This window comes from Python bivittatus, unplaced genomic scaffold (genome assembly GCF_059951505.1).
Source record: "Python bivittatus isolate LINGU-HERP-01145 unplaced genomic scaffold, Pbiv_v1 ctg000080_np1212, whole genome shotgun sequence".
Taxonomy (NCBI): Eukaryota; Metazoa; Chordata; class Lepidosauria; order Squamata; family Pythonidae; genus Python; species Python bivittatus.
This window is the reverse complement of record NW_028277035.1, coordinates 28,907,684-29,051,862: the sequence shown is the minus strand read 5'-3', so window position 1 is coordinate 29,051,862 and position 144,179 is coordinate 28,907,684. Positions and strand designations below refer to the sequence as shown.

The 144,179-nt window shown below is 38.5% G+C and overlaps 1 protein-coding gene across 1 annotated transcript; it reads left to right on the top strand.

The window, feature by feature from the left end:
- Positions 1–33,617: 33,617 nt before the first annotated feature.
- PDLIM4 (PDZ and LIM domain 4) lies at positions 33,618–109,620 on the top strand. The gene is made up of 7 exons (XM_007432471.3): positions 33,618–33,876; positions 53,961–54,112; positions 68,494–68,578; positions 97,537–97,715; positions 100,395–100,552; positions 101,779–101,899; positions 102,430–109,620. Exons 1-7 carry the CDS (start codon positions 33,784–33,786, stop codon positions 102,632–102,634), a joined length of 993 nt encoding a protein of 330 aa, XP_007432533.1. The 5' UTR covers positions 33,618–33,783; the 3' UTR covers positions 102,635–109,620.
- The last annotated feature ends 34,559 nt before the right edge of the window (positions 109,621–144,179 follow it).

Genomic DNA, 144,179 nt, shown 5'->3' with positions numbered 1-144,179 from the left:
TATCTTTTCCAAGGCCTTCATGGTTGCTCCATCAAGTGTTTGTCTGTGGCATATTTTTTTACTGCTTGTTCCTTTACTATTGATGGTTGATCCTAAAAGGAATCTACTACTTCAATATCTTCTTTGTTAGTTCTAAAGCTGGTTGTTGTCATTAGTTTGCTCTTCTTTATATTTAATCTTAGTTTCACTGTGCTTCTTGACTTTTATTACTAGAGCTTGCAGATGCTTTGCATTTTTGGCTATTCAGAGTAGTGTCATCAGCATAATACAGGTTATTGATGTTTTTTCCACCAATTTTAAAACCGTGCTCATTATCTATTTTTTTTTGTTTGTTTATTAAATTTGTACACTCCCCAACTCCCAGCAACTCATCTTCCAATCCAGCTTCCCTTAATATATTCAGCATATACTGTAGGCTGAATAAACAAGGGGAGAGTATACAGTCTTGTCTCACTCCTTTGCCAACCTGGAGCCAGTCTGTTTTGCCATGTTTTGTCTGTACTATGATTTCTTGACCTGTATATAAGTTTCTCATGAGGACAATGAGAGATTTCGGGATTCCTAACCACATTCCACAGCTTGACATGATTGACACAATCAAAGGCCTTTATTTAATTAATGAAGCACATACTGACTTCTTTTGGATATTCTTTGGCTTTCTTAATTATCCATGCATCAGCAATAATGTCTTGTGTTCCTTGGGCTTTTCTAAAGCCTTCTGGAACATCTGGCATATCCTTCCATGTAGGGCTCTAATCTCTGTTGGATAATCTTAAGAATTATTTTGCTAGCATATGAAATTAAAGATATTGTGCAATAGTTTGCATATTTTGTTCAGTCTCTCTCTCTCTCTCTCTTTTTTGTATTGGAATGCAGATTGACCTCTTCTGATCTGTTAGGCTACTGTATTGTTCTCCAGATTTTGCTGGCATAGCTTGGTTAGAACCTTGACTGATTCTTCTTCTGTTGTTTGCCATATTTCTGGCGGTATTCCATCACTTCCTGTAGCTTTCCAACTTGGTAATGACTGATGTGTTGATCTAACTTCATCTTCTAGTAGTAGAGGTTCTTGTAAGTAGGAAATATTTTCTAAAGTATCTTGGATGTTGACATTTCTACTATACAGAATTTCAATATATCCCTTCCATCTTTGTTTTATCTTCTCTGAATCATTATCTGTCCATTGACATCCTTTAGCATACCAGTTCGAGGTTGGAATCTCCTTAGTTCAGAGATCTTTTGAAAGACTTTCCTTGGTTTTCCATGTCTGTTTCCATCTTCAATGTCTTTACAGATGTTGTTGCAATACTGCTTTTTGACTCTTCTAACAACTGTCTGGAGTTAAGTTCCTTTGTTAAGTTCCTTTGTGATATTTTTGTCTTTCTTGGCTTTGGCTTCTCTTCTCTTCTTGGCAATTTCCACTGTTTGTTCTGACATCAAGTTTGCTGTCTTCTGTTTCTTCATCTTTGGTAGTCTCTTTTCACATTCATCCTTAATGCCTTCTTTAAGTCCATTCCATAATTCCTCTGGTTCTGTATCAATGAGGCTCAGGACTTTGAAGTAATTCCTGATGTTCTCCTTGAAAATGGTAGGTATATGCTCAAGATTTGTTGGGAGTCAGGCAGCATACAAGTTTAATAAATACATACTGTACATATATACGTGTGGAAATTGGTTGGCTTTTTTCTTCTTCTTCAGCTTAACTTGGAACTTGCCCATGAGCAGTCAGCCCCTGGCCATGTCTTTGATGATATAACTGAGCTTCTCTACCTCCTTTTAGTAATAATATAGTTAATTTGATTTCTATGTACTCTATCTGGTGATGTCTATGCATATAGGTGCTGTTTTGATTGTTTGAAGATAGTGTTAGCTATGAAGAAATCATTCGAGTGGCAGAAACTGGTAAGCTGTTCTGCTTCGTTTCAGTTTCCTAAACCATACAGTCCAATTACACTTCCTCAATATTTCCAACTTTGGCATTCCAGTCTCCAGTCACAAGCAGCACATCTTGCTTGCATGTTCTGTTGATTTCATAAAACTCATCAACCTCCTCTTCTTCTACACTGATGATTGCAACATAAACTTGGATGATATTATTTAGTCATTGATTGCATTGTAGCCATGTAGTGCTCTTGCTATACTCTTTCTAACAGTAAAAGCAACACTCTTCCTTCTTTGTTTCTCATGTCCTCAGCAAAAAACAATGTGATCTTCTGACTGAAAGTGTTCAATTCCAGTCCATCTTAACAAAGTTGAGGGAGATGAGCACTCAGAAGCTTACGTTGCTTGTCATTGCCTTACCCCAGCATGGTTACCTCCTCCTGGGTGAGCTTTAGGAAGATGGTTAGAACAGTTCTGTTCTGCTAGTTATTAGGGAATTAAGCGATGTTTGGGCTGCCTTATGCTGAGCTTTTGAGTATTTGTCCTAGTTTTATATTAATTATTTGTCTAATAGAAAGGGCACGTTGAGTTGTTTTACTGTATGTTTTATTTGAAATTTGGATTTTTTTGCCCATGCAAAATTCAGCATAACTTATTTTTTTACGCTGCAGCACAATTATTTATTATTTTTCCATAGAAATACATCATCATCACCTACACCTGAAAACTGAAGCAATACAATTAAGACTCAGATTTATCACCACGTTTTCTATGTAAGTCCTAGCATAGGTTATTTCTGTACTTTTAAAAAATAAATGTTTACATTTTAGGGTCCTGGGATATACAATATAATACTAAAATGTTCATTTTAATAGTTCAGTTTTAGAAAATCTGTATACATAAAAGCCAAATATAAAATTCTTAAAATATTAGGATTTATATGCAGTGTGAGAGAATGAAATTACAGCTGGATAAACCAAGAGCTTTCTTCTGTTGCCTCAAGTGAGAAATAATATAAACATTTAGACAGTTCTCCAAAGTATCAGTTGCTTGTTTAACGGTAGACAGAATTCTTTCTGTTTTAATTTATGAACAATTCTCACATTTAATATATTAAACATGTTGTAATATTTATCAGCATATGTCTCTAAAGCCCTTAATCCAACATCAACCAGAGCAGGGAAGAGTAAAATGGAATATATAGAAGGAAATTATTACGATGAAACTAGATTTCTTTAAATCCATGCCAAAATGGAAAATAATATTTAATTACACTTTTCCCTTCTGGACTATGAAAGACTGTCAGATGAAAATTGGATGGAAACCTTTCAGTTCTAAGGGCTCCAGCCACAATCCAAGACAAAGTGAACTTCATCATGGCATCTGAAGACTCAGTACAATATATTCATTTCAATTATACACAAGATCCTAAATTAAATTATGAAATATTCCCAACTTTGCCACGAGGATGGCTAATGAGCCACATGACGGTGCCATTCTGCTTTCAGAGAAGAAGAACCCCAAGGAAACTGATTCTTGATTTGTACAATCTCCTCGTACAACCCCAGGAAAGGGATGCAAAGTAGGGCACTTAAAGGGCACTTCATATATCTCTGAATCTGAAGAATCTAAGCCTCTTTATGAACCTGTGGAAATTTGGACTGAAATTGCAGCCTTATGTCTTTTTTCAAATGTTCTGCTCTGGCTTTAGTGAGCTGATAAAACAATGGATATGATATATGGAATGTCCCTTTCCCTCACCTCCCAGGATACAATTATGCTGGCGAATCATAGGAAGAAATTCCCCATCTTCTCTCTTCCTTGCCCTTCCAATTCCCAAAATATTATGTGAGTCAGAACATATTTCTTTTACTTTTTGCTTTTTTCTGAATATTGTGATTTAGTTCTCCAATTTTAAAAAACGCATGCAAAAAGGCATGTATTGGGGAAAGTACATGCAACTGCTATGTAGGACAGCCAGCCAGAAGGCTTGCAGAGCACATCCATGAACACAAACTAGCAATCAAAAGACATGATGAAAACTCCTTAATCTCACAACACATGGACAGACTTAACCATAGTTTCAGCTGGGATACGGTCTTAGACCAAGCTAAATCCAAAAATGTGAGGGAATTCTTGGAAGCTTGGTATTCAGACAAGGCAGCCATCAACAGGCACATAGAGATAAACAACATCTACGCACTATTCAGAAGAGACAATAGAAAGGAAAACAAAAGACCATCTCCTCACCAGCAATCATCACCCAGATAAGCAGAGATTAACACCAAGATTATCACCAGACATACAATCAAGCAGTAAACAATACCCTAATCAAGGAACTACCAGAGGGAAAAAATAAAACAAAACAAAACCCACACCCACACCCACACCAACACTGGCAGGGCATGCCACTGTATATAAACAGGGAGCAAACCCCATTCCATTCTAGCACTGAAGATGTTACCTAGCTGGGTAACGAAACGTTTGCAAGAAAACAACCAAGCTCAGAGAACCCCAAGGACTCCACAACTGGGGAAAGTGTTTGCAAAACAAAAATGTATACCTCAGGGAAATTGCTGACAAAAATTAGGATAAAATATAACTTGCATTAAAAATTTGCAGAAGAGTTTGTAGCGATTTGCAGATTGATGCTGACTGTAAACAGATGTAGAAAAAGCACACATTAATACAAAACGACATAATAAGCTTGCACTTAAAAAAATGCAAAGATTATCAATACAGATTCATCGATCACTACTGAATAGTTCATATATACTTCTACCAGTGGTTAAGGGCAGTGAATGTTGTTCATACACAGTATACTAAATATTGTGGAAAGTCAGTGATTAGATAGTGAAATGTTTCATTTATAATTATTTTTAATAACATAAAAGCCAATGCTGCATATTAAATAACATTTTTTCCAGAAAAGTATGGGGATAATATCCTTCTTTTGTGATCTCTCCTGATAATTCAAGTGTGGGAAATGCCAATTGACTATAGAAGCAATCACTCTCTGCCACACTATTGTGTTGAATTTGTGTTTTCTCCGTGGTGGACAACATTTTGGCAACTGGAGGACTCATTTAAAAAAAGGGGGGGGTCAAAAGTCAGAGTGAGCAAAACAATGATGCCATGATCAGTGGATCGGGGCTTCTGATGGTCTTCAGTTCTTATGGCTTATTCTGTTTCATCCTCTGCTGAAAAATCAGTGGGAATTGTACTTCTGTTTTCAGCAGTTTGCTGTCAAATTATGGCATTATAATTTACAGAAGCTCTGTGGGCTGCGTAAAATGGGTTCAAAGGTCTGCCTTTAAATCAGTGTTGACATCTGGTGACTGCCTGGACAAGTCCCTGCAGTTTTCTTGGCAAGATTTTGGAAGTGGTTTGCCCTTGCCTCCTTCCTAAGGCTGAGAGAGAGTGACTGGCCCAAGGTGGCTTTGTGCCTAAGGCAGGACTAGAACTCATGGTCTCCCAGTTTCTAGCCTGGTGCCTTAACCACTACACCAGATTTAATCTCCAAAGGGCTGCATACTAACTGCTATATTCAATAAAAGGATAACAATCATCATAGAAATTAGCATATAAATACCCAAAGAAGTACTTTTTATGCAAATATTTGACTGATATGTTTGCATAAAATGTACTGCCTGCATATATTTTGTATTAGGTTTACAATAAATGTCAACTTTTGAAAAATTGATGTAATTCATCTCCTTCACAATTTTTAGAATATAATGTGAAATGTGAAATTGAAGCATGGTGCAAGCAGTTTATATGCTAAGATTTACAAATATACTGTAAAGAGTCAGAAATCTTTCTTCACTGAAGTGTATCACCTGTATACTTGATGTTTCTCCAGCTGTGCTGAGCTGGTGCTTAAGATTGTTCCTTTTTTAACATTTCAGTCAGATGAAGGCCTCTAACAGGGCAATCCTATTCACATCTACTGAAAAATAAGTCCCACCAGATAAAAAAGTACTAAAAGAAAGTGTGCATAGGCGTGAATATCAATTTAATGGCAAGAGCCTAGGAGCTCTAAAAAGAGAGAGACATAGTATGGTGATGGGTTGTGCAAGGGCTAGAAAATGAGTGCTTGAAAGTGTCCGGCAGAAACTATTTTGAGCAAGGGGAAAACTGGAAAGAATAAACTACTTCAGGGTGATAGCTAATTAATTCTCCATCTGATATAACAGCTTACATCAGTAGAAGTAGGGAAGTTTCCTTTTCCCTTGGCACCTTCTTGTGCATGCTCAAATTGCATTCACAGAAGTTGAGAAGGAAAAGGCCTTACAAGTTATATATTACACCTAGCCTACCAGCTGACATCCTATTCTTGTTTTCCTGGGTCCTCCCACTGAACCTCTAAGTTGCCCTGTCTGGAACTGCACTACCTAGTTACTGACCAGTTTATGGAAGAAGACTATTATTTTCAAAACACCCTGTCACAATAAGATATATGTGCATGCAAAATACAGCTTGATCCTAACTAACTATGCGTTTGTGAGGATGTTTATATACAGTTTTGCTTATCTTTTAATATTATTTCAGTCCCAGATGTTAAAATGCCAAGGCTCATTCATGAAACAGCTCTGAAATTGTTTAAAGTAAGGCTGAAATATTGAAATCTGATCAGATAGAAACTTTCTTAGGGGTGATGTCATTGACCACTAGAAAATGGTTTGCTTGAAAAATACAATAACATGTATAATTGCACTTCTATGGGAAAAATTTGCAAAAACAGACAGAGCATCATTGTTTGGCAAACTACAGTTCTGCCAGAAAGACCGTGTCTAGGAATTTTTACTTAATTCACCCAACCACTATTCCCACAGGAAACAGATCAGTTAAATCCTATAATAAGAGTAATTAATGTTACCAGAAAACCAGACGTTAGCATAATAACATTACCACCTTTGAACATTTTAGGGGGGGGGGAAATCTGTTATTATTTGATCAGCTGCAAATTTTATGCAAGCTGTGCTTTAATTTATCCCAGACAGACCTTCCGAAAGTAACTAATGTTCTGATGACCCCAAAATTCAGTCTTCCAAACTGTATAGAAGTCCCAGTTATTGTTACTGAGTATTCTAGGTAATCACAATCAAATTATGTTGGATGTCAAGAAAAATGTAGATTGGCATGATTTGCCAGACAAGGTTTTCTGAAACTAAAGTAGTTAGTAGAGAGTAGGGATAACTCTCAGAATTCCCAGCCATCTTGTACTAGTGTGGTATAGCAATTCTGAAAATTTGTCCCAACACTTCTGGAGGACAATAGAATGAGTAAGTCTGCAATTTCTGTCAGACATAAAGCTATTAACAAAGTGTGGATCAATTCTATACAAACTTAGAAATCATATGTTTGGAACCTCTCTCTCTCTTTCTTTCTCTCAGCTGGATAGTGTAGTGGTTAGAGCACTGCCTTTGACTCAGGAGACTGGGGTTCAAATCCCAGCTGGTACCTACCTTACTAGTAAGGGTCCTTGGGCAAAGACCCCCTAACGCTTCACCTGCCTACCTCAAATATGAGAGTGACACGAACTAAGAGAGTCATGCCGGCTCGGACGTCACCCGGATTAACAAGGTACACGTCAGATGTTGGGGAACCAGGACAATCTTGACAATAAGTGGGCTACTGGAACAAACCATACATGGACAAGACAAAAGAACTTGGAATTGATGGAATGCTACTACAACAGCAGAGCTAATGAGAGGGGATATATGAAACGTATGAGGGAACTATGGATGGACAGAAGACTTACATCCACACTAAATGAGAAACAACTAGTTACCCAGCACTTCAACTTAGTAAAGAGGAAGCTGCTCTCACAACTTGTGATAGACCAACTCCACATTACAACCCAGACTCAAGCAGACTTGGAAGAACAACTGGATGTGCAGCCAAAACCTGAAGCTGGAATGTCACTGCCACCCCCTCCATTACAGAGCACAGCAGCTGATATGAGGCATAAGATCATGGATAAACTAGCTACAGTCAACCCTCAAGACCAGTTACCAAGGCTCAGTGGAGAAGGACCATCAGATAGTATGCTAGAAGATGCCAATAGAGCCCTCCAGACAATCCCTACTAACACCATAACTCAAACCTATGAACTGGTATATGCTACAGCCACTGTAATCCTGGAAATGCTTAGCTACATGATCAAGAAGAACAGCAGTACAGACCGCCGTCCCCTGGGAAATGAGGTTGGAGGTGAAGATCAAGGCAACTCAGAGAGAAGTCAGTCAGCTGGTAGAACTACAGAAGGGTGTGGAGATTAAGGATAAGACTCAGCTACTGAAAAAATACATGGGTCTGACTTCATCTGAAGCCCTAGAGACTGCTAAGCCAAGGCTCACAGCACTGGCTACCAGGCTAAGGAGATACACTAGAGAAGCAGAGGCCAAGAAGATAAATGCCCCGTTCTCCAAAGAACCATCCAAGGTACACTCCCAACTGCAGTGCAACCACACAGTAACAGCAGAGACACCAGCAGTGGAAACTGAACAGTACTAGAAGAACATATGGGAGAAAGAGAAGACACATAACACCAGTGCAAAGTGGATGCAGGACCTGAAAGCAGACCACAGCAATCTCCCAGAACAGAAACCAGTCACCATCACAGTAACAGACATCCAACAGTGGGTCAAGAACATGAAGAGCTGGACAGCACGTGGCCTGGACATGATCCACACCTACTGGCTAAAGAAACTAACAGCACAGATGAACCAGCTGCTAGCAGCAGCTCCCACCCAGACTGGCTAACACAAGGAAGGACAGTGCTGATCATGAAAGACCCTCACACGGGAACAGCACCATCCAACTACCAGCCAATAACCTGCCTCCCCACAACATGGAAAGTCCTATCAGGAATCCTAGCCACCAAGCCACAAGACATATGAGCCAGTACATGAGCACAGCTCAGAAGGGCATTGGGAACAACACCAGAGGCTCAAAACACCAGTTGTTCATAGATAGAACAGTTGCCCGAGACTCAAGATCTAGGCAGACCAATCTGAGCACAGCCTGGATTGGCTACGGGAAAGCCTATGACTCAATGCCAACAGGACACTAAGGACTTTCCTCAAGAACTCAGTGGGACTGTGGAAGACAACATTGGAAGTCAACTCAAGACAGCTTGCACGTGGCCATCAGGTGTGGCATATACCAAGGTGATACACTGTCCCTGCTGCTGTTCTGCATAGGCTTAAACCCCTTCAGCCAGATAATCACAAAGACTGGATACGGGTACAAGTCCAAGAGTGGAATCACCATTAGTCACCTCCTCTACATGGATGACATCAAGCTGTATGCTAAGAGTGAATGAGACATCGACTCACTGATCTACCTGAGGCAGATCTACAGTGAGGACATTGAGATGTCATTCGGACTGGAGAAGTGTGGCCGGATGATAGTAAAGAGAGGGAAGGTAGTTAAAAACTACCAGTGGGCCACATAGCAGATATAGAGACCAGCTACAAGTACCTTGGTATCCCACAATCACATGAGAACCATGAGGAGGAGCCAAGGAAGACAGCAACATCCAAGTACCACCAAAGGTCCTGAAGAGCCAGCTCAATGGGAAGAACAAGATCCATACCATCAACATGTACACCCTGCCAGTCATCAGATACCCTCCCGGTATAGCGAGCTGGTCAAAGGAAGATATGGAGGCTGCTGATGTGAAGACCCAGAAGCTCCTCACAATGTACGGAGGTTTCCACCCCAAGTCCAACACCCAGAGATTGTACACCAGCCGCAAAGAGGGAGGGCGGGTCTGATGAGTGTCAAAACCACTGTCCTGGATGAAACCCAGAGCATCCAGGAGTACATCAGTAAGATGGCACCAAAGATGAGCTGCTGAGAGAATGCCTGAGGCAGCAGCAGACATGGGAAGAAGTTCAAGTGGAGGACGTACCATGGCAAGACAAGCCCCTGCATGGGATGTACCATCGACAGATAGCTGAGGTGGCTGACATTGGGACATCCTATCAGTGGCTGGAAAGGGCTGGACTAAAAGATAGCACTGAGGCACTATTCATACCAGCACAAGAATAGGCACTAAGCACCAGATCCATAGAAGCAGGGGTCTACCACACTAGACAGGACCCAAGGTGCAGATTGTGCAAAGAGGCCTCAGAGATAGTCCAACACATAGTGGCAGGGTGTAAGATGCAGGCAGGAACAGCATAACTGAATGGTACAACCAAGTAGCTGGCATTGTGTACAGGAACATCTGTACAGTGTATGGCTAGACCCCCCCCCCAAGTCCAGATGGGAGATTCCATAGAAGGTCATGGAGAATAACAGGGCTAAGATCCTGTGGGACTTCCAGATCCAGACGGACAGACAGGTACTGGCCAGTCAACCGGACATCATGGTAGTAGACAAGGACCAGAAGACAGCAGTGGTGATAGATATATCAGTGCCAAGTGACAGCAACATTATAAAGGAACATGAGAAGCTGGAGGAGTACCAGGGCCTGAAAGAAAAACTAGAGAGGATGTGGAAAGTCAAGGCCAAAGTGGTCCCAGTGGTGGTAGGAGCACTCGGGGCTGTGACTCCTAAGCTGGGAGAGTGGCTCCAACAGATCCCAGGAACAACCTCAGAGCTCTCTGTCCAGATGAGTGCAGTCTAGGAACAGCTAAGATACTGTGCAGAACCCTCAAACTCCCAGGCCTCTGGTAGAGGATCTGAGATTGAGGAAGACACATACCACCCATAGGGGTGAGAGGGGAATTTTTTTTATATATGATATTCTTTGCAAAATGGAAGCAGTAAATGTTCAGGTGTCAACACTATCATCTTATTTTCTAAGCACATACAATAGAGCTTCTTGAAGGCAGCAGTGAGATGTAATTAAATTACATTTAAATATTTCAATCACTCTTTCCCTCTTTTCAACAGTATAATTATATGAGACAAAGAAGGGCAAGATGAAAACCATAATTCATTACTTATAATTTACTTGATTTAATATTCTGGCTCACCAACCAAGGAAGATAAGAAACTAGCCAGAACCATTTTAACTGCATTATTTAGCAAATGAACAAAATATAGTGATAGCAGTGTAAAGATGGAAATAAAAACGAATACATAAATTCCTATTTCAATTTGATATAATCTAAATTATATGCTGAATATGTATTAAGGGAAGCTGAATTGGAAGAAGATGAGTATGGTTTTAAAATTGGAGGAAGAAACATCAATAACCTGTGGTATGCTGATGATACTATTCTGATAGCAACAATGCAAGCTCTAGTAATAAAAGTCAAGGAGCCCAATGAAAAAATGGGATAAAATTACTTTTTAGGATCAACTATCAACTGTAAAGAAACAAGCAGTCAAGAAATGCACCACAACCAAGCACCAGGTTAGGGATAGATCATCATGGAGAAAATCCATCTACAGGTAGTCCTTGAGTTATGACCATTCATTCAGCGACCTTTCAAATTTACGGCAGTGCTGAATGAATGCTATTTAGGCCTAGTCCCCAAAGTTATGGCTTTTGCAGTGCCCCCATGGTCACGTGATCAAAATTCAGGCACTTGGCAGCCTGCCCGCACTTATAACCTCAGGGGCACTTCAACTCCCTCCACCTATCTCCCCCCATCTGTGCCCTTTTGGCTCCCTGCACTCTGAGGCCCCTGTCGCCCTGTGCTCTGCCATGCCCAGATGACCTTTGCCATCTCCTTGCTCCCTCTGCTGACCAAGCACGCCCGGCCTGGCCCTTCGCGAGACAGCTGCTGGCCACACGAGGCTTTCTTCCAAGGTTGCATGGGACAGTTTCTTCACAACTCCTGGGGAAGAAGCCTCACATGGCCAGCAGCTGCCTTGTGAAGGGCCAGGCTGGGCATGCCTTGTCAGCAGCGGGAGCAAGAAGATGGCAAAGGTCAGCAGTGGGTGGCAGAGTGCAGGGCAACAAGGGCAGCTGCAGCTGGGGCTGGGCTGGGCTGGGCTGGGCTGGGCTGGGCTGGGCTGGGCTGGGCTGGGCCAGGCTGGGGTGGCTGGGGCCATTGTAACTTGAGGACTACCTGTATGTGGTTGCGAAGAGTTGACACCAACTTGTTGATACAATAATCATACAAATGTTATAAAATTAAACAAGAGAGAAAGTGAAGAACAATGCCTAGAATTTTATATCACAAACAGCTCTCCTAAATGTTGACCAGAGAACTTAGGAGTTCTCTTCCTTGCACTTCTGTCAAAAAAAGGATAAATCCATATATTGACAAGCAACGCACAATAAACTAATTAAAGTGCTAAAAGCCTAGGGATTCATACCCATCAGAATTACATTGGGCACAATTGTATGGAAAGAACAGGATATAAATTTAAATAAATAATAAAATATGTTCCCTATTAAGAGATTGCAGCTTTAGGAAACTCAGCCTGAGTATTAGTTCTTGAGGATAAGCTTGATTGAATACAGTGAAAAACATGTATAAAATTGCTCTGCCAGGTTTCATTTATACTGTACGTATTTTTTATCTGTCAAATCACACCATATCTAATTTGGTTAATGTACAAGCACACATACTGAAATCTAACCATATATGACCTTCATGCATACTGTGGTGGGCTTAAGAAAGGATTTCATAGGATTAAGGAAGAATTTTATAGAAGATTCAAGACTGTCTCATAATATTCAGTGACTAGCAATGTAACATTAAACTTCTGAACCATTCTTAAAAACCTCTGGCATGTAATAAGCCACCCTCTTAAGGAGTACATTTTTATTGAAAGAAAAGATTTTTCTTAACGAAAGTATTTTCTTAACAAATGTATGATCCTGCATTTGACTCTGTTTTAAAAGCATAGGCAGATATGTAAGTACATAAAGAGCTGCAAATGTATTTGGTCACCTGTTTTAGATTTGCCTTCATTATATTTTTGCTCATTTTGTGTGCACTGTTTAAATGCCTCAGGGTGAGAACGCTTTATAAACTCAACAGTGTAAGCCAGTGCTCTTCATCAAGCTGACACTAGATAGGACTTTTTTGTTTTGAGCTACTTTATTTTCCAATATTTCTTTTTCTCAGGGCCTTTGTGGTTGCTGGCAATTTGGGAAGACAGAAATGGCTTCTTTCTGTACTCTGGCCAAAGTCTGAGAAGCCGAGGGATGACTTGCATTGGTACTTGCTCTTTTTTTTAAGTATAATCTATGCATAAATGTAATTAAGGCTAAGCAAGGATTTAACAAGAACAACTATTGGGCTCATATGCTCCATCATTTGGCTGTGCACACTTCAAATGTGATTTGGAAGAGGTGTTTCAGATCTTGCACAAGTACAGCATCTCCCTACTATCCATTAAAACAGCCTCTCTTCTTTCAAACTTCTGTGAGTCGGAAAAAAATTGCAGCTATTTTAAGAAGCTGACTCATCAAAATTAATGTGACTCTGAAAGCAACTGCAAGTTTTTTCACTTGGAAGCTTGAAAAAAGAAAGGCTGCCTTAACAAGATCAGAGAGGTGCTATGCTTGCACTCATATGATGTCCATAGCACTTTTGCCAAATCGTTTTCAAATGTTCATTGCCCTACTGAGTCATAAACATAGAATTTTAATAGGACAAGTCCTGGGATGAAAAAAAAATGCCCTAATGTACAAGCTGGGTTTCAAAGAGGCAAAAAAACTAGAGATCAAATTGCCAACATTCGCTGGATTATGGAGAAAGCATGAGAGTTCCAGAAAAATATCTACTTCTGCTTCATTGACTATGCAAAAGCCTTCGATTGTGTGGATCACAACAAACTATGGCAAATTCTTAAAGAGATGGGGGTACCAGACCACCTTACCTGTCTCCTGAGAAATCTGTATGTGGGCCAAGAAGCAACAGTTAGAACCGGTCACGGAACAACTGATTGGTTCAAAATAGGGAAAGGAGTACGACAAGGTTGTATACTGTCACCCTGCTTATTTAACTTATATGCAGAGTACATCATGAGAAATGCCAGGCTGGAAGAATCACAAGCTCGAATTAAGATTGCAGTGAGAAACATCAACAACCTCAGATATGCAGACAATACCACCCTAATGGCAGAAAGTGAAGAAGAACTAAAGAGCCTCTTGATGAGGGTGAAAGAGGAGAGTGCAAAAGCTGGCTTGAAACTCAACATTAAAAAAAAACTAAGATCATGGCATCTGGACCCATCAGTTCCTGGCAAATAGAAGGGGTAGAAATGGAAGCAGTAACAGACTTCATTTATTTGGGCTCCAAGATCACCGCAGACGGAGACTGCAGCCATGAAATTAAAAGACGCTTGCTCCTTGGGAGGAAAGCTATGGCAAACCTAGACAACATATTAAAAAGCAGATACATCACCTTGCCGACAAAGATCCGCATAATCAAAGCGATGGTTTTCCCAGTAGTAATGTATGGCTGTGAGAGCTGGACCATAAAGAAGGCTGAGCGCCGAAGAATTGATGCCTTTGAACTGTGGTGCTGGAGAAGACTCTTGAGAGTCCCCTGGACTGCTAGGAGGTCAAACCAGTCAATCTTAAAGGAAATCAACCCTGATTGCTCATTGGAAGGATTGATAATGAAGCTCAAGCTCAGATACTTTGGTCACCTAATGGAAAGAGAGGACTATTTGGAAAAGAACCTGATGCTGGGAAAGATTGAAGGCAAAAGGAGAAGGGGAAGGCAGAGGATAAGATGCTTAGATAGCATCACTGAAGCAATGAGCATGAAACTGAGCAAACTCAGGGAGGCAGTGAAGGACAGGAAGGCCTGGCGCGATATGGTTCATGGGGTCATGAAGAGTCAGACATGACTTAACGACTGAACAACAATTGTCTTCCCCATATCATACCACTGTTGATGGTATTTGTAGTGATTATATATTATAGCATTGGGAAATGTTATAAAGGAAAGGAAAACATGTTCTGATGATTTCAGTCTGGAGCAAACAATCACAAAGAAGGCACTGGAAAAGAACATACATAATAACTAATTGATGAATAGTTTGATTGAGATTAAAAGGTTTAATTCTTCTCAATCCAAAACATCATATTATATTAAACAAAGATGTTCTCTATGTGCATCTGTAAACTATATCTCCAGGAATGCCATAATGTATGCTTTTCTAAGTCTTCTTATTAGACCAAAATCCTTTGGCAATTCATTGTTTCAGACTATTTTTACTGAAGGCCAATTAGACATTATTATAATTGTCAGCCCTTCAAACTAGGCCAGGTCAAGAAACACACCACAGGGATTCCAGAAATTCTACTTTATTGTGTAGACTATAATAACAGAATCTTGAAATTCTGTCCAAGTTTCTCTCTATCCCATCTTATACTAAAGAAAATCAAGATGGGGTTATCTTGAGTTTCTTTCTCATGCTTCCTTCGATCTCAGCATTGTATAATCTCTTGTTCAAGGTGCTTCTTAATAGCTGTTTCCTATCTTCCTCAAGATCATCTCTAAATTCCTTTACATAATGCAGATATAAATGCTAGAACCTTATTAAATATCCTTAGATAAAATATCTGAGATAAAATGTACTACCTACATTTAAATTAGGATAACAAAGACCTTTAGAATGTTCTCGGTGACTTCTTCCCATCTCTTAAGGCTGCTATTTACATACTGCCAAACCACATTCCCCCCCCCCATGTGCATGACATTTGTATATGCTACATTGATTTGTATAGTTGCCTATTCAATATACTCAGCCAAGGACTAATTAATGAACAATTTCAAAGCTTTTAATCTCTCTTCTTATATTAATTTGGTCTGAACAGAATAACCCTTCACCCACATAACACATATCCATCTTAGAGTTCCCTTCACTTAAGTCACCACTGAAATCATACAGTCATACTTGGTTTCTTCAGCTGTTGAAGAAAGTTTGAATTATCCAATAAGATTATTTATGCCACATATGACCTATGTCTAAAAACAACATTTTATATCCAATGTATTGAAACAGGCTCAAAATGAGTGATATCATTATAGCCAATGGCATCCTTGATGGCCAATTGTAAATATATAATGCATAGTATTAAAATAAACAAAACACAGATACATGGACGTGTATGTTGTGTGCATGCATGCACATGTATTGCTTATTTAAATAAATTCAGTGGCTCTTCTGATTATTAACACAAAGGTAGATAAATACTCTTGCAGAGTATAATAGAATATAAATTATTTTTATGTCATAAAATTATTCTACTCAATCACCCTGCAAAATTACTTCATTACTGAATACATCAGGCAGTTCTACCACTTACATGTGATACCTTAGTGTATAAGAAATTTGACTGTGACAGAAAACTGCCTAGAAATATTTAATACATTTGATTACCTCTTGGCATTTGCTATATGGCAGTCTTACATAAATTATGGTAAGAATTTTATATATGCTTTGAACAAACAAATGGATACAATTTGCAACATCTGAGGATATTCCAAAAATCTATCAAAAGGCAAAATAGCTCCAAGCTGAGAGGTTTGGTAAAAGCCCAGCCTATAAATTAAATAATCTTTTTCAAACCTGAAACAAATTTTGCCTTAGGGTTCATGTTTGCCTGGACTAAGTCCAAACAATGACATTCAGGTTTTTCTCTTACAAGCTCCTTTACAAATATGCAGTAATCTGAAAGCTTTTATCCCCCACTGAATTATTGCTAAATTACTATAATTGGGACCAAGTTATAATTCATTCCATTGAGAATGAATTAATGGATGCTTAACCATTTATTCAACAACTTAGTGTTGATTGACTAGAGACATAATCTTAAAAAAACCCAACAACCTAATCATGTAGAAGGAAATGAAACTGTATTCATAAAGGAAAAAATTGTTCCACGTTTCTAGAACACCAGCCCAACTTTTCAGACAATCATATTCTATTATTTGACTTTAGCCAAATATTTCCATTTGCCCCAACTGCCCTATTCTGGGGTCAAGATTTGTTATTCTGATTTGCTTTGTGTGTAAATTGTTTAAATAACAAAGTGAGCATTTAATAAATAGATCTCTATTAAGCTGTTAAGGGACATTGAACCCTTTGTTGAAACATATCTGAGAGTCCTACATAATGTTGACATATACACAGACTTACTGTAGAGAGACCCTTGAGGTAATATGGCAAGCATTTAGAAAACATTAAGGCATGAGAAAGTGCCCCACTTTGACTCTTTTTGGTATTAGAGGGACTGCCCCATTTTGACTCTTTTTGATGTTAGAGGGAGAGAAGGAGAAACACGGTCAGACTTTCAAGATTCTGTTACTACAGCCTACATCAATAATGTAGAGTTCTAGTATGTTGTCTATGTCTATTTCCTGACCTGGCCTACCTCCAGGGCTGACACTTACAGCTTTATTCTTCAGTGGGAAATAAAATCTTTCAACCATATGCTTACTTCAGATAGACTCCTAAATTATTTCCCCAAGAAAGAAAATGCAGAGTAGCATAAATAATATTGCACAATAGCTAAAGTCAAGCTTCTCAGGATGAGCAACTTTCTGATGGTTTGAGGCCACACCTAACATATTGGGAAAAGCTGAGGGCCACAAAGTATGTAGGGCCACATGACTCAAGTTGGTAGTGGTGTCTGGGGGAGGGGTTGTTGGGAGAATTTTCATTAATAAGGCAATTTGGGACTTATATTACAATTGTCAGGTATTTCCCTTCTCAGCTTATGAGAAACAGCGTAGTCAGTTTCCGCAATCATAGTCAAGAGGATTCAAAGGCCTACAAAACAAGATACTTGGATCTTGCACATGGCCCAAGGATTGCCCATATCTGCCTTAAATCAATATTGTTTGTTTGAATCTTGAATCTTTAAGAACCAAATTATAGTATGAATGAGGGAACTTGGATCTTTCCCCTCCACTGCTCTTGATCCTCCAGATTCTATCTCACAGTTGGTCTCCGATAAGTGGTGGTAAGCCCATCAAAGTTGTGGAATCACTGGAGAAGGACTACAAGGAGAAGTGCAAGCAATAGAAAGCTTGAATTAGAGAACGATGGACAAATTATTATATTCTGAACCAGATCTTTTCACATGTGCCAATTTATACAAGGTTCCATCCCATTTCTTCAGCAATCTATGTTTCTCTTTAATTTGTACAAATATACTTGCAGAGAACATGCTTTCTCTCAAAGCACATATTTTGAAAAGTATTTTGATGTGCTTTTGTTTAGCCAAGAATTACACTGCATGGCATGTGATACTAAACTCTTTTTATGAGATGTAGGAATCAGATCAGTTCGTATATTAATTTGCAAAGTCTAAGTGTCTGTTAGTTTCACCTGTCTGTATGCCCCTTTTCCATTTAAAAATGACAGGGGTTTTATATGAAGACTGCAACAAATCTAGTCCTTGATCTAAACTGAAAAGGATTTATAACAGGAGCAGAATCCTCATGCTCCTCAGTGAAGAATGCCCATTATGTAACTTCATGGTCTTGGATCAGAGACAAAGATGGATTTGCACACATATTTGTACATAAATACCAAAAATGAATGAATGAATTGTTTAATGGCCTCTATAGGAGTCAGTTCTGGGAAAAGAAGAGCTCAGGGGAATACATAGGCTGACACAGAGTGTTACAACTTCCTATGAAGCAGAATATTCATTTATGATCTAATTTCTTGGCATAATAATTAATCTGGCAGTATTACAACCATACAATTCAAATTTGTGTTGGGTTCCATTCAATATTTTTATTATGTAATTTATTTTTTAATTCATATTTCAAAATGCAACTTTCCCATACATCAACATCAATCCAGGTTTTTGTTTTTGTGGAATTTAGGACAGATCCACATAATATATCATATGTACAGCCTGTACCTGCTCTTGAAACTTTTAGAATAATTGTATGCTGGGCACTGGAAGTTTAATCCTTAAATTCATGCTCCATCTGTAGGGTTTAAAAGAAAACAATCTCTGGGTTTGTGTGAGTGGCCTGAAAATGCCAGTTGGATAGCAGCGGCGGCGGCAGCAGAGGAGCAGGAACAGGAGCAGGATTATGCATGGTAATATATTTTATTCTCTGGACCCATTTCATTCAATGAATAAATGTACATCTAAATTAGATTGATAATTATTTCTACTATTGACCATGTATTAGTCTTAAATGGAGCAAAAGGGATAATGATTTAAAATCATCAAATGAATGCCTGGGATTCACTTTTGGTTCTGTCAATTATTTCCTATTAAAATATTTCAACTGTTCAACTTTGAAAATTACCTTCTTATTTAAATATATCACATCATTCTTAAGGATGTTTATATAATAGCCAGAATGTGTAAGTTGTGATGGGGGAGTGGGGGAGAAAAATCAAACACTTTTGCCAGTGGCCAGGCTTATGGTAGGGGTCTGTAAAAACATCTTGCATTCTCAATTTCCCATTGGCTAGCAAGGAGAGTGTTTGAACTTTCAAAAGATAAAATTAAATGGAGTTGGTGTTTTGTATTTGCTACATTACATCTGAGAGCAGTAAGACCTCTTTCAGGAAACTTATTCAGCTGGAACTTTTGTGTGATGAAAGTATAACAGTGTTGCTATGGTTGATGAATGTAATTTTAAAAGCAGCTTTGACAAGCACAATACTTCTCTTCTTACACAGAATAGGCCATGCCTACACTTCATGCCTGACTGCCAATCTCCCAAAATTCTGCATGTTTTGTCTACTTAAGGAAAAAAATATGAAAGAAAGATAGAACAACTCCAGGCGGGAAATTATAATCATACTGCACAAAACCTGTTTTATTGACATGATTTTTTTATGGAACAGCATTTCCATAAAAATATGGAACCTATTTGTTGGAACAGCAAGTTTCAGCATGTGTCAGACAGAGCTATTGCATGGCTAGAATGAGGAGCAGCTCAGCAATACTACACCAAACACCAAAGAAGTATTTTCTGGGGGAACTATCAGGCTACGGAAGGGCAGGCTACTGTTCAGACAACTGGAGCCAGTGATATGAACAATACATTCATAGGAATAGGGTATTCTTTGGTAGGTCTGGCAGTCCTGGGTATCCTAAAAGAAGCTTTTACTCCTACGACACTCCCTGTAAAAGGAAAGAATGAGATAGCTGATGAGAACAACGTCCTATTGCCCCTTCAAGCCCTTCAAAATACAGCAGTATTTTCCTCCTGGGCAACTTCCAGATGAATGGATTTAATTTCCAGAAGTCCAGAAGCCAGCATGTCCATTGGTTAGTATCTTGGAAGCTGAAGTTGAGAAATTTCCCAGTTTGAGAAACAATGCTGTAGAAATAAGGGAAGAGAAGGACTTTGGGTAATGCAAACACCCTTTCCTCCATATCTGAGGCCACTGGGAAACATATGAAGGGTTGCCATTTATTTATCTTATAGGCTTGTTGCTGTGATTATAAAAATTGGTGTGGGGTGGTGACACCACCTATGCCACTTTGAGATCCTTAGAGGAAAGGTGGGATACAAATTAACTAATGAACAAACATAATTTGTACTTCTATTTAACTACATTTTTACTATTGGAATATACAAGCTAACTCAGGCTGTCTTTGTGTGTGCGTATCCAGGCAGTTTCAGTATCTTCCACTTTCTGCCTGAATGGACAGCAACAGGAAGCTCTTCTCTTTCCCCAGTATTTCAGCTGTTTCAGTCTAAAATGTCAGAGCAGCAAATCTTTGCTATTCCTCCCCATTTCATTCTATGGTAAAATATTACGCTTCATCTAATTCATCATCATGACATTGTTGTGTTTTTTAAAAAATCTTCAGATAACTGGGCTTTTTTTCTTCTTTTTTAAAACATGTTACTCATATTAGTTCCAGCAGAAGTCAGTATCATTGTATCATATATCATACATGTATCATATATACATATATACCCATCAAGCTATTTTTTTTGGAGGCAGCAGCATTACAGTATACTGAAGTGCAGGAAGGGAGTAAGAAATAGCAAGCCAAGAAATTAATGACATGAGATGAACCAAGAAAAAGAAACTTATCTAAATTTAGCTTACTCCAACACCACTCAATATGCCTTTCCATCCCTTTCTATCTTTGCAAACCATCTTTGTGTCTGCAGTATCTGTACACCACTTAATATATTGTCTTTTCTTCTTCAAACTTTTCGCCTTTTCTTTTTTTTAGGATCTCATAACTCTATCCCACCAGGACTTTCTTAGGTTCCCCCTTCCTCCTGACCCACTCATTCTTCCTTAGTATATTTGTTTGGTGATTCAGTTCTCATTCATTCTCTCTAAATGACCTCAATGTGCTTTCATACTGGTCATTCATTTTTTTATTTTGTCTGTATTCATTCAGCATCCATTCATTCTTGTCTCTCTTTCATCCTTTTTTTCCACATACACTTCTTAAGTACAGGTAGTTTTTGGGTTACAATGGCAGTTGGGACCAGAATTCCTGTCGCTAAGTGACGGGGTCGTAAAGCATCATGTGATCACATCACTTAGTGACAGCAGTTGCAGCAGTTCTGGTTGCTGTCGTTAAGCGAGGCTGCACAAGATAAGCAAGGACCTCACATGACCATGACTTCCAACTGGCTTCCCCACTGACTTTGCTTGTGGGAAGCTGGTAGAGAATGTCAGAAATTGTGATCACATGACCATGGCTTGCTGCAACATTGTAATTGTGAGCTGGGTGCTAAGCACCTGAATTGCAATCATGTGACCGCAGGGACACTGCAACAGCCAGAACTCCGAGGACCTGTTGTAAGTCCAAGTCATTCAGTGCTGTCACAAGTTTGAACAGTCACTGAATAAGTGGTTATAACCCGAGGACCGCCTGTACTTCATTCCCACTATACCCCACTTATTTTTCTGGCTCTCCTGATATACCCAGCTCTCACTCCTATATAAGAATGCGGGCGTATACAGAGCCATATTTCATTGTTCTGACAAACATTCATTCCTCACAACATGCCACACACTACCTTCCAACCAACCTTTGCACATTTTCAAATGTGTCCATTTCTCCTCCTTAGTAAACATATTACACAAATGCATCTACTTGCTCTTTTTTCCACTTATGCCAAAAACAGCTACTTTGATCTTTGATATATTAAGTTTTAGATCCATACTTCTCAATGTACCATTCAGTTTATCTAGCATTCATGTTTTCAGCCAACGGCATGATGTTATCTGCATACAAAAATACATATATATTCTTGCCCTCCACCAACATCTTTAATGTCACTAAAAGCATTCCTTATGCACCTATCCATAAATATATTAAACAATCAAAGGGACGTTGCACGTCCTTGACTTATTCCCATCTCAGTGTAAACCTTTTGCCAAGTATTTCATTTATTCTCCTGCATGTGTCACTTTTATTATACTACTTTTCACTGCCTTCTGCATCCATCAATTCCATATTTGCCAAAAAAACCCCATAACATGATAAATTCACTTTATCATACACACACACACACACACACATACACACACACACTTACTTTTCTGCATGAGAATACTGACTTTTTCCTTTTGGCAACAGCAGAAGCTATTGCTCTGCGAATATCTGATTTTACTGTATGTGTTGCTTTAAAGGTCTAGGCCTATATATTTGGGAGATATTCAAACTATTCCTGGCCTAGGTTATCATATATCATAAATAAATTAATAAATAAAACCTAGAAGCTCCCACAACTGCATCCAATTTTCCAGCCTTGCTAGGCAACAACATTATTGGAAAAGGTCACAGTGACCGGGATACTATGATGGGGGGCGTGGGGGAAAAAGGGTTGTGTTTGCCACCCAGCCTAATAACCTGCAGTTTATTAAAGGGGCAAGGGTTGGCTAATAAAAACAACAGAACCTGCAATACATTTTCACTTCATATATCATTTATGAGTAGCACATGATATGGCAAGTATCACATAAAGTTACAAAATCAATAGCTCGATTAATCTTTACTCTCAGTGAATTGCCTCAGATTTTGTGGCTGACTTGCAATCCTATAACTCTAATGAAGGAACAGAGTGACTACATGGAAATGATTTGGGTAGAACAAGAGTTTCTTGTTTTTTTAGATAACACCTTTCAATTTGGATTGCTCTAATGAATCATTATCATTAGAGGAAATGTTGAGTCATTTGCCTGGGAATAAGAAGAAAAGCTTTACTTTAGCGTGTGAATAGCAATTAGAAATAGTTTGCCTTAAAAATACGACAAGAATTTGGATTTTGCACTGAACATAGGCCATTCAGGAACAGATGAAATTAAGAAGGATAGAACAGAGCATGGCAGAGCAGAGCACTGAAATGAGCAGTTAGGGTAACAAGGAAATGGGAAGCAAAAATTACTGGGGGAGAAAATATTGTAAGAAGAGAACCATATTAGTCCACAATGGCAAAAAATCTGATGTGGTCTGGTAGCACTTTTCTGACTAACAAATTTTATTAAAGGCATCAGCTTTCAAGAACTGCAGCTCACCTCAACAGATGCATATTGTAGCTAGACAGGTGTAGGATTTAAATTGGGATGAAGTCGGGGGAGAAGAGAGGGGAAATAGGTTGGTTATGTAAGTGCAGGTTGCAGATGAGACAGGTTATAAGTACCTTATCAATTAACAATTGTAATGTGTTAAAAACCCACTGTTTGTGACCTTCTAAGATTGCCTTAAACCTTTTAGTGTATGAATTCAAGAATTTCTCATTCAGTGGTAGATTTAAAGACCCTTTTTATCAAAACAGTCACTTTAAGGTCTGATATAGAGTGTCCTGGGAGGTTAAAATGCTCTGATATTACTTTGTCCTTGTTTTGAGTCCTGATGTCAAACTCATATTCATTCATTATTTTGGGCAAAGGTTGTTCTGTTTATCATATATAGAATCTAGAAGCGCATTGCTGGCAGATGATGGCATATCTCATATTGGAAAACAATCAAAGTTAGACTCTGAGATGGAATACAAAATATAAGAGTTTGTTTCAACAAGTTCTGATTTTTGTTGAAGAGGCAAATGTTGTAGTGACTGGCTGCATAAAATGGAGCTAAACTGAAAATATGCCAATGATACCCAACTTTATACCTTCACCCTGGGCCATCTAAGTGATGCTGTGAAGGTGCTGTCTTGGCATTTGAAGGTGACAGGAGCTTGGATGGGGCAAACAGGCTTCAACTCAACCCTAAAAAGACTGAGTGGTTTGGGTTCTAGGGCCTCTTGGTTCTGGGATTCTCCATCCCTTGCTCTGGATGGGGTTGCATTGCTCCGAACAGAACCAATGTGCAATTTGGGGTCCTCCTTGATTTCCTGTTCAAGGAGCAGGTAGTGGCAGTGACCAGGAGAGTCTTTGTACAGTTTCGTGTTGTGCGCCAATTGCATCCTTTCCTGGACTGAAAGATTCTGCCCACAGTCACTCATGCCTTAGTTACCTCCTGGATGGACTGTTGCAGTGGGTTCTATAGGGGGCTGCCCTTGAAGAGCATCCAGAAGCTGCAGTTGACACAAAATGCAGAAGCAGAGACAGTTATGGGTGCTTCTTGATCTATGTGTGCTATGCCTCTGTTTGCCAAGCTGCATTGGTTGCCAGTATGCTTCCAGGATCAATACCAGGTACTGGTGGTTACCTATAAAGTCCTCCATGGCATGGGGACAGGTTATTTGTGGAACCACCTCTCCCCAATCAGATCCGGCAGGAGAGGCATATTACAGATCCCATCCATTAAAGAGTTACATGTAGTGGGACTCTTCCTGTTGCAACACCTGCCTCTGGAACATCATTCCCCTGATGGTGTGATTGTCCTTGACCTTGCTGGCCTTTTATAAGGACCTGAAGACAAGGTCTGTTGGAGCCTGTGAGTCAATTTTATTGAAATATTTTTATTGCATTCATATTGATAGGGGATTCTGTTGTAGTTGTTGTTTTTATTCTGGCTGCTGATTACCTATTCTATATTTTGTGCTGGCTTTTTGCTGATTTTTAAAATTCTTGTTAGCCGCCCAAAGTCACTTGTGTCAGCCATATAAATTGAGGGAATACACACATACATACATACATACATACATACATACATACATGCTAAAGATGCAGTTTGATGCATACTTATCTGGGAGTAAGTCCCAATGAATTTAAAGAGGCTTAGATAGTCTTGGATAGATAAGTATGTAATCATTTTAATTGCATGCTTAATCCCTCAGCAGGTGGCAGCAAATGGCCAGCCTGATCTGGGCTCAGAAATTAAGCAGGGTCAAGTATGGTTACTACTTGAATAGTAGACCACCAGCAAATCTAAGGGCTGTAGGCTACAGTGGGACGTCAAGAAATACCTCAGAAGGTAGCAGTGTAAATCGCTTGTGCACCATCACCAAAAGAAGTGACATGAACAGAAAAATAGAAGGAGGCTGCTCTTAAGGGAGGCTGCTGAAGGAGGCTTCTGCTAAATAGTTGTTTTTTAGCTGAATCTCCAGATATTTTAAATGTGTCCTGTTGTCTTTTTTCTATTTTATTTTGAACTTTATAATAACATGCATGTTGTACTGCATCCCAAGTCAATGAGACAGTTGCCGTTAAAAAGACAGTAATGAAAAAAGGATGACTGCCAGTGGAAAATGTGGCTCAAAAAAGATGCAAACACTGAGAATTTTATGTATTACTATGCTCCACAAACCACAAAACCTTTTTTAAAAAAACAAATCTCTATATTTCTCTCCATATGGAAAAACTGATGAGACAAAGAATATGGGGCATATCTTCTACCAGAGTATGAGGACATGGAAAGTCATAGGTGCTCCACCACCTTTTCTTTCTTTCTTTCTTTCTTTCTTTCTTTCTTTCTTTCTTTCTTTCTTTCTTTCTTTCTTTCTTTCTTTCTTATAATTTTATTAAAGTTTACAAATACAAAGATAAAAAAGTAATACAAACTGAGAGAAATATAAAAAATGAGGAAAAGAAAAAGAGAAGTGCAAAGAGAGAAAAAAAAAAAGAAGAAAGAAGAAAAATAAGAGTGACTCCCTCCTCCCTCCACTACCTTTTCATTCTCCTTTGCACTCCATATTTTACAAAATATTCAAGCAAACTAGAAAAAGTTCAGAGAAGGGGAGTGGGGATGACTGGGGGAATTAATTAAATCCTATGAAGAGTGATTAAAGGAATAGGGAATGTTCAGCCTTGAGAAGAAAAGATGGAGGGTAACATAGTAGCATTCTTCCAATATTCAGAAGGATGTCATACAGTGAAAGCCAAAGTATGTTCTCCATCATCCAAGAACACAGGACACAAAATAATGAATTAAGTTACAGGAAAGCAGATTCTGGCCGAATATTAGAAAAAAACTTTCTAAGTTTTAGAGTGGAACCAGTTACCTAGAGCAGGTGAGCTCTCCTTTGCTGAATGTGGAGACTAGATAGCCATCTGTCAAAGGTGCTTTAATATGGATACCTGCACTGAGCAGTTGGTTGAATTCAATGAATCTAAATAGCTCTTTCAAATGCTATGATTTTGTTTACAGCATGTCCCATGCATGCTTCCAAGGCAATATTCAATGGTAGTATTCTGTCCTAAGACACAATTGATTTGTTGCCTGTTTTTAATATGCTAACACATGTCTTATTTTCCAAAGTACTTTCTAGAAGTTGACTAACATACAAAAAAGGATTCAAGTAATATATACAGTTCTATTATGTCTATTTACTTTTTTCCATAGTAAAGTGTGGAAACCTCCATTTTTTTCCTTTCATAATCCTCTATCAAGTATATGTAATTCATTGCTTCAAGCAATGATGAATAAAGAAAGCCTATATTGTACAATGAAGGAACCAGATTGAGGCTGGACCATTTGCCTACCTCAGGGGCAAGCTAATCAAAAGTATCCCAAACAAAATCTCCCACTGAAATAAAGGCCAAGGAAATGTGTGTTGCAAGGCATTTGGCACATCAACTTCCAAGTAGAGTCAAATTAAATTCTGTGCAGATTTGATCTAGCAATTTATCTGATCCAGCCAAGTCAAGCCATGCAAGTTTAAGCTGACTGGATGAGTTTTTAAATATTTGTAGGAATGTGCAATACAAGACAGAGCCAAATGTTACAGTGGTGTGAGCATGCCCTATCATGAGGCAGATACAACCCTCTTGGCTCAAGTAAAGATAGGAGAATGGTGTGAGCATGGCCTGCTGGTCTGTTGTAGCCAGGTCACGGCGATTTCTGTGCACTCGCCTGGCTGTCCATTGTTTCAACAAGGACAGTTTGCAAATAAAGCTTCTACTACCTGCTGGTCTGATGAAAAAAGCCTGATAATGGATAGCTTTCTTTAGATTGTTTGGATTGAAGTGAATAGCTGCTAGCAATTTACTCCAGGACTAGAAAAAAAAAATCACTGCAGCAATGACTCCATGCCATTGGCTGGGCTGAGAGTTTGTTGACATTGTGCTATGGTGAAATTTGGACAGACCACAACCTGTTGGCTTGGCCAAGTTACCCAGCAACAGCATGGAAAGAGGATGGGTGGAAGGTGAAGTAAACAGGCAAGCAATTCTGCAGACTCTTAGAGAAGGAACGTGTGCACAGGATGTAGCTCGCCAATGGAACATTGTTCAACTCTGTAAACTGTTATATTTTATTTATTTATTTATTTAAAAGATTTATATGGCCCCCCATCTTAAGCAACTCTGGGCAGCTCACAACAACAATAAAACCAATGACTATAAACAATCATAAAACAGTAAAACAATCAAACAAAAACCCTGCACCTAAATCATCCCCTTGGGATGCCCCGCAGCAAGCTCCAATTGCTCTCATTCCATACTTGCTATCCATACAATCCTATCCCAGCACCCCAGTAAAAAGCCAGGTCTTAATGGCTTCTGAAAGGATAAAGGAGTGGGGCCTGCTGAATTGCTGGGGGGGGGGAAGCTGTTCCACAAAGTAGGGGCAACCACTGGAAAGGCTGCCCCTACTTCTGAGGTCCCACGAGGTGATAGGATTTCAGGGAAGGGACCTGGAGTGTGGCTACCCTATCTGATCTAGTGGGACAGGCAGATATTATTAGGGAGAGGTGGTCCCACAATAACCAGGTCCCGTGCCATGTGGGCTTTCAAAGTGATAACCAGCACCTTGAATTGCACCCCAAAGGAAACTGGGAGCTAGTACAGCTTGCTCAACAAAGGTGTAACATGGGCAAATCTATAAGCACCCAATATTCTGTGCGCCACTGCATCCTGGACCAGTTATACCTTCTGAGTGGCCCCTCATGTAAAGTGCATTGCAATAATCCAACCAGGAGGTGACTAAGGCATGAGTGACCATGAACCAGGCCTTCCTGTCCAGGAAAGGGCACAATTGGCACACAAAATAGATCTGTGCAAAGCCCCCCCCCCCAGCCATGGCTGCCACCTGCTTATCAAGCAGTAGCCATGAGTTCAGGAGGACCCCTTAATTGCACACTAACTTGGTCTGGGGGACTGCAATGTCAAAGTCAAAATCCAAAGTCCAAATCCAAAGTCAAAGATGACAAGTCACCAGACCTTGGAGGGCCAAAAGCCCAAAGCCACTCTGTGTTGCCAGGGTGGAGCCGAAGTCGGTTCATCAAGACCCTTATAGTCTCCAGGCACTTGGGCAGCACTGCAACAGCATCACCTGCTCAGCCAGGGGTAGAGATGCATAACTGGGTATCATCAGCATACTGATGATACCATACCCCAGGCCATCAAATGACCTCACCCAGTAGCTCATGTAGATATTAAAGCAGGGAGGGGGGAGACCGGAGCTCTGAGGTACCCCACACTGCAGGGACCTAGGACTCAACCTCTCCTCACCCATCAACACTGACTGGAATGGGGAAAGGAGAACCACCACAAAAATGGCACCTCCCACTCCCAGTCCCCAAAGCTGGTCCAGAAGGATACTATGGTTGATGGTATTGAAAGCTGCTGAGAGATCCAGGAGATCCAGGACAGTTGTACCACCCCCATCCTGAGCCCTTCAAAGGTCATCAGCAAGCAGAACCAATGCCATCTCAGTACTATACTCTGGCCTGAACCCTGACTGAAAAGGGTCCAAATAATCCACTTCATCCAGGGCCCTCTGAAGCTGCATGCCAACCACCCTCTCAGCAACCTTCCCCAAAAGGGAAGATTGCAGACTGGACGAAAGTTGTCTAATGTGGCTGGGTCCAAGGATGCTAGTGCCTCCTTCAAGGCAGGCGGTACCACCCCCTCTTGCAAAGAGGCATTCACCACCGCTTAGACACAGCCACATGCCACATCCCAGGAGGCCTTGACCAACCAGGAGGGGCATGGGCCCAGAACACAGGTGCCTGAGCTCACAGCCACAAGGACCCTGTCCACTTCCTCAGGATCAAACGGCTCAGACTCCTCCCAGATAACAGGGCTCAGATGTGTCTCAGTCACTTCCAAGGGATCTGCCCAGCCAGAGTCCAGCTCTGAGCAACTTTATCTGATAGATGCTGAGAATATTCCTCACAGTGGCCCTGCAGGAGTTCTCCTGGCTCCTCCTTACCCAGGAGGGGCCTGGTCACCTGAAATAGGGCCGTTGGGTGGCTATCTGCAGATGCAATAAGGGCAGAGAAGTAAGTACACTGCCACTCTTATCACTACAAGGTAAGTCCTAAAATAGGCTCTTACTCGTGCTTGGTCAGCTTCACTCTTTGTCTTCCTCCAGTGACACTCTAGGCATCTCTTGTGTCACTTCAGCTCTCAGAGCTGCTTGGTTAACCAAGATGCTCTACGAGATCCACGTACACAGAGAGTCCTCACAGTTGCAATTCGGTCCAGTGCCCACATCACCCTCTCATTCTAAGCTGGAATGAGCACATCTGCCGAACTGCATGCCAGAGCCTCAGGAAAAAATCCAAGTTCCCTATGTAACCGCACTGGGTCCATCAGGCGGCTGGGGTGGGCCTATCTGATAGGTCCTATCTTCCTGCAGTGAGGAGCAGCTGCTGAGAACTCTAGGACCAACAGGGAGTGGTCTGACCATGACTGGGGACTGATGTTAATGCCCCCAAAACCAGATCACAATCCCACTGCCCCAAGGCAAACACCAGATCCACTGTGTGGCCTCCTGTGCAAGTTGGGCCATGAATACATTTGTAATGGTGTGTAGGAATAACCTTGGGAGACTGGGCAAAGGGATGCTGCCTAGGGAGCAGTCAGATAAGAGAGAGCATAGCCCACAGCTAGATAGTGGGCTGAACAAGAGGCTCAGAAGGGACCCTCCCTAAGTTCTCAGGCTGTAAAGAAGACAGGGGAAGAATTGTACTTTCAGACTTGCAAGATTCTGTTAATGTAGCTTTACAATAAAGTAGAGTTAGCTTATTTGGTCGTGTTTCCTGTCTGGTCTACCTGGTAAGGCTGACAAAGTTGAACCAAGTCCACGGCTGCCATGGTGCTATCAACTCTTGTGCTACCTTAGACCCCAAGCCAGAGAGGGCAGGGTGAAATTCCCCAGAACCATAAGCCTGGGGAACTCCACCACCAGCTCAGACAGAGTCCAGGAGCACAGGCAGGGATCCAGCTACACTGCAGGGAGGAAGGTAAGTGAGCAGCATTCCCCACTGATCCCTATGACTCAACCCCACAAAGAGGGTCTCACATCTGGTGATGTCTGGAGCAGGGCCCCTGGAGGCCACCAGAGACTCATGAATAACAACCGCCACCGTGGAGTTCCAGCTGATGCCACCCTCAAAACCTGGGATGGCACATTTCAGAGAGTAGAATCCCCCCTTCAGTGCCCAACCAGGTCTTGTTATACAAGCCAAGTTGGCTCTCCCATCCACAATCAAATAGTGGATGAGTGGGCTTTATTGCAAGTCAACCTGGTATTAAGCAGCAGCAGCTGGAGACCAGAGCCACCGAAGCTCCAGAAACCAGATCCAGGGGCCAAGTACAGGGGGCCAGAACACAGTACCAGTATTAAACACTGGGGCCGCCTTCCCCAAGAGTGGCCCGCCCCTTGTCTCCCACCATACCTTCCCATGCCCATCACCACCACAATGCCATCCCCTACCATCTCCCCTCTCTCCCTATCTGGCTCCCCGCCCCCAGCCTCCCTTCCCCAAGACACTAGGAACCATCCACATCCAGCCTTAACAATCTAGACATACAGGCTCTGCTCAGGTTTTGTAACACCACCCAAGCAGGTCCTCCATCCAAACACCGCATCCAAATCTTTCTTCCTTACAAACTCTCCAACACCCAAAAACCAAACCTTTCTCTTTCACGCCCCCTCCCCCCCCCGCTTTCACCCAGGGAGCAGAGACATCATGCACCCCCCACAAAGGGGCTGGGCGGCAGCACCCTCAGCCCATCCCTGTCTCCTGTACTGCTATGTCCTGTACTGCTTGTACATGTGGCTAAAGTGTTCCAATTTTGGTATGTGTTGCTAACCTATGGAGCTACTCACTTCACCTACGTCTCCAGGTAAGCAAATAATAGCTGATAATGGCAGAACCAGAACTACTCCACCTGTTTCAAACCAACTAGAATGGTCTCCTCCCAATCTTTTCAATAGAAGGAGAGAATCAAGCAGCAACAAAAAGAGTTTTGGATTTCAGCCTTTTTGTGTTTTACATGATGGTGACAGAGATTTGGGGAGGGAGAGTATTTATTGGTATATTCATCATAACAATGAATGGGTTAAGGGAGAAGATAATTTGACATTTTCAATTTTTTTAACTTTAAATTACCAGCATTGTAATTGAAAAAGCTGACTGAACTCAATATCAGGTGTGTCCTTATGATTCTCTGTACATTTAAGCTATTAAATAGAATGGAAATGGATTGTTCATAGTGTACATCAATGTATGTGTACTGCACATCAACTTCTACAAAGAAACCATGTAACATTCAGCAGGCCATTTTTCATGCTAGGATTTTTTTTTTATGAATGTGATAGACCCTCCTTTCAGGATCTAAAGACCATGTATATGATTCTTCTTTCTCTCCCCCTCCCCCTAACCCCCTATTGTTATTCACACAACAACTTGGCTAAATTTAGAAATAATGACTGGCTCCGAGTCACAGTTTCTTGGGTAGACTGTGACTTCAGCTTGCCTTATTTTCCAAGTCTAACCAAACTGTTAATAGAACAAACAGACTTTAGATAAGTGTAGGTAATGTATACAATGCAGCAGGTGGAGTACAATCTTCCGAATTATGTAATAGTATATACAAGAGGTGGAGTTGTGGAAAAAGTTCAAACATAACCTTTGGAATTTAAACTGAACTGTTATAAGCATGAACTATCTTCATCTGTGAAATGCTGGACAGTAAGCTTCATTAATACAGTTAAATACAAGAGGATCAATTACAAAAATAGGAACTGTCTCATCTCAGATGGAAGAATGTTGCAGCAGTTTAATAAGTACAAAATGACTTTAAAAATGTCCTGGTTTCAAGTGCATTGTGTATGAAGGTCATTTTCCTGTGTGCCTTGGGCCGCAAAATAACTTGGGCCGCTGCTATATCAACACAGATGAAAAACTGTGTCTCACACACACAGACACAGATGTATCCATGGGCATAGATGATCTAGGTAGAAAGGACAAATACAAACAAACTGAAAAAACACTCTTTTTAATTAACCATTATTTCAGAAGTTTATTGAAACATTTTACTATCATTTCTCATAAATAACATAGTAAATTAAACCAGTCAATGCTCAGTCATTGTAGTCACCTAACTTTACTCCAAGGCAATGAGTGAAAAACCCCAAGAGATTTTATATATCTTTGGCTCCCTTGGATAGTTATGGAGTAAAGGAAGGGTGGCAGGGGTGGGGGAAATGGTGCTTTAACACCAGAATATCTAAGGATGATTTAAGTCCATCCTACTCATAGGCTGGGGATGAGATGAAGGCGACATCATGGGGACAAAGCAGGAAAAAGATGTTGCTGTAGCATGTTTTTATACCATTGTTAAGTTCAAGTGAGGAAAAGTTTACACTATTTATTATAGCAGGTTATATCCTTAATTTCTAACTCTGCATTATTTGGGACCCTGTCTTATCTAGGAAAATATAAGTTCCAACGCGTGGAAGTCAGGTATTTTTGATCCCATATCCCCCTCTAAAAAACACTACTCAGAATATAGGGGTGGAAGGTTGGATCCAGCGGTTTTTCCTTAGTTTTAGCTCAGCTTTTATGCTAAAATCTCCTAAAAATAGATAGTATTTTTAGGAGAATATAAAAAGTAAGGGGAAGGCATTTTATTTTCCATTCTTCTGTAAACTGCTTGGAGTTCCAATTGCTTATAAGGATTTGTAAAATATTGTGTAAATAAAACCAATCCGTACGTTGGGGGAGGGGGCTGTAGCCGAGGCTTGATAGTATAGCCATGTGTAGAGAAAAGAAATGTAAGCCAGGGCTGCTGGAATTGGAGACGAAGCAAAGGCAGGACCTACCTGTGTTCTTCGTTCGTTCGTTCGTTCGTTTGTTACTCTTTCCTTAGAAAGTTGCACGTCAGTTAGGGAGGGCATCTGAAGCTGAGGTTTGGGAGTTTTATCAATAGCTTTCTCCCCTGTTAATCTAAGCACTGGTTAGCAACCGCCTCATAGGTACAAAAGAACAGCAGGAACCCTTGAAGGAAAAGGCGCGCGTACTGTAGGTCGCTTCTCTGACTAAAAAATCGCTCGCCAAGTGTAATCAGAAGGGCCAGGAGAAAGTTGGATTCCCGCCCGCCCTAAGCGTGAAGGGCCCCGCCTCTCCCTTTCTCTGCCCCCTCCTCCTCCTCCTCCTCCTCCTTCTCCTGCTACTCTCTCTCCCCTGTGCGGGGAAGCCGAGAGACGTCAGGCCGGACCGGAGATTAGCAGGCGCTTTAAGTGGATTAGAAAGCAGCAGAGGAGAGGAGAGGAGAGGAGAGCGGAGAAGCTGGTGGAGTGGGCGCCGCTTTCGGGGTTGATTTCAGCCGGCTGGCCAGGCGCGCTCTCGTTCCGCTTTCCTTTCTGGATTGAAGAGCCCCGCCATGCCCCAGACAGTGGCTCTGAACGGTCCTTCGCCATGGGGGTTCCGCCTGGTTGGAGGCAAAGATTTCAGCACTCCTCTGACTATTTCCAGGGTAAGTGTGAAGAAAACCCGCGTCTCTCTCTCTCTCCCTCTCCCTCTCTCCCCGCTGGCGGTGGATGGATGGAGTTTTGAGAAGCGCCTCAGGCGACGGAGGCGGGAACTGGCACTTTTCGGCAGGCACAGTTGCGTCGTCGTGGGCAGACTGGTAGAGAAAAAAGTGTGCGGGCCTAGATGCAAGGAAAGCACGTTTGCACGCGCCTGGTTTTGTTCAAAGGTTATCAAGGGTGGGGGTGGTAGAAAAATGCCCTTTGTCGACCGACATCCTCAAGCTAGCACCAAGCACCATTACATCAGTCCGAGGCAACCTGGAAAGCCCCAGCAAGCCAGCCGGCCAAACAGAACGGCGGCGATGCGCTTCAAAGGCCCTCCAGGGCTGCCGTGCGCTGCCTGCCGACCCTGCCGGAGACACTTGTTGCTTGCCCTGCAGCTCGGCGACCTGTTGCTCCCGCTGTTGCAGCGAGACAAGAAACAGGAGGGCGCCACTCCGAAAGAGAAGGATGCTGCGAGGAATTTTAGCCAGATTCAGTACATTCGCTCTGATCTGGATGCCGCGGTGGGAAAAGAAGAGCAAGGGGCATTATTTCCGTTTTGCAGGCGCTGAGCTGGGTAGCTGCTACTTTTTTCCCCGAGCCTAGGCTGGAAAGGAAGACCTTAACAAGAGAAAGCGAGCTGCTGAGTGACTAGAAAAGATGGGATTATAGTTTAACAGCACACGGGTTGCTGTTGTTGTTTTTTAACGAGCGTGCTGGGTCCTGGGAAGTTTCTTCGAGGGAGGGAAGTGAAAACTTTGCACGAAGTGGACTGATTCGGTAATGCGTTTGCCACCAATAAATGGATTTGTAGCAAATGTTAATGCAAGGTAAAGAATTATGTTGCGTTTTATTCCCCCACCCCTTGGGTCATAACATTTAGGAGAAGAGGGAATTTCTCCCTGGACATATTAGACTCAGAAATTATTGTTCTGAATTTAATGAAATCATTCCATAAACTACTTCAACTTCTAACAGGCTGATCCTATGTGTGATCACTAAACTATGTTTTCCCAAAAGCAGTGGGATTTGACTACATATGTTGGGCAAACGTACAACCCTAAGCGTACTTACTAGGCAGTGTCAAAATTCAGTGCTATTTTCTGCTGAAAAAGATGACAGGATCGCATTGTACTATTATCAATTAAAACAACATCAGTATTAACTATTAATATGATATACATAATAAACAAATACTGTTCATAATATTTTATTTCAGAAGGATTTTTGTGAAAGCTTGGGTCTGTTATGATGAAAGTTAAGATGAGTAGGGATAATGATCCAGTCATTTTAATTTTAAATGTGCCTACACAACATTATGCTGCCAGTTTTAACGTCATAGAAACAGAATATGGCATATGATCTGGTACAGTATAGACCTGATATTGTGGGAAAGTGACTGTGTAATGCTTGAGTTCTGAAGGAAAACTAAAACTGAGCAGAGTCAACTAAGCAGTTGGATTTTAATAAACTTAGGGTAATGATAAGTAGGATCCTCTAGCAAGAGAAGCTAATGGCAAAAGGCGCTCAAAAGCAGGAGGAAGACAGTAAAAGTATAATTGCAAACAATTCCAGTGTAGAGAAAAAATGGAGGACAGCAAAATAAATCAGTGTGGCTACATAAAAAGCTCAGGGAAAATTTGAAAACGACAAATACAGAAAACTGACAGCACCAAATCACAAAGGAACAGCAGGTAGCCCAGAACTATAGAGCTGGTAACAGGAAAACTAAAATTCAGAATGAGCTGAAATTAGCAAAGAATGCTAAAAATAAAGTGGGGCTTCTTAAAATATGTTCAAAGTAAAAATCAGTGTAATGGCTGCCCAATGAAGAAGGCAAAATGCTAACAAGTAACAGGGGCAGAGTTATTTAACTCCTGTTTTAGTTCAGTCTTCACCAAGAAAACTATGGGTTCCACCAAGGAATTGTGAAAAGCAGGATGAAGGGGCAGGTGTGAATCTTGAGACTGATAGTAACAATGTAAAGAAAATCCCTTTGCACTTGAGTTTAAATCTTTAGGGCCAGATGAATTGTATCACAGAGTATTGAAGGAAGTAGCTGATGGTCTGGTTGAACCGTTATCTATCATATTTGAGAAATCTTGGAGAACTGATGGTGCCAAATGACTGGAAGAAAGCAATTGTTGCCCCTGACTTTAAAAAGGGTCAAAAGAAGATACTGCAAACTACAAACCAGTTTGACATTGAAACCTGGGAAGATTCTAGAACAGATCAGCAAGAGATACATCAGGCATTTAGAACCAATGATCAAGAGATGGGTCTACAGTATAATCATCTTGAAAACAATGCAGTAATTACCAGAAATCAGCAGTGATTTGTCGAGAGCAGATCTTGGCAGACTAATTTTACCTTTTTTAGATCAGATATACTGGATGGTGCAGCAATCAAGTGAATGCATTGCTGGTTTGAAAACCATACTTAAATTGTGGCTCATCAATGGCTCCTTGTCAAATTGGAGAGAGATAGTGGGTGAAGTGGCATAAAGATAATTTTATTTACTTTTCAATATTTTATTGTTTGTTTATTTAGCTGCCCATCTCACAAACATGTGACTCTGGACAGCGTACAACACAACAGTTAAACATTCCATAACAATCTAAAACAATAAAAAATAAAATAAACATAAAACAAACAGATAAAACAAACAGATAAAACCCAAGAAAGTGGGAAAACAAACATCACTTAATTTCATACAGCCACCTTGCAGGCTCTCCCTGGGATCTCCAAGGCTAGTGGAAAAAAAAACATGTTTTAAGGACCTTCTGGAAGGCTAACAGAGATGGGGCTAACCTCAACTCAGGGAATTATGGTCCAGAGATGGGGGCCACAGCAGGAAAGTCACGCTGCCTGGGTCTTGCCAGCTGGAACACCTTTGGAGATGGGATCCACAGCATACCTCTCCTGCCTGACCTGCTGTTTGATTGAAAAAGTAGAAGGAAAGTTTATCAAATCTGCAGATGGTACAAAATACCATAGAAAAGATAAATAAAATTCCAAACAAACTTGATATTTGGATAAATGGGCAGAAAGTAATGGAACAATGTTTAATAATGACAAGGGCAAACTTCTTCACTTAGGAAAACAACAATCAAATCTGTGAAACAGTAGTTGATTGTAAACTGAATATGAGTCAACAGTGTGATGTGGCTGCAAATAAGGTAAATAGAATCTTAGGCAACATCAGGAGAGGTATACTTTCCATATCACAAGAAGTAATTATTCCCTTCTACTCTGCTTTGGTCAGATTTCATCTCAGAAATAGTGCCCAGTTGTGGACACCATTTTTTTACGAGGGATTCAGAAAAATTGGAACAAGCTCATAGGAGGGCAGCAAAGATGGTCAAGGGATTAGAAATTAAAACCTATGAAGAGAGATTGATGGACCTGAGTATGTTAAGTCTTAAGAAAAGACAAGTGAGAGCAGATGACAGCATGTGAAAAGATGGCACATAGAAGAAAATCAAGACCTTTTTCTCTCAATCCAGAACTTAGGTCATGGAATGATGGATTTATGTAAAAGCAGGCAGATTCCAATTTAATGTTAGAAAAATCTTCCAACTTTGATAGTGGAATTGTTTACCCAAAGAGGTAATGAAGGCCACCTTATTGGATGTGTTCTAGTAGAGTCTAGGTAGCCATCTATCTGGATTTGGATTTCTGTCTCAAGGAGGGACATGGGCTCAGTGGTCTGAATATCTCCTTTCAAATCTATGTTAAGTCAGAAACAGGACTCCTTTTTTACAGAGATTGGAACAAGCCATTTCTGAATTATCACTGTTATGTGTACTTTTAGGATTTTGATTATTTATTTTGGAGTATCTGCCTTGAATCATTTCTGTGTATCTGATAACTAAACAATTGCTTTTGTTGGTTATTAGATTGCTGATCTTTCTTGCATTGAACATTGTACAGCCTCCACAGAAATACAAATAGTAAAAGCAAAAAATGTATGAGATGAAAAAAGGAACAGAACACATATGATAATTCTGAGAACTGGTCATCTCAGGTCTGAGTGAATTGAGGCTTGATCTCAGTCAGGATCCAGTAATGTAAAACAATAACACATAAGTGAGTCCATTAAAGCAAGAAAGTGGTCCCTTATTAAGTGCTTATCTAAAGATAATCATGAACTGTTGAAAGCAACAGCTGATGCCAATACAGATAAGGCTGAGGGCCACCAAAGTTTCTTCTTTTAAAAGGAGGACCTCCCATCCTGCCAGTTGGAAGCCAATCAAGACCTGCAGCTCTGTTAAACATAAAGCCTATTCAACTTCTAAGGAAAGTGGGGGGGGGGGTATGGTCTCCAGTAGGAACATTAAGATATATCAGAGACTGTGTAGTGGACACTTTTACAGATTTTAGATGGAGTCCTCCCTAAAAGTATGGTAGGAGCTTAGGCAGATCCTTAGTTTTCATAGGATATATGGCCTACTTCTTAGCAATGGCTTATTTCCCCATAACAAGAGAATTAAAAATAGCTGGGACTAACGAAATAAATGTAGGTTCCAACCCTAAAGTAGTTGCTCCAAATTCTCCCTTCATTACTACCAAAAAAAAAAAAATCCTTTTCAACAGAGACTGATAGTTAATGAAAAAGGCTGATTTAGAAAACTGTACTCATAATAAACTGTTGGAAAACCTGGAAGTCTGGGAAAACGTGGTTGAAAGGATTGAAATTCACATTATGTTATAACCTAAAAGAGAATTTTTACAAAATGATGTACTGTTGGTATATGGAGCCAGAAAAATTATCTAGAATGTGTACAAGTACAGTGGAACCTCGAGTTACGAATTTAATCCGTTCCGTGACTCTGGTTGCAACTCGAATTGGTCACAACACGAGGCAAATTTTCCCATAAGGTTCAATGTAATTACCGTTAATCCGTTCCAGCGTCCGCGGACCATGCGTCAGGGGCGGAAAAACGGCCGCGGACCACGTGGAACGGGCGGAAAATGGCCGCGGACCACATGGCACAGGCAGAAAAATGGCCGCGGACCACGTGGAACGGGCGGAAAATGGCCGCGGATCCGGTTCGTAAGTCGAGGCGAGTTCGCAAGTTGAGGTAAATTTTTGGGGCCGGAGCTGGTCATATCTCAAAAAATTCGTAAGTAGGGGCGTTTGTAACTAGAGGTACCACTGTATCTCAAATTTATGTTGGAAATGTGGACAACATGAAGGGTCATTTTATCATGTTTGATGGACTTGTAAAAGAGCTGGAAAATTTTGGGTTCAAATACATACACTGATGCAAAGAATTTTAAAGGCTAAGATTCAACTGAAACCAGAACTTTTTTTGTTGGGATTAATGGACCGACAACTAGAACAAAGTCATGGAAGATTATTTTTATATATGATCACTGCTCAAGGCAACTATATGTGCAAAAATGGAAAATTCTGAAATACCCACAATGGAGGAATGGTTGATGAAGATGACAGAACTAGCAGAGTTGGCAAAATTAACTTGTTTGCCTAGAGAAAGTTCAGTTACTACATTTATTAGTGACTGGAAACCCCTTATGGACTTTTTGCTCAAAAAAGGTAAAAATGAACTGATGATTTATGGATTTGATGTTTAAAAATGGTAGATTATGAAAAGGAAACTTTGATGTAACCTTAGAGAGAAAGGGTAAAATGTAAACACATTTATGACTGCTGTTAAGAAGATTGGAAGCCACTTCTTTATTCTCTAACCTTTTATTTTCTTTTTCCTTCTATTATATATCTTTTTTCACTTTTCTATTACTTTTCTCTATTTCTCTTTTCTTTAACTTAAAATTTATGCTGTTTTTACCCTATGAAAAACTTGTTTAATAAAGTTTTTTATTAATTTATATAGAGAGAGGAAAACCGGAAAGTCCAGGTTAGGGTCAGATCATAATGGAGAGAATCTATCTACACGGTCACTGGGAGTCAAAAATCATTTGATGGCACATAATCAAACAATCACACATGATAAAGAGAATTTGTTGTATACAATTTCTTACTCATTTGGAAAGACAAAAAATGTGATACATGATAATCTAGGCAGCTCTGTTCCAGTGTGGAACTGAATTCTGCTTTCAGCAATTCAACTGAAATTCAGGTTCAGAGAAAGAAAACATGACAGATTTGAGCATGTCACATGCTAGAGATGTGTTAATACAAAGTTAATGTTAATTAGTGCTTAAAGAGAAATAATTCTTTTGAAGGACCATTTTAGTCTATAATAAAAACAAACTGATTTTTTTCCCCAGTATATACCTTGTAAAATGCCAACACTAAACTGTTCTATAAATGAAATTCCATAAAATTACCTATCCCACTGAACAAAGCTTAGCTTTCTTTTGAATAGATAGTAGGTAGGCTGGTGATGGTTGCAAATTATGCTGCAGTAAATAGTGATAATGGAAGAACCAGATATGAGTTTGGGGGAAATTGTGCAATCTTCTGAATGAATGAATTCAGGAGGAGGGTGGGAAATATTTTGGTAGAATGGATGGGTGGGAAGATGCTGAGAGAGAACAAAAGATGTGATTGGATCATTTGGAGACCCAAAGATGAATGAGAATGGTGATTGATGAGTATCAACTTAGAAGACTGTTTATTTCCAATACATGTTTTAACCATAAGTTTATTCGTTTGTATATACTATAACAAAATGAATCTAAATCTAAAATATGGCTAATCTTATTGCCTATTATGATAGAGAAGTAATGAAAGATACAAGAATCACAAGAGGTTCTAAGGGTGGCACAGACCATTTTTTGGTAATATCAAAAGTGGATCTTGGGGGGAAATGTACATGGAAGAAAAGGAGAGAAGTGAAAGAAATGTGAAAATGGAACTACTGCAGGAAGACAGAGTATGATTTATTTATTTTATTTTATTTATTTATCAAATTTATATAGCCACCCATTTCACAAACAAGTGACTCTGGGTGGCGTACAATGATCCTGTAAGAAACGGTTTTAAAAGGTAAATTAATCTCTCAACAGAGTGAATGAAAAGTGACTATAAAAAGAGAGAACATGGAAGCTGTTTGGAGCAAAGTAAAAAGAAGTATGTTAGAGTACTACAAAAGTGTACAGAATAATGCAATATGAAAAAAGGATGTTTTGTGAAATGATAGTAAACAGAATGATTACTGCAAAAAATGAGCATGAGAGAAATATAGTGTATAATGTATATAAAGAGAAAAATATAGTTTCTAAGAATGTGGCCAAAAACAAGAGGCAATTAACATTTAAAAAGACAGAGAAAATGCAGAGCAATTATGATAGAAATAAAAAAGTGTTTTGGAGGTGGGTGAAGATAGCTTAACAAACAGCCTCTGGCAGACTGAATGGGATTAAAAGTAAAGTGATGAAATGATTTAGGAAGAACCTGAAGTGAGGAAATGTTGGATGGAGTATTTTACAGATTTGAATGACAAGTAAATGGGACTGATAGTGATGCATTGAGGCATGAACTTAAAACAAATGCCATAAATATTAACATCCAAGAAGAAATGGATGTAAAGCAAAGCAGAAATGCTTCAAGAAAGCTGAAAAATAGCTGCATGTGTAGACCAAAGTAATTTTGTTTCATAAGGAAAATGGAGTGAATAATAATTGTGAGAATAATAAATGGGAGGAAAAACAGAGCAAGTAGATGAATGTATGTACCATAGTAGAATGTTTGTAACAATGGAAAAGTGTACGGAGAAATTTTAAAATGTGCAAATACTGGTAGAAAGGTAATGGACAGTATGCATTCTGTTGCAAGAAATAAATGTTTGAAAAAAAAGTGAAATTGATTTGTTATATGGAAGTGAAAGTTGGACATGTGAAGAGAATGAATGAGCATGAAATCACAAAACAAATATATTAAGGAAAAGTGAGTGGGTCAAGACCAAGGGGAAGACTGAAAAAATCCCAGCTGAATGGAGCTGATGAGGTCCTCAAGAAAAGAGAGTGAGAAGCATGAAGTACAAAACACAATGTATGAATAATTATATACGAGTGGTGGAAATGAGGATGGTTTCCAAGGATTGAATGTGAATATGCACAGCACAAATAGAACGATCAGGAGAGATATTGTGAATGGTGTTGATGTTAACTAATTTTAGCTATGTTTTCTTCTCTTTTTCTTGTATCAGGCTTTGCATTTATCTGGCTCCCTTCTTTTCTGCACACTGCATAATTTTGCCTACTCCAAAAGGGAGTAGCATCATGGATGTTTACATATGACTACACTACATGTTTCTGTTGTTTATCCCAACCTATAATTGGGTACTATCCCACAGTATCTGAAACTATTTGATCTTAAACACAAAAAATAATACTATAAGAACCTGTTACCCATCTCGTCTTTAGGCTGCCCTGAAAAATGTCCATGTTAGACATGTCCATTATGACATTACTGAGGAGGAAAAGTGCTTGCTTAGTAGGTGAATGTGATCTATCAAAGCTATTTAAAATGTATAAATACATATAAAAGTTTCTCTAACTTCTCCACTAAATATTAAACCAATGATTAAACTGGCATATATGGTATAAATGTATTTAACATTTTTCCCATCCCATCCTTCTTAGACTATTCCATTTTGAGTATCTTATAATTTGATACCTTATACTCTAGATACTCTATCTACGGTAATAATTTAGAGTATTAAACTTTGTTTTAAGATAGCAAAAGTGTATGAACTTTGGATCTTTCAGTAACTCAAGTCTGAAATGAACTGACCATTTGTTTTCTCTTTGAAGATATGTAAATGCTTTGTTTATATTACTTGTGATTGGCTGTCAAGCCACTGCAAAGAGAAACAGTTGCTAAAGGGTGTTTTCCCATCTACAGCCTGCAAAACAATTTCTGTAAATGAGCGTGCTAGAAGAATTCACTGCAGCAAATAAAAAGACAGAGAGAGAGAGATAAAGATAAAGGGAGAAATGCAGTTTTTCAGAACAATTATATTAGTAATTAATTTGGATTTTTATTTGCAAAGACTACTGTATGTATTCTTAATTTAGACAGGGCCTTTTCCCTTAAAAACTCATTATTTTAAACTGGGATTTTAATAGCAGCTATTATTGTAGTAGATAAGCAAATGGCAGCGTACAGATGAGGAATAAGTAAAACTATACATATACTTCAACACATATGTTTTAGAAAGTCAACTGTGTTTCTCTCATTCTCTGCCACTCTTTAGTCTTGATGGAATTTATCTCATTTAGGGCTACTAGATTTGAACACCAAAAATCCAGATGACCGCTAGACGGAAGGAGAGACTTATGGTTTTCTCTATCCCAGGTATAATGTAGTCACCATCTGGATTTTTGCAACCCAGATATGGTACCCTAATCTCTTCTATGGAAACCTCAGTTAAGAATTTAAGTGGGTTTTTAAAAGCAAATTCAGTTCTTTTTTACTTAAAAAGAAGACTGTGTTTAATGAGGCTCATTCACAAATATGGATAGGTGAGTGAGTGCATTTTTCTTTTCATCACTTTTTAATCTTAACATTAAACTTGCATTGGACCATTTTCCTACTCATTTGTAACAAAAATGAATATATACTTATAAACATTTTTTCAAAGTATATCTGTTGTACATGTACTGTTCTTACATATGCATTTTTGGCAAGCAATTAATTTGGGCTTCTTTTCACCAATATAGACATCTTTGTACATACTTTTTATTAGGGACCTCCCTCACGAATCTGAGGGAAAAAAAACAATTTTTAAATTTCAGCTCCATTTTAATTAATATATTAGTTTGGGAGGGTGATTGGGTAAATGCATTAACATGCTATCTAAAGGAGTTTCTGCCCTATCATGAAATGTTAGAGAAGAATTCAGTCATGTTTGTTTTAAATTCTATTGCTCTGACATATTTCTGTGACGTTACCCTGAGACTTGGTTCAAGAATCCACTCTATTCTGCAAAAGACAGCAAAATTACAAGCCTCAAAGATGGTTAGGAATGAAGTAATGGCGAACTGGAGAAATTTTATGCCTTTCCTTCATTGATAAATTAAGTGGAGTTTTCCCCTTGGAACTGCTCATAAGTATAAAAGTACTTACTTGAAGAGCAATAGCAGCCAGCCTAGTAAGAGAAGATTTCAGATTAAGCCATATTTTTGTTAGGGTAACTTTTATGCTAGTATTCCTTCATTGCCCCCTTGTTCATGCTTCTTTCCACATTTGTTGCTTTCTTTAGAATAAATAGTCTCAGTGTAAGAAAAATGTTTTAAGGCTATCTGTTTATATCAGTGTTTTTCAAACTTGGCAACTTTAAGATGTGCAGGACTTCAGCTCCCAGAGCATGCTGGGAATTGAAATCTGTACATCTTAGAGTTGCCAAGTTTGAAAAACATTGATTTGTATTATATTTTTGTATGAAATAGTTCTAGTACTAGGTTCCATGATAAAATTAACTTGATAAGAATCCCATCATTGCCACAAGTACTAATAGTATTCTGTTAATTTGTAAAGAAAAGCTGAAAGGCTAAAAACTAATCAGTGCCTGCAGTATTTTTCTTACTGCCCTTACTCTGGAGCAAGGTAATTATAATACCCATGTGCTATTTCTTTTCCTTTCCTTCTGTGCTTTATTTATGTGATTTACTTGCTGCTATCTATAATTTTCTCTAATATTGAGTTCTTGTATACAACAGCTCCAGCCTTATCATTCCCTTAGAGTGCCTTCCACTCCTTGTTTAGCCAATGCCAACATCTCCAATCTCTACTTTTCATTATTCAGGTGTCATTAAAAGTAGAGATGTTCACAATACAGGTAGTAGTGACCAGTCTCACTGCTGAGATGACAGTTAAGCCAGTTCTGTCCAAGTATAGAACTGAAATGTCTACACAGTGGAAGTCTTCATATATACCACCATATGCACAATGCAGATGACTCTCCAATCCATATAGATACTTGCCAACGTTACAGACATAATGCCATGAAAGGCAGGGCTCCTCCCCTTCAGTTAAGTAGTGGTTTTATTATTTTTAATAACTCCTGGATAACGCCACTATCTTAAAACTATTAGAAATTGTATATTAGTCACTATGTTAAGGAGTGGGTACCTGTGTAGTCTACATGTGGTTAAATAAAGATTGTAAAGTTGGTCTTGAATAGTTATTTGAGTTATTATTCACAATGCAAACATCTGTTGAGTATGTCACCCACCTCTAAAAACGACCTACTAAATCCCACATTAGAACTGTAATCTCTTAGTAAGGAGATGCAGCTCAGTTTTGCTCAGGTTTATTCAAACATTTTGTAGTATACAGAGGTACCTCGGGATACGAACTTAATCCGTTCCGTGACTCTGGACGTATCCCGAGTTGGTTGTAACCTGAAGCAAATTTTCCCATAGGGTTCAATGTAAATCCGGTTAATCCGTTCTGCCCTCCGAATTTGGTCGCAACCCGAGGCAAATTTCCCCATAAGGTTCAATGTAAATACGGTTAATCGGTTCCTCCCTCCGCCTGAATTTGGACACCACCCGAGGCAATCGACTTCGCCAACTTGTACTCCGAGGCCAGATCAGTCACATGAATGCCACGATTGTGCTTTTCTATAATTTCCTTCTCCAGCTCGATCGTCACTTTTCTCTTCAGAGCCTTACTCCCGCCAAGCCTGCTCTGTATTTGTTTGTAATTTCATAACGTGACACAGTGGGGAAGCCTTTCAATCTGAGACACCATGGGTGTATGGCTGAATGTTATTTCCCTAACTTAACTTCCAGTTAACACATTGTGAATTTGCTGTAGAAAACACAAGTTTCTTTGAATAACTTCATAGCAGTTTGATGATTTTCAAGGGAGAAAAAGATCAGTTTTAAATTTCTTTCATTTTGGACATCATGATAAAATACTCTTTATTCACTTCATAGTGTTTTTCACACTGATAATAAGAATGACATGCCTATTATTAATTACTTTAATTAGTCAATTGCACTGGCAATCCAGAATAGGAAATCAGGCGGAAGAAATTATTCATGTTCTTTTCATTCAAAGTCTGAACTTGGTGGAAGCTTAACAAAATAAATCTCCCACACGCTAAACACTTTCTGCCTTTGCCAAGCTGGCTGAAACAAAAATATTCAAACTACTTGGTGGAATTTACAGCATTCTGCAAGATTGGTATAATGACATCAGCATTTTTGATACAAAGTTTAAACTATTGTTTTCCTAATGCAGGTGCACTTAGCCACTGTGGAAATACATACAGTATATACAAACATAAGAGGAGCAAACTTTAAATCAAAAAGTAAAGCTATGTACACCTATGAAAACCTGTTTTTCAAGTTGATTATAATTTAATATTTTATAAAATGAAAACATTTAAAAGTACACTGTTTAATAACATTTGTTACTCTCCTAATCTGTTGAGACTGATTATCAACCATAGAAAATAACTTTTAAAAGAACCGGTTATAGAAAATCTTGTGCAACAAAGCAAATGTGAGCATTCATACTAAATAAAGTTGCTTCTTAAGAATGGAGAAATACTGATTCTTCTGATTCTTAAGGAAAGCAGCACAGATCTTAGGTGTGTATCTTGTGTAGGGTGGGAGCGATTTGCCTGTTTCTCCCTTTGATATGGATAGATGAAGTGAGTGGGTATCTTATATACAGTATGTGGTTATATGTGCTTCACTGAATAATCGTATTGGTCTTCTATGGAATTGTTATTTTCTGCTTTGCTGGGACAATAGGTTTACTACTGACATGATACATAGGTCTTGAGTCATTTTCTTGGTCACGTTATTTATCTCTGAACCTGTTTGCCTTCTGTGAGCTTGGTGTTGGACCCCCTCCTCCCCCCAAAAAATGGTTTCAAAAGGAGTTTTATGTTTGGGATCTCTGCCATATACTGAATTGCATGGCCAATAACTGGTTTCTTAAAGCACCGCTTTGCCTTCTGGGAAATGGATGTTCTCCTGAAGCAAAAGTTTCTCAGAATTGCAAATGTGCCCATTTACAGAAAGAGTTAACATTTGTTGTAACCATTACAGAAGAGGGAATGGTTGGCATGTCCAGCTTAGGCAGTTTGCTTAGCTTCTGTGTTGGCTTCTCTTTTCTCTTGCCCAATCCAGAAGCCAAGTGGGTTGCTGGTGGAGGAATAATTTTGTCATTGGGGGATGACAGGAATGAATATGCCAAGCCCTGTGTTGTTTTCTCTTCTTCACTAATGAGATAATTCAGTTCTTTTTGGCTAGCAGCAATATTCATAACTAGGACCATACTGTTTAGTTGCAAACTCTTGTGCTCTCTGGAGAGGATGGTTTTTCACTGTGAACGTAAAGGAAATGTGTCAGTTTCCAGGGGACAGAGCTCAGAAATCCACACATCAGCAGCTGGAGGCAGCCTGCACAAAGACAATCATTCTATTTTCTTAGGTTCCTGGCTGGAAAAAGAAGTTGTGGGTGTTACATTTCAAAGACTGGAGAAGCAATGCAATCAAAATATTTTTTAAAAAACACTCCAACATTTACCTTTCTTTAATGGAACCAACACAATTTTTTTGGAAGTACTTACTGTTGTTTCTATTTCTCCATTCAACCAAAGGGTGTCATTTATAACAGACTACCATTTAGATTCTTCTAAACCAATTCAAATTTACTAAAGACTGACTTCTTTTTTTGTAGGAAAATGGGATTGGTTTTGCTGTGGTATGATGTTTTTATTTCTAGCACAACAGAATGTAAAGGGGCTTCTGCATCCATCATCAGGATAATTCTCTCAAAACTAAACAGTGTAGGATTTGGACTGGTCTGGTGGGAGTAGCTGGCAAAAAAATGATAGAATTCTAAAATGGGCTAGATCTTGACCTGGCTGTGGAGGAGAAAATCCCCCTTCCCCACTGCATCCTTTAGGGAGAAGCAGTTGGGGACGTTGCTGTGAATTCATAAATCTCCCTGTCTCTTGGTTACATGACCCATAGTAGAGTGATGATTAAACCACAAATCTTCCCTTGCCCCACCAATCTTTCCCAACCTCCATCACCAAGTGGAGCAGTGAGACACTCAAGAGACTAAAGACAAGTTTTGTCTGAATTCCCTTAAACTCTCTGCAGAAGAAAATACATATTTTTCCATGGCCATTGCTGGTAAATGGGTTGGAAAGTCATGTGACTCAGGGGAGCATATGCAGTCTGCCCCATGCTTCTCAGTGCACACATACACAAAACTATGGACAGATAAAACACCAAGACAGAGCAGGAACACAGATACGTGCACAGACCACGATTAGACTCTGCAGAGAACGTGCACAAATGCAGCCATATGGCAGATACAAAGGGGGAGAGTACAAATATGAAAGTATACACTTAGAGACACAAAATGTTTCCAAGCCAATGAAACTTTGGGAATAAATTATTTATATCTGTCCATTCACTGGATAACTCTGAGAACCAAACAGAAATGGGACCAATTTGTATCGGGGAGGGGGGTGGAGTTGAAACCAGCAAAGAAAAGATCAAGTTAGAAAATGGGCCAAATCTGTTTGGGGACTTTCCACGAAAAAAAATCCCTTTAAGGCATCCCTCCGGGAGATGAGGCAGCTGGGCAGCAGCTCAGATGGTTGGCAATTGCTCCATTTTAACTCCCTCCCAGTCATGTTACCCAGAGTGGAGGTCAGGAAGTTGTGATATGCTTTCCAATATACACAAACAAATGGCCCCTGCTGGTAAAGGAATTGGAAATAATTTCAGAACTATGATCTGCATGCCTCCCTACCTTGTTTAAAAATTGAATTTTAAAATACAAGTCACTTTGGGGTTCTTTTAGGGTTGAACAGCAATTTGGAAATAATTTTATAAATGCATAAGTAAAACAATTGAATTTGATTAGTGTGGTAATCCAAAATCATTTTTCTAAGGGCCAAGTGTAGAACAAAAGGAACCCCAGGAGATAACCTGGTGATGTTTTAAATTCATAGTCCATCTGGAAATGAGGATGCTTTAGGACTGGGGTTATTTCCTATTGGATCTTTGATTTGGCCAGTTTTAGGTTATCTTATGGGTTGCCTAACTGAGGGATGTATGTTTGCCAGTATTGCATATATTCAGAATTCCCATGCTTGGCAAGCTGGTAGAAGGCCATTTTTTGTTAACTTAATTAGGTTAAAGGGTGCAGTATATACTTTAATTCTCTTGCATGCATTGCCCTCATGTTCCTTTTGTTCCTGGTTGCTCTGTATAGCTTTCTTGAATGATAATTAATAAGTAAAATGTTGGGAGTCATGGTTACAAAAATACTGCACAAAAACCACCAAGATTAAATGAATTGAAAATTGAAGATAAGAGAAAGTGTCTTCCTGCCTAAGCCACCCCTACTGAACTTGTGGCTGAGGCAAGATTAAATGAAGGATATTATGTTCAGGTTATGAACCAGACAAGCTCTGAATATACTGTTCTTTTTCAGTTCACAATTTCAGTTGTCAATCTGAATGTAGAAATCATGCAAACAAAGAAAAAGGGGGTAAGGACAAGGAGACAACCTTGGATGATGGCATGAACTTTAGCAATCCAGTAACGAAAGCAAAAACAAGAGTAACATTGTCTCTCGAATGCTGTTACTTTGTTCAGCTTTTACAAACACAATAGAAAGCTTTAAACTTTGGAAAATGTTCCAGTCCAGCCAAAACAAATAAACTAGAGTATCCAAGGTATTCTGTACTGAGTCACTTAGTTCATATTATGTAAAAAGGCCAATTTAAATCTTCTTTTGGAAGGCTGGAGTGGCTTTTCATTTTTTCCCCCAAGGAAATTAACTCACACGCTTGCCAAAACAGTTCAGCTATTGTTTGTAAAGGTGATATATGATTGAAATTTACCACTGAGCATTATTGATCATAATATATACAATATTGTTTTGATTCGGATTTCCCTAATTGATGGTGTCAGTTTCTCCAGTTTCTAACAAGGCTGTTTTAATTCAACTTAGTTGTATAATCTTTTAAAAGTAATATGTTTTTCTCCATTGTCTGTATTAAGGCATCACCAGTTCTGGTTGGGAACAACCAGGAGCTAAATAAAACTTTTCATAGAACAGTTTTGTCTTTTTGATCTGTTTAAGAAAAAATGTAGTATAACAAATGTATTATAACATTTTATGTACGTAGAAGTATATGGAAGACTATAGAAGAAACACAAGAATGGCTAGCTAAACATCTACTTAGCACCGGGAAGGAAGAAGGGATGAGAAATAAACTCAAGATAACTATGCCTTGATTCTCTTTAATGTAAGGGGGTGGGGGGCAGGGGAAAACTATGTGAGGCTTTCAATAACATAGAATTCCAGTAGTCTTGTGGTATCTATTTCCTAATCTGGCCTACCTCAAAGGACAGATAATGTAGTTGTTAAAATCTAGTAATTTAGAAGTATCATTTATATAATTCTTCTTCCCTTCATATGCACACTTTTTAAAAAGGTATATAAGAGATTTACTGAAAAGCAGAATAAATTGCTTGGCCGAATGCTAAAATTTCCTAACAAATAACTATATAATCTTGTTCAATAAACAGTCATGTCACACTGGAAGGCAAAAAAGAGTTTCAGTTCAAACTTCTGGAGTCCTTACTTTACTGGGGTGGGGGGCAACTTCAGGAGCCAAAGAAAATGATTTATAAACAGCAGATAGATACCCAGGAGGGACTTATGTTTGAAACTGTGCACATCTTCCAAATCAGGCTATAAAACCTGGATTTTGTTTAATAAAGCATTTTTTTTATTTGAATATGGGAACTGCCATGTGAGAGTGTAATTAAAATCCACTCATCTGTATGAAATGGATCAGTAACACTTACAGAGCAGTTCTGGAATAGTTTTATATAAATTGAGGTCTTGCATTATATCAAGGCTATTTAACCAAACAAGACTACTGAGAAAAAGGAGGGAGAAGGTATCAGGCATTTGGGGGAAGTTCAGGGTTGCAGAAAGAAACAAATCTTTAGGAATTAACCATACTTACCAAAAGGCCATAAAGTTCTGATTGTTCTTGGCAAGGGCTACCATATCATACCAAATTTAGACAAGTAATGGATGGCAGCAAAGAGATACAGAAAACATTTTTTGCTCCATTTAGTTGTTGGTCCAGATTTTTGTAGCCCAAATGTGATCACCCTATACTGGATGGGTTAACAGAAAAGTAGAAGTATAGCACATGCCATAATGAATGCATTAGTTAAATTAAAATTAATAATAAATTAACAGGTTATTTTAAGAAGGAGCTTAATTTGGGCCTCTTCATGAGTTTGGAGCTCAGATTAGGTAAGACTACCTTGTCTGCTACAAAAATCTGGATGACCGCTAGGTCAGGTAGGTGTTTGCAGCCCAGAGATGGTAGGCCTAGTATGGATGCATTTATGCCAAGAATTTTGCAGTCTTTCAGCTATAATATTGGCTATGCTCTCTGTTACTATTCTAAATATAATAATATTTAACATAATGAAAAACAGCAAGAGACAGAAGTCACTTCCAGGTAGGATATCCCATCAGCTCCTGAAAGCCACCAATGACTTCAGAAAATTCTGCTCTCTCTTTTTTTTTTTGTTAATTAAATGGGAAAGTGCTTTCTGTGCCTTGATGGAAAATAAACATAGTGTATACTGAGGAAATATCTGTGTCTGTGAACTTCGTAAAGCAACATGTTCTTTATTTATTAAGAAAAAAAGTATTGAAGATGATTAAAGCATTTAAAGATTAAGCATCCTTTGAGAAACATGATCATAGTTGCCATAAAAATTATATGTTAATTGAGAAGATATGATTAAAAACATCGGAGCATTTTCTCATTAGATAAATACCAACTATCTAGGGTTTAAGTTTTCATGGCAAGTGAGTAAAAGTAATAGCAGATGTTGTAAAGGAATATTGAGGAAACCTCTGGATTGATATAGCCCTTGCCAACATATTCCTCTCCAGCTGGAAATTATGTGAGCTACAGCAGTGTTTTTCAACCTTAGCAACTTTAAAATATGTGGACTTCAGCTCCCAGAATTACCCAGCCAGCATGCTGGCTGGGGAATTTTGGAAGTTGAAGTCTACATATCTTAAAGTTCCCAAGTTTGAGAAACACTGAGCTACAGTCCCAAATCTCTTGGGGGATATGAGGTTGAGGAGGTAGATCAATATATACACATACTTACTGGCCACTGATTTGCTCATATTGTATTGTTACAGGTCAGTTGTATGTGTGAAAATCTATTTGTTTTGAAACAAGTCTAATATACTACCATTACTGAAGTTTTTTTTTTTTTCATTTTAGAATGTATTTTTTAGGTGAACTACAAATACTACTAGATGTGCCATTAGTCACACTCAAACAAAGTAACAGTATTTGCAAGATTTTGGCATTAAGACAAAGCATCAGGGAAAATGCTGTGGAGTTTAATAAACAGCACGATATTTCATACATGACTGGCAAGTGACAAGTTATTTGAATACTAGCCAAGCAAAGCTGTTGTGGAAGATAACACCTCAGCAGGAAGCTATTAGAATAGCTTCCACAGTGTTGACTGCTTCTTTTAATTGTAGAAATATTTTATCATTTGCTGCTTGGTTTCAAAGAACTGATCCATGTCATAAAGCAGTGAAACTTGGGAATAAAGGCTGGAGATTTCCAAGAGTCAAAGAGCCAATTACAGCCAGATCAACTTCTTGAACGTTGAGCTAAAAATGTTGATTTCTGAATTGTAATCAATTCTTAAGAATATTCTTATTAAGTTAGGAATATAAAAATCAGATTTGGTTTCTGGAAGGGCAAACATTTAGAAACTATGGAGAATATTTACATACTTAATCTTGATTGCCAATTGAAGAATAAAGGTACTTTATCACTATGAAATATTAGTTTCATTCACATGCAACATTAAACCAGAAATCATGGTTTGTTGAATAAGCCATATTGGCATGTTTAATAAATATTGCCAAAGCATAATTTGCAAAACTGAGTAGCTAAGTTGGAAACAAAGCCACAAAATAATTTACTTTATGTATGAATCACAGATCATTGTGTTTCCAGTATTTGTTCACAGGTCATGCAAATCTGTATCTGAAAAGCAGTAGAGTTTCTAATCACTGATGAACAGGAATATATTGTATAAAGCTTAATGCTGTAGCTTTCCCTATGCCAGTTTTCCGTATCCTGTGTATTATTCCAGTTGTGTGAACTTCAAATTCCAAAATTCTCAGACAGAATTCTAAGATCTGAATTCCACACTTCTGTGTTTGGGGAAATGAGAGGGAAAAATATGAATTACTGGTAAATTCTGAAAAAGGTTCATAGTGCTGTCTTTCATTATTAATACTCCCCCACCACCCAGCTTAGGGCTTCAGGAATCTCAGGTTTAGTATTTTTAGATATTTTTACATTGATTTCCCAAGAATTATTGCATTTAGTTATTTATTGAGTAAACTAATCCTTAGAGAAGTCAGGCCCCAACAAGAGTCTATTTTCTGAACAACAAAAGCTACATTTTTGTAATTATATTGTGCTTATGAATTATACCTATACTCTTAATTTGAGCAGTTTTTTTGTAGTTTCATGCTGTGGTAAAATACAGGCAATTTCATACTCAGAGACGAAAGGTATGTGAGGTGCCTCAGATATAGAAGTTGTTATCCACATTCTCTTTGACTGCCAACTATACGTTAGCTATTTAGAGCCACTAATTGACAGGAGAAAGCCAGTTTGATGGACAGTGGTGGTTAAAGGCATCAGGCTAGAAACCGGGAGACCGAGAGTTCTAGACCCGCCTTAGGCACAAAGCCAGCTGGGTGACGTTTAGCCAGTCCCTCTCAGTCCTAGGAAGTAGGCAAGGGCAAACCATTTCTGAAATCTTCTCAAGAAAACTGTAGGGACTTGTCTAGGCAGTTGCCAAGAGTCAAGACTGACTCAAAGGCAGCAACAACAACAACAACCATTTACAGGATAACCCACTAGGATCTTGGAATATCTCCCCCCCCCCCAAATATCTTAGTCCTTTCAGGGACAAATCTGAGTTTTACACTATCAAAACATCATAAAGTATAACTTTTCTTTCTTTCTCTCTTATAGATAAATCCCGGAAGTAAAGCTGCTCTTGCTAACCTTTGCCCAGGAGATGTCATTTTGTCAATTAATGGCGATAGCACAGAAAATATGACACATTTAGAAGCACAAAACAAGATCAAAGCTTGTCTGGATCAACTGATACTGTCTGTGAACAGGTAAATGTCTCATCTTTCTATCTCATGCTGACAGATCAGGTCTGTGAACATGTGGTTGGACAGTTTATACCCAGTGATTGACAAGTCACAAGCCGATGTTCATTGCCTAATCTTTTTTAAATTGATTGCAGAAGAGTGCAACGTTGGTTATTTTGTTATTATTTACATAGCATTTTAGCCTGATTTTCATGGCCTGTTTTGATATAGAGAAAGAAAATAACTTGCTTCTTATTTTCAACTGTTGCTGTAATCCCCTATGTGGTAAATTAATAAGTTATCATTTTAATTCTCAGCATGTGAATACACACACACACAGAGACACCTATGTTTTATAAAAAAACCTTGTTTTAGTTCATTCAGCCAGGAATAATTAAGCATTACATACTCCAGCATTCTCAGTAAAATGTTCTAAGTATACTGGGAATAGAAATACAGTCCTGTTCCTCTTCCATCTTGAAATATATATTTGGGAAGTGGGAATGAGGGAAAACAGAAGCAAGGAAGTCACAGGATACTGGAAAGAAATTTAGTAAGAAGTTCTGAGGACCCAGTCTTTCTGCGAGTTATAGAATTTTCAGAAAAAGCCAATTTTAATTGAAAAGGTTTTGCTAATTTTATATTAAAAGCCAACTCCTTGTAATTTTATTATATCAAGCATTGTCATCTGTACAATGACTGTTATAATTTTATTTATTATTTTGATCACAGAAGAAGAGGTAGAGCATCAGCAATCTCACTACACTCACTAAATATTGGTTAATTGCTTTATTTTATTCAATTACCAAATCATAAATAATCATGTGTATATAAAGAATATGATATAAATTAACATAGAATTGCCCCCAAATGTAAAATTACAAAATTTGAAAAAGTGAGATGGATGGCTAATAAATTGTGTAAATAAATAAATAAATTCATTTTCACAATTAAAACATATCATGGAAACTGCTTTGCACTTATCAAGGGGCAGCAATTCATTTTTCTTCTCTGATCATGTAGACTACTACACAAAATTTGGCTCTTTCTTTCTTTCTTTCTTTCTTTCTTTCTTTCTTTCTTTCTTTCTTTCTTTCCTTCCTTCCTTCCTTCCTTCCTTCCTTCCTTCCTTCCTTCCTTCCTTCCTTCCTTCCTTCTTTCTTTCTTTTTGGCAAGCAAAAAAGGGGGGGGCTTGCAATACATCATGGTGGCTTGGGAGGCAGGACAATGAAAGAATGTTTATTTATCTTTATAAAATACAGAGCTTAACAGGCCATTGATTAAACATTCTTTAAGCTGCAAGGGCAAACTCTCAAGCAATGTGGGTTTTTCTTTCATTTTCCAGACACAAGTGCTGAGGGCAAAGTGTTGTACTTGCCAATATGAAACCCCTTCTGTAATTGGAATTTGATCTGCTGGTTTCAGAGAACAATTTCTTCTTTTCAAATTATGGTAATTTGGGACCCGTGGCACATCCAGTTGGTGTTCTCTGTCCATTATTCTTTGCTTAATATTGGCTCTGGTGCTCTCTAATCCTATTGCCAAGAATAGCTCCAGAGAGATATTACGCATTTGGAACCCAGCTTTTAAAAGGTGACTCCAAAGAGAGCGATAGGAGTCTGTTAACATAAGAGGAGCCAAACCCAAGGTGATTCAGTTCAGGTTAACTAATAATTAAAGTTTGTGACCTGGATTCTTGCCTCTACTGACAGAGATCCAACCTCAGATCACAAAATAACACTGGGAATGTAGTTAGGAACTTGAAAGACTACTCTTAGGAACTTTGATTGAAATACTTCCAAGAGGCATGGACTGCAGAATAATCCAAATTAAGCTCAATATAAAATTTATGCTAAAGCTGGAATAAGTCAGTCCCTTTGAAGCCGAAGAAGCTGGAGAAGCCCATTTATGTTAGACATTTCAGGCTATGTACTTAGCATGTTCTTGGTGAGACTCATGACTGGAAAAAAATTCGCAGATATTTCAGTATTTGAACCTGTACAATTTTTACTGGAATTTTACAATTTGAACAGAATGGCAATATTTTAGGTCCTTTTGGAAAGATCAAGATTCACAAGAAACAAAACCCATATATTGAATATTTCATAGGATTATTCAATCTGAGAACTGAGTTGCTATATAAAGAAAGAATGGTTAAGAAATAAGTGTTGTTTCAGTGATTTTGCTGATTGTTGCTGGAAAAAAAATGAGTTAGAAGTAGTATCAGAGGAAGACTGTAGTATGCTATGACGACAATTGTTTATGTAAAAAAAGAAAGTACAGAATTTTGGGTAAGTGTTTCTCTAGAAGCTTATTCTAAAGATAAATACAGGTAATTATTAATATGGCAGAGTGAACAGTTTACTTTTGAGAAATGGAAATGCCTAGGTTGGCTGTAGTTGCATATTTTACAAGATTTGGTTGATTAATTATGGGAGGGGTATTTTATATTGGTTTTTGTCTCTTTGTATCATTCAGTGGAACTGTGTCCAAAAGTCTCCGAGTAAATTGCAAATTATTTTACAGTCTTTCCAAAATAAGTTTTCTTTATGAGGTAAATATTATTTCAATAATTTCAAAGATGCTTAGCTGAAAGACACTTTCAATCAGAACTAAAATGGCATTCTCATATGCAAAGTATTGTCACTACTGTTTATATTTCATCTTAAAAAATATTAAGGTACCATGCTCTTGAAAACTGTTCGAAACTTCAGGTTAATGTTCTTAATATGTTAGAAACTCAGTTCTGATATCTCTAGTTTTCCAGTTCCCTTCTATAGTACATTGGGGTGAGTTGATTTGGCACACAAAACTGCTGTTATAGATCAAATCTTTGTTCAATGAATTTAATTTATGTCTCTGATACTGGCCAGTGCTAACTCCAGAGAAAATGTGAATACTTAACAAAATTTGGATGTCTGCTTTTTCCTTATGTCTTAACCTTTCTAGTTTGCAAAAGATGATTTTTGACATGAGAGTGGGAAATATCCTTCTGTGATGCTTCCCAGCATGTAAACATTCCACAAAAATACATAAAAGGAAATGGGAATTTTTATTGCACCATACACGTAAAAAGAGCCTGGGTGAAATCTCAGAAGACCTCAACCATATATGTTTATGTCAGTTGGAAGTTTTCCAGCAACCTTGATGGGAAATGAAGTGCGTATACCATATACAGTAACAGAAGATTTCATAAATAGAGATCTTGTATTAAGTTTTCTAATTAGAGTTGCTAAATTGTCAGAACTTTGGAAGTGACTGTCTGTATATAACATTTATCTTTCAATTATAAACCCATATAATTTAAGTAGCAGTTCATAATTGTGTAACAAAAAATATAAATGAAGTGAAACTTTGTTTTTCTATTACTTGTAAATTTAAGTTAGTATTTTCAAAGTTTGAAATTTTTTATGAAAATAAATTTGGAGACGGTCTGGATTAACTCACTGCCCTTCACAGTCCTGCCTTATTGTCCCTAATGCTTAATCAATAGATACAATAAGGCAGGACTGTGAAGGGCAGTGAGTTAATCCAGAGTATCTCCAAATTTGTTTTCATAAAAAATTAATTGCTGGTGATATTTACTTTCTTTGTATGTTTTCTTAAATAATAATTTAAACAAGATGATGCAGCACTGCAGAAAAATACGGAGGTCAGGATAGGAGCAGTGGAAGGACAGCAAACCATTAGTGTTTGGCCACCAAGGTACTTAGAATTCAGATTCCTGTTTTTTGTATTGAAATTGACTAATTGGTGGCTTGACTTCTACTGGACAATAGAAAGGGAGTTTGACCAGCATTTGTTACCATGAAACATGATGCCCTTTTGGGGAACCTGGCTATTAATGGTACTTAATTTTTTGCTTGACTTTGTGGTAATTAAAATATGGGGTCTTATTCCTCTTAGTGTTTAACATATACAGTACATGAAATTACTGAACAAGGTTATTTAGGATTTAGAATAAGGTGTCATCAGCTCTGTTCTAGGTCCCCTCCCCCATTAAACCCAGGTGAGATGTTTATTTGTTTACTTGATTTAAACTATCTTACATCTTTTAAAGTATCCTCTAGCATTATCTCTGTCTAAGCTTGCTTGATAACTGCTTGCTCTTGGATGCATCTAGTTTTGTTTAAATGCTTCATTTTATTCTATTTTATTTTATTTTTATTATATATTTCTAATCTGTTATTTGGCTAAGAGGTTTTTTCCCTAAGCCAGCCACCCAGCATTTAATTAACTATAAATAATTTCATTGTGGTTGTGCTACATAACTGAATCTCCAGAGAATGGATCTAAATTCATATAGCATATCCAGAAGATTGCATTAGAAATTTTGTTGGAACCCAGTATACATTTGATTTATATGAATCTGCTTGGCCATTTTTAGTCACATAAAAATATTTTTTAAAAAATATGCAATAGTATTGTAGAGTACAAAAATGCAACAATTCAACAATATTAGGCAAGTGCACACAGTGGTCAAGTATCTGTAGATGGGTCATAGGATTGGTCCTTCATTGAGGATCACATTTTTTTTTTAATTGTCTATGGAATTCTGTATTCCATGCCTTTCCGGGTTCAATTCTCCAGAAAGTGTAGGAGAAACAAGGTGGGTATATGCCTGTGTGAGCAGAGCATCAAAATACACAGAAAAAAATTAAAGTACCGAACAAACTGGAATTGCTCAACCATATAAACTGCTGCCACAGGGAACACTGGGAGAACATGAAAATCATAGCATAGTAAAAGAGTCGCTTTGTGTGAGATGGGCAGCTATATAAATGTGACAGACAAACAAACAAACAAACAAATAAATAAATAAATAAATTTGAAGTTTCAAATGCGAATAAGTAGTAGAAGAAGATCCAAGAAGCAATAGAAAGGGGAATAACAAGCCCCCCCAAACATTGGAAGAAAGAATGAGTTTGAAGGACGGGGAATGAGGAATTCCTTAGGCAATAAAAAAAAATATGCTAACATCTTAATGGTGGGCCAATCACTTGATTTGTGTAAGATAACTGATTGTTTAGGATTATATATCAGAGAAGAAAGAAGAGAACTTTTGTCTCTAAAATGCCCAACTAAGTATTTTAAAAAGCAACATCTCTCCCAATGGGAAAACCCACATGCTTATTTCATGCTGTAGGCACAGTAACTATATTAACACTTTTATTAGTTCTGTTTTAAGCCTTGACCAGATTGAACATCTGGATGATGTAGTTCTTGTATTTCTCAACTCAGCCTGAAGGAAGCTGTTGAGTTCCAAGTACTGATGTCTGGCCAATAAAAGTAGTCACTGCTCAAGCCAGATGCAGACTTACTTTGTTACTGAAAATGAGTCATCCTTTTAGCAAAGCATTGTTTTCAAAAGAAAAGGGAAACTAACTTAATCAGAAAAGAATCATTATAATCTATATAGAACATTCATGTACAAATTCTTCCAGAAACTTGAATATGTCTTCTTTAGTATTGCTATCAGTACAGCTTGTATGAACAAACATTTCACAGTTTATTGATTTAATGTTGCTTTCTTAAACACAGATATATTGTCATTTAATTCAGTGATTGGAAGGATGATTTCTAAAGGATTACTAGTCATGTTTTTTTTTTCATCTTAATCCTATCAAATGTAATAGTTGCCCTTAAATTAAGTGGCTTCTAATAGTTCACAAAACAAATAGTATGGGCCATTTCTTGTTATTTTTAAATATCCTATAGTTGACAAAACTCCAATGATTCTTGATTAAATTTAAGATATTGTCAAAAAAGAATTGAAAGTGGGAACAACCTCATTATAATCTTTGGGTTTTTTCTTCAGCTCAGAAAAGTGTATGCTGTATGAATTTAAATATTAGTATAGATCAGCTGCATAAGCCAAAGGCTCAGCTAGCAATTACTGAGATAGCTTAATTATCCCTGAAATTTTCAGTGACTGCATGTCTAGCTTTTAACTTTGGATTCATGCTAGATGTCCAAAAACATATAGAGATAAGGCAGTTCATCTTTACAATCTGGTTTAGTAATTCCTGTAGATTTGAGTCACTGTGTTTTTGCACACATACATTCCTATCAGTGAACGATGAGACTGCTTTCCTGTTTGTGTCCTTGACATGTTCTACTTGGTTCACTCCACTTATTTTCCATCAGACAGAATGGAGGCCAAGAGAAGTGGAACAAAAATCTGACTTTAACAAATCACTTTCACTATTTTTTACTTGTTGAGAATAAGAAAAAAACAGGGGTGGGGAAAAGACTTTTGTGGGCCAAATGAAATAGCTTGGTTGTTTATGATTTTGTTTCTCTTTATATCTGCTGAGTGAATCCTCATGGAATTTGGTGCTGCTCATTCTTTGCCAAATAAGGTTCCATGGAGACCCAACTGTAGCCGTGTGATTAATGATCACGTCAAGAGAGAGGACGCCTCTCAACGAACTTCTTTCATCTTCTGGCAATTGTTTTTCCATACACTACTATATAAATGAATAATTACCAATATGTTGTAAAAAGAAGTATGCACACCCTCATATCCCATTCTTCGTTCAACTAAGGATTTGCAGAGACAGAAAAAAAATTAAAATTGTGAATAACAATGCTAATACATTTTTTTTTTAAATGCTAAATGAATTGGCTGCACAGAGTGGATACTAACATAAACATAGATGAGACTCACAATAAATATTCTGGGGGAAAATATGGAGTACGAGACTCAAACTGGGCAACTGAGACACCAGAATGGAAAAGGCTTCATTTCTAGTCACTATCACACAGTAAGGCTATGTAACCAAGAAACCCACATCAGTGAGAATCTGCAGTGCCCTGAAAGCTGTCTCCCAAGACAGATTAAAAAATTCAGATACCTCTGTTTCATCCTAATTGAACGTCAGCTTACAGAGCAGAACATTGTAGCTTCCAAGAATCAGTGATTTAGAAGAAAAGAAGTAGAGTTGGATATTATTCTCCCAAATCCCCCAATATTTTAAAAACTATGTCAATCAGTGGGCCTCTCAGCTCACATGGATCTCTATTATGCCATTTTGCAGTACCTGGAGAATCTTTGTAGTTTTCAGCTAAAAACTGGTGAATAATTAACTACAGAAAATCAGTAATGAAATGCCATTAGGAGTGATAAGGTTTTTAGTTTGGCTTATTTTAAGAAGTAACCTTTAATATTTTTCTTGTTTTTCTTTTAAAAATTTTTTCAAGTGTTTTATTTTTCCCTAGCTCTGCCCACTATCAATATGTGGTGCTTTCTGCCAATTAAGTGTGGCCTATACCCAAGTAAAAAGCTCACATTGAACCATTTGAACATTGTCTCCCTCAGGTAGAAGCTATTTATAACAGTCTATGAAATAATTCCTAGTGGAAAAATCAGTAATCTCATAGCATCAAATCACTGGAAATAGCCATCCAAATAGGAATTGAACCACTGGGCAGAACCAGTAATCCTTTCTTTAAAGAGCTGATCTAGAAAGATACAATGACTAAAGATAAAGATGAAAGCTCTCCTTCTCCTGGCATAGGTCAGCCACCACTTCTCAAACCATTACCTTCCTTTAAGGAGCTAATTTTATCCAGCGCCAGGTGGAAATTAGGAGTAATCTTGTCAGTCACTGAATTCATCACAGAGATCACCGTTCATTTTAAAAAGAAACTCTGCAATGGTTTTTAGGATTCCTTATAATCTGTTGTATTTCAGAAGCAGGTTCTTCTGTATAGTCCACAACGTCATCAAAAAAGCTAGAGCAAGCCTAAAACTCATTGGTTTGAATGCGACAAAAGAGTTTGATATAACCCTTTATATTTAACGTACCGTGGAAGTATAGCTGAATGTGTGAAATGTATGAAACAGCTGAAGACGAAACAGCCACTGAGATCGAGGATAAATGAGAGTCTTAATATGCATCACTGTTTCATTGAATAGATAAGTATAAATTTTGACTTATTTATTTAGATAGAAGGCAGTGGGAAAATATGACCCACTTCCAAAAGGTTATATGGAAGTTATTCATTTGTGGTTGCTGATGTGACATATGAGAAATTACAGTATATAAACATCCCCATGAAAGATAGCAAATATTAAAGCTAAGGGCCTTAAACTAAAGCAGAAATTCATAGAATACAATTAGGTTAAGATCAGTATATAACATATTCATGCTGCATGAGAAAAAGTAAGTCACAGCCACAGGTAAATTTTGATAAAAACTATTTTATAAATCAGCTTCTGGGTTGTTGTTGTTGTTTTAAAGCCAATACAGAGTTTCCAGGTTTGCATAGGCTGAGGCTTTCCAGAGAGGCGATTGGTTAAATGATAAATAATGTAACTTGTATATAGAAGGAACACGATATATGAAAGCTATGATTTGTTATTTGGAGGGTTATATGGAATGTGTGTTGTATATGGGCACAGGGGACAAGTCAGGAGCCAATTCCATTTCATGGTAGTTTAAAACTACAGACAATGTTTTATTTAGGTAGTTTGTTTCCAGCACATTTGGATATAATAAAGCATCTGTGATAGTGATGATGTATGTATACATGTTTGTTGTTGTATGCAGCAGAGTAATATTGCTGCACTTGAAAAACATTATTCATGAGTATCTCAAATTTCCAGAATGGATATAGGTGAAAAAGAATCACTTCTCAGATTCTTGGCTAAGATCAAGTAAAATATTAATTACATATTTCCTTGAAGAAATACTGGATCTTTTTTTTTCCCCAGTACACAAATTAAATCCAAATAAAGTATTAGCAACCATCAACTTTTACATTCAGGAGCCATTATTGGAGGGTGGGGGGCGGGGGAGGAAGAATGTTTGCTGCTAACAGATTAACTGGAATTTCATTTGATTACAGATTTAGACAAACAATTTCAAGTTTGTAGGATTTTTCCTATACATAGGCTAAACAAGGTTTGTAAATAACCCCTTGTTTGGTTACCTATAGCAACTAAGAATTCTGTCAAGTAGAGAGAGAAGGAAAGTTTATAGTGGTGATTATAAAGGAATTGCACACTGACATAAACTGAATAAGCTCTAGATTAGTACCATATGTAGTACATCTACCCAAGCACAATATAGGAACTGATACCATAATTTTAAAATACCATACAAGGGTATCTTAAGGTAGAGAACATAAATAAATAAATAAATAAATAAATAAATAAATAAATAAATAAATAAATATATATATATATATATATATACACATACTATTTAACTTATGTTTAAATATGCATTTTGTTCTCAGAATGAATTGTTAGACATAGTGGCTAACTTCATTCTTCACCACCTATAATTTCTGTGTTTCTTCTGTAAAGTAAATATAATTATCATGTGACAAACTTGCATCCCAATGTATAGAATAAAAATAGGAAAAATCAGTGAAATACTATATTTGTTCTATCATAAAATAATGCAATAGTTATTAAGGAATAGTTGGCAATAGTCAGTCAAATGCCCAAGAAATCAAGTCAGCTTTTAATCACTGACAAGAAGAGGCCAAATGCCAGATCATCTCACTTGGGAATAACATAGTATTTGAAAAGGTCACTTCTGGAGAAGCAACTTGTGGCACCTAAGCATCGGTTGGTAGCATTCAAAGTCATCTGAAAATTATCACTTCTCAGTCCAGAGAGGCATTTTTTGGAGTGGACATATGGTATCCTCTTTAAAGTCAGTTAATATCACTCTAACCCATTATGCGGTGTTAGCTGTTCCTTGGATACATCTACCCAAGCTAAATGTGATGAATTCATAATAGACAAAGGTCAAGTGTACACTGCTGCAAGATTCTTGTTTACATCCTCAACTGCTTAAGCTAAAAATCATTCTCTCAAAATTGGGCAAGATAGTGCCTTGGTGGGTTCATTAGGAACCATGTCAATCTTGACATTCAGATTACTAGAGGACAAGTGATTTGTCCTCATACTGCCTATCAATTTCATTGGAGTAGATGTCTAAGACCTTTAGCATGCTGTTTTGTGGAATGAATCATTGTAAGCCTTGCACTCTTTGGAAAAACTTTCTGGATGATTACCCGAGAATGCCATGGGCCTAACAAAGTATTTCCCCAGGCTTCTTATTTTCCAGAGCAAAAGCTAAATCTCACTGATGTGAAGTTGCCAACAGGCTTAAATTTGCTTGGCCTAATGGCAAAATAGAAAAATTGTTCTCCAAAGAATGCTTCCTTGTTTTCTTTCACAGAGTTGTAAATCAGGAATGCTTTTGCCAGTACTTCCGGGGAAGAAATAGTGAACTGAAGATGGCTCCGCTAAAAGCGGAGCTGACAACTACAGAGCCAGTAAGTAGGCTGGCTCTTCGTAATTCTTCTTGGGACAAGATTGCCCACAAGTGCTTCAGACAGTTGCTCCTCGCAAGGAGACTGCAAGACAGTGGTCTCCAGAGAGTTTAGAGCTCTGGGAGATGAGGGAATAGCTATCTTGCTCAAACCACAGTTGGCTTCTTCAAAAGGACACTGGGTTTGCATAGTTCCTTTTCTAATTGCTTTCAGAAATTGCTTGTTAACTGCTTTTCAACTATTAGGAACCTTTGGATTAACAAGTCTGAAAATATTTGGTGAGTTTTCTTCAATCCTTAGTGAAACAAGCATTAAATACAGTTTAAGGATTAAAAAAAATTAATAAACAGCAAAAGGCTGATTAGAACTTTGATTTTAGAATGCTACAAACGGACTAAGGGTCCAGATGGATTTGAAATAAGATTTTGAAAATAATTATAAGAATCCTTCCTGTGTGAAAATGCTTTTGTTTTGTATTCTTTAAAAAAAAACATATAGGATGGGACTTTGAAGGTTGGACACTAGAGGGAATTAGAAGGAATTAAACATGTTATGGAAGAGAACAAGTTTTATTGGACAAGACTGAGACTGATCTGAAAATGGATTTATAAATGACAGGCTACAAGAATGATATGGAAAAAGATACTATATTGAACATACAAAAGAAACTGGCTGATGTCTTAATAATTTAAAGGGATACACAAATAACCCAAGAGAGTGACCTGGATAATTTTCCTATACTGGATTTACAAAAGAGGCTTGTTAAAGCTTTTAAGAATTTTATGAGAGGGGACAAAGAAAAAATGAAAAGAAATCAAGTTCTAGGACATTATTTGAAGGGACTGAAGATCAAGATTGTTAAAAGTAAAGGGGAGGAAGGTAAAGTTGGTTTATTTGATCAAGATTAAAATAGATATGCTGTTATCTCCGGTAAGCCTTAATGAACTTTTGCTGATCAGTACTGAAATGACGAGGTTTTAAGGATTTGTTTATAGATTTGAGATGGGATATGAGAAGAAGAGATTATTTGTTGTATTTTAAGAGAAGGTAATAAGTTACTAAAATTGTTTACCCTTGAGATGAAGGGGGAAGTCATTTCTTTATATATTTCTTATATTTTTCTTTCCTATATTCTTATTTTTTTTCTATTTTTTTCTGCTATTTTTTCTTTTCCTTTTTCTTTTTTTTAGTTTGTATTAGTTTTTTATCATTGTAAGTGTAATTTTTAATAAAATTACTATTAAAAGGAATACTTTTACCAAACAATTTATGATAACATTCAAATAAAGATTTGGTGCCCAAGGGCTTATTTCAGGAACTCAGGGTGATTTGGTTGTGATTTTTGTAATTCCTTTTGACCTCTTATTTCAGCTGATTGACAGTAACTAGAAAAACTAGAATCAGATTTTTTGTGTGTGTTCTGTATGTCTGTCAGGGCTGCCTGTCTTTATTTAACCTTAATTTTAAATACATTACTGTATTTTTCCAACTATAAGACGATACCTTTTTCTAAAATCCTTACGCTAAAAATTGAAGGGCGTCTTATTCAAGCAAGTAAGCCGAGGAGAGAACCGTGCGGTTGCAAAACTGACCATACTTTGTCTCTGCAAACAGGCTTCCTCCAATCACGAGCCTCCAATCACGAGTGAAACTGCCCATACTGTCTCTGCAAACAGGCTTCCTCCAATCACGAGCCTCCAATCACAAGTGAAACTGCCCATACTGTCTCTGCAAACAGACTTCCTCCAATCACGAGCCTTATGTAACTGACGTCAGCTGATGCTGAACAAACCAATTGGAGGAAGTCTGTTTGCAGAGACAAGCTATTGGCAGTTTCACTCATGATTGAATGTAATCAGTTATGCAAAAGAGCATGGAAATAGAGCTGCAGAGAGACGGTTTGGACCTCCTCCCACTGAGTGTATCAGGTAAATGTTACCTGATTACTAAATAAAAATGTGTTCTGCACTATCTTTAAAATATTGATTTTTTAATTTTGGGTTGGAAAAGTGGGGGGCGTCTTGTACATGGGGGCGTCTTATTGACGGAAAAATACGGTAATTCTCACTGATTACAGTAGAACTTGCTTCAGAATGTAACAGATGTAAAAAACTGAGGACAACATTCTCTATATCAGTGTTTCTCAACCTTGGCCACTTGAAGATATGTGGACTTCAACTCCCAGAATTCTATATAATTCTATATAATTATGGAAGGCTTTGTTTGTCTGTATAATTGACTCTTTCAGAACCCAATGCTATCTTACTTCATTTAGTACAGGGAAAAAAAGCCTAGGTTAAACTTCCTAGATTAAAATACTTCATGTATCATTAATGTCAGCAGTTCACTTAAACTAAACTTCAGTATTTAATAGATCAGGAATTAAATATAAATAAAAGATTCTCAGGTGCATCTATTAACTATTACCTACTAGGAACAAGAAGTTTTCCTTTTTCTAAAGTGACATGTATGGCCTAAAATGAATAATAGGAATACTAAATGTGAGTTACATTGTGAAATCTTATTTCTGTTGTTTTGATGGGAAAGCAGTTGACTGCTTTCGGGTCATAGCTGGGTATGGGCCTGAAATGGTGTTCACAGCACTTGTAGATAACATTTGGCGGGAGCAGGATGGAAGTGGTGCACCCATCCTTGCTCTCCTTGACCTCTTGCAGGTGTTTGATAACATCGCTAATGGTATTCTTCTGGACTGGCTTTGGGGGTTGGGAGTGGGTGGCACTGTATTGTGCTGGTTCTCTTCCTTCCTCCAGGCCAGCTCCAGTAGTGTTGATGGGGCGAGGCAAGAGATCCAGCTAGCAGCTACTGTTTTGCGGGGTTCTGGAGGGCTCAATACTCTCTCAGCTCCTGTTTAACATCTACATGAAGCCACTGTATAAGGTCATGCAGAGGCATGGGGTGAGGCATCATCAGTATTGCGTCTCCATATCTGGCTGCCCCTGTGACACCATGGAAATCCTGTCTCGGTGTCCAGAGGCTGTGTGGGTTTGGATGGGAAACAGCAGGCTTCAGCTCAACCCTAGGAAGACCGAGTGGTTTGGGGTATTAGGGCCTCCTGGTTCTGGGGATTTTCCGTCTTTAGTTCTGAATGGGATTGCACTACCTCAAACAGAATCAGTGCGCAGTTTGGGGGACCTCCTGGATTTACGGCTCCTTTTGAAGGAACAGGTGTCTGTGGTAGCCACCCTTTGCACAACTTCATGTTGTGTGCCAGTTGTGCCTGTTTCTGAACTGGGAGGGTCTGTTCATAGTCACCAATGCATTGGTCACCTTCCAAATGGATTACTGCAATGCAGTTTACGTGGGGCAGCCCTTGAAAAGCATCTGGAAGCTGCATGTGGTACAGAATGCAGCAGCACAGGCAATTATGTCACTCCTTGATCAGCACATGCTATACCTCTGCTCTGCAAGTTGCTAGCATGCTTCCAGGTTCAATTCAAGGTGCTCTGCAAGTTGCTAGCATGCTTCCAGGTTCAATTCAAGGTGCTGATAATTACCTCATGGCATGGGGCCGGGTTATCTGAGGGACCACCTTTCCCTGATTCTGTTTATCCACCCCATTAGGTCTGGCGCGAGAGGCATGTTCCAATCTATTAGGGAATGCAATCTGGCAGGGCCTCCTGTCATGGTGGCCTCCTTTTGGAACATCATCTCCCCCCCCACACACACACACAAAGATTAGATTGCTCCCAACCCTGTGGGCCTTTCATAAGGCCTTAAAGACATGGTTGTGTCACCAAGCTTGGGAATCTGAATCTGTGGTAGAGCCCATGCAATGGTTGTATTGATTTGCTGATGGCTGTTTTGTTTTCCACCTCAGCTGCTATATTTGTTTTTTTTTATTATTAGGTGTTTTATGGTGTTTTGAACTGTTGTTACCTGCCCAGAGTCATGAATTTGAAATGGATGGCCGTATAAATTGAATGAATGTTTACATATCCATGTGGAAAGAATATAATATGAAAGAAGAAAATAATTAAGTGATGTCCCTGATTCTTCCAGGCTTCTGGATTCTTGGAAATGTATAAAAGTTATATTCAAGTTTACTAACAATTCATATTGTACATGTAATTTTTAATTTTCCATTGCAGGGCTGAAGGCAAGGTTTGGTCACCTAATACTTTAGAAGATGGAAAAGCGCAAGCTTATCGTGTCAGTGTAGAACCTGAATCACAGGTATGTGATCTTTACATAATTTAAATCATTTTTTAAAAATTTCATAAAACAGGGAAGAAACCTCCTTTTGCAATACAAAACATAATTTAGTTGAACATTAAATGCATGCTCAGGATATTGGAAAAATGCGTTGCTTTCTGAATCTATTGTATATCTGGGTGTTCAAAATCCTTTACAGTTTGTATTTTATTTATCTTCACTGCCATTCCATGAAATAGGATTTGTGCAGAAAGAGTGATCAGTTTGGAATAACCTGTAGAGGTTCATAGCAAATACAGCTTTGAAAGCAGGTTGGTAAGCTTTATTTGTGTTGAGGGCTTGGTGGGTGAACACATAGCAAGAAGGAGTATTAGGTGGATCCAATACTAAAGGAATTTAAACTATGGCTTCTTTCATGACTGTTTTGGATAGTGTGCTATACTGATATTTATAAAAGATTGACCTCTACATTTCATGCTGTCCATATGTGGGCTGTGTAGATTGTCACACTTTTACTAACCTTTCATGGCAGCAATGCCATAGAGACTTTGCATACAGTGGCAACAATCTATAAAGTCTACCTGCTGTGGCGAAGTGTATTTGCCATTCAAAATTAGTTGTATCTGAATTTGTATGAAAATTATAGTGCTATAGCAGGGATCCTCAAACTTTTTAAACAGGGGGCCAGTTCACGGTCCCTCAGAACGTTGGGGGGCCGGACTATAGTTTGAAAAAAACATGAGAGGAGGAGAGCTGCCGGACCCGGCATACCTGTCATGTAGAATAGTCCAGCTCTGCGATCTCCCTCCTCGTGCATTGCCTGCAGCTCCCGGCACAGCCCCGACACTTCCGCTTCTGACAGACAGCGCGGCGGCCGATCAGGCGGGCGGGCTGGATAAATGACCCTGGTGGGCCATATCCGGCCCACGGGCCGTACTTTGAGAACCCCTGTGCTAGAGGATATATTTCCTAGGCTAGCATGGCCGTAAAAGAAAAGACAGTACAACAGGATGCAGCATTTTTATCAGTGAATGAGCAAGTAAAGGATCTTCCTTCATTAGTACCCTTTCTTCATTGTTTGCTGCACTGGGAGAGAATGAAGATTTGTCACCAGTGTCCTTAGCTAACAGGAGAGGTTTTCTACCAGTTTAGATTCCATCTGCCAACTTCCTGGAACTGGAATATATATACTTCTGGTTCAGTTTGTGCAGTAGTTCATGATCGCCCATGGACTAACTCTGAAAAGAAGTTCTGGAACATCTGTGAAATGGTGATTTGATTTAGACAGTTAACATAATTGCTTCTATGCTCTTCTCACAGATCTTGATTTCTTGAGTTGCTTAGAGCAATAAAGCAGTGAAGTGCGTAACTAGACAGACAACAGAAGATAACTTAGAATGCGTACAACCAAACATGCTCTACATTTTAGGATCTATATAGTAGATGACACTGAAAAATTGTTCTCTGCCACCACTGCATCAGCACAATATCAGAGCAATTGTAAAGGTGTTGTGTGCTAGGCTTCAAAACAGTAAGACAGAACTTTCTCAAAAGTCTGCAAAAGTTGCTGATAAAAACAACTGTTTGCTAAAACAAATCCCATTTGCAGTAACTGAGGGGTTATTGTAGTTAATTTTGGTTTGATGGATTAGTTTCATTTTGTTCAGTCTGAAAATGTAGGCAAATTGGGATAGGGAATGGAGCAAGTTTTGCTGAACCTTTGTAAATTCTGGCTGGAAAAAATTACTAGGCTAATTGGCAATAGATTAGTGATGATTGCATTCCATCTCTTTTAAAAGGAAGATTGTAAGAGCATTACTGAAGAAACCCATCACATTCAACTATCAGCTGATTTATAATAATACTTTATAAGTGCATACCTAATTCAACCCATTATTTTACTTGAAGCAGATTGTCTCTAGACTCAGTTTCTTGTTGGGGACTGAAACAGCCTTGCCCATCTTAGTGGATGACCCTCAACTACAAGCTGAATGAGATTTAAATTCAGAGCAGTATTTGCTACTACTGACTGGAATGGTTGGGGGTGTTCTGCATGTTTAGACTGAACAAGAGAAAACTCTGGGAAGTTAGCTGTCTTCAAATATTTGAAGGACTGTCAGGAAGAAAATGGGGCAGAATTGTTCAGAGTTATTTCAGAAGACAGGACAAGAAGGGATATCCTTCAAAGATATGCATAGTCCTAATACTTATTACAGAAAGCCAGTTCTTTTCAGCACTCTCAGAAGCTTGACCAAAATTAGGGGCACCATTCCTTATTTATAATGAGAGGAAGATACTGAAAGAATACTTCTGTGGGAATCTGCCTATCATTTGCCATTTTTTCCACTAGCAGGTTAGCTCAAGTTAGCAGACGTATAATTTAATTTAAAATAGTTCTCAAGGACACTATTTCCTTGAGTATCCTGTTTGTTAGAAAGACAAAGTAGAAATATTAATACCTAAACTAAAGTAGGTACATGAATTGAGATTATTTCAATCTTTATCTGAAATAGCATCCTCTGTAGGGCAAATGTGGTGTGTGCATCCTTAAACTGGGTTTATTGGAGATGCCTGATGATGATGCCTGTATTTTTTCCCATTTCTTGGCTGTGTGTGCCTAATTAATCAACTGCAGCAATTTATTCTGACAACTGTTTCCAAAAGATGTTGATGTTTTCCAAAACTGTCCATACTGGGGGACAGTTTATTGGGAACAAATGCACAAATTCTTACTGCCAAATACATTTCTGAGGGAGAATGCACATTAGTTTTGATTCTTCCCATAAACTAACATTATAAAATATATTTGCTTTTCATTTTTAAAATGAAAATAAGCTGTGTGACTGGACAGGGAGCCAAAATAATGCCTGCACGTATCACAAAACTTATTCTTGCCATAGTTAGCAGTAGCCTCTACTACAATGTTTCTCAACCTTGGCCACTTGAAGATGTGTGGACTTCAGCTGGGGAATTCTGGGGGTTGAAGTCCACACTTCTTCAAGTGGCCACGGCTGAGAAACACTGCTCTACTATATCCGTTTTTAACCAACAGAAGTATTCCTCAGATTACCACAGCAGATGGAAGAACCTTGGCTAATCTGGAAAAAGCTAAACAGATCCAATTGGTACTTGGATGGGAGGACGTGGATTAGAACTGGGAAGTGAAAAACAAATCCTAAAAAGGAGGTAGTGGCAAACCACTTTTACGTTTTCACAACAAAGCAGGAATCAGGCTCAACTCCAAAGAGACTTTATTTCACAAAATCACTCCTGTATTTGCATCATAAACTGGGATAGATTTATATCCCTGCTTATTTACATGTCAGACACGTTAAAAGTTTAGGAGTTACTAAAGGGACCTTTCAGAGGTCATTATTGTATTTGCAAATTAAATGAAGTGGTTGGAAAGTTGCTATATCTAATGTTTGCTGTAACTAACCGTGCAGATAGTTTTAGGCTGTTGGAGCATGTATTTCTTTGCTTTTGAGCTGGCTTTAAATTAAAGTTACTATAGTACCTAAAATTCCCTTTTCCCTTTCTGACCTTAAACAAATTAAAACAGAATGAGTAAAAAATAACAAAATATAAAACATTCATACTGAGGCACAGACATCCAAGCAAAACACAGTGAAAAATATAAATATAAGACAAAAGCTGAAATATGGATACCTTGTAAATCCAAAGCTATAAAATGACCAAGGTTTCTTTTTCTTGTGGATATCTGTTCCATGGTGGTTATCATTAAGATATCCTGGAAACCCATAGAGATTAGGTAATTCCTTTCATTGAAAGGATGTTTACAGGTCATAAAGGACATGTATTTCATGACAATAAAACATTTAATCTAAAAATAGACCTTGTAAACAGTTTTTTTTACTCCTCATGAAACATTTCTGTGGAGTTTTTAAAATTTTCTAGGCAGACATTTCTTTTTCACTTCATTGGTTTTGCATGCAGTATAAACCAACATGGTATATTTCTTTTATGTAAATTTTATAACCCTTTTTATTTATAATTATTTTCCTTTCTTAACTTAGACATGATTTACTGTTGTTATGATCTCAGGTTGTTTTGACAGACATGGTTCCCTACAAAAGGACTGTGAAGCATGTTGTGACTGGTTTAATTTAATATACTTTATTAAAGTTTAGGAAATTGAGATGGTTTAGAAAGGGATCAACAACTACAGCCCATGGATCACAGATGGCTCTCTCAGGAGTTACTGACTCACTTACCCCCTGGTGTCTAGGGATTATAGATTCCCTGACTGGGGCAAGCCACCAGGTAACTTAGTGTCGTAGAGAAGAGATACCGGGAGAGATTAATATTAATAATAAAGGCTAGTTCAGGTTTTGAGGGTTCTTCAGTAGTAGCATCCACAAAGCAGAATTTTCCTGCACAGCAGCTTGTAAATCTAATTTTAAGCATAGAAATCCCTCTTTATTCCATAAAACAGTTCAGGGAAAGTGATAACATTTTTAAAATTGCTATTCAAAAGTATATCTGTGTTCTTATGCTTTTTACAATATTTTTCTTTCTTTTTTTTAATTTTAAGGCAGTGGATTTTAATGCTTTGGGTTGAGTATTGATAATATGTTATAGTGTGGAAGCTCAGTCCAAGTAAGACAAATTCTCTATACCTCTATGTAACTGAAATGTTGCACTTTTCCAGAAAGATCAGGTGTGCCTTTTGTGAATATTATTCACAGTTGCTCCCGGTGAAACTATCTTTTAAAAGGTGAAAACGCCTAAGTGGACAGGGTTGGTGAACGTCCTTGCCTCTCTGACAAACTTAACTGTTTGTTTCTTTGGGCATTTTACTTGAGTAGCAAAGAATGATATAAATAGATGGCACAAGAATGTAGCTATGCCTAAAAACAAAATTAAAACATTGTTCCATGTGACCCTTAACATTAACCCAACCATCACCTGCTTTCAGCTTTATACTGAAGAATAGCAATTAATAGCTGCTCCAGTTATATTCCTTAATTGTACTTCTGTTTTCAACTCCTGGATTTCTGGAGCATTTATTTAAAATTTCTAGAAATTTTGAAGCAACCATATCTATCTGTAACAGTATATGGTACAATATTTAGAAACAAGAATAAAAATAATGGTTTGTTCACCTTGAAACAGTGTATATTGATCAGTTTTTAAAAGTCAGCTAGGATTTATCTGTACTGAATAAAGTAATAAGCTTACTATTTATAAAACATTGTTTCAACTTGGATACAGTCTTTACACTTTAGAAATATTTTTACCAAATGTAAGTTATAGAAGACACTCAGACTTGATTGTGTGAATATTTGTTGATATCACATTTGCTCATGATAACAACTTAACTTAATTTTTGGAAGTTATTCTCTAAGGCAAACTAATTTCTTGGCTTCTAGTACCTTAACCACTCCAAGTTATTCTTCTTTTACTTGCTCTAGAGCTATTTAGATGAAATTACAGTTATTTAAACTAGTCGTTCTGGCTGCTGGAAGACATACTTGGTCTTCCTTACAAACCTCCCCATTTTTTCTCTTCTAGTTGACAGACAGTTGGTCCTCTCTATTTTATACTCTGTCCTCCAGGAATCCAGGGACAGCTTCCATCATCACAGTGGTATATTAGGTTGATAGCAGATTCAGTTTCAGTTTGCAGTTTGACTAAAATTACCCAACATGTTTGTCAGGGCACAGTTATAGTAAAAGACCAAAAATCCAAGTGTGCAAGCAGAAGGAAAACTCATTCCTTCTCTATTAAATAACTTCTAGAGAGTTAAGCAAAGAAGTTAAGAAAAGTCACTACAGTTATCTACTCAACAAAATAGAAGTACAAGATGTTGCATGGGTAGATCCCACAATCATAAGAGATGCATGTTTTGGCACTTGAATGGGGGCACTTGAAGCCTCTGTGACTTCTTAAAGTCATATTTCTTAGTTAATTAATTAGTTAGTTTTTCTAATACATACCTTGACTTCATGTGAGGAGCCTGGAATGGCAGAAGCTTGCTATAAACATCTATCTGCTGGGGGAGGGGGCAGCATCTAGTAATCAAGCCATAGGGTTCCCACTTACCTACCAGGAGGTACAGTAGGAGAAGGTCCAACAACAGGTGTTCTCAGTAGCAGGTCCCCTCATTTGGAACAATTTGTCCCCTGATCCAAGGATGGTCCCCATCCTCATGGCCTTCTGGAAGCAGATGAAAATGTGGCTCTTCTGGAAGGCCTTTGGCAATTAATTGTAACTAGCAGTACCATAGTAAACATTTTTTAGTATTTATTTGGAAATTAAATTATGTATTTTATTATTTTAAGTAATTATGATACTGATTTTATACTGTATATTTATAATTCTGTCAGTCTCCAAGGATCTGCTAGGTTTCACATTGTAGACAAATTAAAAAAATAAAATAAAATAAAATTCACACTACATGAAGTATTTCTTCTTACATTTTCTACTTGTCAGTTTCATTGGGTGGTCTTTATTTCCAGTGTTATGAGAGACAGATAAAAACTTCTCCCTGTTCGATCTTTCTTTACCATGCATAATTTTATAAAACCTCAATTATAGTCTTTCTAAGGGACTTTTCTATAAGCTAAACAATCCCAACCATTATATCCCTTCCACACATAGAAGGCATTCAAGCCACTGATAATCTTGGTTGTACTTCACTGTACCTTCTCTAGTTCTATGATATCCCTCTTGAAATGTGATCACCAGAACTGTATACAGTATTCTAGCTGTGATAGCACCATTGGGTGATTTATTGCCTCTCCCTTTTCTTATGATGCCTAGCATGGAATTTGCTTTTTTTACAGCCACTGAATGCTATGTAGATGATTTCAACAGCTCCAGTTGATTCATGAAGTTAATGTAATTCAGTTCATATAGGGCAGTGGATTAATGCAATTTTGGTTTTTAAAACCAAGCTTTTAAAACTTTTTTTTAAAAACAAAGCTTTTAAAACAAGAATCAAGTAAACAAAGCTCCTCTGATTGCTTTATAGCAACTACTGAATACTCCTAAAAATTCTTTCTATTTTTAATGGTTTGGTAACCCTTTTCCCTTATTTTGTCATAGGCCTAGACCAATTCCTGGTGGTTTTCCCTTAATGTAATTTGTAAAACATTCTGCTGTAATTTCCACGGTCACTAATTGTTCAGTACGGCACTGACCTGAAACTATAACTGAGCATATTTATTTAGCATACACTTCTGAAACACCTTGCCTTGAAAACTGCAGGGACCCGTCCAGGCAGTCACCACAGAATCGGTAACGATTGAGTGTGGATAAAAAAAAAAAGTTTGTCCAGAATTGGTTTGATTTTTAACAAAGAAATGGCCAGAAGATGAGGCAAGTCAATGTGTTCGTTCAACTAACCAAAGGAAATTATAAAGTAATATAATGTGATATGTGTTCATATGAAAAAAATGAAGTAGAGAATCAGTGACATGAGACCTTTTGACTAATTCTAAACTGTAGGTCTTCAGTTTTCCTTTCAGTTTTCCCTTGTTGCAGGCAAAATCTTCCATCTTCATGCTTTCATTTCCAATTTTATTTCCTCAATCTTGAATGCACCCAGAATTTTTTAGATTAGCAGTTCTTATCCAGCATCATGGCACTGGCAATGGTCCATGCTGTATACTTATCAGTACAGAAATAAAGTGAAAGGGAAAAAAAATAGAAAAACAGTATATTCTCTGTTATTCCCTGTAAAATTCTGATTTTATATCAGTCTTCCCTCTGTATGTTACCTCTAGCACACAACCATTTTTATTTATTTATTAAATTGATATACTACCCAACTCCCAATGACTGTGGGAGGTTCACAATTTAAAAAAAAAAAAACATTAAAAATGAGAAAAAATACCATTATAAACAATAATTTTGTAAAAGTTACTGTGTGATCCCAGGATTAACAGTCTGAAACACGCATATTTGTAAATGTATGGCTTTTAGGAATATGGCAATACTGCCAGCGAAGGGTTTTCTGATTATATACACACTTGCTCAGATAATGTAGGAAGCACACAGTGCTTCATTGCTTCAAGCAGCAGGTTCATGAAGTTCTCCAGCTTAAAGTTCACACAGTTCTAATAACTTACTTTCGCATATAGTAGATATAAAAGGTGCATACAAAATGTTTCTCAACTATCTGTTGCCCAAGTATTTCAGTTCTTAGATTTTTTTTTTTAATTTTTGCTTTAATTTGAAGAAAAACAATATTTCCAGCTTACTATTGGAGATCTACCATTATACAACAGGAAAAAGACTGGTTATGAACCAGGATCTGCAGTTCAGAGATTCTAATATTTATCTTGTAAAGCAGTTTCAATAATAATGTATTTATGTCAAGTGTTCTAAACATTTTAAAGTAGTGCATAAGGTGCAATTATTATTAGTTTGAAAATGTACTCTTTAAGTTCTTCTGGGAGGGGAGGGTAGAACTCCCATCACTCCCCTAGAGTATAAAAGAAGCTTCATGTCACTGAAGAAAGGAATTCATTAATATAAATTCTCCTATGCTTTGTCTGCTATAGAATTTTAGTCAAAGCACAACCATATGGTGCTAATAAAAGAATGGGATGTTTGCTTTCTTAACCACTTGCATACTGCTTGCCGGCACAGCAGATATTGGAAACTCATGCTTCATATTGTAAGGTCAGACCCTGCTTTTATTAATTGACAGTAGTTGCAGATTCTGGTCAACGGGGAAAGAAGGAAGAATTTTGACATTGTGCATTGGCAGCTTTGTGGAAATCCATAAGGCAGAACAGTGGAATAATGGAAAGAGGAAATTCTTTCGCCATAATGTCTCTGGTTAATTTCCAATCAAGAATAATAGTGATCAAAAGGTTTTGGTGGATATGTGTTTATAATTCTGTGTTCATGCATAAACCAATCTATAGTACTGGAATTTGGCAAAGCATCCAGTGTTCTTGATTATAGCTTTCCAGGAAGGCTTGAGAGCTCAAAGCCAGGGTATTGAGCCTCATAGGAGTTTAGAGCAGATTTACTTGACCATCTGAGAAGCTTGGTGGATACCTGAAATTGCTGTATGTATTTAGTTTCTCTCTATTCATCATGATGGAGCTGTTCTGTGAGTGTGCCACATTCACAGAACCAATTTTTTTTATGTCACTAAAAATGATCCTAAATCTGGATATAAGGGGTAGTGTGTTTAGGGAGGTTCCTATAAATATGAGAGCTACCCCAGTCAGTTCATCATGAGTGAAATTGAAATAGCATCGCCAAGTGGTTCCTGTGAGCCCAGACATTCTTTTTACTCAGGATTCCTTTTGTGTTTTCTGTTCATTTACCTTGGCCAAATCTTTCTTTCTTTCTTTGTTCGTTCATTCATTATAACTCATGAATGCAGTTTTAACCAATATGGGAATTCAAAGCATCCCAGAGAGGTGGCTAACTAGCCCCGTTGAACACTTCCACAGAAATCTATCATTTGTCTGAATAATTGGCTCCATTGCTGAACTGCCTGTACTCATCAGTTAGTTGCCCTATACCTATTTATTCATGTTGCTGCTGCCCCAATGAAATTAATCCAGTATCGTTCATTCTGACCACTAGGCATTGTGGTCCAATTGGCAACAAAAAACACCTAAAGCATTAGGCCTATGAGAGCCAGTTTGGTGTAGTGAATTAAGGCAGCAGGCTTGAAACCAGGAGACCGTGAATTCTAGTCCTGCCTTAGGCAGAAAGCCATCTGGGTGATCTTGGGCCATTCATTTTCTCTCAGCTCTAGGAAGAAGGCAAGGGCAAACCATATCTGAAAATCTTGCCAAGAAAACTGCAGGGACTAGTCCAGGCAGTTGCCAGGAGTCAACACTGACTCAAAGGCACCAAAAAAAAAAAAAAAAAATTAGGCATACCATATCTCAGCTGCAAAAATCCAAACAGTTCCAAGAAGGCAAGGAAGAAGTACTGGAAATTCTAACTCTTTGCTGCTCTCTAATGATCATCTGGATTTTTTGTGCAGCTTCCTGCTATGGTTAATATTTTATTCTGTTGGCCTGACAGTTCTACTGGTAGTTAAAGAATAGGTTCTTTCTGCTGCTTTGGTTTGGTTTCAGTCTGCCTTAAAGAAGAGCTGGCTATAAATAAACTAATTTGAAGCCAGTGATTTAACAAAGTAACAGTAGTTTTTGCTAGCTGGACACTTTTATTCTTTAGAACATTTATGGGACAATGAGAGTGTGAGGGAGAAACTAAGAAAGCTAGAAACAGGAAATAGCAGATCTGGACAGTAAACAGATAGAGGATGATAGGTTTTAGTTGGAGATAACTGGAACAATGGCTCCCCAGAAAATTAAGAAAGGGTCAGCAAATTTTAAGAATCTATTCTGTTATGCCCTATGTATGTATTTGGAAATCACAAGAATGGCAGAGTTTTTTAGTCCCCCGACCCACCCCCCACCCCCAAAAAAACCTCCAGCACTGCCTCTAAACTTTTTTTAAAGGTTTGGGAAATATAAATCTAAATTGTGTTAATAACAAGCTGCACTAAACTAATCAAATTTCAGTTGTTAAAGTTAATTTTCCATGGAAAAGATAAAAATTAAACAAAATTCATAGTATAAGTAATGAATCTTTATTGGAAGACAAGGATATCAAGCAAAGCAGCATTTGGTGCATAAAACCCCAAGTTGAATTGAATGGAATGCATTAAAAATATGAAAACAATTATGTTCTTTAGAAAACAAAAAGATAAGAAAACATCCTGGCACAATTTTATATACCTAATCACAAAGGAACTATAGGCTTACCTAAGGACTGATTCAATGGTAGAAACCTTCAGAAGCTTTGCAGCTACTGTTATTCAAATCAATCATGAATAGAATGAATTTGTACAGTTTTCCTCTCCCCCTTCCATTCAAATCCCAATACAATTTTGGAGACAAGTAATTCCTGTATTTCAAATTGCTAGGGGGGGAAAATGCCATTTAAAATCCTTGCTAGATGTTGTTGTTGTTGTTCTATCCTATAAATGATAAAACAGATTACTGTAAATATGGTGCTTATTGTGAAAGCTGTAAAGATGGTTTATAACACTGTTTGTTCATGATAGGACTGGCAAGACACTATACTAATGTGAGTTATCTAAATTAGATAACTAATTATTAACTAGAAAAACTAAAACTGATATCAACATTTCTTATATTAGTAGCTCTGTTTTACTGTTTTATTATCTTTGAGAACTGTGTCAACCCAGTTTAAATCTGATGAAGTACTCAGAGTAAGCAATTACATCTCCCCCCTTTTTTTCTGGCAGATACCTATAGATAGGTAGTTTTCGTTTAGTTTTAGGAAGGATATCGAGGTGCTTAAATGGTCAGAGTTGTATTCCCAACTTGCTAGTAAATGGTTACCTGGCATATAAAACTCATATTCTTAGTTTCATTGTGCTTTACCTATGTGGTCAAAGCTCAAGGGAAAAATAATCATGGCTCTGTTAACAATCTCTCTCTTTTTTCCACACAGTTACTTCCTGTAAGTAAATCACTTTGCTGTCATTTTTCGCATGCTAAGGAAACCCTACTTGTAACTAAGCAACAATAGTTGGGGTAAATAAATAATTCTGATTACAATGTAATTCATGGTTCCTCTTCAGGGAATGTTCATGTCCAAAGGGTAACACTGTCAATTGTATTTTATAAGGCATGAATCATTGGGAAATCTTGGTATGTATGGACACTTGTCTATTAATACAAAAGAGTCCCAGGTGAGAAAAGCTGTGCTCATGGAAGTTTGAACAGGCATCTGATTGCTATTATGAAGACTAATAATAATTCCATTAGTTCTGCTATACCGATAGCAAATACACATGTAAAGTGGCATTTTAAATTGTATTAAAAATAATATAAATAAATAAAACCACCATGAACAACCAACCATTTACTATAAAATGATAGTGGACTATATATCTGATGGAACCATGAAAGATTAAGTATAAACAGAATGTTTATTTTTTGAAACTGATCAAATATAAAATAGAAATAAAGTATTTAAGCCTACATAATCTTAAATAATGTTATGGTGTAGTCTATATTGGGGACAAAAACAGAAGAACTACCACTCTTTTAAAACTTTTTTTCTCAGTTACAAGATACTAAAATTTGTTTGTAGGATTTTAACTTTACAGATGAACTCTGAAGGAAAATAAAGTGATATCTGTGGTATTCCATGCAATTGAGATAAAGGCAGAAAAAATTTAGAGCACTTCCTTTTTCTGCTATAGATCTTAGTAAGTGAGTGCAATGTTCATTTTCATTTAACATGGCTATAGAATTTATTATATCCTAGGGACTGTCTATCTTCTAGCTCATGGTTGAAACCTGCACTGTGGGCATTTCATTTTAGTAAAGGTTAGAGTTTGTTTACATTAGTAAGTTTGTGTGTGTGCAGAAGAGAGTAAACTGATCCACAGAATACCAGGTCTGAATATGTACTTTGCAGAATATAATGAAAATGAAATCTGCATTGAATGGAATTAAAACAGAAAAGTCTTTCTGAAGCTGAAAACAAAATATTTAGAACAGAAAAAAGAGGAGAATAAAGTAGAACAGGAATTAGCAAATAGAACCTGGGAATCAAATATGGATCTAATTGGATAACCCCTCAATTTGAGAAGGAAAAATGGCTGTGTGCTAAAACTTTCTGGTAGTATATTGATCCTCCTCTAGAAGTAGTTCAGTATCTCTAAAGTGCTGATTACAACATTTTCAAGGCAGGTTCTGGATAATATATAAACTGTTCTTCCCAGGATGAAGCAGTTGACTAATAAATAGATATTGAAAATATGATATTGGAAGAACTACTGTTTATGCCTTCATCATGACTTGGTGTATCACAATCCTGGAAAGGCTAGGCAGACAAGACCCAGAGCAGTGCTTGTGCATCAAGCAGGATTTAGCAGGACTCTGTATTTGGAAGCTAACAGGAATTCATTTGCTTGAATTCCATGATGCTGACTTAATGCTGCAGCCTTCTAAGCTACATGACAAATACCTACAAATGGGTTAGTCCAATGTAGGAATTAAGAGGTAAATATTTGTCTAATGCTTAAAATGCTTATATGCCTGATATAACTAAATATTTAAGTGGAGATAAGGTACAGGTTTGGGAGATATCTCCTATTCAACAATGTTGCATATGTTATATTTAATTAAATATTTCAATTTTGGTATAAAAAGGTCCTTAAGTTTTATAAACACCTAAAAACAGTACAATAATAAACAGATTAAGAATAACAGAAAAGCCACGTTCAGTGATAAAGAATAAAAGTAATTACATTTGAAATCATGCAATAGATATTTGAAATTAAATGGTTTTGACTACCTTTTGTCCTTAGGAGAAAAAAACTCTCCTAGGTTCCCATCAATCAAGATTTTCTTACATATCATAAATGATGGACAAGTTCATATAAGAATTAACTGTGTTTTCAGATATCCCATGCAGAGTTCTCTAAATAAGAACTGGTATCTTAAACTGCACCAAAACCCAATCTGAGAACAGTTCAGTTGGTTCAAAATTATTAGTTAAGTGTACACTAGTTTCAAACTATGTATCCAAATAGAACAAATGCATGAATAAATAACATGTTTCTTTCCCCTCAAAATACCTTCCTTCTAACGAAATCATGAAAGTAAGACCCAAATTGGATGTGATATGGAAGAGCTGTGAATGGAGTATTACACATTTTAAAGCAGCAATTGGGAGGTGGGGGAACATACAAATGATTCATGTAGGCAGCAGTTGCAGACTTGGTACATGAGTATTAACAGATGGCTGTTTCCCCTTCCATTATAACAATTTTCCTGCTTAGAATTCCCCACCCCATAACTATGCACCCAATTGGAGGAAGCATATAGATACTTGTACAGTACTTGCATGTATTGTCTTCTAGGGGGAAAAATAGTTCCTTTGTGAAAGTTTGTTTTTTCATGACAATATAATCAGGTAATTTTACAAAATGAGGAAGCCATGAAACCTCTGCCTGAAAATCTCATTACACTTTTATTCTCTTTCTTCTACATTTTTTTTTAAAACCTGTGTAACACCTTATTCACATTTTTTTATATCATCTGGGTTTCTTTTCTTTCAATATGAATTAGCAGTTCATATTGATATCAATTCTATGAGACTCTTTACTACCAAATAAGCATCATACTTTGATGCAGAAAGGCATACACTTCACAATTACATTTCCAGAAATGAGGAATATGTGCATGGGTTTTCTTTTCATTAAAATACTTTTAACATTACTTTTAGACTCTCCAGCAAGGGAGTTCTAGTGAGAACCATATTTTCTTTCCTTTTTTATAGTTGCAAGTGGTTAATTTTTTTTTCTGGTAGATTTATTCCATTTCATTTATAGTTGCAAGTGGCTAGGATTGTTCTGATAGGACTCTGAATTTCTGCTTTTTAACTGTTTTTTTTTTCTTTGAAATGGAATAAATCTACCAGAAAAAAAAATTAACCACTTGCAACTATAAAAAAGGAAAGAAAATATGGTTCTCACTAGAACTCCCTTGCTGGAGAGTCTAAAAGTAATGTTAAAAGTATTTTAATGAAAAGAAAACCCATTCACATATTCCTCATTTCTGGAAATGTCTTTTAACTACTTGGGTTCCAGCATTTATTAAATACTATAGCCACATAATTATGGTTGCATCTGAACAATGTTTGTTAGATGTTTCCATAAGATAGTAGGGTAGCAGTGGAGTTTTCTTGTAAGAATCAGAGTATAGTAAAAATACATGAGGCATAAGCTTGCTGCTAACAGAGCACTGTTGTTTGCTCTGAAGAATGGCAACTCTTCTTTGTAAATGGTTTTTTTACTAGAGATGCATGTCTGACAATTCTAAACAAAGTGCCGAGCAAAGGACAACAGAAAGAACTGTTATAAGTAGTAAAAAAACAAATATTGGCTACCTATCAGGGAAGAAAAGGGTTACTACTTTATCAAAAAGAAGAAATTGTCATGTATTTTTTCCATTTGATCTTGACTATACATACAGAAATATGTTAGCATCTTCAGATGTATTTCAGAAGAAAAGGTTTCTGTATCATTATTGGGAAAACATATGCATCTGGAATTGAAAGCATAACAACTGGAGCTTTGACATGGGAACAGAAAGTAAATCAAGCCCTTTTAGTGATAAGAGCCCCATGTATTAAATGATATCTTTTCTTGGACCAAATAGTTTGGGTCAGCTGAAGGAGCAACATCCTTCAAAGAAGGCAGTTTAAATGTGAACTTAAATAAACTCTGCAGACTGTATTCCCATTGTTAGAAAGTGTGCCAACTTTCATTCTTCAGCCACCCACAAGCCAACATGAAAGAAGTTGTTCCATGTTAATCCATTGCTTATGAAGGCTCACATCTGAAAAAGCACACCTTAGGTCCAAAATGTTGGAGCGCATTCAAAAATGAGCGGGTCCAATTAGCTTGTTTGGAAGAGTGTTTCTATGGTAAGCTTAATAGGCATTCCATTTTTCCTTGCCATATACAGCCCCTGCTCATACATAACACGATCAGCTATTAGAATGTTAAGGTATAGAGGCAGCCTTACCAGGCAAATTCTGAAACAGCCTTCCCCAAATAGGTCAGATGAGATTGACCTCAGCATTATGAACTATGCAAAATGGAGAACATTCTTGAAAGTTACCCAAGCCAGATAGAAAGCTGGTCCACAGACCTGTATGTAAAGGCATCACGTACAGTATGCTAATGCTTAATCATCAGATTCTCAAGTCTCCGTTTGAGATAAACAAATAGAATTTGCGTGGAAGAGGAAATAATGTTTTTCCCCTGCACGTTGCAGTAAGCTTTAGGCTCACCCTCACCTCTCTCCCCACCTCTTCTCTTGAGACTGAACCATCCGTTCCTGGCTTTAAAATGGATCACAATTTCCCATCATATCCACCTGCAGTCTCTGCACACAAAATACTAAGCCATCATGGATAAATTCACATGTGCAAAATCAAAATCAAATAAAGCAGCCTGGGAGAAATGTACTTTTTTTGAAACTGATCAAGATGCTAGAACTATGATTTTGATGATGACTTGTTTTGGAACCATAAACAAGTCATCGTTTCCCTTGTTTAAAACTGTATATAGTTTACAACCAGAAACAGATGCTTCCAATGTTCTTCTGGTTTGCAAAAGGAAAGGATGAAAGAAGCATTTGATACAGTGGTTTGCTGGAGTTCATTTGCATAGTGGGAAACCATGACCAAAATATTCTTGCTGATAAAATCTAATGTTTCTGCCCTAGAATTTTCCTGTACAGAACCTATGGGGGATTTAATTGACCACAGTCAGAGAAGTAGAACTAATATTGTGAGCTAGCATTCAATATGAAAGATTGTTTGGTATAGTTTATTATTTATTACAAATATTCAAGAAACAAAGGTTTCTATTTGGTCCTTCATTAGAGAACTCTGGCAAATTTAGGGAGTTCAGTTTTCAAGGTTCCTCAGAAGTGTGACAGTGGAGAAGTAAGTATTTAGAAATACTTCATGGAGGTAGAGGCAGCAATTTTCCTTTTTTTCTCTTTTTATAAATCATAAAATGCATCCAAAATATGACTGATTTGTCACACATACTTCATACTGGGATATTTTATACATTTTCTCACTTCATATTTTGCCTGGCTTTCAATTTCACAATTATGACAACAAATTAGTATGCTTAACTCTCCTGACCATCTCAGCATATGCAGACAGTAGTGTGCAGTGTTGTACAGTAGTGTGCAGTGTGCAGCCAACTCATTCTGAACCCAGTGCATGGTAACAATTTACATCTAAGAACTTTGTCACACGCTAACATAGATGAGTTTGGAATGTGCCGAACTGTTCCCATGTCTACTGCAATTATTGACATTAATTATCCAAATAAATAATATTTTAAGTTTTTGCTTTCTCCAGCAGAAATTGTGACTTAAACAAGAAAAAAGCTGATGATAGTATAAGTAAATAAACCAACTCTTATTTGTATAGGTTTGAAAAAAAGATTGCGATAAATTAGTTTCATTAAGTATCAACCATCAGCAGAAAGATTTATCACATGGGCAGTCATTTCAAATGACAGTCTGATGCTAAAGCTCCCATTTAAACTACGACCTGCTAAAATCTTGCAAAGATACAGTTTTGCAGAAGCACTCTTTCTTTTATGATAAGTTATCTGATGAATAACACATACATTTGCATGGTAGATTTCACAGATCACTGAAAAAAATGTATGCCATAAATTTCATAGCAGTCTAAACAGGGAAATCCCAATATCCCCCTTCAAGTAAATCAGCCAGGATTTAACTCACATTGTTTATATACTCTTATTACAAAATGGAGACTGATTCATATGATGTTTCATTCAAGGTGCTATATCTGCATTTTGAAGACGATTCTGCTAAAACATTTTAAGAGGGTATATGGAACATTTTTGTATTCTAGTTACTTAGCTGTTTGAAAATAATTCTATAATTGGAAAAATATCAAGAACATGACAACATTTCAGAACATAGGGTTCTCCTGATGTATTGAACTACTTCTGTGACATCCTGCTAGCTTGGCTCCTGGCTGTAGGCTTCAACCATAAACCATCCTACAGATATTACAGCTTTTACAGGGTCATCGCATTTTAAGCTTTGATTAAAATTGCACTGTGGAAGGTTTTATAATGAACCAACCAATTAGTGTAAAATCTATTATTTGTAAAATGGAATGAAAATTGGTAATTCTCTACAACCATATCCTACAAATCAGATCTTTGAGCCTAGCCACCTCCCATCCACATTATTATTCTATGCCCCTGGCATTATCTGAAAGTGGAATGAGGAAAGCAAAAGTTCCTCAGGTTTAGAGAAAGGGAACTGTTTTGGGGGCATAAGCAGCAGTTACACTTACTCTTACTCTCAGTAGCCCTTAGGAAGGAGGCAGAGAGCTCCGAAGAGAAAGTGACCATGAATGTAACACAGAGTTGGGCAAGTTGCTTTCTATATACTGTACTGCATATAGACGTCACCCAGCCCTGTGTTTATAGTCTCTGACCACTCAGTATTGTGCTGCTGAACTTGGCATTATATTACCAATTTCCAGTGGTGTGTTTTTTCATGGGAGGGAGTTTGGGTGGTTGGATGGAGGAAGGATAAAATGCATGTATTCAATCTCTGCAAGGCTTAGCATACATATTAAATAAATTCCCCAAATAAAAACAGTGGGCCAAGAATTGCATCCATACACCCTTGATGATGTCACCAACCATACCCCTGCACCCTCTGGTAGCCAATTTTGTTTGTTTTTTACTGTTAAGAGTAGTCCCTGTAATAAGAAACCACTGGTTTCTTGCTATATGGGTTGCTGAAGATGGCATGCTATCAACTTGTCAGCAGGGATGAATTGTATCTGAGAGGGAGATAAAAAGAAAGTTTGAGGTAAAGACGAAGGTGAGGCAGCTATGGAGGGCAAGCCATTTGTGGAAAATATCTTGATTGTCCTAGTAGCTAGATTCAAGTCCTTGTGATTCAGAAGAAGAGGTTAGAACCTTTCACTTCTATTTTAGCTTATCTGCGATTTAGGGTTATGTCTGAGCCCTAAAATATGGTCAGTCTTAACTTTGATTTGTTGAAACAAACAAATTTATAACCCAAATTACTATAGTTCAAGATTAATTACAGTTCATTAATGTGGATAACACGACAAGCTATTGTGAACCAAAACATTAGATAAGACCTTCCTAACTATTTCTTCCAGCCAATATTACAAGAGAAGAAAAGTGGGGAAAAGAGAAGTATGCTAGCCTGGGAATGGATGTTAGCCTCATTCAATAGTTAATAAGTGGATATCAGAAATTCAAGTTTATAGAAACTCATTTGCATCCAGTTGGTGAAGTCTGGAAGAGAGGGACCTGCAAGAATGTTTAAGAACTGAGTACTCATTTTACTCCATCTTTTCTTTATGCACAACTTTAGAGAATACATCTATGAACAAACATATTTTTAAGTTAAATATTTCTCCATGCTTAAATGCCATTTAGGATTCTGCAGCTCCCTATTTACTAAATATTTCCATACAGATAAAGCTTCCTGAAATGGTTAATGGATGATACAGCTACTCAAAATGTTTAAAGCATAATCATTCTTAGTATACTTTTGAGCAAAGATGTTAGAAACTACCACCTATTTTCTTTCAGACTTGATTTGTTTTATTTTAAGAATTTGGATTTTCTTAAGGTGTTTTACAAGGTGCTAGAGTATTGTCATGAGCTAAGCTAGTCATTGGTGGAAGAACTAAGCTAGGCTGTGGAAGAATGACATGTACATACAGAGTTAATTCAGAATGAATTTCCAGGGCTAAAGTTTAGACAAGCCAGGGTACATGCCAAAGAAAAGGTGACAGTTAAATAATGCCAGAAAACAAAATGAAGGCAAAAGTAAGACCTTGAGTAAAAGGAGAAACCAAAAAAATCACAGGAGAACTAAAGAGTAAGAATCCAACAAAATGGCTTGCAGTCTTCCTTAGAAATGAAACATTCATATCATGAACCATGAGAGTCCAGAGAAAATTGATTGCCCCATTTGTGTATTCCACAATGTAGAAAAGGAATCAGAAGACCAAAAACAGCAACAACATAGCATTAACTGCAAAAGGTTACAGGCAGTCCTCTACTTACAACGGCAATTGGGGCTGGAATTTCCATCGTTAAGTGATGTGGTCGTAGTTGCTGTCACTTACCAAGAATCGCAGGTTGTTAAGTGGAGGGAGTCCCAGGTAAGGAGCAGGGGGGTGCCGCAGGGGGTGGGGAGGCCTGGTGCAGGCCACACACAAGTTGGGCTTGCTCCAGTGTGGCACAAAGCTGCAGCCACACCAGCAAGCCTCAGCCAGCCCAGCCCAGCCCAGCCCAGCAGTGCTTACAACTGCAGAGGCACTGCAACTCGCCCCACCTGCCTGTCTCCCCCCATCTATGTCCTTTTGGCTGCCCTGCACAGTGGTATGCGGCAGTGCTGGGTCTGGAGCTGAAGTAGAGGCCCAGGGCCTTCAGCAGTCTCAGCCAGCTGCCACTGCCCCCAGGCATCTACGGCAACCCCAGTGCCGCTGCTGCCACTGAGAAATGCCACCTCAAGACCCACACTGTGGCCAGCCACCCCAGTTGCCCCTGCCACCCTGCACTCCGCAGGCTCTGCTGCACCCAGCTGACCTTCGCCATTTTCCTCCCACTGCTGATGAGGCATACCTGGCCTGACCCTACTGTATGCGAGGCAGCTGCTGGCTGTGCCAGGCCTCCTTCCCAAGGCCACTCACGCCAATCTCCAAGCCGCGCACCCCATTCCTTCACTATGAGTCACTTCTTGTGAGATGGGTGGCTATATAAATTTGATTAAAAATAAATAAATAAATAACATAATAACATAATTCATATATAGGTCATATAATGAAACTGATTTGTGAATATGGATTAATAAATATCAATGCAACAGTACTAAAATTGGCATCTACAGCTAGAGAAACTGGTGCTAAAAGTAGTAGACAGATTACACAACAGAGTGTCTGCTTGGGGAAATTGGCTGCAAACAAAACTTAACTTGAAGTTAGGGACTGGAAATAATTTCTTTTCTTGGCAAAGATGCTTTGCTGTCCTGTTTATATAGGATCTATTCACACATACCTGTGCACATAGTTACCTTCCAGATGTAGATGTTCAAATAAATATGTTCCTTTCCCTTCACAAATTATTCCTGCAGAATTAAATATTTAACTTGCTCATCCTAAGTCTATGGAATTTAACACAAAAGCTCCACTAGCTTTAATGGAGCTTATTCACAAGCAAAAGTACACAGACTTGTAGCTGAAAGCTCATAATAATGCTTTTCCCATTTATTCATGTTGTTAAATCTTTTAAACATCTCATTTATTCCTTTTTTATCATTCTTTTTTTTTCCTCTGATATTTTTGTAATATGTCAGATTATGTTACTAATTCTAGGAGAAAAGGATTTGTATTTGTATAGCAATAATCTTTTTTCAGCTCAAATAGGAATGAGGGAAAGTAATCGTGTGATCTCATCCCCCGCTTTTGGAAACTTACCAAGCAAGATGCTGCTGAACACATATAAAGCTTACAGAATAGAGATCTTAATGATAGGATGTCTTAGAGGGAAATCTAATAGCTTTGAATACATCATACAATGTGAAATATCTCTGCAGAGATAGCATTTGACTCAGCTTTTGATTTACCTGTTGCCAGTAACACTAATACTGTACTACTACTACTGCTGCTGCTACTATGATATCTACACTAGGGTTTTGGATCTGATTCCTAAAAAGTGTTTTGGGTGCATGAGAATGCAAGTCTTTTCCTGGGATCAGACTGTTTTAAGGGGCATGGCTGCGTAAAGGTGTTGCAGACCAGTGTTATGTTTGGGTTTCCACATGCTCAGAAACACCTTTTGGAAATTGAACCTGAAGTGCTGCACAGCTTTATTGCACTGTCTGTTATGATGAATCAGAGACACTTTTGAGTATTAGGTATAGGGAGATCATCCCATGCCAGCTAATCAGAAGTTGTGTGCTTTGTTAGTAGTGATATTTTAAAAATCGTTCCCATGAAATAAGTAGACCAGACCAGATTGGATGAGGAGAGAAATCCCTCAAGAAATGAAATGGGTCCCATTTCCATGATGGATGTGCCCCTTCCTCTAGCGGAACATCTTTTCTCCAGGACCACAAATGTTAAAGTCAGAATTGGTCTAGCTGCCATAATTTATCATATCCATCTAAGAAGAAGACTGTTAGCAAGCAATTATTGATGCCTGGAGGACATAAAAAGTTGCAACAACTTGAAAACCATTTTTCCATTTTGGTATAATTCTTCTGGCACAGTTAGCTGTGGGAAACCAGCACATCTGTTCACATACATTTTAATGCTGTGGAGGAATTTATGATCCCATAAACATTTTCAGCCTCTTTGTGCTTCTTTTGCACTGTATTTCTGGAGACAATGACATATGTAGTTCTTCTAACAATGATAAAACAACAGTGAGGTATAGAGGGCTGGCCTCCAGCTACCTAGCAATGAAACATAACTGCTGGTGGTATTTATTTAATGCATAAAAATATCATGTGACCGTTACTGTATCTGTGTGAGATCATTAAAAAAAATAACCTTGTCGTGTTTTAGATACAAGTATTTCAACTCCCAGAATTTTTAGCAATGGCTGTGCTGGCTGGAAAATTCTGGGCATTGAAGTCTACATATCTTTGTAGAAAGGCAGCTCAAAAATACTGCATTTTAAACATCAATTTACAATACATGATTCTGCAGTTTATAGCACTTCATTTAGTTCTTTTCATGCACATGATTTTTGGAGTTTTGGATATGTTTAGAATTTTGGGGAAATATAATGAGTAGTATCACAAATCAGCTACTGTGGTAAATGCAACCAATCATAGAAAGGGAAGCTGGGGAGCCTAAAAGACAAGCTCAAATTCCTAAATGCAAGGCATAGTTAAATCCAAGCTCAGAACAACAAAATGAACCCACAGTTTCTTGGGCCAACAGAAAACAAGTGTACACAGAACAAGCTTCTAAGGCTAAAAGTACCTTATTTAAGATTCCTTAGAATTTACTATTTTCTTTTGTTTTTCATTCTTTTTCTCTCTCCCTCACTCAGGATCATCCATAGCATGTTATTTTTCTCACCCCACACTTGGTCTTCCTCTTTCAGGATTATTCCCAAGAACTCCCAGACCCTACGCATTGCTCTTTCCTAACAGTAATCCAACTACTTCCTCCTTGACCAAGCAAAATTACTCATCTTTCCCCTACTTCCTCTTCTCATATCTTTGGGTCATGAAACTTCCTCTTCTCTTAGTGTTGGCTCACTCAGACTGTTCCCAGAAATCCTATATCATATCCATGTTACCCTTCTCCATATGCCTCTCACTGCTAAGGAGTGAAAATTGGATCTGTTAATTTTCTCCCTTTCTTTTTGTGCTTCAAACATCCAAAATTGTTTCAAAGCAAAATGCTGGTCTCTGCATGCTTACTCTCTCTTCTTATTAGGAATGTCTCTCGATTCTATGAGGCACACAGGCATTCTATGGAATAAGGAAAGCAAGTTCTGGAGGACTTTGAAGTAGGTCTGGTCACCTCCTCCAGCAAAACCCATGTGCATTTCACAGGCATAGAGAGAATTCCACAGGAGCAGTAATATTTACAGGTGTCATGATACCTGTCTATGCACAATAGGGAGAATTGAATTTTGATATAATTCATATCATTTATAAATTGTTTTTATGACAGGTTAAAGATATTAATATTGTCTTTAGAAGACCTGAGCACTCCACATAATCATACATTTTTGTAACCTCCATTCAGAGCAAGAATGGATAAATGAATGCTTTCATTCATTCAAAATATTTATAAGCCCCTTTTAAGATCCATACCTCAGCAAAAAAAATTACTAAGACAAATTATAGAGGATCATATCGGTCTACGTTTCCAGGTGTGCCAAACGACAACTTCCAGATTTTCCAGCCAGCTATGCCAATAGCAACAACACATCTGAAGGGCATCCTGTTGGGGAAGGCTAGCATTAGTGTAAAGCTACTAAGAAGAGTACTGCTACAAATGAAATAGCTGTTTTAAGGAAAGGCTGCAGTGCAGATGTAAGCCTTAAAGGCCTTGAAGAGGCTAAGAGTACATCATGCTAATGAAGGAAATTCAATAACTGTCATGCCAATTTATTTATTTATTAAGAGGTTTAAAAAAAAAATTGTCTCCCTCTCTGGACGGGGAGAAAAAAATTATCTCTTGAGCTCATCAGTCTACCTGTAGGTAACAGTGAATTATATGAGCAGTCCCTTTGAAGCAGATCTGAGTGTATAGGCAAGATCGTATGAGTGAAAGGGTCCTTAAAGATAACCATTCAGACCATAAATGGCTTAGGACTGAGTTAACCCTTTGCATTTGGTCCTGGTTTTGTACGTTCCTTCCCATACACTTCCAGTTTGTTCTGTTTGGAGTTGTTCCAAGATATATTTCCATCTGCAGAACAGAATGACTTTTCTATAAAAATATATCCTCGTCTGTCTCAGCCCACAAGGCTTGGGCAAGATTGTTTAACTGGGGTAGAAACACTTATAATATAAATTAAAAAAGAAGCTGTACTCAGAGACTAGTCCAAGTTCAAGATAAACAGAAGTTTCTTGCTGACAGCGAGGCAGAAAGTGTCAGGATTTCCAAGGAGACTAACACTGAAATTAGAAACAAGCTACATAGTATATAAGGTGTCACAGAAATTGTTCCATTACTGTATAGTACTCAGGGAGTGCCTTAAATTCAGGGCTCTTCCAATCTCTCTGTCTAAGGAGGATGGAATCAGTCAGCTCTGATTACAAGAGCCAAGCTGCAGTAGAACAGCCTACTCCCAAGCAGAGCATCTGGCCTCCTCATGTGGTTGAGCGCTCCTCCATCTCTGTGCTCTCTGGCTTTCCATATGAAGGAAACAGCATATCTGTGGGGTGGATAGGCGGGTAGGTAGGTGGATTGGGGTCTGAATCTCTGGGAATTGAATCAGGGACAGCGGGGCCTCATTCTGCCCCATCACTGGTGCCTGAACGCCTCTTCCTCATGGAAAGATGAATTATAGGAACACAACATTCTCTGGCATACAATCTACATGTTTTAACTGCTATGGAAAAGAAATATTCCTAAGACCAACATTTGTAGAAGATGCCAGGTTGGGGAAGGTTTCAATAATGCCATGTCTGATATAAGGGTTCTTTTATATCAGTTGCAAGAATTATTTTGATTCGTACAAACAAGAAAAGAAGTCTAACTTTTCTGACATGCAATAATAGTAGAAAATGTAATTTTCAACAACAAGAACAAAAGAATTTCCAAGACAATAGGAAAAAAGACAAATAAGTGTTTTTCAACCTTTCTGACCTCTTAGATTTTCTTCTGCTCCAATCTGAATTTGGAATTAGACCTATTTTTGTGAATCCTGTCAACATGGACTTCCTTCTCTAAGGAAGTCCATCAAAATCTCTTTACTTTTAGAAGGGGCCGTTAGCTTTTTGCATATCCACCATACTAAAGAACGTTAAGCGTACTACTGGTTATCACTGTCATTTTGTCTCTGGTTATAACTACAGTATTCTCATGAACTATTTTAAGACGTATGTTTAAAAAGATACCTTTTTTAAAGGAAATTACACAGGAGCTAAATTTACATGAATCCCACCCGTTGCTTTATCAGAGCCTCACCAAAAGCGCCATGTTTGTGTCAGTAGCAGGAAAACCTGAAATAAAAGATGCTGAATGTGCACTTCAGAAATGTTAACTCTCTTTTGGGAAGCTAAGAGTCTGGCAAAACTATTACAGGGCCCTGTGTGCTAGTTGACATGACTCAGCAGGAAGTATGTTAACAAATCAGAAAGGTTCTCTTCAGGGAGAATAAATCTGTATACCTAACTTATAATCTTCAGTAAAACCAAAGTGAGCTGTACCAAATATTCTCAAAGACTATTTTAATACTGATCTAATCAGACAGGCAGGGAAGAGCTAGAGCTACCCTAGTTTTCTTAGGCATATTGCCATTTGCTTGTTCTAATATTCTGAACATTTTAAGCACTTATTTTCCCTTATGTTTATTTAGGATGGGGAAACTTTGCATTTGGCCATAAACAGAAGTAATATCTTTTGCCGCATTTTTCTAGCTCACCATTCCTGTTCCACTTCAGTATAAAAGGGCAATTAACTCAGGAAGATTACAAAGATCATTAGGATATTTAATATTTGAAAAGATGAGCTATTTCTAATGAAGGTGGCAAAGACTGAAAATCTGAAAACACATAGCTCCAGGCCTGAAAGACAAATAATCAGACTGTATCTCCCTCTGTATGATTGCTGAGGACAGCTGTTTAGAAGAGGCAATGAGCTTACTTACTTTCACATCCTTCATTTCTCATCTGAGCCCTTTTTAGACTTTCAGAGGGGAAAAATGGGTACAGAGAAAATGAGAGGTGCCCACTGACTTCTGTACAATGAGAAGGGGAAAGATCCCATGGAAGGGAGGCTGGACACGTGTCCTTATTCTAATTCTTCTACCCCCAGCCTTAACATGTTGATGGGGTATGTCAAACGTATGTGATGATATTCAGCTCAATGCAGTTACCTTCCTCACTGGGACCTGACACCTTGATAGTGTGGCATTCTTGTTTCCCAGGGAAAGTGTATTATATAGCTCCATTCTTATTGCAGGCCTTTTCTGTCAACGTGGAGAGGACAGAGATAAACGTTCAAAGTCTGCCTTCCTGTCATCCTTCTAGGAGGAGTTTGGTTTTTTTTTAATTATTATTCCAGCCAACTGAAGAGAGTTATAGTGTCTTTTTCCTCCTCCATAAGAAGCAAACCATACTTCCAGAAACAGAGCTAGTGTGATACTTTACTGTGCCATCTCTGCTCTCTTTAAAGAGAAAGGACAAACCATTGCCCTTATCTATTCCAGCGGAGCTGCCCCAATGGCAGGTCCAAGGAAACATTTTCTAGGTACAAGGAGTTCCCCAAAACGTCTGGCTGTGTTCCTGATTGTGTAGACTCTGTTTGTTCTCCTCCTAGTTCCCTTTCCTGTATAAAAGCTGGGCAGTGCAGAGAAATAGCTGGGCACCAGCTGAGGGGTTGGAAAGGCACACTGGCTTGATGCCATTTATGGTCATAATCAGCATCCATTCCCAGAAGTCAGGAACTGACAAAGAAATAAATGGGAGGTAAGGAATTCATAGTTAATCAGGGCTTGCAGTTCTAAACAGTTCTAGCACAAACAAATGTCCTAGGAAGCCATCCTTTTGGAAAAGAAAAACCAGCTAGTTTTAAGACGAGTGGCATTTATTTATAGGTAAATATTGGAAAAACTGCAAAAAATAGCCTATTTGCAGAAGATCTCAGAAAATCTTAAAACTGCTTATGCATATCAGTAAAAGTGTCCGCTAAGCACAGAGACTGTAATTATTGTATGACTGTGCTTTTGACCCCAAATGAGTGCAGCACCTTTATTGTGATTTTTAAAGTGGCAGCACCTTTTTTTTCAGGCTCTTGGGGAGAAAAAACAGGTTTTGTTTTAATGAAATAGCAGAGAGATGTCATATTCACCTTTGTGCAATATCCAAAGCATTTTTTCTGAATAATTTTCAGTGTTAATGACTTGATTATTATTACTAGAAGAATAATCAGTGCAGGTTTAGAATACACTTTGTTTTGTGGGGAAGGTTTATAGAAGTCCAATGTGGCACTTCAGATTATTTAAAACAAAAATTAGCTACTTTAAGTATAAAAAAAAATGAGGGCTATTGTTAGGATTCAGAGAGAGATGTCAAGGATTCAACCCTAGACTTTTTCACATTCTGTCAAAGAAGTATGGAGGACTCTTATAAGTTGAGGAATATGAGTGAAGCTATTACATAGACTTTGCAAATAAATATTTTGAGGAGATTTCTGAAATGTCAGGTCTATACTGGGTAGAGAACAGACCCTTCATGAATGGCATCTTAAATACAGTATCCCTAGATGGCTCCACCCACTTGCTATTATTGTTTGTGCTTCATAAACTTGCCTGGGACTTTAAAGAACAATAAGTTTGTTTATTTGCAGCAGCTGAATTATATAAACTGCTTACAGTCTTTAGTCTACTTCTTCTAGCAGAAAGCCTCCTTCTCCAGTTAACTCCTACTGCTGTTCTTCCTGGTCAAATGATGTGCCGGCTTCTCTTTTTCTGTCCTCTGAGTAGGATTAATTTCACTCTTGTTATTTCCACTGGGAATCTCCCTCTAGGCCTAATTTGTAGCACTCTCCCCCAGAGAAAGAGGGCCAGGGAGATCATGGCTTCTGCTCCTTCTTGTTGTTCCATTTGCTTTCATGATTAGCATGGTTATGAGAACAGACAGCAAAGAAGAAGAGGAGGGAGACTTTAAGGAGCTCTGGAAACTCTGACGGGCTTCCCTGTTGAGTTGTGGGACTTGGCAATACCTATCATTGCCAGCCACTGTTGATTGTGTACTTTAAACAAAATGACTGGACGTTCTATTTTTGTTAAACCAAACTCGTACATGATTGTTCTAAAAATAAAAACCCAAATAACTGTAGCACTGTGCATTCTATGATCTCTCCTACTTGTTCCATTTTTTTGTTGTATTCTTTTCTTCCATGTCTTAATAGTTACTTACGTTTATTTCACTTTACAGCATTTTTAGAAAGCCTCAATCTCACTGACTTTGGATGAAGTACAAGAATATTTTTTAAAGTATATTAATTATTAAAATAATAAAATCATTGATGTATTTTAATAGATAGATACTGGCAATTATCCTAAGATTCAAAGGGCAGTTTAAACAGATGGTTTTAAAGGTCTTCCTTGAATGAGAAGAAGTGGGAACTAATTGCATTTCCATAATGTGGGGCTACAACCTAGAAGGCCTGTTTCATAGTCAAGATCCTCTTGACTTCACATTAATAGATTACAGAACTTATAAAACAACAACAAAACTATTATTTTACAGATGTTAAGCTGTCATGTTTACATCTCCCCATCCATACATTTATCTCATCTTATTTGTCTAGTAACAAAATATTTCCTCAAAGCTAGATCTAACTTGAATGTGTATTTCAGTTAACTTAGATGCAACAGAAGTTAGATGTTCTACAACAGGTGTCTTACACATATGAAATATATGTATGTATGTATGTGTGTATGTATGTATGTGTATATATATGTATGTATGTATATTCCTCATGCCCAAACAGATCCTCTTTGCTGATTCTTTGTCCCCCAATTCACAGGTTCCATTATTATTAAAGAAATATTGTTTGCAGTAGGTGGATACTTACAAACTACTGACATGGGCCTGCATTTAACAGAAGTAGTAGTTTATTACTGGCAGTGACAACATATCTTGATTTCTTCTTCTGTTTAGGATAATGGACCTGCTCTGAACAGAAGACCCATGGCCTTTTCACCCGGAGGAAGTCCAACAGACAATAAGCAGATCTTAAATTTGCAATATAATAATCCTTCGCGTTTGTATGCAAACAACAGTCCAGATTCTAGTTTACCATCACAGATGAGTGGTCTCCATATCACAACTCCCCAAAGGTATGGAGTAAAAAGTGGACATGACAACTGAGTTGCTTTTAGAAATATCTGGTTGGGGGTGGAGGAGTTGAACTGATGAAGGCTACTGTGAAGTAGAGCTGCTGGATCCATGCTGCAGAAATACAGGCAACTGCTAGATGGTAGTAGAGAGATACAGAAAACTCTCACTTTTTATGTCCATTTAGTGGTCATCCATATCTGGATATTTTTAGTCCAGATATGGTACCCCTAGTATGAAAAGGTAACTGTCAATTGTTTCTCTGCACCATTTTTCCAAATGAAAATCCTGCACTCTTTCACACATACACACACACTGTGCTTTTGTGGGAAGAGCATCCCCTGCTCCACCTAAAATGGGGTTAAATACTTGAGACAAATTATTTCAGCAGTATTTCCTAAACGAATCATCTAACTATTCAACTGTTTCACTAAAAGTCAAGCTGCCCTACCTGGGGTCCAGAAATCCAGATGGCCAGTAGATGGCAGGAAAGAGGGGGAGTTTTCTGCATCTTTATGCTGCTAGTGATGGCTCAGATTTTTGCACCCCAGGCAGGGGAGCCCTAATTAAAGGATATTGTGACTGGGTTCACATATCACATGTTATTGGTTTCTGAGTTATCTGAAACCCACTTTGTTATATTTTTTTAAACCATGGTTTAGAGCTTAGCATATGAAAGTGGCTATTATGACTTGTTCAACAAACCATGGGTAAAACAGTGTTTTTGTGTTACAGGTTTGCTTTATCTCTTAGTACACGATTGTTAAAATAGCAGCCTAATAAAATTCTTTCAAAGTAACTTGGCAAAAGAGAAATGAAATTCATGTTAGAACTTTCCCATTCGTAAAGCCATCTGAAAAAAATGTGTAATACAGTGGAACCTCAGTTTACGAACTTAATTCGTTCTGTGACTCTGGTCGCACCCCGAATTGGTCGCAACCCGAAGCAAATTTCCCCATAAGGTTCAATGTAATTACCGTTAATCCGTTCTGGCGTGGAGGACAGGGAGGCGGCTATTGCTTGGAGGAAGAGTCCCCCTCCCTATGACCACGTGTCAGGGGTGGAAAATGGCCGCGGACCACATGTCACAGGAGGGAAAATGGCCGCGTATCCTGTTCGTACCCCGAGGCAGAGTTCGCAAATCGAGGTAAATTTTTGCGGCCGGAGCTGGTCGTAACCTGAAAAATTCATTAACAGAGGCATTCGTAACCCGAGGTACCACTGTATTAAATTGCATATATAGTGCTAGATAGTAATAGTTTTAAATAGGCATGAGGAAGTTGTTAAACGTGGGGTGAGGATACATTTTTGTAATAAATGAATATTCAGGCCTGAGATTGAAACTGGTCTGGCCTGATAGATTCAGTTCAGACATCTGGGCTTGTCCAACAGTAGCATCCTTAGGCCATTGACTAGAATTAACCACACAGCACATCAAGTGTCCTGCAAATGGTATGTTGTGTGAATAAGATAAATTCAAAAGGGTAGAAAGTTGGGGCTGGCCATATATTAAGTTGAGATGCTGCAGTTTCCAAGGTACAAATGTACTTTGGAGCTAAATATACATACTTCTGAAAGCATAATTCCTATCATGTGGAGGACATTACTGTAGACCTCAGTGTTTGAATAATGCCTTAATTGGATTTTATAAACGCTTACGCTTAACAGATTACGGCTGTATTCTTTAATACCATGAATAGAATAAAACTAAGATGGGAGGTGGCTCATTAAAAATATTTTAGATGTTTAAAAGCTATCAAATTAGAATTCATAATTTTTATTGATTCCAGATGCAGATAAACAAGGAATAGGAAATCTAATTGGGATGATGAAGATGAAACCAGTAAAAAAATAGCTGGAAAAAATTCACAGAGGAATTTCAGCAGTTTTGGCTAAAATGGTGGCAAAATTATCCAGCAATTTCAAGAATTCACCATCCTTGGGCTCCTATCCTGAGGCTGTCATTTCCCACCCCCACACACTTTTTTCAAGGGCTTTATGAAGGCCATCACACTGCTGTATCACTCCAGGGGTTTGCGGAGGCATGTAAAGTTTAAGAAGGCAGCACATAAATAAGGCTGAACTGAAATGAGCTTCAATTTCACTCCTCCATTTATGGGTGGCAAAATAGGGAGATCTCCCCCAACTGACCCATTGTAACAGTATGAGCAACCATTAATTTTGACTTCTTAGCCATATATGTTTGCCATTTATATCAAAAAATAACTCCAGTGCCAAATATTATTCAATGACTGGAAGACTTCCAAATCCTTCAGTAATTTAATTTAATGCATTTTTTTAAAAAATGCAATCCATGTGTAGCACAGTAATTCACAATGAATTGCAGCAGCTGTCCTGCACTTACTGGTCAGTCTTAAATAGATGGTTCAGTACCCAGTAGAGTGAACTCAAGGGCTCCTTCATTGGCAGTTTTTTGCATATAATAGGTTGTTCATGAGCAACAATCAGTCTAGAAACAACAAAGGAGAAACAAATAATTGAATCCTCAATAGTAAACATAGGATTTGTTTGCAAAAAGTTGCAGTTATCAAGCTCATAATTTGATGAAACAGTTCTAGAAAATATTGTAAAAGAAACTCCTCATAAACGACCCCTTTTCTCTGATGGACTTTAGGTTGGTATCTCTTCAGTTGGTTGATCTTCATTTTCTGTTCAAATAGTGCTGATCCTCTAAGGTCTCTACCAAGGAACAAAAATGGAATTGACACAGACTCAGATGTGTACAAAATGCTACAAGATCATGAAAGGCCTGTTTCAGAACCTAAGCAGTCAGGTTCCTTCCGGTATCTGCAGGGCATGTTGGAAGCCGGAGAGAATGGTAAGGAGTGCCACACTCCTCTTTTATGCACACTTCAACGTACATGCCAGTCTTAGAAACCATACATACAATAATTCTTGATTATTCTTGTTGGTTGCACAGATGTTTAGACTGGATTTGACATTTTTATCTACCTATCGAGTCCTTCACAAGGAGCTGGGATAGGCAGATGTTGTTTGATGGGATGATGATGATGATGATGATGATGATGATGATGATGATGATTGGAAAAGAAAAAAAATAAGGAAAATCACCCAGAATATGTGATTTAAAAAAGAGAAGGGACATTGACATCAGTATTAGTGAGCAAATGCTGAAAGCATGCATATGCTGTTTGCAGAGCAGTCAGAACCTGAACACTGGTATCTGAGTATGAATGTATTCATGAGCATTACATGCTGCATGTATATAATCTTGTATGTATGTATGTAAAGATTTCATGACTTCCATTCTTTTTTTTTTTTTCTGGTTAGTTCAGATTACATAGGCCTTTTCATAACACAACCCTTGAAAAGAGCCAGCTTCTAACATGCCATCTTGCTTTTAGTACAGACTCTTAAAGGTCTCCCTGAGTCCTGACATACAGTAAAACAAATAAATCCGGCAAGCTGTAAAAGTGCACTTTAGCCGTGTTATTGCTGGACTTCGTTTCCTTTACATGGCAAGAGGTCATATCTCCCCCCCCCATACATAAAAACATTTTCTATATTGGGCAACATCATTTGTTCTTCTGTGTTTCCTCTGTACAACTCTTTTTGTACCAGCTTTCCTTTGTTACTTTTTTAATATCTCTCACTCCGTTTTTCCAAAAGGTTAATGTCTGGTTTTATCTAGTAAAACAGAACTTCATATGATATTCACATGGTATATGGCTTTCTCATTCTTATAGTCATGCTACCATTTTAAAATAAATATGGTTAATGCTGGTCACCTGTTCCCTAATCTTTATATCATCTGACATATAGCCCCATATTAGCTCAGAAATAAATCCCATTGATTTTGAAAGGATTTTCTTCTTTCTGTGGGTGCAGCCTTAGCATCTTCTTATCACTCCAGTGATAAAGAAAGGGAGGAGTGCATATAACAGACTTACCCCGTGATAACCTTACCTTTTGAATTCAAGAAGAATTCAAGAAGAATTATTTAAACAAAGAAGTTTGCATAGCTGGGACATTCCACATGCCTTTAATCAATAATGCTGAAATCTTATCTTAAATTCTTGGCAGGTGAAAAGTACGACAAAGTGACCAGTCCAAGACATATCAAATCTCCAGTCCCTAAACTGGGTGGGGCCATGTCTACCTTGCAGGTGCTCCCCGAGTGCACCAGATGTGGTAATGGAATTGTGTAAGTACATGAATCTCCCCAGGAACCTTAACAGTTTATATCCTCTTTGGGAAAGCTAACGAATAAATGTGCCATCTGTTTCATTTTAAACTCTCATTGTAGCGTATGCCATAAAACTGCGTTATGTGCTGGGTGGAATTGTAAGAGCAGGATGGCATCTGGACTGCTTCTTTCACAGGAAGGTTAATTAAATATGTATTGCAGCTTTAACATTTAGTTATGTTAGTCTCTTGATCCAAAGTACCTTCGTTGTTCCAAAATGAGTACACAGCCCCATACAAAAGAGGATTCCCCGATTTCATTGGAATCCAGTTGGCTCAGGGCATTGGGAATTAGGAGCAGCTGCTCATGTTCGGCTTCTGTAGGCAGCCGAGGCAAAGCCTTTTAGTCTTTGTCATATGGGCCAGAGATGTGCCTAGGCGAAATACAACTGCTTGGGCTTATGTAACCACTCAAGTGACCTGCAATAAATATTAATGGTTTTAAGTATTTAACTTTCTTATCTTCTCTGCCCTCCTTCATTCTAACAGCGGCACAATAGTGAAAGCCCGCGACAAGCTCTACCATCCAGAATGTTTCATGTGTGACGACTGTGGCCTCAACCTGAAACAAAGAGGCTACTTCTTCATCGAGGAACAACTCTACTGTGAGACGCATGCCAAGGAAAGGGTTAAACCACCAGAAGGATACGACGTGGTAGCTGTTTATCCCAATGCCAAAGTTGAACTTGTCTAAATAAATACTCGTATTTCCCAGCGAGGTCAAAAGGTGGCACAGCCGTCCACAAGCACAGCCTCTGTTTTAAAGTTATGGCTATAATCAACTCCAATTACTCAACTCTCAGTAAAATACCTTTCAGAGATAAAATGAGTTATCCTTGGAACCTTAGGTGGATAGTACTGGTTGCAGAAAGCCTTTGAAAAGAATCGCTCCCCCCATTTCTTTATGACACTTTGCTTTTTGGTTGTTGTGCTGTTGGGTTTTTTTTTTAATTGCAAATATTTGTTGTAGACCATCCAAAATCTATGTAAAAATAGATGCTTTCTAAAAAGAACTTTTACATATACAACCAGTATTTTTTTAATTTTGTCCCATTTAAAAATAAGGCACTTTAAGAACTGACAGTTTAAAGCATTGCATTAAATTTTACTTTTGTCAGTAATATAGATATGCCATAAATACTGCTTTGTGGCTTTCAGGGTATAGAACACTGAGACCATGTTTATTATTATTTTTAATATAGTTAAACAGAGAAGTTCTCTTATAAATCCTTTTTCAAGTGCTGTTGTTATAGTTGCTGCCTATTGCTTATTTTAGTTCTGCTTAGTACCTAGGAAACAAATGCCCTTTTCTACTTGCAAAAAAGGCAAAATCTTCTTTGAGTTGATCTTCACTCCTGGTGACTTCATACTTGGGTTACCATATCTAAGCAGCAAAAATTTGGACAACCATTAGATGGCAGCAACACGCTAGAGGGTTCTGTATCTTTTTCGTGCCATGTATTGGTTGACTGTTTTGCAGCCCAGATTTTATAGCCCTATTCATGGACATGGACATGTAGTTTTCTTAGCAATAATGCAAAAGTGGTTTCACACCTTTTCTGGAACAATCAAAATTTTAAAAAAACCCTTTTTGCCACACTCGTGACACATGGCAGCATTAACAGCTGGAGCTTTCTGCTGGGACTCATTGCCTAACTGCCCTTTCAACTGTCTGAGAGAAAATATTATTGGAAGCCTATAGATGACCCTCAGTTGGTTGAGAGCAGTGATCTGGTTAAAGATGATTAGTGTGTTCTCAGGATCTTCTAGATCATGTGATGTCGACACTTGTATTAAGATCAAGAACTCTCAGATGTAAATTCTTCTGTGTAAACATAACTGTGAGAATGCACGTACAAAAATCAGATATGACAGAATCTTTACATATGATACCATCAGTCAATCAAAACTTTATTATGGTCAGACCAGCGTAAACATATGATACCAATTTTCTTTCTTTTCTATGAGATACCATGATCTCTCTTGCTGTTATTCCCTTGTATCAAATCACATGGACAATTATTTCTACTACTTCCTCCTTTGCATTTAAGCCACAAGATTTTATATTGAAGCCTGAAATATAGAATTCTTCTCAGATACAGTTAAATTGAATTTGAATATTCATCTCTAGATGCAAATAATTTCAGTCAACATAAAATAAAAAAATCCAGATAACAATAGGGCAATGATCACAAAGTTATTTTTGACCTTGAGTTTTCAGAGCTGAATTTACCTGGGTCACATTGAAGTCCCCTCATGTTTGAATGAATAACTTGAATGAAAAAGTCCATACAATTATAAGAAAATTAAGCCTCATTTCAGACAAATAGACATAGAGGATGGATAGGATGGATGGATGGATGGATGGATGGATGGATGGATGGATAGTAGATAGATAGATAGATAGATAGATAGATAGATAGATAGATAGACAGACAGACAGACAGACAGACAGACAAAACATTTATTTCTTGATAACATAGGGTGAAACTTGTCCAGTGTGAAAGGTACATTATGCTTTAACAAGTAAAATGTGGCAACAATGATGAAGAAAAATATGTGCTTTTAGTTAAAATATCGTTCTCTATACCATATCTTCTGTATTTTTAGGGTTCTCATTTAAAGAAGCTTGACTGAGTTTAATGAGATTTTTTTCCATCTGCAGTTGTTATAAATGCATATATTAAAAATCATTTACTCAGCAATCCAGAGTGAGTCCCAGACCCTGCAAGCCATGCAAGCCATAGAACGCTTAGAAGAAGCTTTCCCTCCATCTTTTTTCCCTTTGCCCTCCAGCAACATCCTTCTGTTGTAAAGGGCCTGTGATGTCCTCATGGATGCGAAGCTGCTGATCCCCTGTCCTTGAAGTGCCTACAAAATTCCATTTGGTAGCATTCTGCCCGCCACTGCTTGCAGGGGAAACATTGATGATGTCCCAGAAGCATCACCTCTGCTACAACCTATTCTTAGCCATCAGCAATAAGTAAGGTATCTTAGCATTGCATTGCTGTTTTTTTTTTTTAATTTGCTGCCCAATTAAACAGGAATACCTTTTTTGGTTTATAAATATGGAACTAGTCAATTAGTTACTAAAGCATTGCAACACTTAGTATTTTCACATTAACTCTATTATGTAAAGTTTCCCATCAGGTGGGAAATGTATCAACAGGCCTATTTGAAACTTTTTTTAGTAGCTTCCAATTCTAAGGTAAGGGTTGCAGTTCTATCACCATTTATCACCAATTTTTATGGTTTTCTGGCCTAGTGTTTGTGTTTGTCTCTTAGTGGAATCATACCAGTAAATCAGGAAAGATTTATGTATTATTATAGTTACCAATAATCAAGCAATATTGTCGCTGTTTCATTTATTGGTTGCCAACAGAGAACTATTTCTTTTGCAATAGTCGTGAGCATTTACTCCAATTCAGCTTATTACTTTTGTTGATCCTTAAGGCCCCAGGCATGATTATACGGTTTTGTGGGTTACTCTTTGAAGTGCTCCGTGGAATGCATATAGTATGAACCTGCAATTTTACAAATTGCTGGGTACCTTTCAATTCAAAATTGGTACATAATGCTCTGGCCCTTGAAACTTAATGGATAATTCACAACATCTGGCTTTACCAAAGCGTCTTCCCAGTTTGTCTCACATCTTCTGTCCTTTCATTATCAAGTGAGTTTGATAAACAAGCAACCTTTCCTGACTCGTAATTAGGATTTTGCCTGGAGGGTGCATTCCAGTGAGGTGGCAGACTGCCTACCCATGGTCTTTGGAAAGTGCCTTAAACAGCCACCCTTATTTCTAGGCTTAGAAATAAGGGTGTTTTTACCAGAGTTGCTGGGTGAGCAATTTACCTATATGCCTTGCGATTTTTGAAATCAAAAAAGTAAAGCCAGCCATTATTTTTAATCAGATACAAGATCTGATCAAAAGCAAGCTTGTTTTTCATTAAAACTTTCTACTTGGAAAAATTATTTGAAGAATTTGCAGCATGAATTCTTTAATACAGTTTGAGATACAAGTATATGTTTCATTGTAATAGTTTAGAATATGCAGACCTTGATTCTAGTTTTCTTAAAACATTTATCAGTTTAAAAATTGCTAAAGTCAATCATATATCATTTTCATTATGCTTATTTCATTTCTCAAATAGTTGCTGCAACAAAGCTGAAATCTAAAAGGTGGACCTCTCTCTATATGCATGTGTTATAATAATCATATAGCTGCTTGACAATGAAGAGAAAGCCTCATAGGAAAGAAGCTTACTTGCAAACAAATGAGCCCAGATATTTCTGGACTGGAAAGAGCATCACAAACCTCATGTAGTCAACTTTTTCTGTTATGTGGTGAGACTTAGGTTTCTGATATACTAGGCTATAGATCAGTTGGCGGTGCTTTTTGTCCCCCATGCGGCTTCATTTCAAAGCCTGTTTTTCACCCTGCAGGTGTCTGCTGTCTACTTCAGATATGTTATAATAATATTGAAACAGGTGGCCCATCTTGAAAATTCATAAATAGTTTCATTAGTCTTGAGCCGTGGGCATTATAAACTGCATAAACTGATTGTGTAGCTATTATTCAGTTATCTGTTTTAGGGTTTACTATATGCAAATAGCTTTACTGGCCAAGGAATGAAACTTTCCTTATCTTTTATCTGCACAGAAGTTGTTAGCGATCAAAATTACTACAAATTGTCTCTTGCTAGTTTCTGTTTATGAATTGACAACTCCTGGGGTATTGAAAATGGAGCCACCTTGCACAAGAATATTTTGTTACAAATTCTTTCCTTCTAGCTGTGCCCCTTATCCTATACAAAATTTGTCTTGCAGCATATTATTAAAACCAGAATGTGGTTTATTGCCAGTTCAGTCAAAGGATAAGATTGTTTCTATTTCTGTTGAGTGACTGTTCAACAATACGGCAAAGCGTTTTAGAAAAACAGTGTGTATGGAGTTTAAATGTATTATGAGTCCACCTCATTATCAAATGAATTATGACTTAGCAGCTATTTCATCACCACTACTGTAGCCTTAAGAGTTTTTCATTATATCATAGTCCGTCATATTCATAAACTATACGGCTGATAATATATTTCTCTTATATTCCCAGCCGTCAGGATGCTGTGACAACTGTTTACTAGATTTCTGTGCTCCTGATCATACATTGATTTCAGCACTGGTATTTCTTCTTCAACCAAAACAAAAAAACAAAACAAAACAAGCAAAAAACCAGGGCAAATCAACAGATTGTAGCATTAAGGGGGAAATCTATTGAGGTATTTTGATCATGGATCATCCACTGAAGCCAGGGATGACAAGTTCCCTTCCTTTCAGTCTTCCCCTGCCTATCAAATACTGATCTGAGAGAATCTCCCAACTCTCTGGAGTAGATTTTGAGGAGAAATTGGGAGTAGGGCTATAAAATAAAGGTAAAGAAAAAAAGGCCCTATTATGTGAACAAAAATCTGCTTGGATGACTTTGAACTTCACCCTTAGCATATGATGTACCACTACTAACAATAGATAAGGTGAAGATAATTTTTTTCTTTTATAATACTGGACTGGACATAATCAGAGGTTCTCTGCAGAGATGTCTTTTGAAGCAATGAATGAGCCAATGAATTAGTTAAGGCATCTGCCTTTGGATACCTTATCTGACACAAGTATAAAAAGACAAAGAAGCAAACAATCATAAAGACATAATATTTTCTTTTAGTACAGAACAAACTTTTCTTGAAGGCTGAAGCAGAACTGATGCCCATGAGAAGATATCTATGAATGGAACAAACACCAATGGCAAAACATTGTGCAGTGATCTAAGGCAGCCTTCCACGCTGGCCCCGCTGATTAGGAAGTATCAGAGTTTAAGTCCAATATATCTGGGGGACCCTAAATCCAGTATTCTTTGGAGGCAAAGCTGAAAACAGCAGAATGAGGAATATAAAATCAGTTTGACAGAGGTGATAGATGGTGACCAAAAGGTGTCTCTTGGTCACCCTCTATTCAAGCAGCTCACTCATGACTTGGCTAAATGAGGTTGCCAGGCCATGGTACCAATTCTCTCTGGAATTGTGTTTGGTCCCCATCTCTATTTTAGAAAGGATGTCAAAGCACACCCTTTTAACTTAGCTTTTTATGTCTTTAAAGTCACCATCTTACACACTTTTCTGGAATTAAGTCCTGTGGAATGCCAGAAGAGAAGATTCATTAAAAAAAAAAAAATCCACTATTGCTGGCTTATTGTTTGCATTGTTCTTTTTGTACTATCCAGTAGGAGGCCATGGCACTTACCTACTCATATTTTACACAATATTTGCAATAGCAATAAACACACAAACATGAGGAAACAGTAATAGTTTCCTAATGTCAAACTAATGCTGTTAAAGATGACAGCTGAAAGAATTTTGAATATTGTGAAATAATGTGAATAATATCTGTTGATTTATTGCATATTAACCAATGGTCTGGAAAATCTCTTAGACGGGTTGTGGTCTTTCAGAAGTGCACTGGCTCCTGGAGAACTATAGCCTCTTTCGTGTATTTTTCTCAGGCTATGCCTCGTTCACTACTTATGCACTATTCACAAAATATATATCCTTGTGTATGTGTGTGTTCATGTTAGAGGTGAATAGCAATTGCCCAGTGCAAGTGATTGCACAGTAATATATCCCCCTCCAAGAAGATGGCTCCTCTTCATCTAAAGCCTCTTCTCCTTGGATGTATCAGGGCATGTTCAAGCATAAAGTAGGCAGGCTAATTAGGCCTGGCCTGCTTTGGGTCCATTTTGCAGAAACTTCCATGCTAGCAAATCTCTGTCTTAGACAGATCTGAATGTTTTAAATTCAAATGGTACAGACTATACTCAGTCACCAGAAGAATTGCAGGGTTCATACAACCCTGCAGCCAAATTCACTGTGTGTGTGCATATTGCAGATGCCAATCATGGCATGGCATAGTGCCCGAGCCTTATGGAATCCTATGGATTAAAGTTTAGTGCTGCAGAAGGTTTAATTCGAGACCAGCATGTACTGGATGTAACAAAGACAGAAATGTACAGGAGTTATTTTGCTCTGCTTCAGTTGGCGTACTGAACAAGTCTGATGCTGATTAGGTCAGCCTTGGCCATGGTCCTACATATGTTAGTTACTCATCAATTGAATTACAGAAAACCACTTGCTGATTTGATTACTGCAAAATGAAGCTGCTAGAATTTTGACTGGAAGAAAATACTGGGATTGTGCAAAACCTTTATTGCATCAGCTACAGTACACTGGCTACCAGTGCATTTCCACGTGCAAGTCAAGGTGCTGGTAAGAGCTTGTGACCTGATGCCTGAAGCATCATCTCCCATCCCCCCTTTGATCTTGCCTGCCTTTTATGACAGGCAAGTGTACTTAATCTGTATGTGCCTTTGCCTTCAGAGATACCATTAGCAACTGTCACATCTGCCATGTGGAAATTCCTATCGCAAGAAATTAGGTATAAAAATTATTCCTTTTTATCTGTCTTTCTCCCAGCAAGTGAAGACGATTATTTTTAAACCAGCATTTCACTCTGCTATTGTACAATTTCACTGATCAATACCTAGTCTGTGTATGTCTCCTTTTGCTGCCACCTGTAATTTGTTATTGTGTATTGTTTCTGTGCTTCTGAAAATAAAATAATGCTCTTTGGATGATATACCTGGCACACTATGTTTGATCCTGACTGGATGCATCAGGTTGGCTGCTGCATAACATAGAATGCTGATTGATTGATTGATTGATTGATTGATTGGTTGGTTGGTTGGTTGGTTATTTACCTGTTAAGTTTCTATTTCCTACCTTTCTTCCAGGAGCTTCAGGAGGCACATACGCACGCACGCACCCACCCATCCACACATATCCAGCTTTCCCCTACTTCACTACAATTGTCTGGAGTAGGTTGGGCTGAAGGAGTGACTGCCAAAGGTCACCTAGTGACCTTCCATGGCTGGGAGTGGACACAAGCCAGGCCTTAACCCAACACCATAATCCTTAGACCACACTGGTCAAGAAAAGCCTGTGTCCTAAGCCATCAGAGCTCCCGTATAGTCTTGTATGTTGTTATTAGGGAGAATGTGGAGTTGATGAACAAGGGCAATCAGCTTGTTAAATAAATCAGTTAAATCATCGCATGAATGCTATTTTTTATTACTACTACTACTACAGTTCTGAGGAGGTGGAAAAAGCACAATGTATGCATATATCACAGCAGACAAGAATTTTCTGCATGTGAGCAGTAAGGATGCCTGTTCTGGAATTGCTTCTGCCCCCCGGCCCCCCAGCCTTAAAAGAACAATTGTAAAACAGGACACCACTTTGAACGAGACACAATATTTGCAACCGGCAGAATGAGTTACATGTTGAAAATGTGAAGACATGAAAGAGAGATGTAATAGACCCTTTGGTTCAACATTCCACTCCCCTGGTGGCCCATAAGGAGATGCCTCTGGAAAGACGATTAGAATAGCGATACTCACATATTTCCCACAGCTGGTAAGAGGCCATACCGGCAGTCGTGAACAATATCCACTGATAGCCTTATACATCACACTGCAATAGCAAATTCCATTAGACTAGGCACCGATTGCAATTTTGTCCTTAAATATGAATATGTAGGGGAAATACAGAATGGGGTTACCAGCAATATCTATCATTTTGACTACATTTTAATTTGTTTTTTTTTCTCCTACCAATCTATACAGAATGATTGAGGCAAAGAATGTTGTAGTACACACATCTACTGCAATGTAAGCTTTGGGGGATCAGAGCTTGCATCATATAATGTTTGATGAAGTGATGACCTCAGTAGATAAATGGAATCAACATCATCATCAGTAAAGAGAGAAGGAAGCTTAAAGGATAAGTGTTCTTCTTAAGAAAGTGATGCCACAAAGCCAGAACAAATGTGATTCCAGTCTAAGTGCAAAATGCAAAGTGAATATTGATATTAAGAAAAGACAATTGCTTGCTAATGTGAATTTGCTATTCCCAATTCCTGTTGAGTGACAGACTGCTAGAACGGACATAGAAAAATGTCTTTTGAAGACCTATTTTTGAATGATAGCCATAGTTCTCCCTGCCATGTAGCACCACTGTTAGGCAGTGAAGCAACCCCATCAGGCAGCAAATGCTGTGGGCAGGAGTAGCAGCTCCCTTACAATCGCTCCTAGCCACCTATGCGATTAAGGACACACTATTCTACCTTCACTATTTAGTTATAATTGCTAGTAACTGACTTCATTAGACAGAACAGGCAGCTAGCCCTCTCTTGTTCTTCATCTCAGGCTTTTACATTCCCCTTGCTGGTTGGTGTATTATCTTTTACGTAAGCTTAGTTAGTTGAAAGAGTTTGGATTGGCCTATCTAAACATCAAAAGCACCCCTGGCACACAAAGGTTCCCATCACATTAGACCATGGCTGGCTGGAGAATTCTGGGAGTTAAAGTCCACATGTCTTAAAGTTGCCAAGGTTGAGAAACACTGCATTAGACTGAAACAATAAAGTGTCCCTTGAGTCAGGCTTGACCTGGAAATGTCCATGTTATTGTCTTGGCAAGGTATGGAAATTTGCTGTTGCCACCTTCCAGGACAGCAGCCAAACATGTATGCTAGTCTTTGTCAATCTAGAGTTTCCAGATGTGCTGAGATTACAGTTCCCCATCGCTATGGTTGTTGACCATGTTGGGTGGGAATTTTAGTCTCCCCACACACGTACACAAAACCTTAGGTTGGGAAAGGCTGAAATACAGCATGGGGAAGAAATATGTAGGGGGAAGAAATCTAGAATGGTTTGGAAAGGCTTATGCATAAGTGTATTACATAATCTGTAGTCTTTTTTTATCTGCATGAGGCTAATATTGTGACCAGCAGCATCCATGACGGGGGTTGGGGGTGGGAGGGTCAGACTGATGAGAGAATGGCATTGGACACAAGATTTATTTTCTACATGCACACCCAAAAGAGGCAGAGCTTGCAACATGATGCTGTTTTTGTCATTCTGATGAAAGCAGTCAGAACCTGCAGATGCTGCTCCTTGTAATTTCTCTGGAATAGGATTTTTTTTTACTCAGGCAAACTTAGACTGTGTTTATACTAAGAGTTACTCCTTTGATAAAGCCCCTCTTACCTGAAAAGTAGTCGTAAAGTACAAGTATGATACTCAGCAATTTGGAGCTTGTTTACTTTATTTAAGTTTTAGACCATGAAGAACCTAAAAGTCTATTTGAACTTTCTTGTGTGCTGTATATTACAGAGGCTACAGGGAATGTCCAGGATAATGTGATTGTGCATCCTAGTCAACATTGGTTTTAAAATTACATACCAGCTGTAAAATGCTTGTATTGCTTGCATAATAAGAGAGTGGAATAAATTCAAGGAGCTCAGATTGGACCAGAGATCCAGGCCTGGCTATTTACTCAGGACTTCTTACAAGCTCTGATAAAGGCTAATGGTTTGTACCCACAGCAAAACCAGCTTGTGAGCCTGATCTTGTTCAAACCCTTCTGAAGCAATGAGTGGCATTTTGGTGCATCATTGCTACTCCTGGGCTAGCTTTAGCAACAGTTGTGTTTCCACTCTGATGTCTTCCAGCGTGCTCTGTTTCCCCCCAGGACCCTGAGCCAAGTTGCATCATCTCTGCTTTTGTGCCATTTCTGAACCTCTTCCCTGCCCACACAAACGAGGTAAATGATTGCAGCAGTTCTTCAATGACTAGACCTGTTCCATAGAAGATGGGCTGGATTTCTTAGAGGCCCTTCCAGAGCCTCATCTCTGACTACACTGTGTGGTTTCAGCCTCTCTGTCTGCCAGTTTCCTTCTGCTGATAAATTGTTTCCAACTGTGAGAAATGTGGGACCATGTCCTTGGCCAACCAAGACTGGAGGCCAAAAAAGGAGTGGTTGAAAGTCAGACTATATCCAGCTTCTCCTGGGAATTGCTGCACAGGGAATACTAACCTAATGAGTAAAAATTACCACTTTGGCCTTCAAGCCAGATTGCTGTCATAAAGAATTTGTGATTTCTGGATCAATTCTTATTCCTCTACATTCATTTCAGACTCTCCTCTATTTCTGAGGGAGGAGGTGGAAAGAAAGGTTGCTATGAATATATTGTCAGCATTACAATAATGATTGAGTGCATACAGAAGGCTAGGCCAAGTTTTTTTTCAAACCATGTGCCTGCTGAACAAGGTATAATAGCCTGATGGAGTTGTGGACCCACCCAATATGATTTAGCATTCTCTATGAACCATGCTAGTAACTCCACTTCTTTTTTTCTTCTCATGGATGCCTCATACTATAATTATGGAATGACTGTATATTGAAAAAGTACCCAATAAATTCCTGAAGCTTTTTTTTTTCATTTTGGATGCTAAGTATGAACAGTAGGCCATTATTATATCTATTTTCTGCTGCCACCAAGTTCCAGGAATGTCCACTTGACCTCTATTGGAAATAGGGAGTGAGCAAGATAAAGCCTCAACTCAATGCTACCAACTCAAACCAACTCAATGCTACCGATATCTTATGAGCAGAGCACACTGGTCATGTTCAAATTTTAATGTCCTCCAACTCTTGAATCATATAATGAAAATCTATGACTTAAGATGTAAAAGATAAATTTGTTTTAAAAATACCAGGATCAAATCTGGAGGGTTTCACTCATCAGTGCTATATTTCTCCATGCACTAGAATAAATTGGTTACAGTAATTAATGTTATATCACTAGACAGGGCACAAGATATAGCATTTCAAATGCAATACTCTCCAAATCAATTCTGCTTATGCTCAGAAAAATACTTTACATTATTATGTGACTAGTTACTGTATGTTAAAATATGCATAGAAATGCACATTCTGTTGACAGCAGTGCAGACGGTTGGCACCTAAGCGAGCATTTGAATGCATATCAAATGCCTCTATGGAATTCTTGTTCTGTAGATAAAATGTGGGCAAAACTCTGCTTCTTTGTTGGATCCAGGCATTTGTTTTTACTGGAATTACAAAAGCATCATTTGTGCATGCTTTAACAGTATGTGTTTCCATTTTTTGTGGCAATAAAACAAAAAAAGGCCAGATGTGATTAGCTAGCTTCTGTTTCCTGCCCATGTTGTCATGATGGAAATAACCACTCCGAAAACCATAAACACAATCTGTAAAGAATGGAGACCAGAACATTGTACTAGGAAGCTATTAACAAGATAGGTGGTCCAAAGAATATAAACAAGTTCAAATCATGGTAGGTCATGTATAGCAAAAACCATCTGGAACTTAGAGATGTTTGTTCTTGCTCTTTCCTAACATTTTCAGGCATGTTTCTCTACAAAATCTTATGCACCTATCAGTCATTTAGTTTTAACTGGATCATCAAGAAGGGCGTGTTTCATTTCTCACTGGAAAACCTCTAGTGTTCAGATGATTGTTCCCATCCCACAGAGGTTATTACATGCACAACTAAGGATTGTTAGTCCTTTTTAATTTTAGCAACCCCTTCCTTTTAGAGATGGGAGGAAAAGCTACTCAAGGAACTGAAAAGGAAAAAAAAAAACACCCTGTATTGTGGCTCTTTAAGTTCAATCCATTAGTGCCAAGTATGTTTACTATGGGCCATCCCTCCAGTCTTTATTTATATACAATAGAAATAGGAACTGCCACAATTACTCCATATATTCTGCTCCCTTTTTAAAAACCATGCAATCCATTATGAACAACTGATATCAATCTAATGTTCAAGAAGTAATGCAGTGATCAATTTGGTGATGTAATCCATGTGTGTTTCTTTCCCCAACCTTGTGCCCTCTAGAAAGGTTGAAACTACAAACCTCACCAGGGCTGTCAGTAGCATATAGTCCAAAAACCAGGGAGAGCTTTGATCACCCTGTCACAGCCACCATCTTGACTTTTGGGGCTACTCCCTACTGACCTCCCTGAATCCCACAGTTGCTTAAAAAGACAAAATGGCCAGAAATTCTGGGAGTTGCAGCTCCAGCTCAGCTGGAGAGACTGCTTTAGATTCTTGTATTGCTACTGAATCACCCCTTTCAAATAAAAATTTCTAAAGCTTCTGAGGGATTTCAAATTATAATTGCTACTCATTACAGCTATGTAACTTCCCTTTGCATTCTTTGCAAAAAAAAAAAAAATCAGCCTGCCTGTTTGTTTTGCACTCACAAAGAGATTTTGGAGCGAAAAAAAACTAGCAATCAAGCATTATTTTTCTTGGGCAATAAAAGAACTGCATTTTTTTTTCAATCAAAGCCAATAGAAAACAGCTCCTCTCTACTCTGGTTTACTCTTCTCTTGGTCATAGTGAGCCACCAACTCTTGGAAGGTCACATGAAGCCTTTGAGGTCTTCCTTAACTGGTCCTGCCTCCAGAGCAGCCAGTCAGATGATTGGCAGGAAAAGCACTCCCCTAGCATGACATCTGATGCTTTCCAGAAGCGCTCTGATTGGCTGACTGTTGGGTGATGCAGCTTCGTTGAGAAGGAGAGTGGAGGATGAGGACTAATTCAATGCTCCTCCACAAAATGGCTGCTTCTTCACAGCTAATGGCACCAGAGAAGCCGAGGGAGGGAGAGAAGGCTTCTCCTAATGCCCCCAAAACCTCTTAACTTAGTTGCTTTATGTGCATAGGCAGGGCTATACATAAATGTGTGTATGCGCAAAGCCCAAGAGGTGCTCTCAGAATCCTAAACCATTAAATGTATATATTGAATTCAACATCTTATCCACTGTTGTGGAGCATAAGAGCCATCATATAGAAAGTACTGTAAGCTTTTTCCAAAAGGATAATAGATTGCATCCCCTCTCGTCTTTTGGCGCAGTTGACAGGAGTTGCAGACAAACACATGCGCATACAGACATGTAAAATCCACGAGTGTATTTTCTTCTGCCTTGAATATTGAGTGTGAGTTTTATTATATATTACTATTTGTAAGCCACCTGGACTCACCAATGGGAGTGAGCAGCATATGCACATTTAAACCAATAACTAATCCAAAAACGCACTCCTGCCCCAGGAGCTTTGTGCTGGGTTGAGAAGCTCTCCCAGTCCTGTCCAGCGCAGCCGCCCTGACACAGCCAGCTCATAGTCAGCAGCTGTTGCTGGTTTTCCTGAAGAATATTTTCCTCTGACCACATCGGTCAAAATGTTTCTCCCCCAAGCATGAAGTCACCCTCGCTTAGTCATTGAAGCACACCATGTATCCCAGACCGATCTTCTGTGATAAGTGTTCTAAATTTAAAACTGAAACAGAGGCAGTGAAATAAGGATGCTTTTATTACTTGTCTCCATGCTTTGTCATCAGCTGAATTCCACCATGAAAACTCAAAGAAAAACACAAGTGGAAAAAGAGAGAGATGGACTTTTGAAAAAGATGCCTGGAGCATCTTTGAGCAGCACTGTTTCTCTTTCAGACCCAAAAATCACTGGAACTTGCAATGCTTTTCATCTGGGGGAGCCGTTTCTGGTTTATCAAAGGCATCTTCATCTCCTAGATTCCTCTCATCTGCATTTTTTTGCCCTAAAACCTAAATGGTGAAACACCAAACATCTTTGGGGTTACAATCATCCTGGGCAGTTAACCAATAGATTATTAGGAGTTAAAGAAAAGTGCTATGAATTACTGTATAAGAGTAATAATATATATTTTAGCTATCTTTTCTAAATAATCCCGTGAGAGGCAGAAGAATCACAGGTCTCAATCTTAGTTGGAATCTCTGAACCTGAGCTGGATGTTCTAAACATACCAGACCACGTGTTCTCCACTTGGCTCCATGCAGATTCGGAATAATTTCAGCTATGTGGTCATCACACAAGCCACATGACATATTTCTTTGCCTGCCAACAAAGCCTTTAACTGAACTTACAATCACAGGAGGGATGGAAAGAATTAAGAAAGTAATACAACGCCACTCATATGTGTCTGTGTGTTCGTTGTCAACTTGCCCATCTCTGTTTCTCCAGCTATTCTCATTTCTGCCTCTTTATAATTCTGTTCTCTCATATTTATTTTTGTAAAGCACAGGAGGCCTGTTTTCATTTTTTGAAAAGGAACAAATAATGCTCATGTTTGTAAAAATATATATTCCCATTCTTAGGAGTATAAAGTAATCTTTTCTTTACCCAACGTTTGGTCCCTCTTTATATTATGCTTCTCTCCATTTATAACCGCTAAGGAAGGCTTAAATCTCAAGACTATAATTGCTTAAAGGCCTTACTCAGTTCTTATAATGTAGTGTGTTTATTATGTCTTATACAAAATTCTTCTACATGGACATGGTTTATGCAAAGATTAAAAGAAAATTCTAAAATAAGTTAATAAATAAACCAGAGAAGGAAGAAAACCAGGCTTCTTCTAACTTTAACACTAAATAAGCCTGGGGGAGAGGGGACACAACTGCTTCATCTCAGTGATGTTGGGCAAAGGAAAATATAGCAGGGGGTGCTGAGTTGGCTATTCCAGGGGACGTTCTTCAACCTAATAGTGCTCTCCTCTTCCAATTCAGTGACCTCACTCCAAGGGCTTGTTGATCAGATGGTCAGGACACCTGGCCTCAAGATGTTGCTGCTTCACACCAGGTCTCTCTGTCTCTATCATGCCCATACATGGTTTGGTGGTGGACAAACACCTGTGTGTATTACTGAAACCCAGATGAAAAAGGATGGGAAAGTTGCTCCCTCAGAGATTTGTCCAGCTGGATTTCAGGTCCTGTACCAGTCTTGACACCAGGACTGGGAAGATAGCATGGTGCTGATCTTTCATGACACTTTGTTTGTGACCAGGGTGACTGTTCTTGAAGTGATTGGGTGTAAGTGCCTATGTGTGAAGTTGAGCCATAGGGACAAGTAAGAGTCCTTTTGGTATACTGCCCTACTACCCATTAGGATCCTTCCCTGGGCTCCTTGACCTAGTTGCCAACTTGGTGGAAGAGACTACCCTCTTCAATAGACAATACCAATACTATTGGTATTGAGGGACTTCAACCTTCACATGGGGCAGACAGGGTATGATAGAATCCAGGAGTTCATGGCCTCTATGGCAACCACGGGTTTGTCCCAAGTGATCGGACCAACACACATAGATGGTCAAATGTTGAACCTGTTTTTACCTCACAGCAGTTACTAAGTGATCTGGATATGGAAGGTATTACCATTCTCCCTGGATGCAGAGGTGTTAGACAACTACTGCTTCATCTCCAGCCTTCATTTTGTAGCAATGGTTGTTGAAATGGTGGTTTGTGACCAACATCTAGAGCAATTTGAAGGAAATAAATTATCTGGACCCATATCAGTCAGGATTCAGGGTCAGGCAGTGGTCACTGGAGGCACTGCTTTGCAGTGGTTCTGATACTTCTTTAGTGGATGTTCAGTTGGTGATAGTAGAGGAAAAGAGATAAATTCAGTGGCTGCTTCCTTGTGGGGTCCCACAAGGGTCAGCTGTCTCTACCCTGCTGTTTAATATCTATATAAAGCCACCAGTGGAGGTCACATTGTGATCTGTCAGCTTTTCTAAGTAGTCTAGACCAGGAAATCAACTCCACAATTTCGACTGGCACTATATTTTATTGATATAGGCTACATTAACAAAATCTTGAAAGCCTGATCACGTTTTCCCATGCCTCTCTCTTATAACCTAGGGAGTTAGGGCAAAGCCAGTCTGAGTTTCTTCCTAATGTTTTCTTTGTTTCCTGGACTTAAAGTGCCTTTGTTCAACATTTCCATCCCTCCTGTGAACCATCTATACATAGTTTTTCCAAGGTCATCTCTGTGGCTCTCCACGTGATTCTAGGCCATGCTGAGGATGCTGCCAAAGTCCTGTCTCAATCCCTGGAGGCTGTGAGGGTCTGGCTGGGAGATAAGTTGAAATTAAGCTTTAGTGAAACAGAGTTAGTGTTTCTACACCTGGGCTTCTTCTGGCCCCAATGGTTACTGTGGATGGGAAGGCACTGCCCTTTAAGGATCAGGTCCATGATTTGGGAGTCCTCCTGGACTTGCTGTTCCTGTCATAGTTAGAAAAGCCTTTCCCTAGCTTCTGCTGGTGCGTCAGTTGCATCCTTTCCTGGCATGAGATCTTACAGTGGTGACTCATCCCTCAAAACCACCTGTCTAGATATTGCAAAACATTGTACTTGGGGTTCCAGAAGCTTCAACCAGTATGGAATGCAGTGCCCTGGATGCTTGCTGGCAGTCAGCACTGGCAGCATGTGACCACTACTGCAAGCCCTGCATTTGTTGCCTGTTACAGGCACAATTTAAAGTGCCGGCAATGCCCTTTATGACTTGGCACCAGGCTACCTATAGGACCACATCTCCCTAATGAAGTGAGTTTGGCTGTTACAATCCCACTCTGGGATGCTCATGGGAGTTATGCTTGGCAGAGTATTCTGTGGTGGCTTTTTGGCCACGCTTAAGGTTAGATCTGCTTTTAACTTGGCCACCCTCCAGAAGATGTTGAAGACTGAGCTTTTATGGAGGGTATTCAAGTCATGACGCTTCTTTGTTTTGTGTGCTCTATGATTTTAGTTTTCCTTTGTAGTTTGCATTTTTGCTTTGTATTGGGTTTTTATTGTATTTGTAAGCTGCTGAGAGTCTGTTGGATTGTGACAGGGTAAAAATCAAATCAATCAATCAATCAATCAATCAATCAATCAGTAACATCCAGAAGCAGACACATAGACTCCCTTCTAGGTAACATTCTCTGAATTAGCATGTACATTTATGAAGGCAACAGGATCTTTGATATTTTTTCAGCTTAGCGTATACCTTTTCATAAATTCTTCAGAGTAATCTTTTCATAGTCCCCTAATGTCTATGCCTGTCAATTCCCATTATGGGTTAATGTAATGTGAGGCTTCCAACATAATGTATTACCCTAGTTAAATCTTAAGACTGCCATATTGATTTCTTTCCAAAATCTTGTACTAGATCAGGCTGCACCTTACAAAGTTCCAGTTACATGAATGGGACTTATTTTAAAATGGTAAGTGCAAGATAATAGTTTGACCTGCTATTTGCAGCTATGAGAAAGTTTAGAGGAGGCTGTTACAGATTTTCAACTCATTAAATGGAGATGTCCATGATAGTATCAGCACATGACATTCCTATTTTAAACACCGATGCTATAAACCTTTGGTCCATTTCAAGCAAGTGTTAGAAATGAGGGTATTATTCTAGTTAAAATTGAGTGCATTATCTTGAAAGGCAAAATGGGACATATGATCAACTCTAGTTGCCATAAGGAAATTGTCAATGATTTTGAAATATTATAGTCTTACATATTTTAGTGATGGCTAAGTGTTGGAAAGTAATACTAAGGTTCAGTCATCACCATAATTCAACATTATTGCAATGAATTTAAGAGCCACCTGTCAAGTTCATAGAAAATAAGTTTTTGAACAGTGAATACCATTGAAATAAAAAAGCATGAGAGCCAACTGCATACATTACCTTTAAATGCATATTTAAGATCTTTGTATCAAAAGTATAAACCATAAACATGACAAATATGCTTGCAAATATCTAGATCTAAATACAGACATATATATTGTGTGTTTATTGGTGAGGGAATCTAAGACTGGTTCTGCCTACCAAAACCAATATACATGTTGTGCAGCCCTAGAAATTTATTCTTCGGGGTACAGCTGTTTGCTGCTTGGGTGCATGTAATCTCTTGAAGAATCAGCTGTCTATAGCATCACAGACAATGAGGCTAAATATAACAATAAAAGCAATCTTACATTTCTAATTGCAGGTAGGAATGTGAGAGAACTTACCAAACCAGATGGTCAGAGAATTGGCTGCCCATATGGTGACATACCCTTTGTGATGAGTTTATATATTTTATAGTTTCTCTAAAAGAGCAAAGGTGCCCTCAAGTCAAGCTTGACTCCTTGACTACCTTTCCTTAGTAGCATTATCAAAGTGGTTTGCTGTTGCTTTCTGGTAGGATCTTTCTTTCATTCTATGTTACATGATGCCCTTCAAAGCTACACAATTAGAACTGGAGCTAGAACAAACTTTGAAAAATAAGTTGACTCATTCAAAGTGACTATGTAAGGCAAAGTAACAGGACAGCAGAAAAATATGTTGACTCCAGAGAATGACACGTCAGCACTCTTGACCTCAACAGAGGAACACGTGTCTTTCCATTGTAGAAGTATTATAAAACATCAGCTGAAACAAGCATCATATGGAGTGGCCATTGTTGGCAGCCCTGGTTGATGCTTGAGTGCTGTTCAGCATTTGATACACAAGCAACAAAATAATACTTGATTCTGAGGTACATCAACATTTTTCCTTTTTCCTCATGAGATGTTATATCTATTTTGCATTGATTACATTGGCTGTCTGTGCGTTACCAATCCAGTTTAAGACGATGGTGTTACTCTTTGGACCAGGTAATCAAATCAAATCACATCATTTATTACAGCCAAAAGGCCAGAAAAACAGAAAGATAAAACCTTCAAAGTGATACAATGCACTAAATACCATTTTGTTCAATTATGCACAAGCTGTGTTTGTACAACATGCTTACCTGTGATTCACTATAGTTGATTCAATGAACCTAATTTTCTGGGCTTATACAACACATAAGGCTAACATGTATTTGACTGGTTAATGGTTTATTGTGCTGTGTGAACAAAGCTTCTGTGGCAAATCGAAGCAATCAATGGTCTGGAATGGTTATGTGAGGGACATAGTTTGGTCTCAGTCTTGCAGTCTATATATAATCTAGCAAGGTAGTATTGGATGAAGGTGTACATTTGGCCTGGCTCCCAGGGTGATCTTTCTTGGCACCAGCAAGGGACAGAAGTCTTCTCTTTTCTCCTCTGATATGGAACTGAATGCTACTTCTGTTCCCTCTTGGTCTCCAACACTCCTTGAAGGAGCACAGTTAGCACCTAGGGCAGTGTTTCTCAGCCTTGGCAACTTTAAGATGTGTGGACTTCAACACCTGGCTGGGGAATCCTGGGCATTGAAGTCCACACATCTTAAAGTTGCCAAGGTTGAGAAACACTGCCCTAGGGTTACTCATGCCTGGTAAGCAATGTAGGATTCTTAGTCCAGGGAGATGGGATAAGTATTACACCCACAGCTTGTCTTTCAGTTTCTATGACACTTTTCCAGAAAGGTGTGTCCATGTGATCCTTCTTCTAAAATTGAATGCAGGCATTTTTGGCCAAGTGTGGTTTTAATTTAGTTGCCTGTTTATATCCCTTACTAAACCCAGCTCACCTGGATTTAATTGTCACCATTTTCAAACACAACAAAGTGGAAGAGGTTTGTAGTAAACACAGTTCCCTATCAAGGCTGTAACTATGGTATAGAAAGGGCCAGTTCAAAACTCAGCTGTGTAAACTGTTTTAATTCTGGAGAAAAGTATAGTTACAAAAAGCCCTGAAATCCAATCCCCACTCCACCCCTCTCCTTCAGCACATGTTCCTCCTTTTAAACATTTAGACTTCTAGGTTCAGATTTCCTGAGTTGGGCAGTCTTGTAATATAAATAGATTAAAGGCTTTGTAAAAAGTGGGCTGGGCTGCTTTTGCTCTCATATACACCTAAAGTCATTGTAATGTGCTCTCTCTTTCTCACTAACTCCATACTTTCCCTGGTCTGTTCTGTAAGCCAGCTGATTACCTGCTCATCTGGGGTGGGGGGAGGAAGGGGGGTTCTCTCCAGGACTTTCTAATGCTCCAAAAAGACTGCTTTCCAAATCCCTTTCCCAGGAGTAAACTTTTTACTGTTGTCGAGTGTGAATCCAAGACTAGTGACATAATGTGAGTGGACTGATTTCAAGGTCCTCAACTGTTAAAATACTGTGTGTATCTGCCTGATCTAAGCCTGGAGCACCCATGAAAATAGCAAATCTCCCCATCCTCAGCAGCTGGAAGAACCCTAAAGTGTAATCTGTGATATCAAACATTCAGACTACAGAGTTTTGCTATTCACCTTCATATCAAGATGTAGATGTCTTATATTAATCAGACGTGAAGGGAATTTTGAAGCCAAACTGATCATATTTCTATTAATTGTGAGTTTAATTTTTTGTAAGAAGCCTGAAGCTTGCTTTCCATTGTTTTCCTATCTTCCTGACTTCTTTTGTTTCAAACTGTTTAACTTTTCTCAAGGCTACTGGAAGGTTTCCACACCGGGGCCTTAAAAACCGTTCTGTTCCTATCCAGTTAAACTACTGGTGCCAACCTAAGCTGGCAGATAATAGAAAAGATTATTGCTGGCCTGCCCCAGTAGCAAATAATGAAAAATGGCCCATATTTGTGTCTGTCTTCCTCCCTCCCATCCTCTTTTTATTTTAAAAGAAGGGTTCCCTTGAGCTAAGCAATAGTTAATGGAGCATACACAGAGCCTTCCTGCAAAGTTATCTTTCCAGAAGGCAAAACAAAGATTGTCATTCACAATAACTATTTAGAGAAGTACAGCACAGAAGTATGTCTCCCTTTTCTGTACACATTACCCACAGGAGATGATATTTGCTCTAAAAATTGCTGGTCTGTGTTGGCTCACTGACACCTCGAAAGACTAACTGGATGATTAAGACATAAGTGTTTGGGAGTAACAGACAACCATCAGAATTTCAGTCCACAAAAGCCTGTGTAGTAACACAGTGTTCCTCAACTTTAAGCTGTGTGGACTTCAACTCCCAGAATTCCCCAGCCAGCCATGCTGGCTGGGGAATTCTGGGAGTTGAAGTCCACACAGCTTAAAGTTGCCAAGGTCGAGGAACACTGCTGTAACACACTTGTTAGTGTTTAAAGGTGTCACATGGTTGCTTTGTCCTGGTAGCTACTTTTCTACAAACTGTCACTTTTTAAGGAACATCCACCTGACCTCATCATTAAACTGTTATTCTCCTGAGCTTCCCTTCTCTTGCTTCTGTTTCTTTTGAGAGTTCATAAAGTCTGCTGATCTGCTTCTTTAATGAAAGGTTCATGCAAAAGGCTTCTCCTCCTTTTTCAAGCGGTATGGTGTTGATGTGCCCTGCGACGTCCCAAGCACGTGTGTTGAAAAGTGTTAAAAAAAACTGGGCTCAGCCCTTTGAGACACTGGTTTGCATAAAATGATCAGTTAAGGAAGATGCATAAATGCAAATCGAGGCCAATATAAAGTGGAAAACAAGCTGGCTTTTGCTATCCCGATTTATGCTGTACTCTGGGTCCATAAGAACCCCCCGTTGCCCACAAGCACACCAGATAACCCACCTGCCAGTCTCACAGAGAGGTACAGGCAGAAGCTTTCTTCAGTTGTACTGAAGAATCCAGTGCCTGCGGGGAATCAATACATTTCAGTGACCAGCTGAGAGTGCAGGACTGGACCGAAGGACTCCCATCGGACTCCCCTGATCATGGGGAATGAATGAAAGGAACCAATAATGGCTTCCAGGATAGTAATCCACCACTGTTGCGCTGGGGACTTAGGATAGAGGTAAAAGTGGCAGAAGGTCCCAGAGGATGTTAGGAGTGAGCAAGATGATGGCCCATCACTCTTAGGAATGTTCATGATCCCTCTAACCATCTTCTCAACACTAACCAGAATTTAGATTTTCAAATATAATTAATAGAAGATGAGTTTGGTGTTACATCCCATAACTAATTATAAATAAGCATATCTCACCTGCTATATAAACCATGAAGGAACAACCAGTTTTGTGTTTCATCACGGGCTGCATCCCTTCAGGGCGAAGCTATTAAGAGCCGCAAGATGGATGTCTCCGAAAAGGGAGCTGGGTCACCACACCTACCCTGTGCTCTCTTTGATGCCCCATTTCTCTTTCTCCATCCATCTTTTTCTCTTGTTGTCATTAATTTGCTGACTTACTTTTCCTGCTCTCCCAAGAACAGATGGGTAGTTCTTATTGGTGCTCTGAATTGCTTGCAAAAGTTTTTTTTTTTTAAATTAGGCAAATCAATAGAAATGTTTCCAAAATAAGGGAAGTAATAGTTCCATTATATTAAATTTAGTTTATTTTATACCTGAATATACACACACACACACTGTATACACACACACACACACACACACACACACAAATATTATGTCAATTAACTGCTGAAATAGTAGGGATATGCAAAATCCACCATGCTGTTCCGAGGGCAGGTCAGTGGTTTCCAGAAGAAAATCCTCTGAAACTTTCTGAACTACTTCCATTTGGAGCATTTACTACTGTACTGCCCAAGAACAGCATGCTGGGGAGGAGGTTCAGCATAATCATAGGAGGAATGAAATCCTCTTTGGAATATTCTGGTTTTGCCCATCAGTAGAAAATCCTCAATTGCTATCCCCCACCATAGCTTAATTAGACATTCCCTCTCATAGCAATTATGCAAATTCTAGCAACAACTCGTTGCCCAGTCCTCCTGCTCTAATAAGAGAAAAAATGTGTTCCTGCATCATTTCTGGCCTTTTCCTTCAGAGGGTGCTGTAGAGATGTATTATGGATTTAACTACTGTAAAACAGTGAAGTAGAAATTCAATTTCATTTGGCTCACAAGGACAGAGGTACTTTAAAACTAGAATATTCTGAAGCCTGCCTGTCAGTAATTCTGATGATAGGGCACTGTAGTGCACAAATTGTTGTGTGAAAGATTCCAAAGGGGCTCTCACAAAGTGCATTGTTGCAAGCAAAACACCCCTCTTCAAGTATTAAAGCAACCATGTACTCTGAAAGCTTGGAAGTGGCTGCTTGGAAGACTTCCCCAAAATTATCTCCCCAGGCTTCAGTTTAGCCTCATCTCAGGATCTCAAGAAAATGCTGTCTCTACCTGGAGAAATCACCAAGGAAAGCCTTCAGAGCAGCCACACTGAGCATTCCAGAAGATGCTCAAGAAGTATTTCACTTGCCCCAACACTCTGCAATGGGCCTTTTTCATGTGCTTTACACAGCCCTACTCAGTGCTTTTCTACAATGCCTAGATGACTATCTAAAGAGAGGACTGAGTTATAAGCTCTCTTCAGGTTTAAACATTCAAACCTGCATGTAGGGTATTCTTTATAATTCCTGGAAGACATAGATAAATCTATATGCTTGTAAAAGGGGAAGCAAGCGGAACTCATTTTGGAATTCTTTGTCCCTTGCTGTTATTTTAAGACCTCTTTAGTTCTGCCTATTCCCAGTGATATTGTGCAAAAGACAGCAGCCGTTCAGATCCTGGGCAAGCATTTCTCCCCACATAACTGAAAGAAGTTAATCAAGGTCAAGGACACTGTGGAGCCTGAGAAAGATAATAGTTTTATCCACTAATCAAAATATAAAACCCATGGCCTTATTTCAATTAAGGGCATATCAGATTCCAGACTGAGAATGACCTTTTTTTAACATAGTAATTTTATTAAAAGTTACAATTAAAAGGATTAAAAACTAATACAAACTAAAAAAATAAAAGAATAAAAAGAAAAGATATAAACTGCAGAAAAGCAAAAAATAGAAAGAAAAATAGAAAAGAAAGAAAAAATAAGAATACAGTAAAGAAAAAGAAAAGAAATATATAAGAAATGTCTTCCCTCTTCATCACAACAAGGATGAACAATTTTAGTAACTTATCACCTTCTCTTAAAATACAACAAATGAACCCTTCTTCCCATATCCCATCTCAAATCTATAAACAAAACCTTAAAGCCTCATCTTTTCAGTCTTGATCAGCAAAAGCCCATTAAGGGTTACAGAGATAACAACATATCTATTTTAATCTTGATCAAATAGACCAACTTTATATTCATTCCTTTTACTTTTAACAATCTTGATCTTTAGTCCTTTCAAATAATGTCCTAGAACTTGATTTCGTTTCATTTTTTCTGTGTCCCTTCTCACAAAATTCTTCAAAGCTTTAACAAGTAAATCCAATATAGAAAAGTTATCCAGGTCACTAATTTAGTTTGTTATTTGTATATCCCTTTTAATTATTAAGTCATCAGCCAGTTTCTTTTGTATGCCCAAATTGAGACTATCTGAAAGTGGACTTTTTCCATATCATTCTTGTAGCCTATTCTTTTAAAATTCATTTTCAGATCAGTTTCAATCTTGTCAGGTAAAATTTGTCCCTCTTTCATAACATATTTGAAACACAGTCTATCTATAGAGGCAGACACTCTTAAAATAAACTTCTGGGTCCATTGTTCAAAAATATCCTTCAATATGTCCAGTGTTAAAATATTTTGCTTCATTCTGTATTAGTAAGTCAAATTTAAGTGTTCTCCTTTAATTGTAATCTTTAGTTCCTTCTGGCTCTCTAGTGTCCAACCTTCAAAGTCTCATCCTATCTTTTTTTTTTAAAGAGAATTCAAAACAAAAGCATTTTCCTACAGAAAGGATTCTTATAATTAATTCCAAAATCTTATTTCAAACCTATCTGGACACTTAGTCCATTTGTAACTTTCTAAAATCAAAGTTCTAACCTCCCTTTTGCTGTTTATTCCAAAATAAAATTTTCCTTAAACTTTTATTAAAACTTCTTTCACTAAGGATTGAAGGAAACTCACCTGGTGCTATAAAACTTGTCAACCCAAAGATTCCTAATAGCTGAAAAGCAGCTAACAAGCAATTTCCGAAAGTGATTCGAAAAGGATGTATGGAACCCAGTGTCCTTTTGAAGGTGCCAACCATGTTGAGCAAGATGGCTATTCCCTCATCTTCCAGAGCTCTAAACCCACTGGAGACTGCTGTCTTGCAGTCTTCTTGTGAGGACCAATTGTCCGGAACACTTGTGGGAGATCTCAAGTCCTCCCCTTGTCCAGAGAGGAATTATGAAGAGCCGGTCTACTCACCAGCTCTTCATTCCACTGCGGACATTGGCTCCACTTTTAGCAGAGCCATTGTCAGTTTGCCATTTCTTTCCCGGAAGTCCCCCAGACAGAGAATGACTTTTGACACACATCATGTGACCAAATTAACATTTGGTCTGTGCAGTCCCAAGTAGGCTAAAGTCATTATTAGTTTACAAGCAACCTTCAGCCCTGTAGAATATCTGACCTATTCTTTTAGACTTCAAGAAACAAAGTACAGCCAGGATGAAATTACCCATCACTTGTTCCAAAAACAAACAAATAAATCTAAGTAACCCTGATACAATTCCAGAGTTATTCTCCTTTATAGATTTATCAGTGTCTTTCAGGTGCACGATCCATTAAAAAGTAAAGCATTAAAGGTCAGAACCTTCTTCATTTTTTAACATCCAACCATAGGTATGCCTAACTTATCCCTTAGCAAAAACGAAAACAAATGTTTTCTTCTTCTGATCATTTATCAGTAGATCTTCTGCCTCCCAGTAGGCTGCTAAGGGTCACAATGCTCTTGTCATCCTGAGTGAAAAACTGCAACAGCATCTGCATAGACTAGCACTGCAATGAGCTAACCCACTATCCTGGGGAGGTGCTCTTCCGTTGTCAGAGTCTATACAGTTCCACTGATTGAAAAATTAAGCAACAGAGCTAAAACACATTTTGCTGCAGCCTGTTTTATACAGCAACAGGGGAAGACGGCTGTCCTAGATTGTTATATATCATTTAAATATAGGTGTCCTTGTGGGGCTGTTTAATCAGCACAAGCAGCCAAGGATCTGTTGAGGAGACTTCTAGTTCTTCCAGAGCTTATCCCTATGAATAGCATCAAAGGCCAATTTTAAATCTATGAAGATAACATAAAGTCTCCCCTGGGTTTGCAGACATATTTCTTTGCTCAGTGTTTGAAAATCAGTTGGTAATCCATGGTGGCCATGATTTGTCTTATTCCAGGCAATCTGCAGTTTCCATAGGAAGCGTCTGACATAAAGCTAATGGAATGACAGCTAGCAGGGTCTGCTTTCTTACTTTTACAGATTGGGACAATGACAGAATTCTTGGGCATATATAGCAATCTATTCATATGGGGAAAAATGATGCCAACCCTGGGATTTCCCAATCCATATTATATTTTAACAGTTCTGCAGCTATACTGTTGCTTAGGGCTTTCCTCTTTTTTAGGACATTGATTAGACTACTTCTGAGCCATAGGTTGGTGCCTCAAAAGAAGTTCTTCATGTCTTGCTCCATCTTTTATGGGATTAGCCATAAAGGCAGAGCCACTGTCTGCTATCCTTTTATCTTTTGGCTTAGAGAGACCATTTGGTATTATAACTAAATTTGGCCAAATAATTATTACTAGGAGGCTGTCCCAGAGCTCTTTTGGGGCCTCTTTTCCCTAGATTTTATACTCTTATTTAAAATTTACCAACGATTTGGGGAATGTGAAAACATTGTTTCTGTCCTGTATCACTACAAATTTTCATTGGAGTATTAGTAGCCATAACACCACCCCAGAATTAGGAAGATATATTTCTGCTTTTTGGAATCCTGTCCTGTTTTCAGTGTAAACATTTTGGATGTCAATTACATCGCTGAATAAAAGATTAATTCTGCTTGGTCTCTAAGATTAAGGCCCTTTGTAGTTTTGAAGATGTTCATCATTAAGAACATCTTTCTCCTTAGCTATTCACTTAGGATACACCCACTCAAATGTGGACATTTTAATAGTGATCAGCTGCCTCTCAGTCTTGATCTTCCTGGGCTATATTTAAAATCAGAGAGAATTAGTAAGTCTTTGGGTTACCTCCAACTTAAAACAAATTATCAACTTTAATAACTTAAAGAGTGCAATAACATAATAAACGAGACTCATCCCACATCCATTCCAGAAAGTGTACTTTTGGGGAACATCACCTTCAACCAGGCTGTTTGACATAAAGAAGACTAGGAAGTTCATCATTTGTGCCAGGTACCACTCCACAGTGTTAGCTCCCCTACCCTGACTAGATGAAGTTTGTTAATATAGCTCAGACTCTTTACAATCTCTTGGAAACTAGTAATATTGAGCACAGAAATTCAGATCACTTATGCCAGTTCCTGGGTTAGTGAATAAGTAGTAAGGAGAGAGAGAGAGAGAGGCACAAGCAGCCAAAACCAAGCTGTTTGAAGCTTTCTGTGGCCAGTTGGCTAAATACTGCAACAAAATCAACAACTCTTTCATATTCTTGTTTTAAGGGTCCTTTTAAAACCTTTTGTCTGTTTTTATCTTGTTTTTATTAGTTGTTGTGAGCCACCTGGGATCACTGTGTGAGATAGATGGCTATATCAGTTCTTTAAATAGAAAAATAAAATAAGTACATATTCTTTGTGTAATCTAAACTGATCTTTAAATTGCCCCCCTTCTTCCTAGCATGGACTTTCTAGTTCATATAGAATAAAAGATGGACTATGTGATTTTGCAACAGCAGAGATTTCAAGAGGCCTAACAGAATGTGCACATGGGATGGTGTCAGATGTTATTGGCACAAATCTGGGACCAAAATGTTTCTCTTGTCCCAAGTTTTTGGAGGCTGTTGTTCCTACATTTCTCCAAATGTAGGGGGAAATGCTATATTTATTGTAAGATTCCCATTTGTGAACTCTGATAAAGTCTGCCAAGGCTCCTGTAACCTTGCTCGTTCTGACTGTGAAAAGAAATGGCAAATTGCTTGCTTTGATCATTCTAACCTTTTCTGGTTATTAGCTTCTCTGCCGAGGGGAATAGTTTTGAGTGCCTCGTTCTCCACACTATCATGGACATCACATCATAGTCACAGACTTTGTCCTTCTCATGCAGCATTTGAAAGTTTTAAGAAAACTATAATTAAGTAGCATAAATTCACAATCCTGGTCTGGAAAATCCAATTTCTTCATTGCTTGAGAAGATGAAGATCACACAACACAGTCATTTAAAGTGCTCTTGATTTTCAGAAACACCACTGTAACATTGATGAGTGGTATTGTGTATCATGAATCAAGAGCAAGGCATGGCCCCGGCAACCTGGAAATAATCTCTAATTGTTTGGGAGGTAGGGGGAATATTCCAAAAGAATTAACAAATTTCGCCTCATCTAAATCATCCAAGGACTTCTTCTAATTATCTGCAAAGTTTTGTTTGCATGTTGAGGTAGAAGAGGCAGGTAGGGATTCAAGTGTATTATCATCTGAAGTCTCAAAAATACAACCATTACCCTTTTGGCTGAGCAGCAGCCAAACCACTTGAAAAACACAAGTTGGCATAACTTGGAACAAGAAAAGGAAGTTTTTCATTTGTAGGTACATGAGATAGATATTAGATTGCTTGAAAGATAGTAAAATTATTTTTGTATTATTCCAGCTAGGCTGCCAGTCAGTAGCATCAAATCAGTCTGGTTGTTCTGGCAAGTGAAAAAGTTGGGTTAAACAGGTAAACTGTTTCTTTCTGTGAACCCTAACATCTTTGTTCTCCCCACAGTTATATATAGTGCAAACAGATTAGTTTAGTTTAGTTTAGTTTAGTTTAGTTTAGTTTAGTTTAGCTTAGCTTAGCTTAGCTTAGCTTAGCTTAGCTTAGTTTAGTTTAGTTTAGTTTAGTTTAGTTTAGTTTATTAAAATATACTCTCATAGGCCATGTACGTTAAAACAACAGATTACACAGCGTCCAATAAAAGCTTATTCATGCCTGCACAAGATACACCTGGGGAAGCAGTCAGGTCCAAGCTTCTAATTGTCTCAGCAATGGTACAAAATGTGACTACAGTTCTAGAGACTTCACATTCCTGGTCATTTAATAGGCAGTGCACAACTGCCATATGAGTGCGATCTGAATAGTTTGTCATTGGAGGAGAAATTAACTCTGCCCTCCAAAAGTGATAGATATTGGGAGAGTGTATGAGCTTATTGTAGCAGAGATGTGAAGTGCTGGTTTTGTCTCTTTGTAAATCAAGATCTAAGACTCTCTCTTTCCATGCTTCATCCAGGCCTTGCATGGATACAGACAGGGGGCTGAGCCCACAGTGAGCCAGGTCATTCATTATTTGTTTCTTCCAAGAAGACTGGTACTATCTGTCAGAACTAGTTGGGCTAGAGAGTTATCTCTCCAAACTTGTTTAAACCAATACTTCAATCAGCAAAGCTGTAACTGAGCCTTAACTGACATACAGCCAAGTTTTAGCTGGAGAGTTTTAGTGTGTTAGTGACAGAACAGGGAACTCCAAGTAAGGTTCTCAGAAATTTAGACTGTACAGCTCCTAATACATGGATGTCCTTGTAAGTCTAACAAAACGCGTATCACTTTGGCTTTAAAAAGTTTCATTGTTGCAGCACATAATTGTTACTGCTATGGGTTGAATATCTAAGGGTTGCATTAGAGGCTGTTTGAGCTCACAAAGTAAAGTTTCAAGAGTGAACCTTCCAAGATGAGGACTAGAAATAGATGCCATGATATTTGAAAGCCTTCACCTGCTCAGTTTGGTAGTTACTGATCTTCCAAATATGCAGGTGGTTGACCTGCTGCTTGGTGAATACAACCATCTTGGTTTTCATGTGGTTGATTTCTAGCATTTCAGATTGGCAGTAGGATGTTAGTGTGTGAAGGCTGCATTGCAGTCCTACTTGGGACTATATGCAAATATATGTAAATCAGCAGATAGCAGAATGAAGGCTGCTTTACCGGCCAGAGAAGAGGAATGAAATTCAGCTTTGGTAAGGGCCTGAATGTTGATGTAAAAATTGAATAATAGTTGATGTAAAAATTGAATAATAGAGAGGCCAAGATACATCCCTGTTTAACTCCCTTAAAAGTTGGAATAGGGTCAATTTTCTACTATCTGAACACGATCTGAGTTGGAGTCCTTTCATACAACATTATAATTCGTTGTAGAAGCCAGCAATTGACAGAGGAAGCTGCTAATGTTTGCCAGGGATTGAATCAAATGTCTCTTTCAGGTCTATGAAAGCAGCATACAGAGCACCTCCTGGAGGGTTAGTATACTTCACAGAGATGTGAAGAGAATGAAACGTTGATCAGCAATGGAAAAACATCTAAAGATTGTTTTCCTCTATTATGAAAATTCATTCTTGGACTATCCAATCAGAAAGCTTATAAAAAATGTTTATCATATATTTCGCTAATTATACATTATAATCTGATAGGATTGGTATTATAATAGAATTGGTCCATTCCTTGGGATCTGCAGAGAGGTGTTAATGTTAGTGAATAAGGGGGCTAAAATAGTAGCCAAACAGTCAGGATTTTGTTATAGCATTTCCAGAAGGATCAAGTCCCCTTCAGGTGGGCAATTAAGTCCATCACTTCTCGCTTGGAGATTGGGGGCCAGTCAAAGAAAGAATTACATATTGTTGGATATATGTCATATATCCCTGACTGTGGTTGGAAACAACACACAATACTGAATATCGTAGGTCTGACATGATGTTGGTTTATCCATTCTAAGTCTGCAGTTGTAGACACAGAAGGAACAAGGTGCCAACTTTGGTTAAGATTGACTGAATCACTCTGGCACACTTTGCTAATTGACTTGTCTATATCTTCTTACTAAGGACAGCATACACATTCTAGCTTATTTGACCATTTGGGGTGAAAAAATTTCTCAGGTTGGAATTTATAAAACATTTAGGGTTAGAGCCTTAACTTTAAAGGGAAGGGTAAAAGAGCCAGTTGGTCTAGTGGTTAAGGCACCAGGCAAGAAAGCAGGAGACGGTGAATTCTAGACCTGCTGTAGGCATGAAAGCCGACTGGGTGACTTTGGCCTAGTCACTCTCTTTCAGCCCAACTCACCTCACAGGGTTTTTGTTGTGGAGAAAATAGGAGGAGGAAGGAGTATTAGGTATGTTCACCGCAGTTATTTATAAAAATAAGAAAGGTGGGATAAAAAAATCTTTAAAAAAAAGCCTTGTAGGGGAAGAAGGTCACTGTCAGAGAAGGGAAGAAATGCAAAAGTTTGTGCAACAAGTGAACAATTTATTGGTAATTAACATATAGTCAAACCTACTGGCTCCTTTCCCTTAAACTGATTAACTTGTGAGGAATAAGACTATTTTGTTTTCTTAACTTGGTTGTTAACCTTATGTTGTCACCTATCTTAGGTTGCTAATTGAGTACTACAGCTACAGCTGTTTCCCCTTCAACAGACGCTCCATCTAACATACTTTCCTCTTGATGGTTTCATGACGAAGCCTCTGGCTAGCCTGCTTGCCCAACTACTTCTTGGCAAGCAGTTTGAAGGAATGTTTAAGGTCAATTCTTTTTATCACTCATAATCAGAAGTTACTTAAAAATTACGGTTGTGGTTTGAGCTGAGAGGAGACACTGATCAGCAACAAAATCAATTGAAAATCCCTCTTGAGAAGACTAACTGTTCTGTAGTTTCTTTTTTCATGGATAAATCAATTTTACCAGGCAAAACCAGAATCAATGCAGTTTACTATCCTAGCCTGAGGTGGTGATAAACTTGCCCACTTTGTGTTCTGATTCCAGCTTCAATGTTTTATATTTGTTGGAAGTAGTGAAGTGATTAAAATGATTATTAGACAGCACACTGAGTCCTTTGGCAGCAAAGGTCATCAATGTACAGTTTAGCAGATTTTTAGCTCATCTGGATGCCTCTGAGTTGTTTCATTTTTTTTCCTATGCTTCCTGCATAGCATCTCCAACAGCATCAAGTTCCAGACACAACAAAGTTTAATAAAACATATTATAAATCTGTGATAAAAGAAAATACAATTGACCAATATGATAAAACAAAACCACAATAAGGGGAGCAGCAAATTATTTTCTATGATGATCAAACTCCTTTTTTAGAATTGTGTCCAGTTTTGGTGCCATAAATGTTTAAACTGTCATGTCGGATAATGCCCTAAAACTTATAAAATATAAACTGTGGGAAATGGGTAGGGGTATCTGTAGCAACTCAAGATTTTATCATATGTGTTGTAATGACACAATGCAAATTCCATCTCTTAAGTTTGTTGGAAGTCCAAATTCAGTGGCCCAGACCCTTTGGGACCTCATGGTCTACAGACCACAAGGAAGCAGTAGGGTATAGACAGATTTAAGGATTTACCTGAATGACCCCTTCTAACTCCAGTTCTATGATTGCATGAAATTACCCTGAAGGACACACATTTCCTGCTCTGATAACACAATGGCACTGTTCACTCCAGTGGAGCTGAGTGTAAGTTTTCTTGCAACTGCCAGTGAGGCTGGGCTTGGTGATGTATCGTAAGCTAGAGCTATCAGGGCTTAGCACCTTTGGACTGTAGCCCAGTCTGCATTCTATTATGTTTTCATAAATGTACAATGATTCAGGCATCCCAAAGAGCTCAAAGTCAGCATGCAGGATTATAAGTGGAATTAACCTCTTCAGAAAATGTCATCCTCTGTTACAAATGGAAAGGTCTGCTGAAAATAATTGCAAGGTCATTTGGCACCAAGATCAGATCACACAACATCCCCCTATCTTGACAAAACAGGGATGAAAGACATTCAGATAAGGATGGAATGAATTGCTTAACAGCCTTTGTGATGTTATTGAGCTAGACTGTTCCATCCCATTCCATTCACATTACATCATAACAGTGCTTTGGTGTGGGCTCTAGCAGACATGCTGGCAAGAATATGAAGTGTTGGAATCACAAGGTGGGTTTCAGCTCTGAAGAGTTGCTTTGAATAAAAGAAAATGAAAATCATCCCAAACTGACTTAAGCGTTCTCTGCTTGCCTCCATGAAACTGGCCAGTACACTAAGATTCCCTCAGCAATACTTTGTTTGCATATTTACTTGGCTCTGAGCACCATCAAATTCAATGGGATTTCCGTCCAATAAATATGGTTAGGATTGTTCTGTTAAGGGGCTATTGTATTCGTGTTTACTCAGAAGTAAACCTTAACATTATTGCTGCCCTGTTCAACATTGACTCACAGGTTATTCAACTGAACCATGACACAAATACAATATTGTTGTGAAAGAAAAATGTTCCTGAACTGATGAAAATCTCCACCAGCATCTCTGGAAAAGGAGCAGACAGAAGCAAAATTATAAATACAGACAAAACTCCTGTGCATGTATCTAACTTAGGATTGCAAACTCTGAAGAACCTTGGAGGTTTGCTCACACCCAACAATGGGTCCATGTGACCTGCTTGTGCATCTGTATATTTCTACATGCCTGCCTAAACCCAGCCATTAGGCTGAGTTAGGACTAATAATAATAATATAATTAATAACTAATGATTACAATTAGTTGCCTACAAAATAAGACACCTAAAATTAATTCATCCCCTATCTTCATACCATTCTCCCTTCATATACAATCCAGTGTCACACATAGAAACACAAAAATACAACATACACATACTCTTTTCCTTCTTCCAGTAGAAACAGCAACAACAGAAGAAAAGAAAACAAAGGGGAGGGGAAAGGGGCATCTGTACTGAAAACAGAAGGGAAAGTGTTGGGATGAAACTGGATGGAGAGGAGAAGGTGGAAGAGACGACTCAACAAAGAAAGTGAGAAAATAGAAAAAAAGCACTGGTCAGATGTTGCAAAAATTTTTTAAACTTCTTTAAGCAAACTTCCTCCCACAAACTATGGTTAATCTTTCAGTTGATTTTCACAGGCACTAACATCCACACATTTTCAGCAGTGATGTCCAGAGTCATTTACGCTTCTTTCTCATTTCTTGATTTATAGAGGCTTCTTCTGTTCTTATCAACAAATATAAGAATATCCACCCCCTAAATATATATCTGTATGTCTTTCAGGTTAATCCAAGGAATTGCTTGCAGGGCAAGGAAGATAAGCAAGGGATGCCTTAAGTGGAAATGGTTTTGATTCTGGGCAATACATAATCAATTAGCAGTTTGGCACCATTTTATAGAAAAAAAGGAATGTTGCATGAGCCTAAATTTTTTTTCATCCCAGCTGAATCAGGTTTCCTTAAATACTGCTAATATTTGTTTTTTTCTCTGTTGCTCTGAATTCTTAAGAGGCATATCTTAAGCCAATAAACCCATGGAGGTTTTGTTTCCCTTGTGATACCAGGAACGAACTGGATCCTACAAGTTGAGATGGGTAACTGTCAAATGACCTTTTTGTAGAAATAGAAAACAGCTTCCCAATCCACCGACTGGGATTTTGTGGGAGGAATGGAACAGTGATAGATACTCTAGATCAGCTTATACCTTTCTGCTCAAAGGCCTTCAAACTTTTTCTCTTCTTCACCAGAAGATTCTTTAGGAAAAAAAAAATTCTGAATGTGAAGCAATTACAGGAAGTGGTCAGTAATTTAAAGGAATGGATAATTGGGAGCTGTTGAATCTCTGCCACGTTTGCCCTTAAAACTGGGAGACCAAGCTGCCTCCCCAAAGGTCAAAGGGAAAAAATAAGCCATCCACTGTCATTGCTCTGATTGTTTTGCATTGACAATTCCATAGCTGTCTTGCATTAAAAGTCACCAAAAAATTGCATAAGTGACTTGGGCTTTAAACCTAATCTGACAATCTCCAGATATGTTGGGCTTGCACTTCCCAGAATTCCTAGTCAGCCTTAGCAAAAAGCTTGTGTGAGAAGGGTGTTCTAGGCCTTGTGTACAATAGTTCGGATTATCCTAAAGGTTTTTACTGAGCTTTTCAAAAATCTTTGCAAATTATTTTCCATGTTTTATGTATATGATGACACTCTTCTTCTTCAAACCACAATGAAAAATAGAAACCGGACACTGTTCTGGAGAGAAATCTCCAAAAGACAACAGATATAAATTGGATTAGCTTTGCAATATCTACAGATGATTCTAGGTGGGAAAGTGAAGAACAGTCACCGCTGTGACACCCTGATGTGTTAAGCCTCGGGCAGGAATCATTCCCCTGTCAAAAATGGAAGAACAAGCCCCAAATCCAGCTCCTTGCCTTCTGGTGGCATCATAATGACACTGCCCTAGTCATTGCAGTTCAGGCCACCATATTTTTTTAGCCTGGTCCTTGGCTATCAAAAAATTCACCTATGCTGTTCACTTTCTGCAACCAGCTGGTTTGATTCAACAATATAATTACACAATAGAAAGGAATCCCTAAAAGGAAGTATGTGGTTCTAACATAACTGTAGGCATTATTTTACCTTCTGAAATAAAAAGGAGTTGAAGCCTCTTCATTTTACAACACACTCTGTTGGGCAAGCATTAGATATCAGCAAAGAGGTATAGAACTTATAATGCTATGCTGCCATCTAATGGTCAGATCTTGGTGTCCCATCTCTGGGGATGCTACTCAACAAATAACAGTCAACAATTGGTGATTCTCAGTCAATAAACACGAGGCCACACAGATTCCGTTCTGAGGCATTGCCTTTCTACTTGCTGATTCAAAGCTTGGCCCTGCCAGTGACAAAGACAAAAAGCTTAAGCTCTATACTTAAACTTGGTTTTGGAGGCAGAACTTCACCCATGTATTCTGATTTGAGGAAACAAATGGGTAGTCAGTGATCTTAAACAAACAGTAAAATGGTTACCCTGGCTTTTATATAATGTAGCTGAGGGTGAGCTCAAGGGAATTACAATGGTGTCCACAACTTCTAGAAAGCTGGGAATCCATTTTTATACAAGGGCAGAAATGGGACAGCGTCACATAAAACAGTCATTGGTTGTGAACACTAAACCAATTACTGTGGGATTTACCCGGGAGCTTGTCAGCAGAGGATTGTGCTAACCACTCCATCTTCTTCATCTAAGGGGTTCAAAGATACCTTCTGTAGAGGAATACAGAGCTTTGAAGAAAATATCTGGCAGCCATTACAAAAACATCATCTTAGCCCTGAACCAGAGGAAGGAATGAGGAAGAAACTCAAAGCTGGGCCATCTTGATTCTCTTGGGTAAAAGAGGGAGGGAAAAGAAAATTCTCTCAGCTTTTCAAGATTCTATTCTGGTATCATATACAGTAGCAATAAGTAGAGTTACATTTGTTCATGTGGTGCCGATTTCCTGACCTGGCCTACTTGAGGGCCTGACATCAGGTGAGATGCATTATTTCCAGGTAATTCATTGCAGAGGGATCCCAGGTGGTGGGAGGGGAAGCACACTCCTTCCCTTTTGCCTTGAAGTGTTGTTTTTGTGCCTTTAAAACAGACCAGAGGAATGATAAAGGACTGGATCTGCTTCTGGGTGTTCTAGCTGCTCACCTTATTTCCAGGGGATTAAAGCTATTAGGTCTCTAGAATATGAAAGGCTGAAATACTATGGAGATGGTACCACACATAGTGAGGAGCTGTCCGGTAGCGCAGACAGTGTGGTCTTGAATGGCAGACCGGCTGAGCTGGCCCAACCTGCTCTGCTTGCCCTGGCATGCGGTGGTGTCAGGCATGGAGCCTCTGGGGCTTGACCTGCCCTTTCAAGGCCCAGCACAAGTTCTGAGAGTCTCTTTGCCCCTTTGGTCTCCATCTCAGCAGGGGCGAGGAGAGAGACCAGCCACAGCCGCAAGATCAGAGAAAACATCAGTGTTGGCCATGGTCACCATCCTGATACCCAGATGGTCAAACAGATGCATACTGGCCAGAACCCTGGTCCACAACCAGGAAGGAGCTGCTGCTCCTTCTTGCCCTCGAGGCTCTGGCAACCCTTTGACGGGAGCAGAAGCCGTGGCCCGTATCAGCGGAGGCCCTTGATGCAACAGCAGAGCAGGTTTGCTGGGAGAGAGCAGCCAATGGTGCGATCGCCTGCTTTCACGAACTGTGCTGGGGCAAGAGCAACCATTTGAACTTTGTCGAATGGCACCATTTGTGGCCTTGGAAGACGCAGGGTCTGGACGCTCCCATAAAGTAGCAGATCTGCTACTGGCAGACATGGACTAAGCTGCCTTTTCATTCTAATTTAGTACGTTTTGGTTGTGATGGCTTTGTCATCTGGATGTGTGAGTATGGGGGAACCAGGGGGTGGGGATAAGGGGAGGGTTAGGGTACTTAAGCAGAATATTGTAGGGGTTTGGCTCACCTGTCTCCAATTTTAGGGAGCAGGTGTTGCATTTGTAGCAGGATTTATTTTCCAATAAAAATTTGTTGTTTCCCAACTTAATCCTTTCATCTATAAATGCTAAAGGGACTGAATAATCTACATGCATAGGTGCCCACAATTAGCCACCATGCTGGAGACATGATGACATATGCAGGGTGACATCACAACGGAACCCCCACCCTTACACACTCGCATCCCTATGTCAGATCCAAGCACATACTGTAAGTTGTGGGATCTGTGTCATAAATCATGATATCAGTTTCATCACTTGTCTCCAGCCATTGGGGATGCCAATGAATGATTGTGCTCCCCAGCTCAGCAACAGGTTGCTATGCTCTAAACTTTGCAGGATGGTTTTTTTAACACAGGCTGTCAAGACTGTTTGATTGCACATGCAATGCAAAGAAATGGAAACATAATGTGAGATGCAAACCTGGTTTCTATAGAAATAAGGCATTCAAATGGTTATTTTTAAGTCTGAGAATGTTTTTACTGAACAAAAGTATCTATTATAGTAATTGCTTATAAAATTGGGCAGGTAGTATAAGTCAACATCTGGGAATCAATAAAATTTGGGACCAGGAAGAACTGAGATATAAATGTAGCATGTCAGCTGAACTGTTCTTTGGACACAGAATAAAGAAGATATTTAAACAAATGATACTGTATAATAAAAAGCAGGGTTTTGATAATGAAAAAGGGGAGTACAAAAAGCATCCAGCAGACAAGAGACAGGGTTTCAGTTCTGCTGGCAATATCACCAGATGCTATCATGCTCACACCAGGCAGAGAAAATAATATTTAACTCATCGAGAGCAGATATTGCCCCATCTTAGAGTCTCTGGCCAGGGATTCAGAATTATGAGGCTTAACTTGTGAAAAGTCCAAGGAAAGAAGGCCTAGCCAAAAAAAATATTGTTGCAAGAGAACAGCCTATGCTGACAAACTTCCTTTGCCATGAAGATCTAATAGGAATTGGTCGCCCTCTGGTGGCTCTCTATTACTTATTTATCAGACTTGGACATGCTTTGAAGGTGACTTGAAAAAACCCTTTCCAGGTAATTCAGTGTAAAGGGATTCCAGCAAGTAGAGGGCCTCTGTGCTATTTATTAAAGCAGACTGACTTTTTTTGGGCTTCCTGTGGGAAAAATATAAGTTGCTGCTGCATTAAGGAATCCAGTCATTAACATTACAATGCAGTTCTTAAGGCAGTGGCATCAACTTCTCAGGCTTGCATAGGAGAAGAGCTGCTTAATTAATAGCAGAGGAGTGTATGTGGGGGTAGGTTTATCTGCATGCCTGTTCCCAGGAGCAAATGGGGGAACATGTCAAAGTTCCTTGCCCAGTCTGGGCCATTCGAGGTTCCTCCCCATATGAAGTATCTTGTGTCCCAGGAGATTCTGGGACTGTATAGTCATTCTTTTTTGATTCAGAAAAACCTATGGGCCAGTTCCCCAGCTTCAGTGATTGTCATAGATGTTTGGTTGAATACTCGTCCATAGACGGCATTTGGAAACCGTGTCAGGAACTGCTCAATTTCTATCAGGACTGATAGGCCTTCAAAGATGGTTACTCCAGCCCTTTCCAGTCACATCTCAAATATCTATTACAAGTTGTGTCCAAATGTCTGATAAGTCTCTTGGGGCTTTCATTGAAGGTTGCAGAACCTTTGTCTGGCATTTTCAGGGATAAGCCCAATCTGGACTTCATCATTTTCTTGAACAGTGCATAGTGTCTCATCCTTCCATGGTCATCTCAACTATCACTGCCAAGAGAAATCTGCTCAAGTTTGGTCAGAGGCAATACATACATTGTTCTTCAGAAATCTTATGCATGACTTCTCAAATTAATAAAAAATGCATCTGTGTCTTTTTCTTCTGGATAGCCTGAAAACCTGCATTTCTCAGCTGGGAAGTGTATGGGAACAGCTGCTTTTCCAGTGCCAACCTTTCATGATCCAGCTGATGAGTTCCCTTTTTTCTTACCTCCTATACCTTCAACTGTTTCATTTTCAGCTGCTTTTTCAGTTCCATTTCTAGCTATAACTTGCTTCCTTCCATTCCCAGTTCTGTCCTCCATATCTAGTTTGCTGCCTTCTAGTACCTTGATGATGGCTGGTCTCCTGCACTCCCACCTTGTGACTACTTTTGGAGTAGAAGAGTTTAGGCCACTGTTTCTCTTATATGGCACAAACAGTTTTTATATTTCTTCTGAAAGCTAGTGTCATTTCATCCCACAACTACCATTATGTAGCAAGAAAGAGGCAGTTGGTGTTGCTAACACCTACATCAGCCTGAGAGACCCCTCCATCCTTCCATCTGCTCGACCTCAGTTCCAGACCATCTCACTGTGGTTATTCCCCAAGTGAAAGAGTTCCAGCTGGGTAGGTAGTCATGCTATTGCCCCTGATCTTGAATGAGGAGATGTCCCCTTCCTGAAATCTGGATGGGGCAGAACAGAAAGAGTTTGCCCCCTATTTAACCAGGGTTACTAAGCCCAAACACTTTTGGAGTACATGGTGCTAATTACAAACCTGATATTGAAGAGTAATAAAGAAAAATAAGAATCTTTAATTTAATTAAAGCAACAAATGAAAGATGTGAAAAAGGAGGCAAAAGGTTACCTGAGTGTAAGATTTACAGTATATACCAAAGTTAGCTACCATTCATCTGTCAACCTCAGAGCAAAACATGAGACAGAGAATGGCAGCAAATATAGAGCTGCCCCAAACTGAGAAAGTGGCACTGAAAAGAAGAAAAATGTCCTTCACACATTTCCCTGCTACCTTTACTTTATTGGTACCTTTTCTCTCAGAGCTTTGTCACACTGGGCTTATATTCCTTGGCCCCATCATAATGCATCTCTTTCTTAATCTCCTTCCTTTGTCCAGAGGACCCCAGCCAAGATCCTTGGAGAACAAACAAACTCCTGATTTCCTCTCCTCCTGCATCCCACCCCCTATCCTTCTTGGGAAGAAAAGTGGCTCCATTTAAGGAATCCTGCAGCAGACCACTTGCAGGAGTCTCCTATCAGCCAGCAAGTCCCTGGATCACTACACGTGCCCCAAACCCGCAACAACGTAGACATGCCCATATAGCCAAAAGGTGTAGAGGGCATAGAGAATGGCCCTGAAGGACAGTGGGAAGATCCATTACCAAGGCAACAATCAGACAACTTAAGCCCATTCCAAGAAACTAACTTGAGAAAAACACCTCAGACAGGCCCCTCCCTAAGTCACCCAAAAATAAAGTGGGGGAGGGGAAGCACATTCAGACTTGCAAGGTCCTGTTATAATTAAAGTTCTGGACCTATATGGCATTGGTTTCTTAGTCTGGTCTCCCCTATAGGGCTGAGAATAAGAGCCCTTCCTCATGACCACACTAAAGTGTTTTTCTGCAGTACCTGAGGCAGGGGAAAAGGATGCTGGCACACTTAACACTGCCCACACTGTGCCTCAGTGACAAGGTGAGGGGGTGGCACTGTCCTTATATTTTCAATGTGGGAGAAATTAAGAAAAGCAACTGATAGATTCCCCTGGCTTTGTTTGTCCTCCCACCAAACATCACCAGGCTGTAGGAAAAATGGCCGCCAGTTGTTCTCGTTAATGTGGGTGAGATGGGGGCTGGGGCTGGGGCTGGGGCTGGGGCTGGGGCTGGGGCTGGGGCTGGGGCAGAGGCATGCCTTGACAGATAGCTAGACCAAGTCTTTGATATGAGCATGTTCAGACAAAACATGATTATAAACTGAGAGTGGGCTCCTTTGCAACTTTCTAGAACAGTACTAAACCAGTGTTTAAGCTGTCCTTGGATACACCAGTGCAAAACATGCTAACCTTTGCCCTGGCTTACTGTTTCGGTATTGTGTTGGGAAATAAAGAGAGGGATCCCCCATCATTTCCAGGTTTTTCTGCCAGGACTGAGGAAGTAATGGCAGAAGAATCCAGGAGAAAGATGGGAGTGCAGGAGGAACTAATTCTTTTCTCAGCAGGTCTTTGTTCCCAGGGAGCTGCACCTGCCTTATCAAAAATCCTTGGTGAGAAGATAATTACTTTCCTTCTCTTCTCTCCATTCTCTGCACAGATTAACATGGAAACATAAAATTCACCTGCAGCCTGGTCAATTTCAGCCTTCAAATGTGGTGCAAAAGAGGAGAAATGGCAGTGGGGAAAAGGAAAGACCCCTTTAAGCTTTCCTGGTGCCTGCAGAAAGATTTCCCCAGTCATAGCCACCCCCTTTGGACACCCCCCCCCCCACTTTCTCTCTTCCCCCCTTTCCAGTTCCTTAATATAATTTGTTTTTGTTTGAAACAAAGGAAGTATAAATCCCTCCTCTAAGGAGTATGGTCCTGTTACAAGGAGACATGGAGAACAGCATGCCATGAAAT

Bases quoted from the DNA above. Each gene is read 5' to 3' on its own strand.
- PDLIM4 (XM_007432471.3), top strand. From the start codon at position 33,784: ATGCCCCAGACAGTGGCTCTGAACGGTCCTTCGCCATGGGGGTTCCGC. The intron at 68,579-97,536 runs GTATGTGATCTT...TCTTCTGTTTAG, and splicing joins GTGTAGAACCTGAATCACAG to GATAATGGACCTGCTCTGAA. The intron at 97,716-100,394 runs GTATGGAGTAAA...CTGTTCAAATAG, and splicing joins CATATCACAACTCCCCAAAG to TGCTGATCCTCTAAGGTCTC.